The 112,868-nt window shown below is 38.0% G+C and overlaps 2 protein-coding genes across 5 annotated transcripts; both read right to left on the reverse strand.

Moving 5' to 3' along the window:
* Positions 1-22,582: 22,582 nt before the first annotated feature.
* Positions 22,583-39,128, reverse strand: NIT2 (nitrilase family member 2). Of its 2 annotated transcripts, XM_059164351.1 has the most exons (10): positions 39,012-39,128; positions 36,786-36,904; positions 35,177-35,297; positions 33,893-33,981; positions 30,517-30,610; positions 29,868-29,942; positions 28,487-28,565; positions 26,712-26,810; positions 24,581-24,636; positions 22,583-24,251 (listed from the first exon to the last, which is right to left on the reverse strand). In XM_059164351.1, the coding sequence occupies exons 1-10, from the start codon at positions 39,037-39,039 to the stop codon at positions 24,160-24,162; spliced, it is 852 nt and encodes a 283-aa protein (XP_059020334.1). In that variant the 5' UTR covers positions 39,040-39,128; the 3' UTR covers positions 22,583-24,159. The 2 variants fall into 2 exon arrangements, with proteins under 2 accessions (XP_059020334.1, XP_059020336.1); XM_059164353.1 differs by lacking the exon at positions 29,868-29,942.
* Positions 39,129-44,500: 5,372 nt separating this feature from the next.
* On the reverse strand, positions 44,501-103,013 carry TBC1D23 (TBC1 domain family member 23). Of its 3 annotated transcripts, XM_059164354.1 has the most exons (19): positions 102,733-103,011; positions 81,435-81,546; positions 79,968-80,073; positions 78,808-79,012; positions 74,612-74,735; positions 71,401-71,525; positions 71,263-71,309; positions 70,358-70,461; positions 68,910-69,032; positions 67,485-67,577; positions 65,122-65,292; positions 62,433-62,475; positions 60,182-60,291; positions 56,691-56,830; positions 55,221-55,265; positions 51,406-51,494; positions 49,163-49,298; positions 47,009-47,203; positions 44,501-46,164 (listed from the first exon to the last, which is right to left on the reverse strand). In XM_059164354.1, exons 1-19 carry the CDS (start codon positions 102,783-102,785, stop codon positions 46,083-46,085), a joined length of 2,103 nt encoding a protein of 700 aa, XP_059020337.1. In that variant the 5' UTR covers positions 102,786-103,011; the 3' UTR covers positions 44,501-46,082. The 3 variants fall into 3 exon arrangements, with proteins under 3 accessions (XP_059020337.1, XP_059020338.1, XP_059020339.1); XM_059164355.1 differs by lacking the exon at positions 55,221-55,265 and having other exon boundaries at positions 102,733-103,013; XM_059164356.1 differs by lacking the exon at positions 102,733-103,011 and having other exon boundaries at positions 78,808-79,007.
* Positions 103,014-112,868: the final 9,855 nt, after the last annotated feature.

The raw sequence follows: 112,868 nt of genomic DNA on the forward strand, positions 1-112,868 counted from the left end.
TAACACCAAATCATATAATACATTTTAAAAAATCATCCACCCCAATCAGGATTTATTCTATGGAGACAGGGTGGCCCAAAATTTGCAAATCAATATATCACATTAATAAGAGGAAAGATAAAATTGATATCATCTCAATAGATGCAGAAGAAGTATGTGACAAAGTACAACATCCATTCATGACAAAAATTCTCAACAAGTTTAGATGGAGCATACCTCAACATAATAAAAGCAATTTATGAAAAAAAAAAAAAAAACTACAGGGCGCCTGGGTGGCTCAGTGGGTTAAGCCGCTGCCTTCGGCTCAGGTCATGATCTCAGGGTCCTGGGATTAAGGCCCGCATCGGGCTCTCTGCTCAGCGGGGAGCCTGCTTCCCTCTCTCTCTCTCTGCCTGCCTGTCTACTTGTGATCTCTCTCTGTCAAATAAATAAAATCTTAAAAAAAAAAAAAAAACTACAGCTAACATACTCAAATGATGAAGAATTCATAGCTTTTCCTCTAAGATAAACAAGACAAGGATATCCACTCAACACTCTTGTGTGTCCAGGACGTTCTAGGAGGCCTAGCCACAGCAATAAGAAAAAGAAGAAACATCCAAATTGAAAAGTAAAATTTAGACTTTTTGTGGATGGCACAATCCTATATACAAAAAACCCCACCCAGACTCCTCTGAAAAATGACTAGAACTGATAAATGAATTTGATAAAACTGGGATACAGAGTCAACATACAGAAATGTTGTATACACTAAATTAAGTAGCAGAAAGATAAATTAACAAAAAACAACCTCATTTACAGTTGGATCAAAGAGAATAAAATAGGATTAACCTTAACCAAGCAGGTGAGAGACATCTGCTCTGAAAACTATAAAACAATGAAGGAAACAAAATGGCACAAATATTCCATCCTCATGGAATGGAAGAACCAATCTTGTTAAAATGTGCATACTACCCAGGGCAATCTACAGATTAAATGCAATGCCTATCAAAATACCAACGTTTTTCACAAAAGTAGAATAATTGTAAAATTTGTATAGAACCCAAAAAGACTGAACAGCTACAGCAATCATAACAAAATTGGAGATGTATCACAATCCCAGACTTCAAATTATACTATACAGCTGCAGTCATTAAAACAAGACAGTACTGGCACAAAAAGTCAAATAGATCAATGGAACAGACTAGAAACCAGAAACCAGAACCAAATTCACCCTTACACAGCCATTTCAGTTACAATGGAGTCAAGAGCATACAACATGGGAAAAACAGTCTCTTCAATAAATGGTGCTGAGGAAACTGGACATCTACATGCAAAAGAATGAAACTAGGCCACTTTCTAATACCATACACAAAAAGAAACTCAAAATGGATTAAAAATGAGACCTGAAACCAAAGAACTCACAGAAGAAAACAGGCAGTAATTTCTTGGACATCAGCTATCACATTTTTCCAGATCTGTCTCTTCAGTCAAGGGAGACAAAGGCAAAATTAAACTATTGGGACTACATCAAAATAAGCTTTTTCACCGCAGCAATATCTTCCTAGGAACATCGCCAAAGGCAAGGGAAGCAAGGGCAAAAATGAACTATTGGGATTTTATCAAGATCAAAAGCTTTTGCACAGCAGAGGAAACAGTTAATAAAACCAAAAGACAACGGACAGAATGGGAGAAGATATTTGCAAACGACATATCAGATAAAGGACTAGTGTCCAAAATCTATAAAGAACTTAGCAAACTCAACACCCAAAGAACAAATAATCCAATCAAGAAATGGGCAGAGGATGGGGCGCCTGGGTGGCTCAGTGGGTTAAGCCGCTGCCTTCGGCTCAGGTCATGATCTCAGGGTCCTGGGATCAAGTCCCGCATCAGGCTCTCTGCTCAGCAGGGAGCCTGTTTCTCTCTCTCTATCTGCCTGCCTCTCCGTCTACTTGTGATTTCTGTCAAATAAATAAATAAAATCTTAAAAAAAAAAAAAAAAAAAAAGAAATGGGCAGAGGACATGAACAGACATTTCTGCAAAGAAGACATCCAGATGGTCAACAGACACATGAAAAAGTGCTCCATATCACTCGGCATCAGGGAAATACAAATCAAAACCACAATGAGATATCACCTCACACCAGTCAGAATGGCTAAAATCAACAAGTCAGGAAATGACAGATGCTGGCGAGGATGCGGAGAAAGGGGAACCCTCCTACACTGTTGGTGGGAATGCAAGCTGGTGCAACCGCTCTGGAAAACAGCATGGAGGTTCCTCAAAATGTTGAAAATAGAACTGCCCTATGACCCAGCAATTGCACTACTGGGTATTTACCCTAAAGATACAAACGTAGTGATCCGAAGGGGCACGTGCACCCAAATGTTTATAGCAGCAATGTCCACAACAGCCAAACTATGGAAAGAACCTAGATGTCCATCAACAGATGAATGGATCAAGAAGATGTTGTATATATACACAATGGAATACTATGCAGCCATCAAAAGAAACGAAATCTTTCCATTTGCGACAACGTGGATGGAACTAGAGCGTATCATGCTTAGCAAAATAAGTCAGGCGGAGAAAGACAACTATCATATGATCTCCCTGATATGAGGAAGTGGTGATGCAACATGGGGGCTTAAGTGGGTAGGAGAAGAAAAAATGAAACAAGATGGAATTAGGAGGGAGACAAACCATAAGTGACTCTTAATCTCACAAAACAAACTGAGGGTTGCTGGGGGGAGGGGGGCGGGAGAAGAGGGGTGGGATTATGGACATTGGGGAGGGTATGTGCTTTGGTGAGTGCTGTGAAGTGTGCAAACCTGGCGATTCACAGACCTGTACCCCTGGGGATAGAAATATATGTTTATAAAAAATAAAAAATTAAAAATTTTAAAAATTAAAAAAAAAAATACTCAAAGGACCCAAACAGACATTTTTCCAAAGACAACATACAGATAGCCAACAGACTCGTGAAAAGATGCTCAACCTTACTAATCAGGAAAATGCAAGTCAAAACCACACCTCGTACCTGTCAGAATGGCTAAAATCAAAAAAAGGAAATAAAAAGTTTTGGCAAAGATGTTGGGGGGAAAAAGTCACCCTGCCCTGTTGGGAAACTGTGTGTAGCCACTGTGGAAAACAGTATGGAGTTTTCTCAAAAAATTAGAATTACCATATGATCCAGTAATTTCACTCCTGGATATTTACCAAAGAATACAAAAACTAATTTGAAAAAATATATACATCTCTATGCTTATTGAAGCATTATTTATAATAGCCAAATTATGGAAGCATAATTTATTCAAGATAAATGAATAAAGAAAATGTGTATATATATAGTGGAATATTACTGAGCTATAAAAAATGAAAGCATACCTTTTGTAACAACATGGATACATCTAGAGGCTATAATGCTAAATGACAGAAGTTAGAAAAGGAAAAATACCGTAAGGTTGCACTCATTAAGAATTTAAGAAACAACAAAGAAAAAAGAGACCCAAAAGCTGACCCTAACTATAGAGAAATAGTTACCAGAGGGAAGGTGGGAATTGGGAGGTGGGAAGAGATGGGTAAAATAGATGAAGAGGATTAAGAGTACACTTACCATGATGAGCACTGAATAATGTACAGAATTGTTGAATCACTATATTTACACCTGAAAGTAACACTGTATGCTGATACTGAAACTAAAAGATTTTTTTTAAAAAGATGCAGTATATATATGTGTATGTACATGTATATATGTAATTCCACAGAATGGAATATTACTCAGCCATAAAAAATGAAATCTTGCTATTTGCAACAATATGAATAGACCTAGAGGATACAAGCCTACATGAAATTAGAAACACAAATAGCATGATTTCTCATATGTGGAATTTAAGGAAAAGAGATAAGAGTTAAACAAAACAAAACAAAAATTAATGATTTCCAGAGGGGAGCTGGGTATTGGATGAGTGAAATAAAAGGGATTAAGACTACACTTAGCTTGATGAGGTCTGACAAATGTATAAAATTGTTGAATCACGGGACACCTGGGTGGCTTAGTGGGTTAAGCCTCTGCCTTCAGCTCAGGTCATGATCTCGGGGTCCTGGGATAAAGACCCGCATCGGGCTCTCTGCCCAGCGGGAAACCTGCTTCCTCCTCTCTCTGCCTGCCTCTCTGCCTGTGATTTCTGTCTGTCAAATAAATAAATAAATAAATAAGTTTTTTTAAAAACTGTTGAATCACTATATTGCACATCTGAAACTAATAAAGAAAAAGTTGAGATGTCACTGCCAGTACATAGAAGAAACATCAAAAGGAAGACACTATTTCCAAACATTTTAAAAAGTATTAAAAAAAAAAACAGGTGATATGAAAATAACTATGTTCTGGTTTATTTTAAGGTGACAGTGCACAAATTCTATTGGGGAGGGGGCATTGAAAGCTATTATTCTTAGACCATTCTAGATGGTCTTCATGCTAGAGTTCATTCAAGATCCTGCTGATCACTGGGACAGAAATCGTGGTGCCTAGCCCCAACAAAAGGAAGGGAGGGAGTTAAAAGTGGGAATAGGTTAAGGAACAACATGACTACTGCCTTTGAGAGCTCAGACAGCTTAATTTTTCCAGTTCTTTTGTTGGCACTAGAAGAAAACAGGACTCTGTGCAAGGGTTGTCCTAGAGGCCATGGGAGGGCTCAGCAGAGAAAGCTCATGGAGCAAATGTGGAGGAAGAAGACCATGACTAAAATGGACTCCTGGGCATCATTTTGGAGGATGGAAAGTTTAAAGCAAAGGGGACTAGATAGAATAGATGAGTTCTCCGCAGAGATATCCCCATCATCGAAATTATAAATGAACTGCTACATTAAACATCTTGTACCCAATTTTATTTCAGCATGTCTGCTTTATATCAAGAACTGTGAAGGATCTAAGATTTTACCATTCTTGCAAACAATTTGCCATTCTTATAAATTAGTTTCACGAATGATGGCAAAAGACTTGAGATCCTAGGTCAGAGACAATGGACTTAATTACTTAAGAATGGCAAGCAACATGAGCTTCATGTTTGCTTTGCTTCCCTTGTACCCCAAATACTATGGAGATGACCTGAAGTAATCTAGATGGATGCTGCACAGGCAGTGGGATAGTGTCACACATGAAAAACTCAGAGCTTAAGAAAGAATCTTAATGAGCTGACTGCAAGCAAATATGTCTGACTTTGGGGGAAACATTTTTCTTACACTGGTTTATGAACAAAGCTGTCCTATTCTCCAGAAAGAGACATTCTCTACCTTCCCAAACCGTTCACTATACAAACTTTTTTGAAAGGACACTCTGGAAGAAAAGCTATCAATGCCTCTGTTCACAAGGCAGAAACTTAGAGACTCACCAAGAAATGACTGCCTATCTGTACATGTTTTTACCTTTAATTCATCTCAAGCTTTATCCTTCACCAATTATAATATCTATCTTGGACAATAGCATGGTGCAGGGAAAAGTATAACTGGCCTCAGCATGAAGTGACCTAAGTTCTAACAATGCTTTTCACTGTGTGATCTTAAGTAAATAATTGTCCTATCCGGCTCTAAATTATGCAAAGCTACATCATGTCCCAATTAGAATCCCTTAGGGTAAAGAAAAGATTCCAGAAAATGTAGAAGTCATTTAGCCAGAAAACTTGTACATATATTAGTGCAATCTGTAGGAATAAAGTCACTCCAATTTAACATGTTTTTACTGAGCACCCATCACAATGAGGACTAGCCATAAAAAGATAAACATAAAGGCTTTGAGGAACTCCAAAACTAAGATGACAAAATTGGTGCAATAAAGCTCAATACAATATGGGATGGAAACACATACAACAGTAGTGATTCTGCTAGAACTTGAGGGATAAACAGATTTAGGTAAAGATTCTTGCTAGAAAATGGGGGAAACCACCAGAATTTAAAAATAAAACCAAAGTGAAGACACATTATGAGTATGAGATGGAAATAAGCCACCCAAATTAAAAGAGTCCAGCAAGATGAAACTGTTGTTTTTAATTTAACTGGTGAGGAGATGCCAATAGTATACTCTCAGCATATATTTGCGATTTCAGGGCACCTGGGTGGATCAGATGGTTAGGTGTCTGCCTTCGGCTCAGGTTATGACCCCAGGGCCCTGGACTGAGTCCTGTATCAGGCTCCCTGCTCAGTGGGGAGCCTGCTTCTCCCTCTGCCCCTGTCTCTCATGAATAAAAAAATAAAATATTTATTTTTAAAAAGACTGCTTATAGATGAGATTACTTCAGGAGAAAATAAAAAGGGCTAAAAATAATGGGAAACATCAACATCTAAAGAACAAACAAGTTGGCAATGAAAAGTTGTTAGACCACTAACCACACACAGTAAGACCAAGGTCACAATGACGGTGTTAGGTTTCAAAGAGGTCAAACGGACAGGTCTACAAATAGATTATCAGTAATCTTTGCTGAAGAAGTGTCATTGGAATGGTAAAGGCAATCTCTGGCTACCAGGCTCTGAAAAGTAACTGAAAGACAAGAATGGACTAGTGAGCAGAAATGACTCCTTTAAGAAATGGGGTTAAAAAAAGTTCTAAACTAGGTGAACCCAAGGAAGTACATTCCAAGACATAATTAAAATGGCAAAGGTTGGGGCACCTGGATGACTCAGTTCGTTAAGTATCTGCCTTCAGTTTAGGTAATGACCCCTGGGTCCCTACTTGCACAACAGGGAGCTTGCGTCTTTCTCCTCTTCCCTCTGTTTACAGCTCCCCCTGCCTATTCTCTGTGTCAAATAAATAAAAATCTAAAAAAAAAAAAAAAAAAAAAAAAAGGAAACCCCATAAGGCTATCAACTGATTTTTTCAGCAGAAACTTAGCAGACCAGAAGAGAGTAGTAGTATGATACATTCAAAGAGCTAAAGGGAATAACGTATAACCAAGAATATTCTAGTAGGCAAGGCTATCATTCAGTACAGAAGGAGAGATAGTTTCCTGACATAAGTAAAAGGAATTCATCACCACTAAACCGACCTTACAAGAAATGTTAAAGGGACTTGGGGTGGGGGGGGGGGGGGGGGAGGCAAGCATAAATAGAAAAGTAAGAAAATTATGAAGAAAGATGTAAAATATGACAACATACACACAAAATGTGGAGGAGGGAATAGAAAAGAAGAATGTGTCAAACTTAAATGACCAACTTAATGTAATTTGTTATATACTTAGGATCCTATATATGAACCTAATGGTAACCATTAACCCAAAACCTGTAATAGATACACAAAAATAAAGTCAAGCCTAAGAGTACAGAAAGTCATCAATCACAAGAGAGCAAGAAAAGAAACAAAGAACTACAAAAACAATTAGAAACAACAAAATGGCAACAAGTACATACCTATCAATGTATACATTAAATGTAAATGGTCTATATACTCCAATCAAAAGACACAGGGTAGGGGAATGGATGGAGAAAATAAAATCCACCTATATGCTGTCTACAAGAGACATGTCAGATCTAAAGACATATATAGACTAAAAGTGAATAGACAGCATAAGATATACCATGCAAACAGAAGTGAAATAAAGAAAGCCAGGGTAGCAATAGTTAGACAAAATAGACTTTAAAACAGACTGTAACAAGAGGGACACTTGGATGGCTCACCTGATTAAGCATCTGCCTTTGTCTCAAATCATAATCCCAAGGTCCTGGGACTGAGCCCTTTGGCAGGCTCCAGGCTTAGCCTGCTTCTCCCTCTTTCCCTCTGCATCCCTCTCACCACCCCCACTTGTGCATGTGAACTCTCTCTCACAAATAAATAAAATCTTTAAAAAATAAAAATAAAACAAAGACTATAACAAGAGACAAAGACCACTACATAATGATAAAGGGATGAATCTGACAAGAGTACATAACAGTTGTAAATATGTATGCACCCAACACCAGAGTACCTAAATACATAAAGCAAATATTAAAGGATATAAAGGAAGAAAATGATAGTAATACAATAACAGTAGGGGACTTTAACACCCTACCTGCATCAATGGATAGATCATCTGGCAAAAAATCAATAAGGAAACTGTATCTTTTCAGTGACACATTAAACTAGATGAACTTAACAGACATACATAGAACATCCCAACCAAAACAACAGAATACACATTATTTTCAAGTGTACATAGAACATTCTCCAGGACAGATTATGTTAGGCCACAAAACAAATCTCAATAAACTCAAGAAGACTAAAAGCATATAATACCTTATTTCTAACCACAACAATATGAAACAAGAAAAATCACAAGAAAAAAAAATGGAAAAAAAAAATACAAACATGGAAGCTAAACAACATGCTACTAAAGAGCCAATGGGTTACAAAGAGAGAGGAAATAAAAAAACTACATGTGGACAAATGAAAATGAACCTACAGTAGTCCAAAATCCTTGGGACTAAAGGATTTTGTAGCAAAAGCAGGACTAAGAAAGAAACTTATAGCAATATAGGCCTACCTCAAAGAATAAGAAAAATCTCAAATTAACAATCTAAACATATACCTAAAAGAACTAAAAAAAGAAGAAAATCAAAACCCAAGATTAGTAGAAGGAATGAAATAATACAGATCAAAGCAGAAAGAAATGAAATAGACTGGAGGGCGGGGAGAGAACAACAACAACAAAATATTCATCAAACCAAGTCAGTTCTTTGAAAAAATAAAAGTGATAAATCTTCAACCATATTCAGGAAAAAGAGAGAGAGAGAAGACAAAAATAAATAAAATTGGAAATGAAAGAGAAGTAACAAGTCAACATCACAGAAACACAAAGGATTACAATGCTAGGAAATATTATATACCAGTAAACTGGACAACCTAGAAGAAATAGGTAAATTCCTGGAAACATGTATTCCTCAAAAACTGAATCAGAAAAAAAAAAAAAAAAAACCAGAAAATCTGAACAATTATTCGTAATAAAACTGAATTGGTAATCAAACTCCTAACAAAGTCCAGGACCAGATGGATTCACAGGTGAATTCTACCAAACATTTAAAGAAGAGATAATAGCTATTCTCTCAAACTATTCCAAAAATAGAAGAGGAAGAAAAGCTTCCAAACAGTCTACAATGCCAGCACTGCCCTTGTAAGAAAACTAGACAAAGACACTACTAAGAAAGAAAATTACAGGCCAATATCTCTGATGATCATAGATGCAAAAATCCTCAACAAAATATTAACAAACTGTATTCAACAATACATTAAAAGGATCATTCATTGCAATCAAATGGGATTTACTCCAGGGATGCAAAGATGGTTCTCTATTTGAAAATGAATCAACATCATACACCAAATGAATAAAATGAAGGATAAGAATCATATGATCATCTCAGATGCAGAAAAAGCATTTGACAAAATTAAACATTCATGATACAACCTTTCAGCAAAGTAGGTTTTCAGGGGACATATCTCAACATAATAAAGGTCATATGTGGGAAAATACAAAAACAAAACAAACAACCCTACAGCTGAATCTATAGCTGACATCTTATTCAATGGTGAGAAACTGGGAGCTTTTCCTCTAAGATCAGGAATGAGACAAGGATATCCCATATTCTTACTGCTTTTACTCAATGTGGTACTGGAAGTCTTAGCCACAGTAATTAGACAAGGAAAAGGAACAAATGACATCCAAATTGGAAGGAAAAAGTTAAAACGTCACTATTTCCAGATGACATACTGTGCACTGGAAACCCTAAAGACTCCACCAAGAAAAAAACATTAAGAAATAATGAATACAAAATTAACACAGAAATCAGCTGCATTTCTTTACACTAATAATGAAGTAGCAGAAAGAGAAATTATGAAGACAATACCATTTACAATTGCATAAGAAAGAAAACACCCAGGAATAAAGTGAAAGACAGGTTCTCTGAAAACCACAAAAAAAAAAAAAAAAAAATTGATGAAAGAAACTGAAAATGACACAAATGCAAAGACATTCCATGCTTGTGACTGGAAGAACCAATCTTGTTAAAATATCCATACTACCCAAAGCAATCTACAGATTCAGTGCAATCCCTATTAAAATACCAACAGCATTTTTCACAGAACTTGAATACTAAAATTTGTATGGAACCACAAAAGACCTTGATTAGCCAAAGCAACTTTGAAAAAGAACAACAAAGCTGAAGGTATTACAACCTCAGATCTCAAGACATATTACAAAGCTATATTAATCAAAACAATATGGCACTGGCACCAAAAAAGATCAATGGAACAGAATAAACATCCCAGAAATAAAACCACGTTTATGTGGTCAATTAATCTATGACAAAAGAAGCAAGAACATACTCTAGGCAAAAGATAGTCTCTTTAATAAATAAATGGTGCTGGGAAAACTGTACAGCAACAAGCAAAAGAATAATACTGGACCACTTTCTTAAACCATACACAAAAATTAAGCTCCAAATGGATTAAAGACCTAAATATGAGACCTGAAACCACAAAGTCCTAGAAGAAAATACTGGCAGTAATTTTGCTGACATCAGCCATAGCAACATTTTCCTAGATTTGTCTCCTCAGTCAATGGAAACAAAAGCAAAATTAAACTACTGAGATTACATCAAAATAAAAAAGCTTTTGCACAGCGAAGGATACCACCAAAAAAAAAAAAAAGGGGGGTGGGGGGCAACCTACTGAATGGGAGAAGATATTCACCCATTTCAGCAAAGTGGTATATCAGATATATCTGATAAGGGGTAATATCCAAAATATATAAAGAACTCATACAACTCAGCCCCCCAAAACAAATAAGCCAATTAAAATGGGCAAAGGACCTGAAGAGACATTTTTCCAAAGACAGACAGATGGCCGATGAAGACATGTTCAACATCACTAATCAGCCGGAAAATGCAAACCAAAACCACAATGAGATACTATCTTATACCTGTAAAATTGGTAGAATCAAGAACACAAGAAATAACAAGTGTTGGTGAGGATGTGGAGAAAAAGGGACCACTTGTGTGTTATTGGTGGGAATGCAAAATTAGTGCAGCCACTGTGAAAAACAGTATAGAGTTTCCTCAAACAAATTAAAAATAGAATGCCTTTATAATCCAGTAATTCCACTACTGGGTACTTAGCCCTCTGCAAAAGCAAAAAACAAAAAAACACAACCATGAAAACACAAATTCAAAGTTACATGCACCTCTACATTTATTCAGCATTTACAATACCCCAAAATTGGAAGCAACCCCAGTGAACATCCACAGAGGAATGCATAAAGAAGATGTGATCTATGTATACAATGGAATACCAGTCAGCCATAAAATGGGTAAGAGCCTGCCATCTGTGACAACATGGAAGGACCTAGAGGGTATCGTGCTAAATAAATCAGAGAAAGGCAAATACCATACGATTTTACTTATACATTGAGCCTAAAAAAGCAAATGAATAAAGAAAAAGCAGAAAGAAACCCATAAAGAACTGATGGTTGTATGGGTGTGAGAGAGCAAAATGGATGAAAGGGTAGGAGATACAGACTTCCACTTACAGAATGAGTAAGTCATAAGGATGAAAGGTACAGTGTGGGCAATATAGTCATTGATATTATATCAGCATTGTATGGCAACAGATGACTGCCGCACTTGTGGTGAGCATAGCATAATGTAGAGACTTACTGAATCACTATGTTTTACACCTGAGTTAATGTAACACTGTGATAGATAGACAAATTAATAAAAAGAAATGTGGTGAAAAAAATAGGACTACTTTACAGGATGGTATGGTTTTAAGGGAGAAACTTTGAGAATGAATCTACAGACACAGCAGTAATAACACGAGCACAAAGGAACACATTTATAAGGTTTTAAATATTTCAGGAAGAGCTAGGAACCAGAGCACTTAAAATATTACTACAACTTGCCCACTGTGCTCCATTCTTCCAGAAGCTTGTTCACTTGGTGAATTATGAACCAGCTATGAAGTAATTATTGAACAAGAAGTAATCTCTTCCTTGCCTGATTGAGTTTTGGTTATTTGATGATAGATCTGGAGCTTAAGATGGTTGTTGTTGTTGTTGTTGTTATTGTTGTTGTTTTAAGTAATCTCTACACCCGAAATGGGGTTTGAATTCACAAGATTTACAGATCAAGATTTACACATTTCACTAACTGAGCCAGCCAGGCATTCCCCTAATTTAACTTTTTAATTCTTGATTTTAACAAACTACTTTATTCTAAAGCGCATTCTCTCTTCCAATAACTAGCTTTTACTTATTCTTCAATCTTTGCTCAAGAAGAAACAGAGCTGAATGAAAATAATAATTTAACAAGAAATATGTAACTATAACACAAAAGTGGTTATAAGGCATAACAGAGAAAAGCCCATATGAAACCTGCTGCAGTGGCAATATTTTTGGCCAGTGCACACATCACAAAACACACAGCTTTTTCCTTGCCATCCCCTGGCTTCACAAGACCCATTCACGATCAAAACACACCCCACAGTTCCTAGGAGGTAGCACAAAAGACTTAAAACTACTGCCGGTGGACAAAACATTGATCCTGAAACCTAAACTCTTGTCTAAACCCTTTTTCATTTGGTAGACCTTGCACAGACCTAACTTTTGGTGGCTGCACGAAATCCTTCCCTAAACAACTACTGGATGTCACAATCTACCAGTTAGTTTAAACCCTGTAATGTTAGTAATTTACTCATTTGCAAGCAATGCAAAACCATTATCTGTTAGCTCTCCACTTTAAATAGGCCAGTGTTTAGCGGCACTTTCATAACTACCTGCCATATCCGGACTTATTTCAACAAAAGACATCATTACTGTAAGGGAGTCACTTCAATTAGTTAAACCTGCTGCCTTATTTTAACTGCAGGAGAAAGATTGTGACATGTAATGGCAAATTTCAAAGTATAATGCAAAAAAGTATCACTGCCTAAGTCAACAAGAAGTGAGGGACTACAGGTGAATGACCTTTGATCAAAACATTTTCATGGCCTTGAATGCAGTATTCTACTGTTTCAAGTGGACCAAATCCAGGGGTCATTTTGATCAAATATCACTTTTTTAAAAGTGGAATCAGGGGGGGACATTACCACATACTATTTAAGAATAAAATGTTACATACTAATGTAGATGCCCACTTCACTCATTCATTTTACAGTCTTCGATGCATCAGAAGGCAAGATCACCCAAAACACCACCAAAAGGACAAGACAACATGCACTTAATGAAATACAAAAATAAGTCTAGCATCCATGTGCTTTATCTGTTATAGGAATGCTACATAAAGCTAAAGTATCTTTCCTTTTATAGCGAGGATGGCTTGTCCATTGGTTTTTAAACTATTCTGAACTGTTCTTCGAAGGAAATAGCATAAAGAATTGTCTGGGGACTAAGCAGGAATTCAAGGTAGAGGGCTCCTAGGCTTGCCACACCCACATCAGTCAGCTCATTCAGATGTGGGGTTTACTGCAAGATTATCTACCAAAAAATAGTTTCATACTAAAATTATGAAGTTTAAATATTTACTGTGGGCCTACTGGGATACAGAGCAATGACTCTCAAAATCTAGTCCATGGTTACCTGAAAGTTCCACCATCCTTTAAAAGGATCTGTGAGGTTTAAAGTATTTTTATAAAATACTAAGAAGTTATTTGGGAACTTCTAGTTGTAGCCAAGATGGGAATTATAGGGATCAGATTTACCCTTCCATCTAAAATAAATGAAAAAAAAAGGACCCCATATGAAACAGTATTTTTCAGACATCAGACCTCAGGACAGTGATCCAAGAGAAGGTAAAAAAAAAAAAAAAAAAAAAAAAAAAAGACAAATCCTATAATTGCCCTAGCTTGACTTTCCAGTTTGCAGCACGGAGAATGGGAACACAGTGGAAAGTTAACAGTCTCCCTGAGTTGAGAAGACTAAGTTGAAAACCCTGGGAAGCCAAGATGGTAAGAATTCACATGGCAGAGGTACTGGAGAGGAGAGAGTTGCATACAGAGGAAGCTCAAGAGATCTATAAAGGGCTGTGCTCGCATCCTCAGCTGAAGTACTGATAGCATATGGATATAAGGAAACCACCTAAAGCATTGGCAGGAACCACCTGACAGTGACAAAGAAAAGACAGCCACTGATACATCAGACAAGGATAAAGAAAAAAATACACCAAAACACAGAAACTAGCCAAAAGGAAATACACAGAAAAAATACCAGGGTGGTGTGCAGCAGGGAGGACAACAATAGTATCCTTATTGGGAAATTTTCAAGCAGCCTGATGCATATGTAATTAGGGAAGGGTTCATAACACTTTAAGAAATCCTACCCGAAAGACACAAAGAAATGGAAAAATGTTCCATGCTCATGGATTAGAAGAACAAATATTGTGAAAATGTCTATGCTACCTAAAGCAATGTACACATTTAATGCAAACCCTATCAAAATACCATCCATTTGTTTTCAATGAGATGGAACAAATAATCCTAAAATTTATATGGAACCAGAAAAAGCCTTGAATAGCCAAAAGAATATTGAAAAAGAAAACCAAAGTTGGTGGCATCACAATTCCAAACTTCAAGCTCTATTACAAAGCTGTCATCATCAAGACAGTATGGTACTGACACAAAAACAGACACATAGATCAATGGAACAGAATAAAGAGCCCAGAAATAGACCCTCAACTCTATGGTCAACTAATCTTTGACAAAGCAGGAAAGAATGTCCAATGGAAAAAAGCTTCTTCAACAAATGGTGTTGGGAAAATTGGACAGTCACATGCAGAAAAATGAAACTGGACCATTTCCTTACGCCACATATGAAAATAGACTCAAAATGGATGAAGGACCTCAATGTGAGAAAGGAATCCATCAAAATCCTTGAGGAGAACACAGGCAGCAACCTCTTCCACCTCAGCCGCAGCAACTTCTTCCCAGAAACATCGCCAAAGGCAAGGGAAGCAAGGGCAAAAATGAACTACTGGGATTTCATCAAGATCAAAAGCTTTTGCACAGCAAAGGAAACAGATAACAAAACCAAAAGACAACTGACAGAATGGGAAAAGATATTTGCAAACAACATAACAGATAAAGGGCTAGTATCCAAAATCTATAAAGAACTTAGCAAATTCAACACCCAAAGAACAAATAATCCAATCAAGAAATGGGCAGAGGACATGAACAGACATTTCTTCAAAGCAGACATCCAGATGGCCAACAGACACATGAAAAAGTGCTCCATATCACTCGGCATCAGGGAAATACAAATCAAAACCACAATGAGGTACCACATCACACCAGTCAGAATGGCTAAAATTAACAAGTCAGGAAATGACAGATGATGGCGAGGATGTGGAGAAAGGGGAACCCTCCTCCACTGTTGGTGGGAATGCAAGCTGGTGCAGCCACTCTGGAAAACAGCATGGAGGTTCCTCAAAAAGTTGAAAAATAGAGCTACCTTACGACCCAGCAATTGCACTACTGGGTATTTACCTGAAGGATACAAATGTAGTGATCCGAAGGGGCATGTGCACCTGAATGTTTATAGCAGCAATGTCCACAATAGCCAAACTATGGAAAGAACCTAGATGTCCATCAACAGATGAATGGATAAAGACGTGGCATATATATGAATACTATGCAGTCATCAAAATAAATGAAATCTTGCCATTTGCAATGAAATGGATGGAACTAGAGGGTATTGTGCATAGCGAAATAAGTCAATTGGAGAAAGACAACTATCATATGATCTCCCTGATATGAGGAAGTGAGATGCAACGTGGGGGGTTTGAGGGGTAGGAAAAGAGTAAATGAAACAAGATGGTATGGGGAGGGGAGACAAACCATAAGAGACTCTTAATCTCACAAAACAAACTGAGGGGAGCCAGGGGGAGGGGGTAGGGAGAGGGTGGTGGGGTTATGGACATTGGGGAGGGTATGTGCTATGGTGAGTGCTGTGAAGTGTGTAAACCTGGTGGTTCACAGACCTGTACCCCTGGGGCTAATAATACATTATATGTTTATACAAAAAAAAAAAAAAAAAAGAAATCCTACCTGATGTTCTCAATTTGATGAAAATTATAAAACCAAGGATGCACAAATCACAAAGAACTCCAAAGCATAAGACACATGAAAAAAAAAAAAAAAATACCCGCACTAAAGCACATCATAATCAAGTTCTATGAAATTAATGATGAAGAGAAAATCTTAAAAGCATGCATAGGAAAAACAGACATTACAGAAAGGGACAAAGGATAATAATGACAGTACACTTTGCCTCTAGAATGCAAGCCAGAATATAGTAGAGCAGCATATTTAAAGTATTCAAAGGAAAGAAAAAAAGGGAATTCTATAATGAGTAAAAATATATTTTAAAAAGTGAAAGCAATATAAAAACTTTTCAGATATACAAACGTTGAAAGAATAAATCACCAGGAGGCCTACACTACCTAAAATGTTCAAAGAAGTGTTTCAGACAGAAAAAACAAAGGATCTACTCTAATGAAGAGTACCAGAAATGGTAACTATGTTGGCTACAAAAGATGTTTATCCATATTTTTCTTTTTTTTAACTTGTTCTTTATCTATCTTTAAAAGATTACTGGGTGTTTAAGACAAAAATAGCAATGTATTGTGGGGTTCATACACATGCTGAAGTACAGTGTATAACAATACAAAGGAAGGAATAAAATGAAGTATACTACTTTAAGATTCTTACATGTCAACTGGCATACTACTTGAAGACTAACTGTGACATTAAGAGTATATACCATAAACCATAAAGCAACAAGTAAAATAACACAATAATTATAATTTATAATCCGACAAAGGAGACAAAATCTATCACAGAACAATATTTAGTTAATCCAAGAGAAAGAACAGGAAGATAAAGGAAACAAAGAACAAATGGGATAAATACAAAATAAAAGGATGGTAGATTTAAATCAGCCATATCAATAATCACAATAAACATAAATAGCCTAAACACCCAATTAAAAGAAATATTGTCCAACTACATAAAAAGGCATGACCCAGCTATGTTGCTTAACAGAAACCCACTTTAAGCATGAAGACACATGGGGCACTTGGGTGGCTCAGTTGGTTAAGCATCTGATTCGATTTCAGTTCCCATCACAGTCTCAGGATCACGGGATTAAGCCCCACATAGGGATCCATGCTGAGTATGGAGCCTGCTTGAGATTCTCTCTCACGCCCCTCCCCCAGACTATTCACTCTTTTTCTCTAAAATAAATAAATGAAACAACAAACACGAAGACACAAAGAAGTTAAAATTGAAAGGAAAAATTGAAAAACATAAATCATGTTAATCCTAATCAAAAGAAAGATGGGCATTATTAATATCAGACAAAGTTACTTCAGGGCAAAAACAGATACTTTTGTTTCATAATGGAAAAAAGGTCAGTTCAGTGAGATGATATAACAGCCCTAAATGTTTACGCACCTAATAAGAGAGCTTCAAAAAATATGAAGCAAAAACTGATAGACATATGATAGAAAAATCCACAATTATAATCAGAGGTACCAACAATTATTTAATTATTTGAAAAATTAGAAAATCAGTACTGATACAAAAGACCTAAAATATTATCACTCAATATGACCTAATTGACATTTATAGAATATCTAAGAGCAAAATATACATTCTTTTCAACTGCACAGGGAACATAGTATATACTAAGATAGAGCATACTCAGGCCCATAAACAGTCTCAATAAATTTAATATGATTCAGCTTATACAAGGTATGTTGTATCACATACCTTGTGATAGGATCACAGAAGACAACAAAGAGAAGTTAGGATTTAAACTGAATGACAATGAAAACACAACATATCAAAGGTAGGAAATTCAATTAAAGCAATCCCAGGCCATTTATAGCACTAAACACCAATCCTGGAAAGAAGGAAGTCTCCAATCAAAGATCCTTAAGTACACATGTCAAAAATCTAGAAAAAATAAGAGCAAATGAAATCCAAAATAAGCAGAAAATATAAATGAGCAGAAAGCAACAAAATCAAATCTAAAAAAGAGATTTAAGGGACGCCTGGGTGGCTCAGTTGGTTGGACGACTGCCTTCGGCTCAGGTCATGATCCCGGAGTCCCGGGATCGAGTCCCGCATCGGGCTCCCAGCTCCATGGGGAGTCTGCTTCTCCCTCTGACCTTCTCCTCGCTCATGCTCTCTCTCACTGTCTCTCTCTCAAATAAATAAATAAAATTTAAAAAAAAAAAAAAAAAAAAAAAAAAAAAAAAAAAAAAAATAAAAAAGAGATTTAAAAAGAAAATCAATGGAATTTAAAAATGGTTCTATGAAAAGATCAATAAAGCTGATAAAGCTCCAACCAGAATAATCAAAATTAAGAGACAAGATGCAAATTACCACACAGTTCTCTCAGACCAATGAAGAGGGAAAAAAACTTCCCAAGTCATTTTTTTAATGTTTTAAAGACTTATTTTTTTTATTTGAGAGAGCATATGGGGGAAAGGGACAGAGAGGAAAGAGAGAGTCCCAAGCAGACTCCCTGCGTAGAGCCGCATATGCAGCCCAATCTCCTGATCCTGAGATCACAGCCTGGGCCAAAACCAAGAGTCAGATGCCCAGCCAACTGCACTACCCAGGCACCTTACTTTCCAAGTCATTTTAGATACCAGCAGTCCCTGGTATCTAAGCCAGAAAGAGGTATTACAAGGAAACTACAGACCAAACTCCCTTATGAACATAGATGCAAAAATTCTTCAAATGTTAGAAATCAAACCCAACAATAATTCATTATGGTCAAGTGAAGTTTATCCCAAGGATGGAAGGCTGGTTTTACAACTACCAAATCAATCAGTGTAACTCACAATATAAACAGCCTAAAGAAGAAAAAAGACATTTGTCTCAATAAAGACTGAAAAGGAATCTAAAAAAATCCAGATAAAAACTGGATTCTATCCTGATAAAAACTCTCACCAGACTAGGAATAAAAAGGAATTTTCCCAACCTGATAGAGGGCATCTATGAAAGGCCAAATTTTTTTCTCTAAAATCAGGACCAACACAACTTACAACTACTCACTACTTCTATTCAACACTATTCTGAAACTTCAAGCCAATGCCACAGGCCAGAAATGGATGAACTAATGAATGAACAAAGAGGAACCAGACTGGAAAGGAAAAAGCCTATTTATTTTACAAAAGGCCTTTATTTGCAGACATGATCATCTATGTAAAAAAATCATATGGAATTTACACCCAAAAAACTGCTTGAGTGAGTTCAGTGAGGTTGCAAGATATAAGATCGAATACAGGAATAAAATTTATTTTTACCAGCGGTGAAAAATTAGAAATTAATGTTTACAAAACAAGACTACTGCATCAAAAAATCTGTAGTCTCTATGGATAAAGCTGACAAAAGAGAAGTTTGGGTTTTTGTTTTTTTTTTTAATTTTTATTTATTTATTTGACAAAGACAATGAGAGAGGTAACACAAGCAGGGGGAGTGGGAGAGGGAGAAGCAGGCTTCCTGCTAAGCAGGATACCCGATGTGGGGCTCATCCCAGGACCCTGGGATCACGACCTGAGCCAAAGGCAGATGCTTAAGGACTGAGCCACCCAGGTGCCCTGACAAAAGATACATATTACCTTACAGAAGCAAACAAACATTCCTAAGAGAAATTAAAGGCCTAAGTAACTGAGGACATAGCTCATGTTCACAGGTTTGATATTAAGAGGTCAATTTTCCACCAAACAGCTCTGTAGCTTCAATGCAATCCCAATCAAGATTCCAGGAGACTTTTTCTTTTTCTGTAGAAATTTACAGACTGATTCTGAAATGTATATGGAAATACAAAGAGCTTAGAAGTTGGAGGACTAATACCATCAGACTTTAATATTTATTTTAAAGCTAAAATAACCAACATAGTTAAGTTACTTTGTAAAAATAGATGAATAGATTGATGAAACAGGAGAATACAGAGGTAGATCGAGATATATATAGCCAACTCATTTTTCATAAAAGTGCCAAGGCAGGGCGCCTGGGTGGCTCAGTTGGTTAAGCATCTGTCTTCAGCAGCTCAGGTCATGATCAAGTCCCACATTGGGCTCCCAGCTCTGTGGGGAGTCTGCTTCTCCCTCTGACCTTCTCCCCTTTCATGCTCTTTCTCACTCTCTCTCTCTCTCAAATAATTTTTTAAAAAGTACCAAGGCAGGGGCGCCTGGGTGGCTCAGTGGATTAAGCCGCTGCCTTCGGCTCAGGTCATGATCTCAGAGTCCTGGGATCGAGCCCCGCATCGGGCTCTCTGCTCAGCAGGGAGCCTGCTTCCCCCTCTGTCTCTGCCTGCCTCTCTGCCTACTTGTGATCTCTCTCTGTCAAATAAAATAAATAAAATCTTTAAAAAAAAAAAAAAAAAAGTACCAAGGCAATTCAATGGGAATAGGGTAAGCTTTTCAAGAAATGGTGCTGGAAAAAATAAAAGAATCTTTTTTTTTTAAAGATTTTATTTTTTTATTTTAGAAAGAGAGAGAGACGGTCCAAGTCCCTACTCCATTGTGTCGGGTATACTTGGGCCCAAGCTTAAGCTTGTCGAATAAATCCTCATGTGATTGCATAGGTGTTGGCTCCTTGGTGGTCTCTCAGATGTGTAAACTTGGCCATTACATCTGGAGGTTCCACCGAGATCTGGGAGACTCCCAGAACACCAACCCAGAGGGTCTTGCGCCCACTGGACACTATTGGAAACATTGGTTATTTTACCAAGACTTTGACTGGAATGTCATATTTGAAAAGACTCAGATATGACCAGACAGCTTAAAGGAACTAAGGTTGACTTTATGAAACCTGGAGCTTTATGAAACCTTGCTTACAGAGTTCCCAGCAGCCTCACCAAGTATTGACCTAAGCTGAGGGCCCTCACGAGACTGGGCCACCCCCGGACCCCCGCATCAATATCGGCCAGGTGACTGGGTGTACGTCCAGAGATACCAACACCAGATACTTCAACCACACTGTAAGGGACCCTACATCGTGATCCTGACCACTCCCACTGCTCTCAAGGTTGACGGGATTACTGCCTGGGTCCACTACACCCACATCCAACCAGCTGACCCACACGCTGTTCTCAAGGACTTTGTCCCAGAATGGAAAAGTCAGCCCGACAAGGACAACCCCCTAAAGCTAAGACTGCACCGTTCTCACTTACCCCACTAATGTTGCTTACTTTTGTCAAAGACAGAGTCAGTACAGTTCAGCTCATGGTACTCAGACAGCAATACCAACCACCAGACCTTGTTGCTGAGATCAGCCTGGACCCATGATTGGGTCCTTCCTTAGGTTCCTCTGAGAGCGGGAAATGTGGAAGCTGAGAAAAACTAAGGCCATCCCACCTCAGGTTTAGCCTTAGCATAAGTACAGCCTTCTTAGCTCTGGCAGCCATCTCAGATCCCTGTGCCCAAGGGCTGAACTTTCCCCTACTTTACTTTAGTTCTAAGGGCCCCCACTCTGCTTTAGTAACAAGAACCCCCACCCTGTTTTGGTTCCAAGACCCCCACACTGCTTTAGTAACAGGAAGCCCCACACTGCTTTGGTACCAGAAACCCCCACCCTGCTTTAGTAACAGGAACCCACAAATACCCCTGCCTTTAACTAAGCTCAGGGTCCAAGTCCCTACTGCGCTATGTCGGGTATACTTGGGCCCAAGCTTAAGCTTGTCGAATAAACCCTCGTGTGATTGCAAAAAAAAAAAGAGAGAGAGAGAGAGAGACACAGCACCAGTGAGAGGGGCAGAGGGAGAGAATCTCATGTAGACTCCAGGCTGAGTGCAAAGCCTGACATAGGGCTCAATCCCTACCCTGAGAGCATGACCTGAGCTGAACCCTAGAGTTGGAGGCTCAACCACCTGTACCACCCAGGTACCTTAAAAAGCATCCTGACTCTTACCTTACACCATATATAGAAAACCAACCATTCTGAATGGATCCAAGACCTCAATAGAAGAGCTAAAACGATAAAACTTCCAAAAGAAAACACAGGATAAAGTCAGTGACATCAGGTTTGGCAATTTCTTAAATGCAACATAAAAAAGACAAACTTTAAAAGAAGAAAAAGCAATTAACTGGCCTTCAGGGTAATTAAAAACTACTGCTTTGAACTACTTTTTAAAAAATGAAAAGACTTTTTTTTTCTCAGATTTGGAGAACCTATTTGCAAAACATAGTATCTGATTTTTATCCTGAGCATAGAAAGAACTCTTACTAATCAGTAAGAGGATAAATAACCCAACACAAATATGGGAGCAAGCTATGAAGAGACACCACACCAAAAGGGATATACAGACAGCAAACCACATGAAAAGATGCTCAGCATCAGTAGTTATTAGGGGATTACAAAATGAAAAAACCACAATGAAATAACATCACACACACATTAAAATGGCAAAACTTAAACAGTCCTCATTACCAAATATTGCTGAGGATGTGGAGCAGCTGGGACAGTGACAGACCAAGGTGACAAAGTTAAATGGGACAGTCACTTGGAAATACAGTTTGGCCATGAAATACACATAGGACCCCGCCGCTCCACTCCTAGATACCTACTCAAGAAAAATGAACAACTCATACAAAACGTTTTTAGCAGCTTTATTTCTGAGACCCAAAAACTATCCCATTACAGTGTATCCGTATAGCAGACTGCCACTGAGCAACACAAAAGAAATGAGTGATACACACCGGGATGAGTCTGCAAACATGATGAGTGAAAGAAGACACAAAGTATACACATAGTGTGATTCCACTTAGTAATTACAGAAAATTCAAACTCACCTACAGTGATGCATCTAGTCAGGGGAGTATCTAGACAGGACCATACAAGAGCACAAGAAAACTGCTGAGGATTGGGGGAGGCTGGGAGGAGTGAGGGTTGCATATTACCTTGATTAGAGTGGTTTCATGGATGTATACATGTGTCAACTTCTACCGAATAATACATGTAATTTTAAAATGTCATTTCCCTTTTTCACTCCTGTGTTACTCTGAGTATACAATGCTGGTTTCCAAAGGTTAAATGACAATGGTGTCGTCATTCTCACAGCTAATAAAATGTGTGCTCATGCATTCTTTTGTTTTAAATTTTTGTTTTATTTTCCAGGATGGTAAATATATATGGAAACAGTGGTGTACGAGAGCAGGACTGCCCCAGCTCACAAGTGCCAACTGTGCTTTTATTTCCAGCTCTGTTTAGAGGTGTTGTACTGATAGTCTGAACCTTGGCCATGGGGCAAAAGTATTAACACCATGGAAACTGGCAAATGCTACTGCAAAATCAGGGCCTTTCGGGGGACAACTGGTTGTTAAACATTTACCAGCCCAACATATAACATAAAAATAAAGTGCATTGGAATTCTTAACTTTTAACTGTGGAAAAGGATACTGAAAAACCCTCGGCTAAACATCTGCCTTTCTCAAGCTAGAAGGTGTTACTAGGGAGGAAAACAAAAAGATTTTCAGGCACTCACCCCATCAAGAAAATCTTTTGCAGAGGTTTATCTTTAGCTGCCTTGACCAAATGCCACCACTGCCATTCTCCCGTAGGATTCACAGTTGACACAACTCTTCCCCTAAGACCAGGAGGGTCTGGGCTTGATTCATGAGCTCCTTCTTGAATTTGAAGAAAGAACCCCCAGGCAGCTAGGAAGGACTGGGGCTGCCATCTCCTCCAGCAAACACCAAGGCTCCATTGCCTGGCTCCCCACGGCTGCGCACAGACTAAAAACGTAACTTGAACATCCTCCTCAGAAAAGCACTAGCACTAGACCAAGGTTTCTCCATAACAGACTCCCAACCCCAGCAATGAGGTAAGAGGCGTGAGTGACACATACGTATTTGTACCACGTGAGTCAACCTGGATACCAAGGTCTGGTACTGTTACCAACTACTAGGAGGCACCGTAGTCTGGAAGGGGTCCAGCCATCCTCTCCTCCTTCCTCGCTCAATGCCAGAGCCCGAGTCCTTTTTAACTATTTAATCTGGTGTGAAAAGTACCCTGTGCTGATGCTCCACCGTCTCATTAGAGTGTTCCCAGGAAGGGAAAAAGCTGAATTTAAAAACAAACGAACAAAAAACTCTGAAGAATTCAGCAGGGAGAGGATTACGTTGCAGAAACATATCCTCCTGTTCCATGACATGTTAGAAACATAAACCTTAGGGCTTTTTTGCCTCCACTGCATAGAGGTCTGATCGTTTCTGGCTAAAAATAGGGATTTGCTGGCGTATTTCAGCCAACTTCTTCAGGTCTGCAAAAACAGGAAAGTGTACCATTACTAAGATGTAACTCCCCACTAACCAATGAGAATTTCTTCCCCAAACAGTATAAAAACCACCAGAGTCTCAGCAGATAACTCAATAATATCAGCCTTGTTCAGAGGCCCAGGTGGCCTGGCACAGCCCCTGGAGTCATTTCAAACCAAACCAAGAAATCCCAAGCTGAGCTACAGCCCCCAGGGTCTGGCCGGAGAACCACAGATAAAAGAAAAGGAGGCCCAAGGGAGCCCCTCCAGGGTCCGGCAGCTTCAGAGCTACTAAATCACCTCCCACGGACCTAGCTGTGCCCCGCAAATCTCACCTATGTCCGAACACACAATGGTCTCTCCGGTGCCAGCTTTGGCAAGGACGTCCCCCCTGAAAGAGATTGAGGAGGGAGTGAGTGAGAGAGGCTGATGCTTGTGGGCCCCAGGGGTAGGAAATGGAAGGGTAAGACAAGACGGGAGGGGCATAAATTCCTGTTCTACCATTCAGGTAGCTGCCGTGGCCTTGTGGAGAGTCATCTGCTATCTCTGTTCCCTAACCTATAAAGTGGAAGTAAGAGGTCTGTGAGGACCTAGAGGATTATGCAGTTGGTTTTGTAAACAGCCAGTGGCTAGGAAATGGGAGCTATTCCACGGTTATACACCTCCAGAAGCAGAGCTCCCTATAAACAATGGGAAGCTGTCTCATCCTTCCTGAGTGCAGCAGCAAGCCTTTTGGGAGGGTGGTCTGGCCCTCCACACCTACCAAGGCCAGGGACAGAGGCTGGGTCTGAGCAGAGCCCAGCAAGGCCTGGGTCTCTGGTCTCGTGCTTGTGGTCGCTCGTTAGCCCATCACTGGGTTTCAGTTTCTGAAGGAAAGAAGTGGTGGGGAAACCATACCCCAACAGGAGAGGAACCCCATGCTTAAAAATAGCAATCCTCCTCCCTAAATCTGGGGAAAGCCTGATCTGGAAAACCTACTAGTCCTGAGTCTCTTGGCCCAAAGCAGGACTTCAAAGATATCTAGTGAAATGAAATTTCTCCAATGCACAAAATAAAGTAATCTGACCTAACAATCTGACACAGTGACTGGTTCCGTCTCCCAGATGGCCACAAATCCATTTCTGGCACAAATGAGCTACAAATATCATCATTAATGCCATTTAACTTAATTCTTCTTTATTCTTTTCTATTTCTCCCCCCATTTGCTCTGGCATTCAAAGATCTCTCTTTGGGTTAACCCCAGGCACCCATCCTGATGACTATATAAGCCAGAGGGCCCCCAAATCCTACAGACAGATTTCTGAAAAGGAACAAAGATAAATCTTGTAGACTTCACACGTCAGAAGCAGCCAGCTTGATCAGTCACAAAGTTCCTCAGGAGAACGAGCAGGGGAGGAGAGCAGCCCAAGAGGCCAGGAAGCCTATCACTAACATCTGGACAGAGAAACTCAAACCAAGCTGGAGGAAATCTTCAAGCCAAGTTTATCATTCCAGCCTGCCAGTGCCTCCCCAATCCTAATGTGCCTGAGGCTCCCTGGTCATACTTCCAAGGCCTTCCCCATCACACACTTCAATCTTTGGGTCCTGTAAAATCAGAAGAGGGAACTTCAGGGATCCCACAGTAATAGATAATCCTTCTCAGCCTTGTTGTTGGTATATTTACCCTGAAATTAGAGAAATACACATCTCTGTGTGTGTGTGTAATCATACAAATATGTGAGAAGTGGCATGGCATAAGTCCAAGTTCTGAAGTCAGGAGTCCTGAGTCTAAACTCCAGTCCCAGCCACTGTGTCCCGCGAACTTCAATTCTGCCACTATAAATGGAGCTTAATTTAGGAAAAGCCTCCATGAGTTCACACGGAGACCACGAGTGTGAAAGCACTATGAGGACCACACAACTACAGACCTTGAGGTCCGGACAGTGACAAATGACATGCCTGCGCAGCTGGGCAGACTTTCATGCTGGTTTCCCTAGGACGATGCTTTTCCCTCTCACAGAGGTCAAAGTCCGAGTTTTCCTTAATTGAATTCATCCTCCTCCATCCTCTATTCATCAGGCAGGGAGCAAAACCTTCACCCTGTAACGAATTCCTGCTCTAGAACCAGTCACCCAGCCTAAATTTTAACCAAAGGCCAAGAGTCTGGAAGCCCTTTTTATTAAAATCACGCACCCATCTGTGCTGCCCTGTTGCCCCCATGTGAGCCAAGTCTGACTGACAGCAAAAGCCACTCAGAAACTCAGAGGAGGGCCAAGGTCAAGCACTCAATCAGGACAGCAGGACCATTTCTTTCTCACATGGTTTTCAGGCGGCAGTGTCTCTCAAAGACGAGGCGCAGACCTGGCGGGCAGTGAGGATATGGGGGCGGGGGGAGGAGCAGGGCTGGTCAGGAATCAGAAAACCCCCCAACCAGAGTGCCGCCTCCCTTAAGCTCCTGGTGAGCGTGTCCCTGCTTAACCAACTCACCAAGGACTCACAATAGTGCTGTGTCCCCAGGCAACATACGAGGCCTGATCATCCCGGGCAGGAGATGCTGTGGCCACATACACCTGATTATCAACAGCCCTGTGGTCAACAGATAAAAAAAGAGGTAATTCATACCTTATAGACCAGCAACATCTTTCTATTCCAAAAGTACAGATCCTTCTTTTAAAAACTAGGACAGGACAGGCTGGCTCAGACATGGAACGAAACAACCAAAGCCGTGAAACCTCTTCCTCTTCAGAAAGTATGTATTTTTTTTTTTTTTTTTTTTTTTTTTAATTTGACAGGCAGAGATCACAAGTAGGCAGAGACACAGGCAGAGAGAGGGGAGGAAGCAGGCTCTCCGCAGAGCAGAAAGCCCGATGTGGGGCTCGATCCCAGGACCCTGGGATCATGACCTGGGCTGAAGGCAGAGGCTTTAACCCACTGAGCCACCCAGGCGCCCCAGAAAGTATGTATCTTAATGCATAAACCAGTTCTCAGCTGGGGGGTGATTTTGCCCAGTGGAGACATCTGCCAATGTCCGAAGACACTGACTTTGACCTTCATACTTTCACGATAGGGGTTGCTACTGGCACCTGGTAGGTGGAGACCAGGGATGCTGCTAAACATCCTACCATGCATGGGACACCCCCACAGCAAAGAACAGTCTAGTCCAAAATGTCAATACCACCACAGTCGAGACCCTGGCCTGAGCCAAAACATATACCTGAAAAAGAGCAAGTCAAGGTGGCCAGAGATAATGGACTGGCCTTGCTGGGGCCATATGCCTTGCTGGGCCGCATGGCACTTCCAGGCCTCAATGCCTGAAGTCCCACCAGCTCAAATTAGATAATAATTTCTGGTGGTGGCCTGGGTACATCAGGCCACCTCACCTCGGAGCACTCCGGGCTCAAACAGATCCAGGCCGGGCCATTCCAATGTCTCTCAAGCTTTTGTTGCTTTCTACAAGACTGCATTAACTAATATACATGGTACCAGATACCCCACCCCATCTTCCATCAATCACCCAGCCAAACACCTCTGCTGCCTCCTGATAAATATATCATTTATATATATACATATATATCACCATCATTTATAGACAGTGAGAATAGCGGCTCCATCTGAGCAAACAAGGAAAGGGTTGATGGAAGAAACAAAAGGCAGCATTCTAGAGATCTGGAAATGTTCTGTGTTGACCTTGGTCTCAGGTGAATACATGTGTAAAAATTCACTGACCTACAGACTTAAAATTTGTGTATCTTTCTCTAAGGACATTATACCTCAATTAGCAAAATTGTAATAAAGAAAACCAGCACTTTTGACCAGTATTTCATTTCAGTTTTCAGCACACGTTCAGACACACACAGTCACACTCCTCTTCCCTTCCATGTTACACTCACCTCTGCTATCTGCCCTTTTCCGCTCACTCCCCAACCTTATGGGTCTCAGGATACAGCTACTCTGACATGCCAAAGACACTATACAATGGCTCGGACTTACAGATTAGAAAAAACAAGAGCCTGTAACAAGTGTTATGGCAGAGTATTCCAGGATGGGCAGAATGGTGTAAATGTTGGGGCAAGATAAGCACCCCTATCTGAACAGCACCGTCAATGGGGTGATTCATCTCTTCTGACTGCATTTAGATGTCCAAGTGTGCTGGGTCAGGGGCAGCATTCTGCATCAGAAAGGCTGGTACTCCCACCAAACTGGAAATCTTTGCACAAAACAACACCAAGACACCTGAAGGTCTGCCCAAGATGCTTTCTTACCGGCCTCGTTGAAGCAACTCCCAGTGGGCTGGTCCAGTGGTCATATTAAAAGCTCCGGGATATACCAACAGCTGGCAGCCTTGGGAGAGAAAGGCCAGAGAAGAGTGGATCCAGGTCAACACCCCACCACACTAGCTCCCCATTTTGTTCCTTAGCCGGCGGGGGGACCAAACTCAAACTTTCCCAAGCCTAATAAGAGGTCCACCAAGCCAGACACTGTCAGGAGTATTAAGCTATGGCTCTGAATTCATTTAGAGACACACACATGCTTACACATACATACAAAAACGGTGGTACTGATGACCCAAACCATGGTATGGTTAAAAAATATGTATCATTCAAATTTCTCACAGCACCATATGGTCAGCTCCACATGGCCAAGAACCACATTTTTTTTAAAAGATTTTATTTATTTATTTGACAGAGAGAGACAGAGTGAGAGAGGGAACACAAGCAGGGGGAGTGGGAGAGGGAGAAGCAGGCTCCCCGCCGAGCAGAGAGTCCGATGCAGGGCTGAATCCCAGGACACTGGGATCATGACCTGAGCTGAAAGCAGACGCTTAACGACTAAGCCACCCAGGTTCCCACAAGGACCACATTTTGTAATGCTTTTCAAATGAAACGGAGGGCAGAGTGGGTGTTCTAATGCTTACTGAGAGAGCTTGAGAGTGTCTGCCAACATAGAGCCCACGCTCTTCCATCTTTTTTGCTGAGCAGGCCATCAAAATATTTGCACCCACTCTGCTTTGTTAGGTGAAAGTCAAGTCCAATCAGAGTAGCCTGGACAGTCTAGTAGGAATGCTCACATTTGTTGAGTACATACGAGGAGCTAAGTTCTCCCTCCTTAATCTCCACACCATAGCTATGAAAAACTGAGATCCACACTGCCCTAAAAATTAAATAATTTACCCAAAGTATCATGTCAATTAAGAAGAGTTGGAACCAGAACCCAGATCTTCTGACTTGGTCAGTATTCTTGCAGGCCAGCAGGACACTTCTCTGGACTGGAAGGTCACAGACTACATTTCTACTGTACCCAACAGCTAGGATTACTGAGTGTGAAATCCAGGACAGACACCATAGACCACATCCTTATTTCTAGTGGTATCCAAGTGACTCTTTCCAAACACAGTAGCAAGAAGGGCTCAACGAACAGAGCAATTTAGGAGCACGGTTCCTGCCTTAGCTGCACGGTGTGCTGAAATACAATCTCCGAAAAACCGTACTGCCCACATGCAGCAAAAGTCTCAGCAGCCGGACAGGGTGGAGAGATGAAGACCTCTTCTCTAGTTTTTCTGCCTAGGGCTCTCTCGAACCACAGAGACCAAGGCAGAATCCCATCGCTAAGCACCTCTACCACACAGCCATGCGGCCATCTCACCTCTCTGCGCGTAGACTTGTGCAAGCTCTGCAAAGCGCATGTCGTAGCAGATGCCCAGGCCCACTCTGCAGTAAGCTGTTTTTCAGACAGAAAATGCACAAATGAGAAGTCAACTTCTTGCAACATGGTGTGACAGAGTAAAGCCTCTGTCTAAGATCACCAAACACTGATGGCAATCCATGAACCCAGGGCCATGGATGGAGAGACTGCATAAGCTTAGTCCTGCTTGGATCTCACCTCATAAAGACATCATTTATCTTAGATTAGAAATGAGAAATTCATCCTGACTGAACGCTTAGTATCTATGTGGGAAGTGTTCAATCACAGCCTAAGAGGTAAACTCTGGGAGCAATCATGCTGTGACCAAACCATAGAGCAAAATCCAGTCAAACCCTTAGTTTTCCGGTCAGCCTACCCTTTCTAGATCTCTGACTGGTCTCTGCCCATCTCCCTCTGGTCTTGCAGTCAGGGTGTGTAAAGAAGTAGGGGGGGGGGGTGCGGACCATAAGAGGGAGAAAAAAGGAACACATGATCGTCTTTTTTTTTTCCATTTTATTTTATTTTATTTCTTTTCAGTGTTCCAGCATTCACTGCACATGATCATCTTCTACTGATACTACTAAAACAGGTGAACAGGTCTGGTACTTACAAGTATCAAATGTGGAGAAACTATCACCGGGACTCAGTGTTTCAGATTCTTGAAATGTAATTTTCCCAGGCACATCAATGTCAAACAGATGGAGCTGCACCACAAGTAACGAATTTGGTTACCTCTACTCCAGCAGGGCTCGTGGCAGTCATGACAAACATCTTTCCATGGCCAAAAGCTGGGAAGCTCTGAGATCAACCACGCAAATAGCAACCCCCACCTGCCCACAACCCACCCCACAAGCTGACATATTATCAAAATGAGTTCTAATACGCAAAATGGGAAAATCATGCTATAGTTATGACACTTCTTTCCTAGGTGGTGCGCAAGCTGAGGTCTAGGTTTCTTTTGGGAAGCAATTAGCATGTTATTCTTTTACTCAGTGTAAATGCTCAATGAAGTCGTCACAGAATCATAATCAACCTGACAAACTGACAGGAGAGGTAGAGAGCAGGACAGTAATTAAAATAGGTAAAATTCTCCAAATTAAATACAGCAATATATAAAAAGAGTAACACATCACTTCGAAATTGGGTTTATTCAAGGAAAGCAAATGTTTAACATTAGGAAATCAATCAACGTAATTTACCACGCTAACAAAATGAAGGAGAAAAGTCATAGGATCATCTTAAGAGGGACACTGTGAGCATTTGGTAAACTTCTACATTCATTCTTACTCTAAAAACAAAAGAAAAAATCTGCTAGGAAGGGAACTACCTTAATCTGATAGAGTATCTGGAAAAAAAAAAAAAAAAAAGGAAGGACCATCATACTTAACGGTGAAATATTAAAAGCCTTTCCACACTGAGATCAGGAACAAGACAAGGACACTGGGTGAATTTCCTGTTTAGACCCTTTCAGCTGGAAGCAATGTCCCTGCTGTTGCTAGAAGTGGTGGTAAAAATCACCTATAACCATACTGGCCCAAGGAACCAGAGGACAGAGCTTCACAGCAGCTCGGAAGTGAGGGAGAAATCCTGAAAAGGAGAAAGCCAAAGAGGAAGAGCCCTAAATTCTACATATAAAAATCTGTCCAAGTCTCTGGCTGAGTACTGAATTAAAGATGTGCAGGGCTGACTCCAAGCAGTCCAGCTTAAGCTAAACAACTTAGAACAGAGTAGCCGAAGTTGCTGCCCACTCCCAAAGGAAAAAAAGTAGGGTGTTTGAGTACAAGCAAGTTAACTACTTACTAAAACAAAAAAATACATTTTTCAGATAATAGAAGCTGGAATCTCAACAATATATAATCCAATATGCAACTCAAAATCACTAGACAAAGAAACTAGAAATGTTACCGAACTTTAAGGAAAAGGCAATCAATGAAGCAGACCCCAGCAAGACCCAGATATGATAATTACCAAAAGCAACTACGAAAACTAAGCTTAAGGGTCTAAAGAAAAATACACTCTTGATGAATGGACATACAGGAAATATCAGTAGAAAAATAAGTTTATGTGACTTTATGTGAAATTTTGTGTTTATGTGAAATTTTAAAAGATTTCACTGGGTTGGCATAGAGGAGACTGGGGCTTACAGAAGAAAGATTCTGTGAACTTGAAAACAGATCAATGCAACGTGTCCACACTTTAGAATACTCAAAGAGAGAAAAAAGGTAGGAAAACAAGAAGAAACGAGTCTTGGCGACCTGGTTTAGTGGAACAGTATCAAAACTGAAGTCCAGTATGAGAATGGAACAAAAAATTATTTATCAAAATAATACCCCTAATATAATGAAAGAGTTATAAAGAAGCACAAAACAGGACACATATAAAGAAAACCATATCTAGGCAGGCACATCAGAGTCCAAACACTGAGAACTAAGGATTATGAAAAAAATTTTGAAGGCAGACAGAAAAAACCAAAAATTACATACAGGAGAATAATACAAATCACCACATATCAGAAAAATTTTAAAAGGAGGCTAGAAGATACCTGAAAAATGTCACTCAAATTTCTAGGAGACAAAAGAACAGTGTCAACCCAGAATTCTATTCCACCGAAAAGATCTCTCAAGAATGAAGACAAAATAAAAAACTAAGGGAATTCGTATCTAGTACAACCTCACTACAAAAATTCTAAAGAAGGTCTTTCTGTTTGAAGGCAAAGGTACCAACCAGATAGAACTATGCTCTAAGGGTGGGGGATGGTGGGGGGTAGGGAAGGAAAACATGAAACAAGATGGTACTGGGGTGGAAGACAGACCATAAGAGACTCTTAATCTCGGGAAACAAACTGAGGGTTGCTGGAGGGGGAGGTAGGGATAGGGTGGCTGGGCTATGGACATTGGAAAAGGTGTGTGCTATGGTGAGTGCTGTAAAATGTGTAAGCCTGATGATTCACAGACCTGTACCCCTGGGGCAAATAATACATTATATGTTAATAAAAAAAAGAAAGATAGATAGATAGATAGATATCAGAAAGGTAAACATTCCAATAAACAAAATATTTTTATTTCTTTAAGATACACAAAACTACTTAAAAATTGTGTTTTTACAATCTATGTAGATGCAACATGTATATCAACTCTAACAGAGAAAATGGGGTGGGGAAGGGAATGAACTATACAATTGGGAAGCTCTTAAATTTCACAATGAAGCGGTATAATAGTAATTCTAAGGAGACTGTAAAAAGCTAGGGTACATGTTGTAATCCTTAGGGCAACACTTAAAAAAAGTAAAGAGGTATATAGCTAAAAGCCAAGAGATAAAATGGAATTCTAAAAAACACTCAACTAAGCCAAAAGAATGCAACAGGAACAAAAGGAAAAAAAGAAAAAGAAAAATGTCTAATGGCTAAATCCGACCATATCAATGATTATATTAAATAGAAGTGAAGTAAGCACTCCAGCTAAAAGGCAGAGGTTGTCAGAATGAAGACAATAACAAGACCCAAATGTAGGCTATCTATAGGAGAACCATGTTAAATATAAAGACAAATACAGATTGAAAATAAGGAATTAGAAAAGGATGTATTATAAAACACTAAGTATAAGAAGCCTAGAGTGGCCAAAGGAATATCAGAGATAAACTTTAAGACAAAGAGTATTATGAGGGGGAAAAAACGGATTTTATAATGCCAAAAGGATCAATTTACCAGGAATATTTAACAATCCTGAATGTACATGCATTTACTACAGCAAAGATGTCAGCTTTCCCAACAAGATCTCACTATATTCAATGTAATTCTAATCAAAATTCCTGTAGATTTTAGACTTGGCTCAGTCTAAAATTTGTATCAAAATATCAATAGCCAAGATTCGACAAGTTGACTGTCAATTCATCTAATGCCCCATGTGTGTACAATATGGTGAGAGGGACTAGGGAACTTTACAGCAAATTCTCAATCAGTTATGCGACTTGACACATTCCCTGCTTACCTTTCTGTATTTTACCAGTAAAGTTCCATCAGGCCCAAACACGGTGCAGGTGTTATATAATTTCCCAGCATCCTCTTCAGGAATAGAACCTTTCATTGAGAGGAGAAACACACAGGCAAAGATTCTAAATAAAGCATTCTTTTACGATCACCAGACCAGCACTTGATAAACAGTCACTTGGGTCCAACAATAAAGTATACTATCTTCTAAGGGTTATTAATGGGTTTTTTTGTCTTTGTGAGGATGATTGTTCAGAGATAAACTCCAGACTACAGAGGAAGTATAATAAAGTCAGCCGCCAAAGGCAGGTTTCAAAAATAACCAAACTGTTTCTGAATTCTGCTTTGACCTTGGCCCTACACCCCATCTCTAACACTAGAGCAACACGGAGGAGTCACTGTTGTGCAACCTGAATCCACCAGGTCCTGAAACATAACTGTATCCAAAAGGCCTCGAAATGGGAATGTAAGCCGGGCCTGCCTTCAAGGAATGTAGTTCCTGCATTTCCCTTTTCTTGCTTTGTCTTTTCTTCACCTCTCATTCATTCTAATTCTTAATATAACAGAATAATTTTGCTATATTTATTACACAGTTTTACTGTATTCTTTCTTTAAGCAAACAGAACATTTTAAAATGTATTTCAAAACCACTAATATAAAGCTACCTTGATGTGTATGGCCTCTTTGTGAAAAAACAATTTCTTAACTTTGTATTAGTACAATGAAAGACACTCCAATATGGTTTTTCTTTCCACATTTCCACTTGCCCCTGTATCTGCATTGCTTCTCCAGGGAAAAACCATCCTCATCAGTTTGGTGTGTCCTTATACAACACTTACTCTGTGCTACATATGTAAAGACACACGGAAACACATAACCTCTTGTGTGAGGGATTCATCTGAATGAGTACCTGTTCACATCATATTGAACTTTCTTCTTCCATGTAATGGTATATCCGGAACGTTTTTTCACATGATTATGTAAAATCCACCTCATTATTTTCTTTTCTCTCTTTCCTTCTTTTCCTGAATATTATTTATTTGAGAGAGAGAGTACAGAGAAAGAGGGAGAAGCAGGCTTCCCACTAAGCAGAGAGCCCGATGCGGAGCTCAACCCCAGGACCCCAAGATCATGACCTAAGCAGAAGGAGCCACCCACGTGCTCCCACCTCATTCTTTTCAATGCTAAATTACACGCCTTGTATTTCATGGTTTAAATGTAACAACAGAAATTATTCAGATGCTTTCAATGTTTAGGCCATTATACCGTGAGGGTAGGAAGTTACCTCCAATGAGATAAATGCCGCACTCCTTTGCTACTTCAGAAAGCTTCTGTGTGGATTCACCAGGAATTTTTTCCGCATATTCAGGAAAATATTTCGTGCCATATGGAGAATTAAAGCATTCCTAGAATAATATTGGAGGAGAAAAAGGGGGAAAAAAACACAAAAATATCCAACTCACTTTAAAGTTCTGCTTTAAGAAAGCAGAGCTGCCTCTTGTAGCTCTGCTCTCAAAGGGGTAAAATACAACTGATAAGAAAAAGAACAATATCCCTGAGGTAAAGAGCCTGTGGCCATAAGCAGAACTCCTGAGCTGGCTCAGGTGGGGCCAGCAGATACAAGTCCAGTGTGCTCCCTCGAGTCCTTGTCAATCTAGCAGATCTGCCTCTTCCTCAGCGTCTACAGAACAAGATCCCACCCTTGCGCACCCAGGCCCCGTGACAGCTCGGCTCAATCGCAGGACTGTGGCTGTCAGAATGAATCCACAGGCTCAGAATTATCATCTGTAGAATGAGCAGTTTCTGACTCCCTTCCAGCACTATCATGCTGATTCTGCGAAATCTCATTCCCCAGAATATGTCTTTCTTCCACGGCTCTGTGATAATGGAAAAGCAGACACCAGACTTTGACTTTCCTTCATTCATTTGCATCCACGGGCACTGTGCACCGCGCACGGTGCTAGGAAACTCAAACCAGAGGACAGCCGGCTTATACAAGCCACGTGTGAGAGAGGGCACAGGCAGAATACAAGCGCTTTCACTCCAGCCCCCAGCAACTGAAACCAACAGGAGACCATGGTCAGGATACCGATACAGGGAGGTCCCAGAAATGTGGCTGTAAGGCAGGCCGGATTCACATTAAGATCTCGTGTTCCCTTGTTAAAGATTCCTACCCACTGGCCACATCTTTCATGGACTGGAGCCTAAAGTACGAATGGTCCTGTAAATTCTCTAGTTGACCGAAGCAGGGTTTACAAAGGGCTACTTCCTCCCCAGAGTGGGAGCAGGGGAGCAGAGCAGATGAGGGGGCTGCCTGGAGTAGTTCTGCCTCGGATCCTAGCGGTCCTTAGCCACAAGATGCAGTACCACAGGCCCCAACCTGTGTGGGCCCCTTCTCTGGGGCTCACCCTCCACCTACTGACAAACAAATGGGCTGCATCCTTTCCCTGGCTCTGTTCTGAAAGCCATCACCTAGGAAACACACGCAGGGTCTTACAGGCTTGCTCCAGGCTCCCACATTTAGGGAGGTGCTGCAGGCTTCCTCTGTGTCTCTAACAATTTCCAGTTTTCTACAAATGTGGGAGGCTTAGCACCAAACTCTATCATGGTCATGTAAAGACTTCATTTCACAAGGAAAGAGGGTAAATATCCAAGGCACTGACCTTTAAGTAAGTCTTACAACCTCCCAGGATTCTGGAAAGAGGAGATGACCCTAAAATTAAAGACCTGTAACCATGCTGGCACATTATATCACAAAGACCATTGCTAGGGTCATCTTCCATACAAACACGGAAGGACCCCCGGACCCAAGAGCACCACCAGCGCTAGCAGGCAGGATTCTACTCGGTCCAGAGTGTCCAGAAAGAGGTGGCCACCTCCGCCTCCATACTTACTGGCAGAGAAACGATCTTGGCTCCTTGTGCTGCTGCCTCCCGGACGAGGCCGCAAGCTCGAGTGACATTATCTGATTTGACGGAAGAAACCTGAAGCTGGATGAGGGCCAAGCGGAAAGCTGAGGATGAAAAGAGAAAACCCTCAGAAGATCTGACTGCCGAATCAGAGCAATTCTCAACCGGAGGGCAATTCTGACCCCAAGGGACGTGTGGCAACGGAGACATTTTTGATGGTCACAACTGTTGGGGTGCTACTCAGGGACGTGGCTCAACATGCCACAGGCCATAAGACAGTCTTTCACAATAATTATCCAAGCTGAAACGTGACTGATGCCAAGGCTGAGAAACCCTGGGACAGAGCAGCCCCCACCCGGGCCACGTCCCCACCGGGGCCCCCCAGAGCCTCAAGTTGGGGAGGTAAAGCCAGCTTCTCACATACTAATGAGAACATGGCTTGAAGGAAGGAGGCTGAGTTTGAACATGGAATTATCCCTGTTTGACCTTGGGAATCAATCTACCCCTGGTCCAAGTATCAAGCCCATCTCACTGCAGGTGAAATCCCTTGGATATCACCCATTCCCCATGAAGTAGGGCAGTGGGCCCATGGGAAGGAGAGGCGCCGGTCTCTGCTTCCCTAGCACCAGCTGGGGCCTGGTGTCACCAGCTGGCCAGGTGCAGGAGGGATGGGGGGTGGGGAGTCTGGCAGCCAATGAGCAGCACCTGTGCTTAGTCACAGGCAGGGCCTCCGGGCACCTGTGAGATTTTGCACTCACTGAATATTCCTGTGCCCCAAGGAGCACAACAGTAAGTAGCAAATAAGAAGCACCAGGAGAGGCTGAGAGAGAGACTACAGAAGGAAAAGTCAGCAGTGTTTTTTCCTGCTACGTGAGTAAGGGGCTCCACATTTACCTCGAGACTGAGTCCCACGGATTATGTGGCCAACAAGAAATGCTGTCAGCCAAGGAGGTCAGGGGCTCTTCCAGGCTTCTTAACCTCCTTGAGGTAATAGCTACAGCCTACATGAGCTTTTCCTATATTCTTTAGAGTTCTCTTGTAGCTCTTAAGAATAATCACCTACTGGTTAATCATTCTTTATAATAAAATTTTCCCCGTTCAGGGGTGCCTGGGTGGCTCAGTGGGTTAAAGCCTCTGCCTTCAGCTCAGGTCATGATCTCAGGGTCATGGGATCGAGCCCCGCATTGGTCTCTCTGCTCAGCAGGGAGCCTGCTTCCTCCTCTCCCTGCCTGCCTCTCTGCCTACTTGTGATCTCTCTGTCAAATAAATAAAATCTTTAAAAAAAAAAAAAAAAATCCAGGTCTCCAGACAATGAGTCCAGAGCATTTCAAAGCCTCCCAGAAAAGAATCTGGCAGAGCCTGGGGGCAGAGATCGCTACAAACGTGCCCCTGGGGCCGACCCAGGATAGAGATGTGTAAGTAACATGTAATACCTAACCTGAAAGCTCAATGTCCAGATACAGAAACAGTCCGTCCCGTTTTCTTGATCAGAAGAGAGCACTGTCCACTGGCTGTGGGGGTGTACACCAGGGGGCAAGTTAACCAGTCCTCTTACCAAACAGCCCAAACAAAAGAAAACACACGCTTCATTTTCCAGGGTTCCAACCGCAATCAGGGTTGATGTCTTTGCAAAACGCAAGTCCAAAAATCAGTCTGGGAGGAGAGCGAAAGCCACCCCGCTGGAGAGTCGCACTTTCTGATGCAAAACCAAAGAGCCTCCAAGAATCCCACCAGGCAGAGGTTCCCACACTTGAAGTATCGTAATCACCGAAGGCTTTACTGAGAGTGCAGTCCTCGAGTTGGGGCCGGGAAAGCGGGGTGCGGAACTTGGATTTGAAGTGAGCACCCGTCTACGCGCCTTTTCCCGCGCCGGGGAACTTGCAGGGGGCGGCCCCCGAACGCACCTAGAAGCACGGGACGCAGGAGCCCAGCGAGGAGGAAAGCGCGGGCCCTGCTGGCCGGGAGGCCTGGCGCTCCCGCGGCCGCCCGGCCCTCCCGGAAGCCTCGAGTCCCCGGGAGTGCGCCGGGCCGCGCTCCGCCGCCGCCAAGCCGCCCGAGCCTCCGGCCCCGAGAACGCCGGGCCGGGGAAGGCCTGGAGCGCGGCGGGGACACGGAGCGGCGGCGAGCGGCTGAGCCGGGGAGACCCGCCGCCGGCTCCGCCACCTAGGCGTCCCTCCCCTAGGGCTGAGCTCCGGCCGCCGCGCTACTTACTGGCCATCGCTCTCCCAGGTAGCACCATCAGTAGCGCGGCCCGAGAGGAGGTCTCTGAAGCGGGAGCGGCGACACGGCTTGGGGCGGGGCAGAGCCGCGCGCAGGAGGGGGCGGGGCCCTAGGCTCCGTCCACGCCCCGCCTCCGGCTCCGCCCAGAGCATGTCCGCTTCCTTGCTCACCTCAAACACCTGTGAGTCCTCCGCTGTTTGCACTAAGATGAAGCAACGAGAAACGACTAATGACATCCCAATCCGGAAAGGGGAATGCCTCAAAAGCCAAAGGGCCCAAGGGGGGCGATCTAAGTTGGGGTGGTATTTAACAATCGGCCTCTCCGATGGTCAGCAAAAAGACCGAACCTCTTGCGGGTTAGATGACCTCTGGCCGGGAATAACACTCTATTTGGTGATTGCCTTGGGCTACTTGAACCAGTCGCTGTGAGGGGGATGGAATTACCTAGGTTGCTTTAATCACTCAAGACATCTGCGGGCTCTGACCACAAGGCTGCTCCGTCATGGGGGAGGGGGAAAAAGAAAAACAGTTCAAATACTGTACCCTCTAAAGTTCAGTCGTCTTGAAGAGGGAAAGCTAGGTTCTTGTCTCAGGGAATCCGAGAATGAGTCTCGCAGACAGTAGAGTGAGTAAAGCGATAGAAGTTTATTAAGCAAGGATACAGGGAAAAAAGCATTTAGGAGTGAGAGGGGTCCCGACAGCACTGCCAAGGAGAGCCTTCACTGATAGCCTTTGATTTAGAACTGGCCAGGCACCTTGTGGCCTTATTCTTGTGATGTCTTGGTTTGAGTAATGACTAGTGATAACATCTTTAAAAGCTTCTTTTTTAGGGTCTGGTTATTTTTTGTTGGTCACAGATGACTATTTTAAGACACTCTCCCTCCCCCTCACTCCTAGGGCAGGGTGGTTTGGTTTGTTCCTTATCTCTGGTTCCTTTACATCTCAGCATTTTGGGGATTTCTGAGAGCCTGATCCCATAGCCCCTACCTATCTCTCCCTACCCAGCCCCGCCTGCATCTTACTCTGTTACTGAAATACACTGATACTGTTAGGACTTTTGCATTTATATTTATTAGGATTGCTTTTTGATTTTTTAAAAGGATTTATTTATTTGAGAGAGTGAGCGTGGGGGCTGGAGGGACAGAGGGAGAGGAAGAAGCAGACTCCTTGCTGAGCAGGATTCCTGAGAACATGACCTGAGTCAAAGGCAAAGGCTTAACTGACTGAGCCACCTACTCACCCCAGATTGCTCTTTGAATTTTGTGTTTCATGTGTTTTTGTTGTTGTTGTTGTTGTTAGGTTTGGGGATCAAAAATCGTAAAACAAATAAAAGCTTGCTATCCTTTTTTTTTTCCCCCTTTTTTCTTGCTATCCTTTTCAATGCTCTGGAGTAGTTTATTGAAGTAGATCCTAGTTTGTTTGTTTGGATCCTAGTTTTTAAAAGGATACTCAAAACATTTTTTGGAATAGAGACATTAAAGTATGAACTGGATATTTGATACCTTAATGACTTTTGTTATTATGCCAATGTCTTTTCGCTGAGAAGATGCATGCTGAAATATTTAGGGGTAAAGTGTCAGAAAGTCTGACTGGAAAATGGTAGACAAACAGAAAACGTGTTTATAGAACAAATGTGGCAAATTTATTAAATCTAAGAGGAGAACATATAGCTGTTCATGGTACTATTTTAAGACCTTCTAAGTTTTAAACTATAAAATTTCAAATTATAAAATGTTCATAATAAAAAGTTGGGGGAAAATAATAGTAATTATGGTTTTTTTTTGAAGATTTAACAGACTAGCTGGGCCTGGCTTTACAGCAGGAAGATAATAACCTTTTAATTTCTGCTATGTTTATTACCCTATTAAGGTTCCTGAGTCAATATTGGCCACTTATAATCTGCCCAAAAACGGTCACCCATTTCATTTAGATTTGTAAGTTCATTGGCATAAAGCTGTATCTGACAGTAGTACCAAACATGGCTGGACATGTTATTAGAGCATATAGGTGGAGATGTCCACTAGGCAGTTGGCCATAAGCCTCAAACTCAGATGTTCAGGCTGGAGACTGATTTAGGAGACACCAGCAATTTAAACTAGGACAAAGTTCTGAGTATGGATGACAACATGTGAGTGGACTGTGAAAAGCACAGGCCTAAGTAGGGCCTAGTAAGGAGCCACCTAAGAGGTAAAAGAAGCAGGAGAGGGATATCCAGACCAAGAGTCTGTGGGTGCTGTGTTCCCTACATCGCATTCAGGGAAGCTAGTGACGGGTTCTAGAAAAGGGAACAGTTAAGAAATACGAAAACTGTTTTTGAGCATTCCTTTAGAACTTTCTGGGCATAAGGAAAAGCTAGTCACTGGGTTCCAGGTCTGGCTCTGCCACTGATGGAGGGTAAGGCAAATCACCTCATTCTCAAGAACTTTTCATCATCTGTAGCACAAAAGATTCACAGGCAAAAGAAGAGGCTGGAGGACCGAGTTTGTGCAGTCTTTCCTGTCACATCTTCACCCCCTGTGAACCACAGCACCTCTGCCTTCATGTTTCCATGTTCCTTTCACCTGACATTTGAAAAACAGCCAAAGAATAAAAGCACTACACTAAGTGGATCCAGAGCCCAGCTCAAAATCTGGCATCGCCAATCAAGTCTCACAACTCTACTGATCATTTTCCAAGCTAATACTGGTTAGATTTCTATTTTTACTCCAGAGGAGCTTTTCCGGCATCCCCAGCTGCCTGGAAGTCATCTCTATTTATATGTCTTGACATCAGTTTAAACTCAACTGTCCAAAACTAATTTTATCATCTCTACAAGAGCTTCTCCCAGCTTTGCTCTTAAATATAGGCACCACCACATTTGTGCTGTCTTCCAATTCTCCCAGTTCCCCATGTCCTCCCTTCAAAAACTGAAATCACCCCTGTATCTTTCAAGTCTTTTATTGTCCACCTCTGGTTAAGGACAGGGCCCTTTCTGACTCTCCTAAAATACCCCTTGATTGCTGCCTCCTTTTCTGTCCCTGTGGCCATGGCTAGGCTTTCCTCATTTGGAGGCGACTGCTTTAGGCAACTTAACTGGTCTCTTTTCCCTCAGCACCTTATCCTCCAATTACTCTTTGTAGTATTAGGGAAGTTAGTCTAGGAGACATAAAGTGCAATTCTGAGTGGTGATGTAGTATATATACAACAGTGAGGACATAAAGTTCAATTCTGGGGGGTGAGGTAGATATCCAATAGACTAACAGTTACAATAGTCACTAACAGTTACAATAACTAAGTTACTAATACAGCTAATAGTTACAATAACTAATAGAGATGAAGGGCTGAAGGAAAATGTACGATAATACAAAAATCAAAAGATCCAACTTGACAATTATCTTATTGGATTTAGAGCTTGGCACAAATTTCCAACAAGTGATGAATGGATAGGGGCACCTGGGTGGCTCAATCGATTAGACATCTGCCTTCGGCTCACATCATCATCTCAGGTCCTGGGATTGAGCCTGCATCAGGCTCCCTGCTAAGCAGGGGGCCTGCTTCTCCCTCTCCCTCTGCTCTTCCCCCCCTGGCCCGTACTCAATCTCTAATAAATAAATAAAATCTTTTAAAAAAGTGATGGATAAATAAAACATGATACATCCATAATGGAATATTCTTCAGCCATAAAAAGGAACAAAATTCTGATACATACTACAACATGGAGGAAGCTTGAAAATATTATTCAAAGTGAAAGAAGCCAGACATAAGACATTGTATGATTCCTTTTATCATGAAATGTCCAGAACAGGCAAATCCATAGAGACAGAAAGGAAACGAGTGGCTGCCAAGGGCTGGAGGGAAAAAGGAAAAAGGAGAGTATGGATCTTTTTTTTTTAAGCTTTTATTTGAGAGAGAAAAGAGAGTACATGAATGAAAGCACACAAGTAGGGGAGGGATGGGAAGAGGGGCAGAGGGAGGGAGAAAAACAGATGCCCCCCCACCCCGACCCCCCTGAGCAGGGAGCCAACTCACGCTAGATCCCAGGACCCTGGGATCATGGCCTGAGCCAAAGGCAGGTGCTTCACCACTGAACCAACTGAGCCACCCAGACATCCCAGGTATGGATCTTTTTTGAGCAATGAAATGTTCTGAAGTAAAATAGTTGTGATGGTTGCACAAGTCTGTAAATATATTAAAAACCGCTTTGTTGACCTTCAAAAGGTGAACTTTATGGTATATGGATTATAGTTCAACAAATTATTTATTTTTAAAATGTTTATTTATGAGAGGTAGGGAGAGAGAGAGAGGCAGAGAGCGAGCAAGCAAAAGAGCGGGGAGCGACAGGCAGAGGAAGAAGGCACCCCACTGAGCAAGGAGCCTAATTCAGGGCTCAATCTGAGGACCCTGAGATTATTACCTGAGCTGAAGGCAGACGCTCAACCAACTGAGCCACCCAGGTGCCCCCAATAAATTTTTTAATTCAAAATGTTAAGGGTAGAGTTGAACCATTACTTTCATCACACAACCCACAGAGTTGGGTTTTCCCCAAGACAAACTGTCAATTTTAAAGAGATATGCCAATCTATGGCTGGTTAGTTTAGTATGTTAGATTATTATATGAGCTCAGGTCATGATCCTAGAGTCCTGGGGTTGAGTCCCGCGTTCCTGCTCAGTGGGGGTCTGCTTCTCCCTCTGACCGTCCCCTCTCATGGTTGCTCACTCTCCTTATCTCCCAAATAAATAAAATCTTTTTATTTTAAAGATTTTATTTATTAGACAGAGAGATCACAAGTAGGCAGAGCAGCAGGGGGCAGAAGCAGGCTCCCCGCTGAGCAGAGAACCTGATGCGGGTCTCGATCCCAGGACCTTGAGATCATGACCTGAGCTGAAGGCAGAGGCCCAACCTCCTGAGCCACCCAGGTGCCCCATAAATAAAATCTTTTAAAAAAATATATCATAGGGCGCCTGGGAGGCTCAGTATGTTGAGTAGACTGCCTTCGGCTCAGGTCTTTCAGCCTTCGTTTTCTAATCTTGAAAATACAGAAAATACTAACAACTTCATCATGTTGCAAACTCTGCAATCCTTGAGAGTCCATAGAGGTGGATATCCCAGAGTGAATTCTAGTTCTGTAATTAGTGGGTCTGTTAAGTTAAGATGAGCTACATAAGTGCCTAATACAATCAGTGACATGTGTTTTCATTTGATATTTATGACTAGTAACCGCAGGGTTACTGCAGATGAGGAAACTAAAGTTTAGGGAAGTTACGTTGGTCAAGGCAGAAATTTATTACATGTCAATTTAATGTCATTAAACCACCTCTTTCCTCCTTCCCCATACAGATGAGCTGAAATAGAAATCTAATACTTTCAATCCTAAAACTTAAACATTAAATTCCACTGAAAGGATAGCCATCAATTTTCTAATTTTGTGTTACAGACAGAGATTTACAAATGGGGAGCGGGAGGGGAGAAAAACGTCAAAAAAGAGTCATTAAGAACAAAGTTATGAGCAAACTGTACTGGTTTATTTACAATTGTAATTTATAAACAGTAACACAAACATCTTTACATTAATATTATGAAAAAAGTCCCATGGCTGAAATGGGCAAAAAATGGAGACTTCAGGGCATTTCTAAAGGGGGCGGGTGCCAAAGAAAATAAGAAAAATGCAATACAACCGTTGTGGGTAGAGTTATAAATATCAAGTACTGCACCAGGTGCAATTTCATGCAAATGTCTTCAACCACTCAAGTAAACGGTTTTTATTTAGATATTAGAATAAAATATCTTGAACTATGTTGCCTGTTATTCACTTGATTTCCAATAACTGGCTATAAATAGAGTACATCTAAATATTTCTCCTATCAACCCCTTAGAGATAATCCATTATATTTTAGGACATGGTAAATTGTTAGGATTTGCTAGTTCCCATACAGATTTTATAAGGAGTCATTCCATAGCCCCAAACATGTTCCCAGATTTTCTCTCACCAAATGTGTCTAATATAGACCTCAATAAATTAAACTGAGAAAGCTGCAAAATGAAGCAGATCACTTTTTAGTTTTGTCATATTAAAAAATAAAAATAGTTTCAAACCACCAGAACTTTAGCAAGAGAAGACAAAAACCAAAGAAGAGGAAAAAAATTTGGAAAGAGATGATAAAACAACTGTACTTTATATAGCTCTCTTATTATTTGGCTTTCATTTAAGTGGACACTAATGTGGTCACAGACCATAACCTCAGTAAGGATAAATCAATGTGTGTACAATACCCTTCTGAAATATCCTAAATCAAATATTCCACTTGTAATAAAGACCAATGACATTTTTATAGGTACAATTCTTGTCCCCAAAATGTTTATTTTAATCTTAGTATGCCTACCTACTTATTATTATACTTTTAACTGCTCCTTAGAAACCATTAGGATGAAGTTTATTATGTGAAGCACCCAGTGTTCAAATCATTAGCTAATGATGCAAAAAATGATTTAGATACTGATGCTTCACATTTCACTAACTGGACTGCATTTCTGAGTTGGCTGGAATCTTCATCCACTTCACTGAAAAGATTTCACTTTTTTTAAGGACAGAAACAGCAAGCTGTTAATCTATGTAATACTCTCAGTTTCTGATACTGCTCGGTGGATAAACTAAATGTAGCAATTAAAGGGGTCTCTTCAGCTAATTCTATCTCTAATTTTCATTGAAGACATTGCAAGTATATATGTGTATGGGTCTTTTTAAATCTGAAAGTGATACATGTTCCCTTTTTAAAACACAGTTCTTCAAAACAGAACTGCATTCTGTACCCTTAGTTCATAAGGGCGTAGGGTCAGTTACTTCAAAGTCATTTAATAACTGACCTTTATAAATCATTTTACAAAACTGAAAATGCAAAAGAAAATTTAAGAAAAATTTTAACTGTTCAGAAATTGATTATAATAATTCACACATACTTAGACCTGCAATTCAAGCACCCCCATGAGCAAATGAAAGGTCCTCAGTTAGTATTCAATCAGGAAAATATGTCCTTGTTTCTTTCTCTTGGTTGCCTTAATTTCTTTTGAAGTAATTCTCTTTTATATTAACTTTCCAAAGCATCCAAAACTTTCATGATCTGTTGTTTTATGGCTTTGGTAGCATCTCCTGCATTTGGAATCAAATACCTGGGGGGGGGGGGAGAGAATATACATATGTATTAATATAAATTGCTTTCATTCCAGGACTCAGTTTAGATGTCACTTCCAGTGGGAAGCCTTCCTAACCTACAAAGCAAGCAGACACATCCTCATATTTACCATAACTTATCCAATACACACTCGAAAGCACATTTTGAAAGAAAGAAAATCTAAATGTCAAAGCTACATGGTTTTTCATATAGTGTACAGCCACATGTAATGAACCACGCATCAGGAGTCAGGAAGGCTATATTTGGTCTGATCACAAGCTAGGTGTGAAGATCTGCAAGTCATTCAACTCCTCTGGGGTTCACATTTTTAAAAGATTACAAAGATGGTTTAATTTTGAGATCAGTGTGGTCCTACAGCTCTTGGTGCCAGTACACGAACTCTTTGTCACTGGTCCACATTAAGACAAGAAGGAATTTATACCAGATTGTAAATTAAATATACAACACAGCACACTGCTTACTTTGCTGACACATTTTCAAAGCAAGAATTTTTTTGATGAAAGAAAACAGAAACACTGACTTATATTCTAAAACAAGCTTCCTACCTGTTTACAAACCAGCATTTAGTGCAGCAATGGTACAGATTATTTAAAGGCCCTTCAGTCAAAAAGTTTATGAAATTAGCTATGGCACTCACTGGAACCACGTGCTAATTAGCCACAAATGACTAAAGATACAGAAGGAAAAAATCAGCAAAGAATGCTGATAAAAGTGGCTCTAGTATGCTAGTCCACCACCTACTCCCCAAACAGAGAAACAAACTATGTTTAATAATGAACTAATTCAACAATTCAGATAACATCATCCTAAGAAAATCTTACCTTTCGATTGCCAAGATTTCTATTCCTGAAGCACTGCTGTTTCCATACTTGAAGGTAATTAGCTCAGGGTGTTTTTTTTTAGATGTAATTTTAACTACAGAATTTAGTGCTTGTCGAGACTGTATATAAGCCAATCCTTTCCGTGAAAGAATCTCCCTTAAACAGTACATGTGTGTTGCAGTAACCAACAGATGACTTGAGAGGGGAAAAAAAACATTAAAAAACAAGAAGAATTTTAAAGAAATGTCATGCAAAACAGCTGTTAACACAATAAAAAATATTCAATCTAGATGAAATTACTTTTGAATTAAAGAATACAGACAAAGGATCACCTAAGAACAAAAAGGTACCCAGTAACATTTTTAAGTTCCTTTTAATGGTATGAAAAATTAGTATTTTATTAACAGAAAATCCTGTTAACTATATAAAAGCAAGTTTTATATTTTATATAATAAAAACTACAATACAATTAGAAATCATTAAAATAATATTTTTAGAATCTACTCTGCATGATATATGGAAGACAATACTTTTCAAACTTTCCCAGAGTTACTATCTATACTCATAAACTCTTCTCACTCACTATACTACAGTATATACTCTACACTGAAGACCACTAAGCAGTAGTTGGGCTGCCTTACATGTTTTATAATATTCTGTAAGTGGATCTTGAACATAGAATGGGCATAGAATTATTGTGTCTCAGCTTGTGTCCCCCTCTTTGTGTCTCAGTTCATTTATTATAGGGATATACTCATACGCTTTTGTGTAATACAATAAGACTAGTATCAGATAAGTCCAGAATGCAGGACATTCTGCAGAATAAATGGCCTAGCCTCAGGATTCATTCATCATAGAGCAAAGGGGAGGTGCTGATAAGGGTAGTGGTACTGTTGGACATGGCATGAGACTAAAGCGATTAATGGGCAAATGCAATGTGTAGACCATGACTAGATCCTGGATCGGGAAGAAAAAAAACCAGAGACTATAAAAGGTGCTGTGGGGGAACTCTGAAAAATCTGAGTGTGAACTAACTGTATGTTGAATGATGCTCATTTTAAGGTTTTTGAAGAGTTATAATGCTCATATTCTTGGGTGACTTATGCTGAAGCATTTAGGGTAAAGTGTCATATCTGTAAGATTCTTCTGAATGGCTTGACAAAAGAGAACTGTGTATATTCTTGTGCCTATATAGATAAAAAATGGAAAGATGGGGTAGTACAAATAGAAATTAAAATCCAATGAACCTAAGAGAAGAATCCTATTCCACCACCTATTCCCCCAGATAGAGAAAACAAACTATAAAGATGTTCAATGTACTGTTCCTTCAACTTTTTTGCTTAAAATTTTCAAAATAAAAAATACGTAAGAAATATTCTTTTTTTTTAAAGATTTTATTTATTTATTTGACAGATAGAGACAAGTAGGCAGAGAGGCAGGCAGAGAGAGAGAGAGAGAGGAGGAAGCAGGCTCCCTGCTGAGCAGAGAGCCCGATGCGGGGCTCGATCCCAGGGTCCTGGGATCATGACCTGAGCTGAAGGCAGAGGCTTTAACCCACTGAGACACCCAGGCGCCCCCGTAAGAAATATTCTTAAAATCAAGACATGTAGAAGTGCCTAGGTGGCTCAGCCAGTAAAGTGTAAGCTTTAGGCTCAGGTCATAATCTCCGGGTCCTGGGATCAAGCCCTGTACTGGGCTCCCTGCTCGGTGGGGAGCCTGCTTTTCCCTCTCCCGCTGCACCTTCCCCACTTGTACACTCTCTCTCTCAAATAAATTCTTTTTTTTTTTTTTTTTTTTTTTTTTAAGATTTTATTTATTTGACAGAGAGAGATCACAAGTAGGCAGAGAGGCAGGCAGAGAGAGAGGAGGAAGCAGGCTCCCCGCTGAGCAGAGAGCCCGATGTGGGACTCGATCCCAGGACTCTGAGATCATGACCTGAGCCGAAGGCAGTGGCTTAACCCACTGAGCCACCCAGGCGCCCTCAAATAAATTCTTTTAAAAAAAAGAAAAGAAAAATAAAAATAAGAACATATAATACAAGTTGACAAAGTGAAATTATATCTTATACTTGCATAAAGAAAATTTCTTTTGCAGGTGTTTTTTTATTAACTAAATTTAATTTTACTTCAGCAGAAGGCATTTCTTAAAAAGTACCTAGGAAACATGTGTCCACTTTCTTTAACTTCTTTACAAGGAAAATGATGCTTGACATCTGGCTTGTTGATCCAAGTCTGGATGTTTACAACCTCTTTTCTGTCATCATCTGACATTGAAGAGCTATCAATTTCATCTACAGAGAATTAAAAGCATTAAAAGTGGGAATTACCAATTTTATAAATGAGACATTTCTTAAGAGCCTGAAAAAGATTTCAATATTTTAAACATATATTTTGAAAAACAAAACAATTCTAATCCTGCTACTGTATTTCCTTATGCCACTGGCATAATACAGAAATATTATTTTCAAACATTAGGCCACACAGTAAGAAAGTCAGGTGAAAATACTAAGAATACACTTGTAACACTGTGTGTCAACTATACGTGAATAAAAAATAAATAATGTAAATAAATTTTTAAAAGACAACTATCTGAGGAATTTCAAAACTTTTGCTTTATGTAACATGACTCTAATCTATGTCTAGACCCTAGAGAGATGGCTGAATTGTCCAATAATAAGCACCTATCTTGAGGGCAAAGATGGCAGAGTTCCTTTTCTCTTGCTGGTTTCAATTTTAAGAAAAACAACAAGAAAATCCATCCTGGGATAAATAAATAAAAATCTCTTTAGTCTTTTATCCTTTTTCATGCAGAATTTTAAGACATTCTAATTATTTTTTTCTAATTTAACAAAGGGGAATTATAGTCACTAGTGTTAATAATTACAAATGTTCCTCCCTTTTAAAGAAATACTTCAAAATATAAAGAGACATAATAAAAAAGGAAATTTCATATATCTATACACTTTCAGCCTAAATAAAAAGTAGAACCCTTATATGTATCTCCCCATTCTCATTCCTCTCCCTTGTTCACTAAGAAACAGTGACTATTGGTTATGGTTCCATCCTTGCCTTTAATCATACATGAATATCCTCAAACAATATACAGTAGTGTTTTGCACTTTAAGTAACATTTATATAAATAGCAGACTGTTTGACTGTATTCTTCCACAACTGCTTCTTCACTCCCAACACTGTAAAATTTATCCATGTTGATACATAGAGCCCTAGTTTTCTCATTTTCATTACTGTGCAATTTCCCTAATAAAAATATATGTGCAAATACATGACACATGAAATTATACCATAATTTATTCATCCATATACCTCTCAGAGGAATGAAAATAGTTCAAATGAAAACTGTTAACAAAAGAAGAAATATTCAGGGAGAGCTAGAGACTGATAAAATAACAAGAAGATAGCAACAAAAAGAGAGGCAAGAATAAAAAGAAACAATTAGAAATAGCACACAGAAAATTTCATTTACCTTAATGTAAGTTTTTGGGAGGGGATTTTATAATATTTATTAAACTTGTCAAATGTGGTTCCCTATAATCTAACAATCTTCCTGCTCAGAATATACCCTCTGTATATACTTACAAAAGTTCAGATAGCTCTATGTATAAAAATATCTGTTGTCATTTGAGACAAAAAAAAAGGAAAACTATCATGTGAATTGTGAGAAAAATGATTAAATAGATTATGGTATGCTTACAATGGTGGAATATGGGCTAAGATAGAAAATACGCAACATGTATTACTAAACAGAAAAAGCAAGACGAAATTTGGGAGGTTTTTTCCTCTTATTTTGTACGTTTACTGTTTTATTTTTCCTAACCCACTACACATATTAATATTAATATGATTACTTAACCACCGTAATCTTGGCAGCAGTATTATGAACCGAGGTAATAAATTATTTTTAAAATAAAAAGGCAACCACCAAGAATGATACATTTTCCTGGCACAATATCCCCATCTTGTGGCCCTTTAGGATACTGCCTCCAATTCTCTTTCCAGATGTCTCAATTTTGGAATTCTCTGATTTTTGACGCACAACTCTCAATCTCCTAGGTGGATGGATTAAGGAGATTTAAATCAAATCCCATGGACTTGAATACTATTTCAACACTGATAATTCCCAGATCATCATCAGTTTATTAGACTTCCTCTCTCTTGGGCTAAGGACTCCTATAATCCACTGCCTACACATCATTTCTGCTTGAATTCTAACAGGCGTAACTTAAGATGTCTAAAACCAAACTCTTAGTAGAAAAACTACAGACTCTCCAATCTAGAGAATTTTTTTTTGAAAGCCGTTGTTGGCTAGCCCCAGAATGCTCTCTCTAATCACTGCTAGTGCCTGCGAAAAGCATCTACAGATAAGTGTTATTACTACACCTGTGTCGTATTCTTCTTCATCCCCAATGCTGAAAACAGGCTTTACACCACGGTAAGGCTTGCCCACTCTGTCACTGCTGCTCACATGCCTATATTCAAAGAATTTTAGAAGGCAAATCATCACTTAAGTAGTTACCAAAGATTTTCACCAAGTATCATATGAATATTTAAATAAAATGTACATATTCTTTGTCCTTAGCCCCCATATATCATGCTATTTAGAATAGTTATGTTAGGGAAACTCTAACAAGGTAAGGAAAATATGTTAGCAAAAGTGGCATTGTGTCTTAATAGACTGAACACTTTCGATCTGTAAAACTAAAAAAAAAAAAAAAAAAAAAAAAAAAAAAGTTAATATTTATATTAAAACCTTAGATAAGTCATTTAACCTCTCTGTGATTCTGTTTTCATATCTCCAAAACAGTAATAACAACAATATCTACCCTTCAGGGTTACTGTGAGAATTTAATCAGTTAATATTTTGTAAAGCTCTTAGAATAATGCCTGGCATATAGCATGTCTGTTAGAGAAAACAGATTATGGAACCAAATATTCAAATTCCAGGAAAGTGTGAAGTCTTCCTCATATGGGAGTAAATACCTTGGGGTTTTTCCTCCCATTTTTTTTTTAATCACAGTTTCAGTTGGACAACATTGTGATTCAACAATTCTATACATTACCCAATGCTCACATTATAATACTCCCATTCTTTTATTACTGTTACTTTTGTAAGAGAAATATGCTACTTCTTTTACACAAATGTATATAAACCATAAAAATTAATCTTTCTTTTTTAAGTAGCAGAAGCATAAAGAACAAGTAAACTCAAATTTGATTAGTTCTGCAACAAGTATGACCTCTGTCTTTTTTTTTTTTTTTTTTAAAGATTTTATTTATTTATTTGTCAGAGAGAGAGAGGGAGAGAGAGCGAGTACAGGCGGACAGAATGGTAGGCAGAGGGAGAAGCAGGCTCCCTGCCGAGCAAGGAGCCCGATGCGGGACTCGATCCCAGGACGCTGGGATCATGACCTGAGCCGAAGGCAGCTGCCCAACCAACTGAGCCACCCAGGCGTCCCTGACCTCTGTCTTTTTAATATAAAAATTTATACCTCAGTACTTTTTAGGTAATCTCAAACAAACCAAAAAGAAAAATTAAAATATTTCAACAAAGTACATGCTTCTGGGGAAAAAGCATTATGTTATTTGTAAGATAAATGTTCCATCAAGATTACCTATGATAAAAGAAAAACTGCCTTTTTTTGAGTCATATATCAAGAGGTAGTCCAATATGGAAAAAATTCAAGTTACATGTCTTTAATCAATCTTAAAATTCAATTTTTCCAGAATATAGAGATTAAATCTGTATTTTAAATAATTTAATACAGATCTTGAATAAAAAATCTTATCATGACCCAATTTTATTGAAATAGGCTTAAACCTATTTCTCCCAAAATAACTTTCTTCAACAGAAACCTCATTAGAAAAATCAACTGATAGCTGAACATATAACATTCTTTGGTAATTATAAATTAATCATACATAGTAGTTTAAATTAAATCATAAAATCATTTGATTTTAGGTTAAAACATATCTAATATAAAATTATCCATTATCCATTAAACTATGCTCATTAGAGAAAATGAAATAAGTAAACAACTATGAAACATAGATTGAGTTTTCTTGTAAAAGACAAAGACAATATAGCTTTGTCTAAATATACTTTAGTGCCATCTAGGTTATAAAATTGTATGAGATTATTATTGGTTCTTTCCTGATAGTAAAACATAATTAAACAGACATAACACAGAAACAAAGATGTTTACAGTAGATGCTTGATCCAGAAGGCAAGTATAAATAAAGCAAAAATCAAAAATAAATAGGAGGGGGTGGAGCCTGGCTGACTCAATCAGTAGATGTGACTGGATCTCAGGGTTTCAAGTTTAAGCCCCACCTTGGATATAGAATCTACTAAAAATTAAAAAAAAAAAAGTTTTAAAGCTATTCATTACTTATCTAGATTTATAATACAATGCATTTTTTATAAAATCTATAACGATTACTGAAATAGTTCTTAACAAACTGGCTAAAAATTAATGGAATTCAATGGCTGGACTCTTTAAAAAGCAGTATACTATACATTTTTAGCTGAAGTAATAACAAAAACATCTGTAATATAGTATGGCCAGGTTTCAATTTATTTACTGTGCTCATAAGAAACCCAGTTCTTTCTAACTTTCACTAAATTCTGTTTTTGAAATAGATATATTTGTCTGTAGAACAAGAAGATTATTTAAATTTTTAAAAACTTAAGAATTTGGAAGAAAACTTGGTAGTTAAAATTAGACTAATTCAATGGTCCTATAATAAGAGAAGGTAGAAAGGTGATTCACAGAATAGCTTATAATTTTAAAAGAAGCAACTACCTTTAAAAGTCTCAGATAAAACTGTAATAGAAGCTCTAAAACTGGCACTGCCAGGAACACTCACAGTAAATAAAAACTCTTTCCAACAAGTTAGGAGTAAACTACTGCTTTTAAAAATGCTACTTCTAGATACCGAAAACACTAAAATGACAAAAAAAAAAAAAAGTCAATTCCATTATTCCAAAGCTTAACTTATATTTAAAATACAACTAGAGGGGTGCCTGGGTGGTTCAGTCAGTTGGGATGCTGACTCTTGATTACAGCTCAGGTCATGGTCTCAGGGTTCTGTGATCAAGCCCTGAGTCAGGCTCTGCACTCAGTTGGGAGTCTGCTTGAGGATTCTCTCCCTCCCCCACCACCTCATTCCCCTCACTCGTATGCTCTAAAATAAATCAATAAATAAAAAGAAACTAGAGTTTCTTTTAAAATGTCCATAGATATTGCTGTAATTGATACTCTAAACTGCAGAAAAATTCTGTGGGTATAAAAACTGTAAAGCCATATAAAAGTATGAAGTTAATAAAGTTCTTCTGTGCATCCTAACTGAAGATCCAGTAGATATTTTAACTTTACACTTGCATCTTACTGGGGCAGAGAAGAGATGCATTTATACATTAACATGTACCCCATGAACTAATTTCTTTCATGGAAAACCAAAGAACTGTGGTTCTTCAGAACTGATTTATATATGCTTATTCACCAACCTAAATACACATATCTAATTTTAAAAATATTTTTTAAAAAGATTGTAAAATTACATAACAAGGGGCACCTGGGTGGCTCAGTGGGTTAAAGCCTCCACCTTCGGCTCAGGCCATGATCCCGGGGGTCCTGGCCCTACATCGGGCTCTCTGCTCAGCAGGGAGCCTGCTTCCTCCTCTCTCTCTCTGCCTGCCTCTCTTGCCTACTTGTAATCTCTGTGAAATAAATAAATAAGTAAATCTTTTGAAAAAATTACATAACAAACCTGAACTAATAATTTTGAATCATGACATGTACCTTCTCTCAGTAATATTCTCTAGTGTTAGGGCAGGAGATGGAAGCATATGATTTCCAAAGCTACCACCCTGCTCACTCTGAGACTAAGTATTTTCTTTGTTTCACCTTCCTCTCTTTCAGAATAAAAGTTCATGGATTTGAATGTACTTGATTTTTATCTGAGGAATGGGACATACAAAGCAGCAAGCAGCATGCAAGGAAAAAAAAATGATCAAGCAAAAAACAAATACAGCTCAATCAAAATCACACACTCCTAAAAGCAGAGTAAGAAAAGTTTAGCATTTTAAACAGCTGCATGAAATTTTAGCTAACAGTGGGAGGCTTATAGAAAGCATGAGGCATGCTAAAAAGGAAAAGGATGGTCCCAGAAAGCTGCTCTACTCATTGGCTTACCGCTCTGTACATGCTCTGTCTGGCCAAGGAAGATTGAAAGACATTCTATAGCAAATTGAGGCAGAGGACAGAACAAAATGATTATTAAAAACACAATGGATTTAAAACAAAATATAGTATAATCACTTTTTCTAGCCCTGAGCATACATTATAAAGAAAACGTTTTGATCATCCCAAGTACAAAGAAAAACTAGTTTCAAAGGATTTTTTTAAAACAAAAACAAGTCTTTTCAAGTTATCATTATCAGTTATCATTAGTTCATTTTAAAAAAAGTTTATATGTTCATGCTATAAAATTTTAGCAATAGTACTCTAGTTCAGAACGCACTAACTTTAAAGTAAAAAAGTTACAGGCTTTTGCGAACAATTTTAACGAGCAAAAAAGACTCTTAGGCTTGATAAGTATTATAAAATTAAATATTAAATATTATTTATCAGTGGACCATTTTAGACAGGCACAGTTTTTTTGGATTTGTGAAAATAACCTATTCACTTCTTTGCTATTAAAGGAAACAATGTACTTTTGTATGCATATGTGCTATAATTAAAAAGTGGCAAATAATAAATTTCTGACATTCAATTCTTAAAGTCAAACACTTCAACTTTCCTAGGACACTGCATGGAAGACATGAGACTGAAATGAAATAACACACTTTCCAGATTAGGCTTGCTTAGCAACAAATTCTGTGTTGGAATTATTAGGTTAGTTTTGAACTGCAGGAACAAGAAAAATCAACCAGACTACTATTGGAGGAAAAAACACTGAGGACTCTACAGTTCCAGTAAGAAGCATTAAAACACACATTCAGAAGCTTATCATTTGTTAGCTAAACCCTTCATTTGTAACTCATGGGAAAACAGGGTCACTTATAGTCTGTGAACACAAATCTATGAAGATCTAAACACTTAAACTAAGAAAATGGGTTTCTGGGATGCCTGGTAGGCTCAGTTGGTAGAGCAGCTAATTCTCAACACTGGGGCTGTTGAGCTTGAGCTCCACGTTGGCTGTAGAAAATTACTTAAAAAATAATTAATTTTAAAAAAAGAAAGAAAGAAAATGGGTTTTTGCTTTACTTGACATGACCAAATTTTCTAGGTTAGAAATTCCTAGAGAAGAGGAAGCTCCTGTTTTGAGATTACTGCATTTAGCAGATAGTTCTCATCCATCTGACATGTAGGAAACAGTCATGAAGTGTAATACATACAATAGCATCTTAATATTTTTTTAATGAACCGCATAAAGGGGCAGTACCATTATCTGAGTTTCATTCTGATCAGGAGAGAGAAATAGTAATAGTCAAATTTCACAGCAATAAAGAACGTCTCTGTCATTATAATGAAAACTGAAATTATCTAATTAAAAAATATACTTTATGATTCTTCTAGAACACATTCAATTCAACTAGAACTTACTGTAAGACACATTTCTTTAGTTACCCATCATAAACTCATACCATATAAGCAACTCACCGATCCACAGGAGTTGATGTATTCTCAATAAAACTGATAACTTTTTCCCTGACATTAACAGACTTCGTCTTCAAAGCAACAGTCATTTTATTTACCAATGATTTCATTCCTCTATCATTTGAGCCATTAGAAGATTCACCCTGAAAACAAAAACAAAAACAAAAAAACCTTACTAATAAATTAACTGCTCTCCTAATGATTAGCAGAGACATTACTGCTAAAGGTTATCTAGATGGTATGGACTAAACTGTGTCCATATGTTAAAGTTCATTCTAGTACACCTCAGAAAATGTATGCAGAGATAGAGCCTTTAAAAGCAAATTAAGGTTAAACAAGGTCATATATAAATCAGTATGACTAGCATCCTTATAGGAAGAGGGGGAGACATCAGGGATGTACAAACACAGAAAAAAGGCCATGTGCACCCAGACATACAAGAAGGCAGTCATGTGCAACCCAGAGAGAGAAGCCTGAGGAGTAATAAAATCCGCCAACCCTTTGATCCTAGACCTGCAGCCTCCAGAACTGTAAGAAAATTAACTTCTTTTAAAATTAACTTCTTTTAAGTTTAAGCGAACTACTTGGTTGTATTTTGTTATGACAGCCCCAACAGACTGATACACTAGACAAACAATTTTAGGGACAGGAATGAGAAATAGAAAAATGAGGCTATATGTTGCATATAAAGTGTATAAAGTCTGAAACTACCTTCATTATTCAGTAAGAAATAAAATTACTGACCTTTTCTTAACTTCAATTACACCATAAAAATAATCAAAAGTACAATCAGGATATCATTCATGTGGCTAAATTTTTAAACATCTATTCCTTATAAATTTTTGCTGTTTAAATATTTTCACTTAGGCCTTTAATTTCTCAAGAAAAATTATTTTTATGTACCTAATGTAATAAGTGTGAGTGTAATTCTTAAACTGTTTAACGAAATTGCTCCATATTCCCTAAAGGGCTAGTTGGCAAGAGATATCAGAAGTATGCCCATCTTTTGTCTGTTAATTACTCTTTAGAACTTAAGAAAGGAAATAGTTAGAAAGTGCACTAGGATTTAGGTATTATTAGATGGAAAATTATACAGATTTAAAAAAAAAAAGAAATGCTTTTAAATAAGCTTTTAATTTTTTTTAAGTTTTTCTTTTAATTACAGTTAGTTAATATATAGTATAAAATAGTGGGGCACCTGGGTGGCATAGTCAGTTAAGTGTCTACCTTCAGCTCAGGTCATGATCCCAAGGTCCTGGGATGAGCCCTGTGTCACCATCATTGGGCTCCTCTGCTCAGTGGGAAACCTATTTCTCCTTCTCCCTATGCCCTTCCCCCTCCCTCAAATATATATATATATACATTTGAAGGAAATACTTCAAAATACGAAAATATAAAGAGCAGTTATTTTTCTTTATACTTTTCAAATTTACAGATGTTGTGAAAATAAACATGCGTCATTTCAATTTTTAAGAGAAAGAAGTCATTAAATAACACAAAAACCATATTTCTATTTCCATATCCAAATTTGAAACCAAACTAAACTGATGAAGGAAATTAAATTCTTTGGTACTTTTTAATATACTATATAACATCTTTAAGAGGGTAAGTGCTATGGTGAGTGCTGTGAATTGTATAAGACTGATGATTCACAGAACTGTACCCCTGAAACAAATAATATATTATGTTAATTAAAAAAAATTTTTTTTTAAGTTTCTTTAGAGGTCTCAATCATTATTTTTCATATCTGAAAACAAGAACTTGAACAGAATTACTATCCAACACTATGGATGGCAATATAAATTAGAATAATGTTTTTTGGTGGGAGCCTGGGTGGCTCAGTCAGTTAAGCATTTGCCTTCAGCTCAGGTCATGACCTCAGGGTCCTGGGATCCAGCCCTGCACTGGACTCCCTGATCAGTGGGGAGTCTGCTTCTCTCTCTCCCTCTGCCCTTTTCCCTTCCCCACCTCATGCTCATGCTCACTCTCTTTCTCTCTCTCCCAAATAACTAGATAAAATCTTCCAAAAAAAAAATATTATGTTTTTTAAAGGCCAATCTGATGACAATGTAGAATTCTAAGAATTCTGATATATAATCTTCTGGTCCAGTTATTCTATTCCTAGGACTAAATAATCATGGCATATGTAAATATACTACTACAAAAATTAGTTATAATAGTGTTTATAACACAAAAAGACTAAAAGCAACATAAATATTCAAAAACAGGGGACTAACTGAATAAATTATAATACAGCCATTCAGTGGAACACTATTTAGTTATTCAAAATAAAAACAGAAAATGTTTATTAAATAAATGGTGATCTCACGTGAAGAGCTCTTAGATACCTAGAGGATTACTCTAAGACACATTTCTTTAGTTACCCATCATAAATTCATACCATATAAGCAACAAATTTGTTGAAAACAAATTTCAGAGGTTTATCTGCTAATAATTTGACAATAATATGATTTGACCTATATGGCTAAAGATAAATGGTAATTAATCAGATATAATTTTATAATAACTGCTATTAAATATGCGACACATACAACACAATACATACACCTGCACATTTAATCCTCACATCACCATGAAGAAAGTTGTGTTATTATCATCTCAACTGCACTGATAGAGAAACCAGAGCTGAAAAGATCTTGCTGGAGATCATGAAGAATGTAAGTTCTGGAGATAAAACCTGAACATCAAGTTAAGTCAGACTGATAAACCTAAGCTAGTAATAATCATAACCTGTATTGCAGTTTCCTTTTATTTCTGTTTTAAAGAATGATCATTAGGTAAATGTGAACTATTACTGAAAATATGTAATGACATCTAATTCAATTGACATAAAATATTTTTGAAAGAGCACAAAGACTTACTGTGCAAATATTTCTGAAGAAGCACAGAAAAGTGAAAAGTAAATTTACCCACTACAGGAAAACCTTGTAGTAGTAACATACATCTTTATAACTAAAAATCAAATATAATGGGATTCGCAATCAGTTCTTATCTCCTTCTGACCAGCCCATTCTCAAATGTGGGTGGACTGAAGTTATAATCATGTAAATTTGTGTTGGGGAGAGGTATAAATATGGTCTGCAGGAAATGTGACCATAAGCCTCAGTATTCTTTTGGCTCACATTAATTGGGAGATTCCTAGAACCAGATCACTTGGGAGTCCCAGCTAGTCACAGGACTCAGTATTATCTCCACCAATATCTAAGCTGAGGCAGAAAATGGTCACTACATGATAACATACTACATCTGGATAGGGAGAAATCTGAATTCAGCAGGTGGATCTCCAGAACTCTAGCTAGTTTAGATGTGCAGGCCTGTTCCATCCTTACATTAACCCTGCAATAACGACTCCTCTAAACTCTACGTGTTTGAAATATTTTGACCCCATTTCTATTATGGTGAGGGTTTAACACTTAGTCACCTTTTCTGGGCATTCACCCAAATCTGGTGACATATTCTACATATACACTTACATCAATAGAAGAATTGATACTGCTCCTTGAGCCTGAGGTACTAGCAATCCAATGGCCATATCCATTTTCTGGTCCATCCACATTTATGTCTGCCAGGTGCTGCTGCAGTGCTTAAGATAAACAAGAAGGAAAAAAAAGAACAGGTCACATACCAACCCCTCTTTAGAAAGATTCTTTACCAGAGAATTTAATAAACATATCATAGCTGAATGAAAGAGGATCCAAAGATTTAATTACAGGTACTTTTTTCTGTACCTCAGGAAAGGAATGAAGGACTCTAAGCTACAGAAAGCCTTCCTTCTCTTCTTCTAAAGCCCTCTGTACAACTACAATTTTTCATAATTGACCTTAAAGATGGCAGTAACTATATACAGACTTGATGTTTTCCTCTTTGGAATGGAATCTTTTAAGTATTAAGAGATAATCTCAGCAACAATTTTATGACATAAAGGATGAAAAGAAAACCTATGGTAGCTTTTGTTCTATCACAGACATCTAATTAATCTTTCCCACAGTAAAGAATGCATTAATTGCTATGGAGAGATTCTTGAAAAAGAAATAATCCATAATTAGAAAAAAACTTCTAAAACCTAAACTATACTATAAAAGACTGCATCTCGGGACGCCTGGGTGGCTCAGTTGGTTGGACAACTGCTTTCGGCTCAGGTCATGATCCCGGAGTCCCGGGATCGAGTCCCGCATCAGGCTCCCAGCTCCACGGGGAGTCTGCTTCTCCCTCTGACCTTCTCCTCGCTCATGCTCTCTCTCACTGTCTCTCTCTCAAATAAATAAATAAAATCTTTAAAAAAAAAAAAAAGACTGCATCTCAGGGAGGCTAGTGGCTCAGTTGATAAGCATCAGCCTCTGACTCAGGTCATGATCTCAGGATCCTGGAACTGAGGTCCGGCCATCAGGCTTCCTGCTCAGTGGGGAAGAAATCTGCTGCTTCCTCTGCCCCTCATCCTGCTTTCATGTGCTCTCTTTTTCTCTTAAATAAATAACAATTTTTTTTTAAGAAAAATAAGACTGCTTTTCAGATACTTTTGATAATAAGCTTAATAACCAAGTTCTGTATTTTGCTGTCAAAATTCCTAATAAATCACACTGGGGCTAAGGCCAGTACTTGCTTAACACTACTTATTAAAATACCCCTTTTTTAGATCACTCTGTGTGTAAACCCCAAAGGATGTTAGTTATCAGGCCATGATATGTAGGAAATCATCATAATCCTTGCTAGTATCACAACAGATCAAAGGAAAGAGACCCTAACCTATCATACTCCAAGTTATAACACAAAATTAGGTCAAAAGTTAATCCTTATGAGGCTCTCATGATTCAAGCTCATGACTCTACTATTCAACAAATACTAATTTGATTTTACTATTAAAGGCTCTTTATTTCTTAACTGAAATATATTTGACCTATAACAATGTATAAAATTCAGAGTATACAACATGTTTGGTTTATATATTATAATATGATTTCCATTTCAGCAATAGTTAGCACCTCTATCCATCATATTATTACCCTTTCTTTTTCATGGTGGCAATAATTAAGATATAGTCTTTTGGCAAGTTTATTTTAATACAGTACTACTGTCTATGTTCACTATACTTACAGTACTCCAGGACTTTTTTATCTACCGGTCACAAGGTTGTATCTTTAAATAACATCAACTGTAAAAAAGACAGGCTTTTACCCTGACTTAATCCTTCACAAATTCTCAAATCTCTGCCTGCAGAGATTTGGCAATTATTTTACTATCCTGGATTACCAAATATTAGTCTGAAGATTTGAAAATATCAGTTTATTTCCTTTATTCCATTCCATTCCATATTTTTTTTAGCTATTAATTTCAAGTAGCTCAAAAATGAAATAAAAACATAACAAAAAGGGGAGTATGAAAAGTATTCCTCCTACCTTTGTTTCCCAGTCCTATCCATTTCACCTTCTCCATAAAGACAAATCATGTAGACAGTTTTTCTCACATCTTTATAAAATTACTTTCTACAAATACAAGCTTGTTAAACATACCTACTGAAATAAACTTCCATTAAATATTTGCTCATTTAAAGTGTCTATCGTGTTTGTCTGTTATCTGTATGTCCTGCTTGCCTTGCCTTTTCTGAAAATACAGAATGACTTAAGAGAGAGTTTATTCACTAATTAATTTGGTCACTACAAATCAGGTCTGGTGATAGAACTGCCTCTGAAAAGCGGAGGCAAAGCGATTAATAAATTAAAACCTTACCCATAAATCCTCCACTGGCGATGCTCACATATTCTTTGTTTTTCTGTAACAAAAAACCAAAACTTAAATTATTCCAAAATGCAATTTAATTAAAACCTCTCATAGTCCTATAAACATTTACAAATGTAATATGAAGTTATACATTAGATTTCTGGACTTTTTTCTTTTCTTTAACATTTTGGAAGCTGACAAAAAGATAAACATACATTTAACTTAAATATTTTAAGGACTGGTGTTAAGATGGAAAGAAGGGGACAACTTCATAGCTACTACCAAGACTATGATTTTATTTGTATTCTAGTTCCAATAATATAATAAAGAGTCAAACCAAAACCACTTAAATTATATTTTTGGATATAATTAGCAAAGTTTTTAAAAGCTTTTAAAATGTGTTGTGTCCTTCATAAAAGAGAAATAAAGAATATTAGAGCTAATTATGAATAAGAAATAATAGAATGTTACCATTTTACAAACTACTATAAAAATTAATGGATCTAGGGGCACCTGGGTAGCTCAGTGGGTTAAAGCCTCTGCCTTCAGCTCAAGTCATGATCCCAGGGTCCTGGGATCGAGCCCTGCATTGGGCTCTCTGCTCAGTGGAGAGCCTGCTTCTCCCCCCGCCCCCTGCCTACTTGTGATTTCTATCATATAAACAAATAAAATCTTTTTTAAAAAATTAATGGATCTAATAAACAATGGCAAATAAAGAAGACGACATAAAGAAAAAAGAGATCAGGGCGCCTGGGTGGCTCAGTTAAGCACCTGCCTTCAGCTCAGGTCATGATCCCAGGGTCCTGGGATCGAGCCCCACGTCAGGTTCCCTACTCAGCAGGGAGTCTGCTTCTCACTCTCCCTCTGCTCCTCCCCCTGCTTGTGTTCTCTCTCTGGAATAAGTAAAATCTTAAAAAGAAAAAAAAAAAAAAGAGGGAGAGAGAGAGAGAGATATCTGGGCAGTATGTCCCTCCCGAGAAAAACTCATACCACCCAGGATTTCCTGTCCCTGACCAAGTCTCTAGATCTAATTACCAACTTAGAGGGAATACCAAGGACAGAACCTGATAAACACCACCATGCGAATGCAGCAGTAAAACCTGAATGTGAGAAACTCTCTGTAAGATAAAGCAACCGGTTTTTCCAACAAACCAGCATGATTTTGGGGTCCTGGGATTAAGACCCATATCAGGCTCCCCCTGCTCTGTGGGGAACCTGCTTCTCCCTCTCCCTCTGCCTGCCATTCCCCCGCTTGTGCTGTCAAATAAATAAAATCGTAAAAAAAAAAATGTTAACCAAGTGCAACATCTTGTCTTGGGTCCTGGGAAAATCAGGGAAACATGAACAAGAGTTAGATTTTTAATAATAAAGTGTAAAAATGTATGTCAGTATAAAGAGTGTATAGGGTTCAATTCTACCTACTTTTGAATTTGCTTGAAATTTTCCATAATAAAAGTTAGGGAAAAAATTTCTAAAACCACATCAAGAACTTGAGTTATAAAAAAGAAGTTCACAGTATTTTCAAATTCTTGCCATGTGACAGGTCTTACAATATACAGTTTATACCAGAATATTTTAAAAATAGGCTAATTAAACTTGTAAGTAAAATGTCTGAGTTGCTATTTTTGTTTTTGTGTAAATTTCTAAAGATCTCTCCATTAATAAGGTATAAAATTATCTTATCATCTCCTTCCCCCAAATACCGTGGTTCCTTTGTTGATTTGTGTCTTTTGAGGATTCCTTCTTTTAGACTTATTTTCTCAAACCAAATTCCCAGTAAAATACAACATGAACAGAAAAGGATCCAAACTGAGTGGCTAATGCAACTAGCCTATGGTCTTCCTGATTCCATAGTTCAGGGTCATAAAAAATGAAGACTTTAATGTCTAAGCTATCAAAGAATACCTAATAAACAACTATTTTTATAAAGAAAGAGCCATCACTGAGTAAAGCTTTGTAGAGAAGATAGAGGAACAGGTTACATAAAATCACTAATACAAATTAGCTGTGCTGAAGACAACGTTCGAACACAAAAAGGAAAGGTGGCTGTATGTAATAAATATATATATATATTCTGTTTCACAGTAAAGATACTAAAATGAAATACATAGTTACTGTTTCAAATACTAGAGAATGAACAGACATAAAGAACAGCACAACAGAATAATCCAGAAATAGATCCTGATGCACTGAGGAATTCAGTGTATTAAAAAGGTGGTATTTCAAATTGATAAGCACAACTGGGTAGCTTTCTGGAAAAAAAAAAAACATTTTTTTATTCCTACTTCACTTATTATATGAAAATAAATTCCATATGATTCAAGATCTTTTTTTTTTAAGATTTTATTTATTTGACAGGCAGAAATCACAAGTAGGCAGAGAGGCAGTCAGAGAAAGAGGAGGAAGCAGCCCGATGTGGGGCTCGATCCCAGGACCCTGGCATCTTGACCTGAGCCGAAGGCAGAGGCTTCAACCCACTGAGCCACCCAGCCGCCCCTATGATTCAACATCTTAACACAAAAAATAAATCACACAAGCATATAAGAAGACATGCAAGACACAAAACCTATAAGCTGTAAAGAAAAACTACGTAAAAATTTGACAATGCAGAGAACAGTACAAAATTACCCATAACAACTTCTTAAAGGTGATAGCAATAGCAATAACCAAACAAAACTGAAAAAATTTGTCAGCATACCTGTAAAAAGTGTGCCAGGACCATGTTCATATACATGTCTTCTTCCTCTCTACCACTGCCCATAAAACAGAGGTGCTCCCCACCAGCAATGGAGCCGGACTCGATGGACTGCTTCTGTGCTTCCAGCAAAGATTTTACCGACTGTGCAAACTCAGATGGATTCTGGAGCATCTAGACAATTTTTTAAAAACTAAAAATGTGGCAAAATGGTATTGGACAAACATTTCCAAATTTGAAATATTCTTCCAGGAAAAAAAAATTTTTAAATAGCTACCAGAAAAACAAAGGAATAAAGGCTCTTATAAATAAAAATGCTGGGATAAGAGAAAAGAAATGTATATAAAGGTACCTATAATACACTAGAACAAAAGTTGAAGATTCACAGAAAGACTAAACATGCAAAGAAAATATTCTAAGAAAAAATGGTTTTGTTGTTTCTTAAACAAGCTATGGTGTCATTAGGTATGATAACAAGAAAAGTTTAACAGTGAGTGGAAGGGTCCATAACTAAAAACAATACATTAAAATAAGATATATTTTTTAGTTTCCACTTATATGGCGAATGATGTATTTCTTAGAAGATAATCAGAAATAGAAACCATTTTTATCAGCTACTCTAAGTTCTAGAGACAAGAGGATGAAAAATATTAATCTCTTTTCCTCAAGGAAATAAATGTAACAATAACCATAAAAATCTGTTAAAACTCTTATAATAGGGCTATATAAAAAGCACAGTGAAAATCCAACAGAAAAATGGACAAACCAAAGAAAAGCAATTTGTAAAGCAAAATACAAATAAACAGTACACTTATAAAAAGATGCTCAACATCACTTATAATTACCACTGTTTTTTACGTGCCATTCTTGTAAAGTAAAATATAATTGGTAATGTTCTATAATACAACAGCATGGAACATTCTCACTACAGCTGTAAAGTGTAAGCTGGTTCAGTCTCTTAAAAGGATGATAAAGCATTAATATTTTACTACACCCTTCAAACCAATGGTTCTACTTTTGGAAGCCTATTTTACAGAAATATTTGCACACATATATGTTCACAAAACATATATAAGTATCTAACTACAGCATTGTTTACTACAAGAAAACTGAAAATAACCCAAATACATATCGACTGGGCAATAAATGACGGTATATTTGTACTGTGGTTCACTATACAGTCATTGCCTGTCTGGCTCAGTCATTGTGTGTAACTTGATCGTGCGGTCTTGAGTTTGAGCCCCATGTTGGGCATAGAGCTTACTTTAAAATGTGGGGATATTAAAAGAACTTACTTAAATGGAAAGATCTCTAAGAAATAGTCTGCTGAAAAAGCAAGTGAACTGTTAAGTGAAACATCAAATGAAAAAAATGTAAACAAGAAATATATAAATACATATTAAAAGGCCTGGAAGATTAAACAAGCCAGTAATAATTAACTCTAGAGATATTCTTTTGAGTTTTTGAAGAAAAAAATCGAATATTCATGCATCACTTGAGCAAAATTTTAAAAAAGCATAAATGAAGGACCATCTAACTCCTCCTAGACAAATCAAGGATGAGAAAGGCTCAGGGTTCACTTTCAGGATGCAAACCAAGCTTGATCACCTTCCTTACTTAAAGCACTCAAAATTGTCTGAGTTGTTCCACCTCTCTTTTCCATTAAGTTTCCTTTCAACACCACCTAAACCCATCATTGTCACCTTTTTCAGATGAGATGGGAAGAAGGGCAGAACACACAGTTAGCAAAAAGGGTTACACCTCTTTCGGTCTTCTCCATCCCTGCGGCTCTTATAACCCAGAACGGTTTAAGTGATGTCTATCTCTCTCTTAAGTATTTCTGACAATATTTAATATTTATTTCATCTACTCTTTTAATTAAAGTGACCCTTGAAAAGCAATTTTAACAAGTGAGCACTGATAGGCCAGATACTACTCATTAAATATTAGTTTATTATATGCGTAAATATTCATAATGAGAAAAAGGCTTATAATAAAAAGTTTTAAAACAATAACCCAATTATAGTAAGAGCTTATATTTATAGAGTACTTACTAGATGCAAGGCGCTATGCTAAGTGCTACATCAGACGACTCACAGTAAGAAGTTCAGAATTTACTGACATAACAATGGTAGGCAACAGCAAGCCACAGTTAACTGCTTGCATCTACCCTTTCTCATACCCAGAGTGACCTGGTAAAAAGGAAACCTGAAAACAGTACTTTTGTTATAAAGGCAGAGACCCCTCTTCAAGCAGAAAGAAAATGTCCCCAATCTGGTACATGTATATTTATTCATGAACTAAAGAATAAAAAACCTATTTATTCTCTTACTCCATAAAAAATTTTAACTAGCATTTATACTAACCAGATCTGAATCTAAGTGGAAAGCAGTTGATAAGTGCCCAGCATTATACTGTTCTGCAGGACGGCAATCCACGACAAAGAACCGGACTCCTTCCTAGGAGGAAAACGACATTTGACATACTGAAATTTACCATGAGGGTCACATTTTACACAATATAATGTTACAATTAGCCAAAGGAGAGGAAACAGGTTTAAAAAAAGAAAAAAACAAACAGATCTCACAGAATTAGGACCCAGTTAGAAGCGATGCAACAGAATAACCTCAAGATCTTAAATGACTATATTCATTTTCAACAGTTAAAACACTTTATATATACTGTTCTTGACTAGGAAGTCTTAAAATATGTAGCAGAAGAATGTCAGTTTGAGCTATAAAACTGTATCAGAATTTAACATTTTAATGTGTATCATGTCACATATATATTTAAAAACTACATAGTTATAAACAAAGATCTAGATACAATTACTATTTCTGCAAATAAATCCACAAGTTGGCAGCAATTCAATTCATGTAAGAACTAAACATCTTGGGGATAAGAGGAAGTTCTGCAATGCTGCAATGCCAGTATGACCTGAAGAAACTCACAGAAGGATCTTTAAACTGGATTATAGGTTTTCATTTGTTTTTAATACTAGTTCTAATACGAGGTACCTGGATGGCTCAGTCAGTTAAGCGTCTGCCTTTGGCTCAGGTCATGATTTTGGGGTCCTGGAATTGGGCCCCACATCAGGCTCCCTGCTCAGCAGGGAATTTGCTTCTCCCTCTGTCCCTTCCCCACTCGTACTCACTCACTCTCTCTCTCAAATAAATATAACCTTTAAAAACAAAAATACTAGTTCTAATAGGAAAAACATATAAATGTTTGTTTTTAAAAAGATGTATTATAAAATGCCTGCCCTTCCATGTCCCTTCTTCCTCCCTCCATCTCAAAAATACACAAAAACAGCCCATGGTTAACTGTTGCACTACTAGTAATAAAGAACATATACTGAAAAAACTGGCTCATGAGATTTTTATGAAGATAGTAGCAGACAGAAAATTATGGTATATTCTCAATTTTCCTTTGTTATATGCTCTATGGCATTAGACCATCTAGTTCAATTAGCTGTATAATTACAAGAATTTAACCATTATATGCTAAATTCACCTTTTTAAGTACTTTATACAGTACTCAGCTGCTTTGTTAAAATACGAAAATTGTAAATTGCCAAAGAGTGCCCAGAATCGTAACTGACAACTAAAATAACACACAAGCCGGCAGTTTTAAAATGAGCACACAGATTAAACACATTCATCATTCAAAAAAGCAAAACAGCTACATGGTTTCAGTAAATTATTTTTGTGGGAAGCCACAAACAGGGTGAAAATGCTGGTTCCTTGCATTTAAAAGGGGCATTCCTCTGACAAACTATGGGTTTTATTTACCCCTTGAAGCTGATTTGCTTGAAGGATCTCTGACACGGAGATGGCCAGACAAAGAGCCTGACTCAGATCTGCATCATCATCCTTAATTCCCAACAGAGTACTACCAAATAGATGGTGATTATCCTGTTTGAAGAGAAATGTTTAAAATATCACAAAGAAAAACAAAATTAATCTTTCTTCCAAAAAATATTCTTAATAAACCATAATGAAAGGTAAAATAAATACGTTTAGCACTCCTGAGTCATGTGACTTTTAAAACTTAGCATTGTATCATCTCAAATATTGATGCAAAGGCTACAAGGCTATATACAAAGTCCCTGTCACAGTTCACACAAAATAAAAGACTATGAAAAAATAAAACATTCTACATAGCTATTTTCTATAATATGAACTGTAAACACTGAATTTTTTAAAAAATGGTTATGACTTTCCATACTTTAACATAATAAAAGGCAAAAATTATATAATACACTAATCTACAGCCTGATTTAACTAGCAATTGTGAGTGTATATTATTTATTATGTCTGAAGAATAAAAGCTGTTCCTCTTAAGTCTGAAAAGGAGTAAGACTTCTTTTTCATCCAGCATCCTAACCACTACCCTATCATCTGACTTGCCTGACATTGTTAGGAACTGAGGTGGTCTACATAAGGCAATTATTAAAACAGCTGAAATTATCCCTAGAAATGAACCTCTTTTTTAATTAGTTTCAGGGGAAATGTTTTTAAAAGATTTCTCTTGTCTGCTTTCTGAAACATCACACTGAACATAATTTAACTTCATCTTGATGTTTCAGTGACATGACCACCAACTAGTAATCATTATCACTGAATGCCTTAAAAAAATAAATAAAAGACAATAATGCTCTCATAGGCACCTGAAGTAAAACATACCCATTTACTTTATAAATGGTACTTCTGTGCCTCCTCCACTATTAGCTTTTGCTTCTTGGAGTTTTACTTTCTAGGAACTCACACCATCATGTTTCTAAACTGGGTGTCCCGTCACTTTAAAGCACTTGAGAAAGGTTCTAAGTCTCTATGCAGCTAAGTTACCCCTTTTGTTCACGAGACAGCTCTGCATCATTAAAACTGCACAAAGCTGAACTCCAGATAAAGGAGGCATAAATATACATCCTCCATCAAATTTTGGAAATTTTTTAAGTCAAGAAAGCACTAATAAGAACTACCTCAATTTTCTCATGATCAAAAATAATAATCAAAGAAAAAATTAAATAATTGCCAGCATATTGTTATACTATCTTTCTAAATTTTTCTGTTCCTCTAGTAGGAAGAGTATTTACAGTGAAAAATCACATAAAACTGCAATACATAAAAAGAAAGAAAAGAGTGACAAGCTAGAGGATTTTAAGTGAAGTGGACACAACACAAACAATAAAACAATGTACTAAGTATGAAATACTGAAGCTGGTAATTTCATTTTCTACCTTCCTAAAAGACGCTGGTGTTTTACTGCAATAATACTGAGCCAGAGAGAAAAGATCTTCTATATCTTCTAGATTCAAACTGGATGGAGTGTTTTCCAAGAACTCTGAAAAAGGATTATAGATATGAGAATATTTAAAACATTGTGATTACTACAATCATGAACATTATTTACATATCAAAGCTAGAGTATTTTCAACATAATAAAAACTACATAAATGGAATCTTAACAGTGATGCCTTTAAAACTGTTTGAGGAGAACCAGAGTTCCCAAAAGAGCTAAACTGTTAATGCAATTCTGCTGTTAATGAAAGATAGGTTCAAGTAATCAAATCAAATTCATTAGCCTGGATGGCAGTATTGTTATTTAACACATACTAAGTGCCACAGCCCCTGGAAATAAAAAAGGACTAAGAAATAGTTCCTGACTAAGGAACTCTGTCTTGTGTAATAATAAGTTGTTATAATGTAGGAAGATAAACACTGTAATACAAATAGTACAAAGTGGCAGCAACATAGAGAGGAAGTAACTTAATCTGTGTGAGTGCTAGAATAGGGAGAACCAAAAAGAATCAAATTTCCACAATGGAAATAATTGTGAAATCTGAGTACTCAAAGGTAAATTAAGAAAGAAAGAGGGGAAGAAGGGAAAGAGAGGAGGGCATCTGAAAATGAACAATGAAACCAAAATACCAGTATATGAAAGGGAACTGAAAGAGTGAAAAAACATGGAAGAAATGAAAGAGGATGGCAAAATTGAAGGAAAATAGTCCTTAAGGTTTGCACCTACAGTGTGTATGAGTTGAATGAAACCTCAGAGTTCTGTAGACTAATCTTTTAAAGATGAACCTGAGTTTTAGAAAATAAAGTGATTTGAAATATTTTCTCTACAGTAAGTGATGCTTACGGATAACTTCTTCTTTGCTGTCTGACTCCTGTGCTAAAATAACTTCTCTGTAAAAGAAAAACAAATGAATTTGAGTTAAATATTAACAGAGCACCTTGAGAATACAAAGGAGAAAAATCTAAGCAACAGCATACTTACTTTGCATTAACAAGGATTATTAACATTAAGAAATAAATAAAAAATGGATCTGCTTGTTGTAGATATCCATCCCATATTGCCTGAGTGACTTCAATGGAACAGTAACATGCAAAAAGGCTTCCAAGCTGTAATCAGGAAATGAAATGAGACATAAACCACTGGAAATGACCTGTTCTTTTCAAAGTATGAAAGCATATGTGTAAGTAACATTATATCAAATTATCTGCACCTGAGACATAATGTGTAGCTTAATTTTACTGTATATAATGCAAAGATAGAATATGTGGATTCAAGGCACAATGAAGCCACTTACTAGCTGTGTGAATTAAGGCACTTTACTTAACCTCTAAAACTTCCATTTCTACTTCTTTTAAAAAAAAAAAAAAGGACTACTGCTACCTTTCTTCTACCATTGTTGGGAAGAGAGAGATAATTAACCTAGAGTAACTAAAGTAACTAGGACCTATCTGCCATAGCATAATAACTAACATAACTAGAACTATAAGAGTAACTAGCACAATTATTACTATACTTAACGTATAAGGTAACTGTAAGGATCAAACATGGTTTTAAGAACACAGAGAAAAGTTTTAATAACAATATAATGGTGAATTGCTGCCAAAGCTTACTTGTCCATCATTTGAAATAGGTGAGACAAATTTGTATCAATGTTTCAGGAGCTCTCTGGTTTTCTATTTCAAATAAAAGAGTTGTTTAAGTTTCTCTAAAGCCTGTGTTTTAAATTGCATAAACTCAGTGATATTTTTAAAGTTCGATTTTCATTACATACAGGAACAGTTCCATCTAGAGGTTTAAATTCAAAACATTTTTAATGGCTAATGGGAACATAAACATTAGTGCATATTTCAGTAATAACCTACTGTCACATATCCTTTATTAGCTATCACTTATTTTAAATAGTCTCATAACGGGTCTTCAAAGTTGCTATTTTTATCCCCAGTTTATAGGTGAAGAAATAGACTGGTATTAAATAACCTTCCCAAGCTCATGGAGGTGGCAAGTGGTGGTATTTGCACTAGAAAAATGACCTGATATTCCACAGCCAGCTAACTGCCATTATACTTGACCACAAAGTTTTCAAAGTATATAATGATACTAATGTTTTTTGTTCTTTTAAAAATTACTATTATAAATAAGATTACTATTACAAATACCAAAGATATAAATACGAACAGAATCACAGTATATGATTACTGTTAAACTCATGTAGGCAAACTAGAGCTGTCCCTGCACTGCTCACAGTTACAGGTTCTCAATGAGATTTAGGAATTAGTTTTGACAGTTTCACCTCATGATTTAAAAAAAAAAAAAAAGGACTCCGTTCCATAAACATGATACTAGTAACAAAAACAAACTATTTAGTGCACACACTGAAGACAGAACAGCTATTTCAGTACTTCGTTAAAAATCTGCTACCAGCTCTGAGGACTAACTTAGAAATCTGACAACAGAAATGGCAGAAGTGACAGGAGAGACCTCTGTTACAGATATCAGAATGCTCAAAAGAAATAGTTTTTTGGGCGCCTGGGTGGCTCAGTGGGTTAAGCCGCTGCCTTCGGCTCAGGTCATGATCTCAGGGTCCTGGGATCGAGGCCCGCATCAGGCTCTCTGCTCAGCAGGGAGCCTGCTTCCCTCTCTCTCTCTCTCTGCCTGCCTCTCCATCTACTTGTGATTTCTCTCTGTCAAGTAAATAAATAAAATCTTTAAAAAAAAAAAAAAAAGAAATAGTTTTTTACTTCAACACAAATAAGTACATTGAAAGGCAATACATGTATCTCAGAGAAATCATAATTTTACAGGTATTTTATTATTTTAACTCAAAGCGACAAGACTGGCTAAGAACTAAAGAGTGGGCTGCTGTAGTCTGAGTTTTAATATGCTAGATTGAAACCAGTTAGAATTCTCAAAGTACCATTTCTTGATTTACTTATTATTATTATAATTCCCATTATTATTATTCCCATTTTACAGATAAAGAAATTGAGGCTCAGAGGTATTATTATTATTCCCATTTTACAGATAAAGAAATTGAGGCTCAGAGGCTAAGTGTCTTAAATCACACAGTAAGTGGCAGAAAGAAATCCTTTCTGAAGAAAAGTTAGGTTAAGACATGATCAAGGAATATGTTTAATTTTTGAATATACATTATACATTCTTCTAGCACCCAATCACTGTTTTAGAAAAATGATCAAGTTAATCTAGAAGAGAGTTTCACAAAGCATAGTCTAAGGAGTCCTAGAAGTCCCCAAGAGTATTTACAGGGGAGTCCATGAGGTCAAAACTATTTTCATAATAATCATAAACTTTAATTGCCTTTTTCATACTCATTCTCTCACAAATAACAATACTTTTCCAGAGGTTACACCAACTGTAGTATCATCCCAGAATGAATAAAGAAGCAGATATGAGAATCTACCTACCTGTGATCTAGCCAGATACTGAGATTCACAAAAATATAAATAATGCCACCATTCTCACTAATTTTCTTTTGGAAAATACAGTTATTTAGCATTAGAAAAACAGGCCATTTATGTTAATATGTAATAGATTTACCACTATTTCTAAATGAATTAATATTTTAAATTTCTTAGTTTTAATTTCTAACCAACATAATCCATATAAACTATGGATCCTCAATAGATATTGAGTATAAGAGGTCCTGACACCAAAAGGTCTGAAAAACACTGACCTAGAATTAAAAAACTTCCCACTAAAAATAAAACAAAGAATAACAGAGCTGAGACGTACTTTATATTTTTATACTGATCATTTGATAATCTTAAGACATTTTCCTTATGATTAGATATCAATTCTTATACACAGCATCAAAAATTTAATCACACAAAGTTTTAAAGTAAACTGATACATATCACATATTTACATATATTCCATGCATATATTTGCACATATTGCATTCATCTATTCACACTGTATATAGCACATACATATGTAATATATGTGAGATGTATATAAAACAACAAAAGGTTAAACTTCATTTTAAACACTCTGAACACAGTTAAGAGCTAAAAAAGAAATTTTTGAAGTGCCAAAAATTTTACTCCTTTGGTTTAAGTAGCAAAGGTCTGTAATTTAGTACTTTTCTTTCTCCTCCTTGGGAAAAGAAAAAAACCTAACTATAGTTTAATAGAAAGCTATTTTTCATTAAGTGTTCCTACTTTCACTTTATTACCCAGTTGAGTGCATAGGAGTCTGGAGTAATTTTCTTTGTATCAAGAAAAGAACAAAGTTCAGGCTCATGGTACTGGATGAGTAATCGGAAAAGATGAAATGGTCTTCCCTTCAGAGAACAATCCCTAAAAGAGAAGAGAAGCAAGATGTTCAGATTAATGGGTCAGAAATGTCATATTAGTAACCAGTCCTCCTGCAATACCCACCTCCTCCCCTCACCCCCAAAACACCTGACCATCACAGCATTCATAACAAGTCTATCTGATACAATCAGGTTCAGAACACCTAATATACTTGACTTGACAGAAAATTTGTAGAAATAGCAAGTCTACAGCCAACTCAAGGGAGACTCTCTCCAGGTAAGCCCAGGTAGCACTCAAATGGAAGAACTGCGGGGACCACTAAAAAACAGCAGGACCATTTAAGTTATTCCGATAAGTTCTGGATCCCAAAAGGATATCTGTAGAGTTCCAAATTAGTCCAGCCCTCTTCTTCCCTACCAAGTAAGAGGAAACTCCTATAAAGGCTTCAGGTTAGCTCCACAGTTAACATACTCAATGTAGGGATGGCCTTTAACAAAGGCAAAAGTGGGAAATGACCACAGATGAACAAAATACTGGACCAGAGCATTAGAAGTTGTTGAAGTGGCCTGGGTACTAGTGATCATAATGAACTCCAAGAGGTACAAAACACTTAACGGAGCAAGTGTACTACTTCTCTCCTTCTTCCCTTCCTAATGAATCAATAAAAATGTAAGCAACTCAAACTACAGGCCATCTCAATAAAAGTCAGTATTTATTGAGAAAATACCATGTGCCAGACACTGTAACAGGCATTCTACAAAGTTATCTGATTTTATCCTTACAAAGCAACCCTATGAAATAGTTACAAGTTTTTCCCTCATTTTACAGATGAGAAAACTGAGGCTTAGTTGTGGGTAAGGAGCTTACCCAAGGTCACATAGTTAAGAAGTCAGCTAAGACAACACAGAAACTGCGTTAAACTACCATGCCATACTACTCTTCACTATACATAATTTGGTATCTCAGCAAGTGGCATTTTGGTATGGGTACAGTCTCTAAAAAAAAAAACCTGAATTGTAAAGAAATTGAAATAAAGTAAATGCCATCATGTGAAAAAGCTAATGAAATGAAGGTCACAGTTTTGACATAAAAGCATTCTGATAAAGAATCCTGTCAAATGCTATTTAAGTGGGAATATTGAAAAATAATTTCAATAAAACCAAGATCTTAGAAGAATGCCAGGATTTGGAATGAACTTCTATCTATCATTTTTTGATACTGTAAATGACAGAGAAGTTTTGTTAGAGAAAGCCCTAGGTTATTAATTCAGATGCCCAGAGACAGAACTGAATTCAAACTGGCAAGATTTCCCCCTCCTTTGTCTGAATACTCTCCCCATTCTATAAATGCAAGGCAATTGACTGCTAAGGCAAAACACAGAAACAGTTGTGTAAGGACATAAAAATGTAGAAACAACTGCCAGTTTGTGCCTCTAGCAGGACCTCTCAGGGAGGCAGCCATTGCAACAGCATCTATTCATTTAATAGCTGTGTATTGTTACTGCAAAGCACTGTGCTTGACAGGATTCTACACAAGTTAGACTGAATCTGTAATAAGAAGATATATTACAGTGGAGTTCTTCTAGCAGCATTTTGTGGGGCTGTGTTCTATCCAGGGGCATTAATGCTAACCCTAGCTGGAGTGCTATATTACAGTTGAAACTCAACAGAAAGTAACTGGAGGAACCTAACAAGACAGTGTATTACATGGTTCAATGTAAATCCATCTCCCCCAATATTACTACCTATCACCACCAATATCCCCTAGAGAAAAAGTTGGAACATCATGTCCCTTGCTATCACTAGCTTTGTTACACTGAATGGTGGTAAAATATAAGCTAAAATATAAGCAATTGAGAGACTTAGCATGACTCACAAATATGAATTCCAGGTTCAGCTCTACCATGACTGTAGTAGGCCTGTCTCTTGGCATCTCTGGGACTATTTTCTTACATGAAGGACTATGGCTTCAAGGTAGCCCAGAGGTTCTTTACCCTGCTGTACATTAGAACACCTGGGGAGTTTTTAAAAAACATGCCTGGGCTCTATTTCGTCTGTTCACAGTTAAAACTTCAAGGACCCACATGTTTTCAAAGTTCTTTGGCTAAACAGACATTTCCCCAAAGAAGATATACAAACTGCCAATAAGCGCATGAAAGGTGCTTAACATCATTGACTATCAGGGCAATGCAAAGCAAAACCATAAAGAGATACCAATTCGCACTCATTAGTTTAGGTACAATAATTTTTTTTACATGTTGACAGGGATGAGGAAAAACTGGGATCTTCATTCACTACTGATGGGAACGTAAAATGATACAGTTGTGGAAAAGGCTGGCAATTCCTCAAAAGGTAAAACATAAAATCACCATATAATTCAGCAATTCCACTTCTCAGTACATACCCTAGAGAAATGAATTATGCGTCCACACAAAATCCTGTACACAAATATTCACAACAGCATATTCATAAGAGCCAAAAAGTAAAAATAATCCAAATGTCCATTCACTGTTGTAAATAAAGTATGTAAATAAACAAAATAACTAAATAAAATGTGGTACATGTGGTAAAATGTGGTATAAATCCACAAAGACAGAAAGATTGGTGGTTGCCTACAGATAAGAGTATTGGAAGAAAATGGAGAGCTGACTACTAAAAGGAATGAGGTTCCTTCCTGGAGTGATGAAAATGTTCTAAAAATGATTGTGGTTAGGGTGGCACAACTCTGTGACTATACTAAAAACCAATGTATTGTACACACTAAATAGATGCATTTTATATGTATGTAATATATTAAACTATTAAAGAAAAAATTCTTCAGTTGATTCTAACAAGCAATCAGGGTGAATAACTGTGTTAGTTAAAGCACAGGAGTTCATCCAAATTTAGGTTCAAATCTTGGCTCAAACATATACCAGAAGTGTAATCCTGTGTAGGTCTTTAATCTCTTTCTTTGCCTCAGTTTTTGTAGTTGTAAATCAGGATACCCACCCTTTAGTGGCCATTGTTTAAATGAGAAAACACACAAAGCACTTGCATTTAGTATAATGCATATCACAGAAAGCAATAAAAAATAGTAGTTATTTAACTACCAAGCTCCAGAATGGTAGATCTCTACTTTGGTTACATTTTGCAGTCAGTTGAGAAGCGCTGAGAAAACAATGATGCTTGGGTGCCCTCCTCAGAGATTTGATAATCAGGTATAAAAAACAAGCATCAGGATTTTTCAGAGCCCCTTCAATGATTCCAATGTGCATCCAAGGTTCACTGTGCAGCCAAACCACTGATCAAAAGTTCCTTTTGGCTGTGAATTCCTGACTACCTGAGCCATAGCACTAGGAACTACAAGAATTCTTTCTGGCCTCATGAGTGCAGCCCCTGTATTCCCTCCCCACCCTCCCTACCTTCCCCCCACACCAACACTACTACAACCATCTAAACAACTACAGCCTAAGTGTCACTTGCCCAAGAAGGCCATCTCTGACCTCCAGGGCAAATTAGGTCACTCCTATTAAATATTCCCATAGCATTCTAGAGGCACCTGGGTGGTGGTTAAGTCGGTTAAATGTCCAACTCTTGATTTCGTCTCCTGTCATGTTCTCAGGGTTGTTGAGATCAAGCCCTGTGTCAGGCTCCACGCCCAGTGTGGAGATTCTCTCTCTCCCTCTGCCCCTCCCACTGGAAAAAAAAATTCCCATAGCATTCTATATTTCATCTTCCTAATACTCAGCATACTTCTAATCACTTGTTTAATACCTGCTTATCTAAGATTACATTCTAAGCTGTAATGGCAGCACCTCACTTAAGGAAGCACTCCAAAATTTTTACTTTCCATGTTGCCATTATAATGTTATTTTTATTTTATAAGGAAAGAAATTAAAATAGGGATATTACCAAAAAATTGGCATAAACTCTACAAGCATAAATTCTTAAAATTCATAAATTTTTAAAATGTCTACAACCACAAAAATAAAGTCTAATAACCATTAAGACTCAAAACAACCCTAAAAATTATTTGAACCTCTTTACCACCAAAGTAAATCTTACAACTTTAATTCAAAGCAAACTAGACTTTTATTCATTTTTAAAACTAGGATAACTAAATCACATTTTACCTGGGAATGTACTTATTCATGATAGCATAAAAGCAGTTGTATAAATCACTGCGAGGCAGTTGAAGATGCACCAATGGTTTCAGCAGATGTATCCAGCTAAGAGACGTGCTGTATTTAATGTTACGTGATTTACAGTAAAAGGTAATTACAGATTCAATATCCAAAAGTAATTCTGTTGCCTTCTCTTCTGGCACTGGAAGCTGTTCTAGAAAATAAGTGTCAAAAATAAGTTACGAAGGTCCTGTCAGAGACTCCATTACTGCACATAACACTTGTTTACAAACATACGATACTATCTTAGTATACCTAGCGTGTGACAAGGACAAAATAAAACTACATGAAAGTACATGTTTCCTTATATTTATCCAGTATTTACTAGCTATTCAGTATTTACTAACTCAATAATACTTGACCTATGTATATGTTGAACATAAGAATAAATAATCTGAAGTAGAGAGATAAGAAAGATAGGCTTAACCCATATTCCAGGAAAGCAAAAAGGTTTTTTCGAAGCAACAGATTAGCATCTACCCCATAACGGGCAGCTGCCTCTATAACTTTGTCATGGAAGGTCATCCATTCTCTACCACCAAATTCCCTTTCCTTTGCACACACCAGCAATGTTTCTGTTGTGGTTAGTACACCAAAGCCTAGCTAATCAAAGCTTAACTAAAATGTGATGAAAAAAGTAACAGAAAGACACCAAAAACTGTAGATAAATTTAAAATATACACTAAATTCATTTACTCATGAAAAAGACCTTGTGGAGTGATTAGAAACCTTTCACCCATGACTTACAATAGCTTTTTCACAGCAGATCATTACCTATGATGTATAGATAAACTTGTGGAATGCAGACCCCTTTAACGTGGAGACTATAGACAATTATACAGATCTTTACACAAACACACAAAAAAACCCAGTTTTAAAACTGTAAAGGTACCTGAAGAACTATTTTTAAAAAACTCTGGAAATTGGACTCTCTTTCTTAAAAATACTAGACATTATTTCATGAGAATTTCAAAAGACGTTCTATTTAGCAGTCCTTCACAAACACAACATACCCCAATTATAACAAGATGATTCTAACAGAGTTACTCCTCTACCTCAAAATAGTATTTTCAAAATTTTCACTGTTTGAAAACAATTATTAAACTTACCAATAAACTCAAGACAATCTTTGTGAATAGCATTCTGTTCTGGCAAGTCTAAAATACCATCCCATGATGCCAAACTATCACCTTTTCCTGCAACATTTAGAGCAATCTGGAAGAAAGATAAAAGCAACTAGCTTCATATGCCATTTTCATTCTTCGAAAAAATGCTGTAATAATGGAAAGTCCTGAATTTAGAAATAATAATGCATACTTCTAAGATTACAAAGTAATGTATTTATGCTCCAACAAATGCTGATCCTTGATCCCTTAAGTCATACCACAATGAACACACTTATTTTAAGTGTGTGCATTAAATTTTACTACTATGAATCAATCCAATGAATAACCTTTATTTCAAGCAAACATCATCAATGCTATAGATTGAATGTTTGTGTCCCTTGCCCTCAAAATTCATTGTTGAAACCTAATCCCCAATATGATGTTATAAAGAAGTGAGGCCTTAGGGAGGTGATTAGGTCATGAGGGTGGAGCCCTCATAATAGAATTAGTGTCCTTATAAAAGAGACCCCAGAAAGAGCCCCTGTTCCTTCAGACATGTGAGGACACATTAAGGATTCACTGTTTTTTTGTGTTTTTTTCAGTTTAATGGTATTATGTTTATTTTAAAAGAGTCTTTATCTTCTAGACTTTCATAGTAAAGTGCTTCAGTGTGCTACCAAGGATTTGCTACCAGCAGGTGGAGTGGGGAGGAAAAGATGGAGATACTAATCAAACAAGATAGGCCAAATGTTAACAAAGCTAAGTGACAGGTCATGGGGGTTCATTAGACAAGTCTCTACTTTTGTGTTTTAAATTTCTATAATAAAGCATTCAGAATTTTATATACAGTTATAATTCCATTTCTGTTACATATATATGTGCAGAGAATAAAATATAAAAAGATATATACCAAGACATAATTATGTGTTTCACCTATAGGTGATAGCAGATGATTTTCATCTTATCCTATGCTTTGTATATTTTAACAAAAGTGAATATTTCTTTTGCAATCAACAAAATCTTAATTTAAATATTTTAAAAAATGGTAATACACATACATTGGAGAACAGCTGAAGAGGAAAATAAAGCAAAGTAAAATATCCTGTAATTCTAACACCCAGAAAGACCTATATACCCTCCCCATCTTGTCTTTAACGTAGCTAAGGTAATTCCAGCTGCAATTATAAATCCTATTTTACTCATTGGCTGCACTGTCCCATTTCATTTAACAATCTTCATAAACATCATTTCTAATAACTACAAAAGAAAAACATTGCCTTCCAAAACCTGAATTATTAAATAACCAAACATGACAGAAATACACATTTCAGTAAGCTGTTCTGTTCGATAAATTATCAAGATGCAGCATGCTCCTAAGATAATAAAGTTTTCTACAACTTAAACAAGTGAACATAAAAATTCTCAAATGTTATTCTTAAGTGATTACATTTTGTTTTAGTTTCCAGTTACCTTCCAAACTTTGGCCCTCAGATCAGCAGGCAATGGTCTCCCTTGAATTATGTTTCTCAAAGTTTCAAGATCGCAACCTCCTGCTTCCAGAGCTTCTTCAAGATCTTTTTCCCTAAAAAACAAGTCCTTAATAGATCAATTTTACTTCTTATTTTTTCTTATTCAAGATTCATTTATAAGCTTGGCCTGTTAAAGGTTGTGTCTACTAAAAGAAGGTTCTCAGCAGCCAAATCATAATGCCAAGGCATACAAGGCATTTTATCCGCTTGAAAGGGAATCTCAGGTTTCATGCAATTTACTCTTGTTTTGCATTTATTTCTAACAAGCTTAGTTATGTTTTCTAAGATTAAAGAAATTTAAAAAGAGAAAACAGGGCAAGCAAGCTGACAGCACTGAAGAAAAGTCACAGTAATAGCACTACTCGTGGTAGTAGTCATGACTAACAGTTTATATAGCACTATCTTTGTACCAGGCAGTTCCAAACTCTTATGCCTGCGTTTTTCTAATTCTCACAACAACCCCATGAAGTAACCACAATCATCACTGGCCTCAGTTTACATATGCAGAAGGTGAGGAAAAGAGGAGCTATACAGCTTATGACCATTTATCAAGTAAATACTAGAGCCAAGACTCAAACTTCAGTAGTCAGGTTCTAGAATTTATATACCTAATATTATGCTAAATAGTGGCAAGGAGGAGAAATCATAAAATTCTGCCAAGAATTCAAAGCACTACAATATGGGAACACTCAGCACGTAAGTTATACAAATATAACACCTAGAGGAGTGCCTGGCATAGAGCGTCCAATTAATGTTAGAGGAATAAAAAAGCTCTAATGGCATCACTGCCTTACATATTAAAGCAAAACAATACAACATCATCAAGTAAATCATCAAGCAGTTATGCTCAGTCTACTACATTTAAAGAGAAAATTAAACACAAAATAAATTTTGTTTGTATATAGTTAAAAAGAATACATTTTTTTAAAAACTTTCACAAATGTTATGAATTGATTTTTAGCCATGAAATAGCCACTTAAAATAACTAATTCCCTCAGAATTCTCAAAAGCTGAAGTTTCATTCTTTATAATTTAAATATTCAATACATTAAAAAAATCTATACAAATAAAAATCCACAATTCAACTAGGTAATTTCTAAAATTCTTGAAAGCAGCCAAAAAGATAGTATCCTACTATCATCAGGAAACCAAGATTTTATCAAATTTTTGTGTTGGTGGTTTTGAGAAAAATAATTTACTCCCATTTCACATCCTCTCAGTAAGACCATGTAAATCTCCCCTACTGATAGGATTCCAAAAATCTTAGTTTAAATGTATAAATTTAAACTAAGAGAATATAAGAGAGAGAATATAAGCAAGGGGAGCAGCAGGCAGAAGGAGAAAGAGAAGCAGACTCCCCAATGAGCAGGGATCCCAATACGGGACTCGATCCCAGGACCTTGGGATCATGACCTGAGCTAAAGGCAGATGCTTAATTGACTGAGCTAGCCGGGCACCCCAAGAAGTGTTAAGTTTACTAAAGTGCTGCCCTGTTAAGAGGAAGGAATTAAATGAAAATGTAATCACTTAGGCTCATATTCAACACAAATGTAGTGATCAAACTTGAGAGTTTTCTTAACAAAGCTACTACAAATTCATAAGGATAAAAAACTAACAAGTAACCAAGCAAGAAACATTTTGTTCTTTTGCTATATAGTCACCAAAGTGTTGGAGGAGAAAGTGAGGGCAAGAGATTTCAAGTCCGCTGTTGAGAAATGGTTCAGGCCTATAGCTGATGAAGAATGGGTTTTATCTATTATCTTCTGGCCAAAATGTATGAGAGAGCCTGTTAGAATCTGGAAGACTGTTTGCAACCATGAAAAAAAGAAAATGAGTAAATGTTGTATTTTTTTAAATGCTATATTTTTAATGATAAGTATATAAATGAACTGAAAACACCAATGCATGAGATAGAACTCTTCTACCAAATAAATGAAGAATTAGAATTTTTCCATTTTTCAGTGCAAAAACCCTTGGTTTCTTTATGAAGAAACTGTGCCAAATCCCTTACTATTCCAGACAACAAAGTCAGTATTGTGGGACAAAATGCCCACCCCTCAACATTTTTAAATCATAACAATGTACAAGCATATCCCTGTTGATACAGCTGCTGTTGGATTCTTTGATGCTGCTCCCAGGGAACCACAAACGTGGTCTCTAGCAGTACAACCATGAGCAAGAAGCCAGAAGATGCTCCAAACTAAGTAGTAAAAGGAATGTCTCACAAATTAAGTAATTAAAAGTAACATTATCTCCTGAACAAGGTATTCAAAAAGTTCAGTTATTGTACCTTCAACATTACAAATGCACTTCTAAAGCAGGAAAACAGGTGAAAACAGTGAAGTTAAATAATTCATATAAGGCTCAAGTTCCTATCAAAAGATAGAAACTCTATGGCACTTAGCTCTTAAACAAAATTTTCCTTCCCCAAACCCAAGTTTCCTTCTATTTTTGACTATGCAATACCTAACATTCAAAAGCAAGACACCTGTCTGGTGGAGTATAATTGGGTGGGTTACAGTTTTTTAAATCTTCTTTGGTGACAGTGGCTTCTTACTGACTTCACAAACTAAAGACTGGTAGAAATGTACTGCACACTCAGGCAGGTCCTAAAATAGAAAAAGTACAGGCCTTGTCCATTTACCCTAGTTAAGTCTGAAAAATAATTGTCAATTTTGCTCAGAAGGTTCATGGCAAAGCAAATTCAAAGCTTCGGGTTTGCAAAGTAAGAGAAATGAATCTCTTCCCAGATCTCTTTTGTGACACTAAAACCGTATCTGTTAGAATAATACTATAGATTACTGCTGATGATCGATCAATGACATATTTTCAAAACCTAAATAAAACATAATAGAATATCCCCTCACCTAGATTTTGTTCTGGCAAAACAAACAAACAAACAAACAAACAAACAAAAGCCAGAATATCCCCACACCACAGATTTTGTTCTGTGGCAAAAATCACCTAATCTAAGCATTGTAACCCACACATTGTTTTAGAATTATAGCAAGGAAACAATGTGACTACATTCATATGAAGTTAGTTTAATGCTTATTCAAGGTAGCAACTGGGTAAGACTTTTCTTCTTCAGTCAAATGGGAACTTCTAGCATAAGGAAGTATTTGGACAATGAAAGTTAAGAAGACATGGTGGTGCAAGGGGGGGAATATGAATTTTCAAGCACTACCAAATTAAACATGGATTCTAAATGCTTCTAGGACTAATAAATTCAATTTGAAATTCTGTACATAATTATGAATATGTACATAATTATGAATAAGCCATAAAACAAATCCATATGAAAGTATAACTTTTTTTTTAAGGAGTTTATTTATTTGACAGAGAGACAGTGGGAGTGAGAACACAATCAGGGAGAGTGAGAAAAGGAGAAGCAGGATTCCCGTGGAGCAGAGAGCCCAATGCAGGGCTTGATCCCAGAAGCCTGGGATCATGACCTGAGCCAAAGGCAGACACTTAATGACTGAGGCCCCCAGGCGCCCCAGAAATTATAATTTTTTTTAAAGATTTTTTTGTTTATTTACTTGACAGACAGAGATCACAAGTAGGCAGAGAGGCAGGTAGAGAAAGAGGGGGAAGCAGGCTCCCCGCTGAGCAGAGAGCCTGATGTGGGGCTCGATCCCAGGACTCTGGGATCATGACCTGAGCCGAAGGTAGAGGCTTTAACCCACTGAGCCACCCAGGTACCCCTGAAATTATAATTTTTAAAAGCAACTAGATTATATATGCTGTGTTCCTAAAAGTTTAGAGTCACAGAAAACCTGCCATGGTGTGTGTGGAGGGGGGCTGTATATTACACTTTTCTAAATATTTCACTTATTTATTTGATAGAGAGAGCACAAGCAGGAGGTGATGGGGCAGGGGAAAGGGAGAGGAAGGCTCCCCACTTCATGGGGAACCTGATGCAGGGCTTGATTCCAGGATCCTGATCTCTTGACCTGAACTGAAGTAAGACACTTAACTAACAGCCTCCAAGGCGCCCCTACACTATTCTCTAAATTGTTTTTCCCCTAACCATATTCTAAAAGCTTCTCTTCCCTATAATTTCAAAAACTGATGAAACTTTAATTAGACATACTCCAAACAAGAGATGAAAACACGACTTAGTTCATCTCTCCTTTTTTAAATGTATACCTTTCTGCATTCAAACTCCATATCCATTATCAGCCACTCTCCACTCCTCCCACCCTGCTCCCAGCCTCTGACAACCACTGATTTACTTTGTCTCAAGACATTTACCTACTCTGGACATTTTATTTTTTAAAGTTTATTCATTTTTAAGTAATTTCTACACCCAACATGGGGCCCTATGAGCATGACCCCAAGATCAAGAGTTGCATGCTATGCTCTCTCAATTAAGCCAGCCAGTGCTCCAATTCTGGACATCTTATATATGGAATCTTATTTATGTCGTCTTTGTGTCTGGTTTATTTCACTTACCATGTTTTCAAATTCTATGTTTTAGCATGTATCAGAACGTGATTTTTATTGCCAAATAATATTGCACTGCATGTATATACATTTTACTGTTTCTTTTTGTGCATGTACGCACGCGAGAGAGACACACAAGCACACAAGACTGAGCATGCACACAGTGGGGTAGCTGGGGCAAGGGGAGGCCAGAAGGAGAGGGGGAAAAAATCCCAAACAAGCTCCACGCCTAGCTTGGGGCTTGATCTCAAGACCCTGAAAGCAAGACCTGAGCCAAAATCAAGAGTTTGACACTTAACTGATGGAGCCACTCAGGCACCCCTCTACTACATTTTATTTATCCATTCATCAGTTAATGGGTATTAGAGTTGTTTTTAACTTTTTGGCTTTATGCCCCATCATTTCTCCTCCCTCTTTCACCCCTACCCCTCCACAGAGACACTCTTGCTATCCTCCCCACTTCCTGCCTAATATCCAAATCTTTACCTTAATTTAACCTTTCCAAGGCATCTGACAACTCTTCTTCCTTCAAAAAAAATAAATAAATAAACAAATGACCTATAAGTCATGAAAAGACATTCACATCTTTAGCCATTAGGGAAGTTCATTCCAATTGTAGTATATGTGCTGCCGAAGTGAGCACACCATTAAGGAAGTTCAAATCAAAACCATAATGAGATACCCATTTCACATTCACAAGATGTGAACATACAATGGCTAATATCAAAAGGACACATTAAATTTCATACCCATTAAGATGGCCAGTATCAAAAAAAGGACAAGGATGTGGAGAAATTACAATCCTTGTGCAGTGCTGGTGGGAATGTAAAATGGAATAGCCAGTATGGAAAAAGTCTGGCAGTTACTGAAAAGTTACAGAGAATTACCATATAATCTAGCAATTCCACTTCTGGGAATCCAAAAGAACTAAAAACAAGGACTCAAACAGTTATATGTACATCCACATTCATATCAGCATTATTCACAATAGCCAAAAGTGGTAACAAGCCAAATGTCTACCAATGGATGGGTAAACAAAATGTGGTATATAGGGGTGCCTGGGTGGCTCAGTGGGTAGAGCCTCTGCCTTCAGCTCAGGTCATGATCCCAGGGTCCTGGAATTGAGCCCCGCATCAGGCTCTCTGCTCAGCAGGAAGCCTGCTTCCTCCTCTCTCTCTGCCTGCCTCTCTGCCTACTTGTGATCTCTGTCAAATAAATAAAATCTTAAAAAAAAAAAAAAGTGGTATATACATACAATGAAACTATTACTCAACCTTAAAAAGGAAGGAAATTCTGACTGACAGTACAACTTGGATGAACTCTGAAGACAAGTGATAAGTGAAATAAACTAGTCACAAAAAAGTAAATAGTATATGATTATATTTATATTAGGTACCTAAAATATTCAAATTCATAGAGATAGAAAATGTAAGTTAACCAAGGATAGAGGTAGGAGAGGTGAATAGGAAGTTATTGTTTATTAGTTACAAAGCATCTGTCTGGAATGATGAAAAATCCTGGAAATGGAGAGTGGTGAGTGATGGCTGTACCTAACTGTGAATGTACTTAATGTTACTGAATCGCACATGTTAAAATGGTAAAACTTAATGTTATAAATGTTATATATGTTTTACATTTTATAAGTTTTACAAGTAAAACTTAATTGTTAATATTATATAAATATATATGATTTTATGTTTTAATATATTTTAAATATATATATTTAATGTTTTATAAATATATTTAAAAAGACAACAAAAAACTTGTACATCAGTGCTTATGAAGGTATTATTTATAATAGCCAAAAGGTAGAAGGAATCCAAAAGTCCATCACCTGATGAATAAATAGAATATAACATATTCATACAATGGAATATTACTCAGCAACAAAAGGAATGAACTATTGATACATATAACATGTTGATAAAAACTGAAAACATGCTAAGTGAAAGAAATCAGACACAAAGGCTACATACTATGATTCCACTCACAGGAAATGTCTAAAGCAGGCAAATGTACAGACAGAATCAGTGGTTGTCAAGGGTCTGGAGTGACAAGGAATTAGAGAGACTGCTGATGGGTAGGGGGTTTCTTTTAGGGGTAATAAAAATAGTCTAAACTTAGAGCATGGTGATGACTGCCTGATACTATGAATACACTGAAACCACAGAACTGCATATATACTTCAAATGGCTAAATTTTAAGGTACATAAATTATATGTCAATAAAAACATTACAAAAGAAGTAACTGGATCAAGGCGTTTTAATTTAGGGCTTTCAAATGAAGCTACTGTGTCAAACCCTCATTTACCATTTCAATTAAGGAATTTATCATATGAAGGATTCAAGCCACACCTTAGGTTAAGGGGTAAGAACTTCCTTGCCTCTTCAATTCCTCAAGTTAACAGCAGTTCATTTAACTACCATTGTGGGAAAGGAACAAACTCCTAAACGTCGTCGACAGGGCAGCTCAATAGCAAGACCACCAAGAAACTGAGAATATAAAGTCCTTCAGGAAACATATTACAGAGAAAATAATATAAAATTTAAAATCAGAAAATGTGACATCAGATTCTATACACTTAACAGCTATGTGACCTAGAATACAAACTTACTATTCACCTATAAGATGGGGATAGTATCAGATAGTACCAGTACCATGAAGCAAGAGGTAGGAAGTATTCACACAGCATATGAATTATCTTCTGTTCTACCAGTGTATCCCTCCCACTCCTCTTTCAATTCCATCTTAATGCCTACAGCTTGCTTGAATCTGTCCTTTTCAACTCTCTCTTTCTGGATAGTCTCCATAGGCAATGAAGCCTTCACTGTAGTTGTCAGACAGTAGTTGCTCACATGAACCATTTACGGGTACATATGACACAAATCCTGAGACAAATGAAACAATAATAAAACGAAGAAAAGAGAAAACATGTACGTAGGAACACGAAGTCACTCTTCACTTAGTTAAGGATAAATATTTAAAGGCAATAGTAACACTCAATAAATGTTTTTTTAAAGAAATAGAAGGCATTCATACAAAATAATGAAAAAGCCCTAGAATTAAGCAATTAGTAATCATTCCCAGCAACTTACTGATAGTATGATTTCTCATAGCCTATTCAACTTCAGAATAATACTCCTGTCACCTGAGCATATTGAGATAAATTTCTAACTTTAGACAGGATGTTCTCTGAATGGAAAAAAAAAAATTTTTTTAACCCATTAAGCCTCTCAGTCTACCAAATAAACCAAATCAACTTCACCAGTTTTCCAAATCCTTAAAATCTAATCCTTTTTTTTTTTTAGATTTTATTTATTTATTTGACAGAGATCACAAGTAGACAGAGAGGCAGACAGAAGAGAGATGGGGAAGCAGGCTCCCTGCTGAGCAGAGAGCCCTATGCTGGGCTCCATTCCAGGTCCCCGGGATCATGACCTGAACCAAAGGCAGAGGCTTTAACCCACTGATCCACACAGGCGCCCCCAAATCTAATCCTTTTTGAAAGACCTGAATGTGAGACAGGAATCCATCAAAATCCTAGAAAACACAGGCAGCAACCTCTTCGACCTTAGCCACAGCAACTGCTTCCTAGACATGTCTCCAAAGCCAAGGAAAACAAAAGCAAAACTGAACTATTGGGACTTCAACAAGATAAAAAGCTTCTGAACAGCAAAGGAAACAGTCAACCAGACTACAAGGCAACTTAGAGAATGGGAGAAGGTATTTGCAAATGATGTAGCATCCAAAATCTATACAGAACCTACCAAACTCAACACCCAAAAAAAAAAAAAAAAACCAATCTGGTCAAGAAATGGGCAGAAGGGGCACCTGGGTGGCTCAGTGGGTTAAGCCGCTGCCTTTAGCTCAGGTCATGATCCCAGAGTTCTGGGATCGAGTCCCACATTGGGCTCTCTGCTCAGCGGAGAGCCTGCTTCCTCCTCTCTCTCTCTGCCTGCCTCTCTGCCTACATGTAATCTCTCTCTGTCAAATAAATAAATAAAATCTTTAAAAAAAAAAAAAAAAAGAAATGGGCAGAAGACATGAACAGACTTTTCTCCAAAGAAGACATACAAATGGCCAATAGACACATAAAGAAATGCTCTATATCACTTGGCATCAGGAAAATACAAATCAAAACCACAACGAGATACCATCTCACACTAGTCAGAATGGTTAAAATTAACAAGACAGGAAACAACAAATGTTGGCGAGGATGTGAAGAAAGAGGAACCCCCTACACTGTTGGTGGGAGTACAAGCTGGTGCAGCCACTATGGAAACCAGTATGGAGGTTCCTTAAGACATTCAAAATACAACTACCCTATAAACCAGCAATTGCACTAATAGGTATTTACCCCAAAGATACAAATGTAGTGATCTCAAAGGGCACCTGTACTGCAAAGTTCATAACAGCAATGTCCACAATAGCCAAGCTGTGAAAAGAGCTGAGATGTCCATCAACAAATGAATGGATAAAGATGTAGTGTATACATACATATACATACCACACACACACACACACACACACATATGTGTGTATATGTATATATACACATACACAATGGAATATTACTCAGCCATCAGAAAGGATAAATACTTACCATTTACATCAACATGGATGGAACTGAAAGGTATTATGCTGAGTGAAATAAGTCAATCAGAGAAAGACAATTATCATATGGTTTCACTCATATGTGGAATATAAGAAACACTGTAGAGGATCATAGGGGAAGGTAGGGAAAACTGAATGGAAAGAAGTCAGAGGGGGAGAAAAACCATGAGACTCTGTACAGGAAACAAACAAGGTTGCTGGAGGGGTAGCACGTCAGGGATGGGGTAACTGGGTGATGGGCATTAAGAAGGGCACATGATGTGATGAGCATCGGATGTTATATGCAACTGATGAATCACTGAACACTAGATCTGAAACTAATGATGTACTATTGTTGGCTAGCTGAAATTAAATTTTTAAAAAATCTAATCCACTATAAAAAAAGATCACATGGGACCTAGAATATATGTTAATCACCTAAAGTTCAAAGAGAAACCATAGAGAAAAAACAATTACCAATTTTTTATTAAAAATTTTTAATTTTTGGGACGCCTGGGTGGCTCAGTTGGTTAAGCAGCTGCCTTCGGCTCGGGTCATGATCCCATCGTCCTGGGATCGAGTCCCACATCGGGCTCCTTGCTCGGCGGGGAGCCTGCTTTTCCCTCTGCCTCTGCCTGCCATTCTGTCTGCCTGTGCTTGCTCTCTCCCCCCCTCTCTCTCTGATAAATAAATAAAATCTTTAAAAAAAAAAAAAAAAAAAAAAAAAAAAATTTTTAATTTTTAAGTTAATTTGGTACCTTAAAGTGGTCGGGGTCTAAGATACATTATTTCACTAAAAATAAAAATTTTAAAGCTGCGCTATTAAGGTAATCATACAAGCCCAAAGCCTGCTATGTAAACATATTAAACATGTTATTTCTACTGCATTGGCTATTACTCAAACTTCTGCGTCTGCTAGCAGTATTAAACAGAGCCAAGAGATAAAATGGACTCAAAACTTACAGCACTCAAAAATATAAAGAACAATACAGACTGTGATTATTGTTTCCTCAAATATTTCCACATTCACTTATTTAACAGGTCCTATGCATGACCTACTCCCTTTTGAAGTTCTCTTTTCCCCCTCCTTTTCCAGTTCAACTCCTTGCAAACAGTAGTCACCACTCACCTCTACTTAATCTCATTCACTCAAATCCCACCCTTACACTGTAATTGCTCAAAAAAGTCATTAATCATCTAATTCAGTCCTTGTCCTCTTTACATACTCTGCAAAGTTAGATTCTCTCCTTAAAACATTCTCCTTAAGTTTCCGATATTTCCCTATACTTCTCTAACCCTTGCTGTGAATTTTCCTTCCCTGCCCAAAGTACTCTTTTATTCATACCTTCAATAAATATATATAAAGCACCACCACCTGCTAGCCACTATGTGAGGAACTGGAGGCAATGAACAAAAAGTCATGCTCTCATGTAGCCTATACACTAGCTGGCAATTCCAAGTTTTATTTTAAGTCCTGTTATCTGAAACCTGCTCAAAAATGGTGGGAGCAGCTCCTTCTGAAGTGCAGCCTATTTTGATTTGTCCAGAATGTAAATCACTAAGAGCACAGATTAAACCATGACAGGCCAGCCTGCCCACATATATATTACATCCAGGCACAAGTCTCTGATCAATTACTGAAAACTCAAAAATGATCAGCTAACTAATTCTAAGTACCAGCAGATTGTGTAACAGTGTCAAGCTGCACATGTGAAGTTGTGGTTCCATGACTTACTTTGTGCCTCCTTATTTCTGGTTATGTCTTAATGTCCAGGTCCTGACACATCAGCATCAAAAGCTTGGTCTGAACTTACTTTGCTACTATTGCTAGCAAACTGGTTACAAATTACTACCACACCAATACTCTTTAATTAGTTCCTGAAAATTTTGTGTGCTATTTGATAGAAATGGAAATAAGACAACTTTGTTACACATTCACTCCTACAGTAGATATGAATGAAGTTCAATAACCACTATATGTACTGTGTACCTTATTTTTATTTTATTTATTTATATATTTTTAAAGTAAGCTCTATGCGGGGCTTGATCTCATGACTCCAAGATCAAGAGTCCCATTCTCTACCAACTCAGCCACCCAGGAGCCCCATGTGTAACTTACTTTTAAATACCAACCTTGAACCATCAGAACTTTTGTTTTAAAAAATGGTTTATTTTATTTACTTATTTATTTTGAGAGAGAGAGGGCAAGCAAGCTGGTGAGTGGGGTTGGGGGACGCAGAGGAAGAGGGAGAGAGAGAATCACAAGCAGGCTCCACAGCCAACATGGAGCCTGACGTGGGGCTCCATCTCACGACCCTGAGCCCAAATCAAGCATTAGATGCTTAACTAACTGGACCACCCAGGTGCCCCTCAAACCATCAAAACTTTCTAACAACAAACAGTATGAGACATATTAAGAAATTACCATGTTACCTTACAGTCTGTGAGAACACAATATGGTTAATTGTGAAATCTTGATGTTATCTGGATTTTTGTCAGAATTAAACACACTTATTACAGCATTTTAACAAGATGTATATTTGAATGCCAAGAGAAGAAAAATCCCCTTCACCAGTTTTAGGGGGAAAAAAATACATATATATCAGTGAAACTTTGTGTCAGGATCAGATCCACAAAAGCAGCTTTGGGAGATCCCCTTACCAAATGATACATCCTCTCAGAATTTATATTTAAGCAGGATTTTATGCTAAGTAAAAAAAAATATAAAGTTAGTCCTCTACTCTTAACAAGCCAAACAAACATGGTATCTACATTATTTCAGCAGTCTGCAAAAGGCAAAGGAGACAGAGATCATAGAACTCTCCTCTATCAACTGCTAAAATTAACTAACTACAAATGGAACAGATGCTTTAATCTTCACTTATTTTTTATCCATAATCCATGCAGATCAAATCTCACCAATGCTACCAAAGGGGTGCGCCCCTTCTGCTACAAAAAAAACTCGGGAATTTTTGCCTAAGCAAAAGAAAAAAAAAGCAGCTTAAGCAGCTCCTCTTAACTTTATGTATAATGTTGCAATGCATTTGCTGTAAGACTTTGCTTGCAAAATGAAAGAATATCTTCTTTACTAATGGGAAGTTGACTTTAAAGAGTGCTCCAAACCCTTTCCTCTTTCATGCTTCCTCAAAATAAAAAGTTCCTAATAAACTGTTCTTTTCTATACATAAGAGGTTACTTTCCATTACTTCTTTTTTTCAAGATTTATTTATTTATTTTTGAGAGAGAGAGGAAAAGAGTGCATGCATACCCAGTTGGGGGAGAAAGAAACAGACTCACTGCTGAGTGCAGAACCTGATGGATGTGGGGCTCCATCTCAGGAACCTAAGATCATGACTTGAGCTGAAATCAAGAGCCAGATGCTCAACCAACTGAGCCTTCCAGGCACCCCGACTTTCTAGCATTTTTATTGCACAAAGAAATGCACCAGGTTTCCCCCACCCCACCAAAGCAGTAGTTTATTTGGAAAATAGAGTATGCCCTTTACCAAAGAGAAAGAATGGGATGAAAACATAAGTCAACATAAAACAGCACATTACTTATTTCTATCACAAATTTCCAATTTATCTAAAATGTAATGAGAAATGAAATACTACCAATAATCCTGTCCTTGAAACCATCATATTAGAAAATAAAGGAACACTACTGCAAATGAGGTGATAAAACTGCATGTCTTTCCAAGGGCACCCTGCCAGAAGAGATTAGTTTGGCAAAGAAATACACAATAGATTTTTTTTTTAAGATTTTATTTTATTTGACAGACAGAGATCGTAAGTAGGCAGAGCAGCAGGCAGAGAGAGAGGGGGAAGCAGGCTCCCCACTGAGTAGAGAACCCCGGAAGCGGGGCTCTATCCCAAGACCCTGAGATCATGACCTGAGCCGAAGGCAGATGCTTAACCCACTGAGCCACCCAGGTGCCCCACACAATAGATTTTTTTAACTTGCATTGCAATCATCAATAATTTATTTGATTAAAGAGAATCTCATATCAGAGAATCTTATATCAGTGGTTAAGTCTAAATAGAATCTATAAAATAAAGCTCAAGAATTGCTAGTATTTAATTGCACCGCCGTATGAGATAAATATATTCTTCTATGGGTCACCTTAGTACTTCAAAACAGGGGCCAGAAACTCCTGAAAAGAGGGGAAAAAAAGGAAACTCCTGAAAGGGGAAGTAACCACAAGAGAGTTATCTTAAAACCAAGTTTCTTGGGGCACCTGGATGGCTCAGTCGGTTGACCATTTGCCTTCAGCTCAGGTCCTGATCCCAAGGTCCTGCGATGAAGCTCTTCATCAGGCTTCCTGCTCAGCAGGAGGGAGGATCATCTGCTTCTCCCTCTCCCTCTGCTCCTAATTACCCTCCTCAAGGGCTCCCCTGCTCTCAAATAAATAAAATCTTTAAAAAGAAAAAAGAACCAAAACTCGTTTGTTTCTCCAATATCCCTAAATAAAACAAAAAAAAAATTACTAAGCTGATGAATTTACTTAACTGTATAATTACTTCTATTTTCTAAGTATTATTATTATGTTTTCACAGACTGTAAATAAAAATTCTATTTTATACATAATATAGGTATACATATTACTCATATAACATATTTAAGATAATTATACAAATACATTTAAATATATTTAAATACACTTCAGATATGTACATATTATCTAAATATAAATATATAAGCATAATATCTCAAGATCAAAAACTAATCTATTTATTTTTGGCTAGGGTATGAGAATATATTATGAAAACTAAAGAGGTTTAAAGCTATAGTATAGGGGCGCCTGGGTGGCTCAGTGGGTTAAGCCTCTACCTTCGGCTCAGGTCATGATCCCAGGGGCCTGGGATCGAGTCCCGCATCAGGCTCTCTGCTCAGCAGGGAGCCTGCTTCTCCTCATCTCTCTCTCTGTCTGTCTCTCTGCCTATTTGTGATCTCTCTCTCTGTCAAATAAATAAATAAAATCTTTAAAAAAAAAAAAAAGCTATAGTATATAATGCTCTGTATCACATCCCACCATATCAGTCATGAACTGTCCCTTCTTGTGCATGTAAGACAGACAAAGTGGTATACAGCTTATGCATATCCTTATAGCTTTACAGGTGCCACAGATAAATACATATGTTCAAAAATGCACATGTTAGACTACTGTGTCTTTCAAATCACAGATTGAGCATAGGACTAGCATATCTTAATTTTTATTTACTTTTATTTTTTTTAAGTAGGCTCCACACCCAGAGTAGAGCCCAACACAGACAGGGCTTGAACTCACATCCCTGAGATCAAGACCTGAGCTGATACCAAGAGTCAGACATCTAACCTACTGAGTTACCCTTGTACTCCAGGACTACCATATTTTTAATTGGGTTCTCTCTAGGTGTCTGTTCAAGTATATGTGAAATACATAATATTTACGCAATCAACTTTAGAAAGGGCACAGGGCTGAAAGAGACAAAATTTTAAGTCCCAGATTTTCCACTAACTAGGTTTGTCATCTGACCATCCCAAGCCTGTCTTCTCATCTCTAACCAGAAAACTACAATAATTCATAACTTCCCCTTCTCAAGAAAATGTTGTAAAAACCAAACAAGAAAACAAATACAAGCATTACATTGATATAAAGTCCTATAAAAACATATAGTACTTTCTTATATTCTGCTAGAATTATTAAATATCACCACAGCAAGTTTTTATATTTTATGTAACATAACGTATGTTTTATGTATGTTTTTTAGTTTTATGTAACAACTGCTTTAAAGCAAGAAAAGCACACACTACAGCATTTCTATCCAACTATGAAATGCTGTATTGGCTTAAGGATAAGAAAAAACTCCTTTAACCCTCAAGAAAAAGAGAGGAAACTTGAACACATGATTTAATTATTTAATTACTGATCATTTTCTCAGCTCAGGTCAAAGGTCAGACAGACTTAAAATTTCAGGAAATGGGTTTTTTCAGGAAATAGGTTTTTTTTTTTTAAAGATTTTATTTATTTGACAGAGATCACAAGCAGGCAAAGAGAGAGAGGAGGAAGCAGGCTCTTTGCTAAGCAGTAAGCCCAATGTGGGGCTCGATCCCTGGACCCTGAAATCATGACCTGAGCCGAAAGCAGTGGCTTAAACCATGAGCCACCCAGACACCCCAGAAAATAGGGTTTTTTTAAACTGGCTCTTAACTTACTGCTCTTACATTTCCACAAGAAACAACTTGCTCTTGTAAGTCTAACATGAGGGACTGATTTATTTTCCATTCATAATTCTCAATACCTAATTTATTTTCCATTCATAATTCTCAATACCTAAGTAAGTTACTTCAAGCACTGTCCCCTTTCAAGCTATATAATCCTATTCAAGCAAGTCAGAACAATGCAACTTCTGGCTTCTGGTTTTAAATCTGTCTCAAATTTTTTCTAAAACACCACATAGCAGCTTGAATATAACCAGAATTTAGTTAATGTCTGCTGAATGCCTTGCTAAACTCTGGCTTGCTTTTTGATACAAAGGGAAGTCACTGTTTTTAGCTTATTCCAAGTAGAATTCATATTTTAACGTAAGCAGCAGAAATGATTTGCCACACATAGTTTATCAATTCTGTTCAGAAGACACCTACTCATAAGTTCGCTGTGTATTGCAGCACACTTAACAGGGTACTCCTGAATTACCTGACTTGCCTCTAAGATCGGGAATATACCTGTACTGTTTTCAGTAAGTACAAATAAAGGAAAGTAAACCAATTGAATACTTTTTTTTTTTTTTTGGCATGCAAAAACCAGGTACTACAATCCAAAGGAGTAAAATCCTAGAAGTGAATTATTATTTAGGAATTACCTTTAAAAACGTAAAATATGGGGGCGCCTGGGTGGCTCAGTGGGTTAAAGCCTCTGCCTTCAGTTCAGGTCATGATTCCAGGGTCCTGGGATCGAGCCCCACATCAGGCTCTCTGCTCAGCAGGGAGCCTGCTTCCCTTCCTCTCTCTCTGCCTGCCTCTCTGCCTACTTGTAATCTGTCAAATAACTAAATAAAATCTTTAAAAAAAAAGTAAAATATGAATTATAAGAAAAACATTAATGTAAATACTATAAACAAAATAAGTCTTTTTAATTTTTTTTAACATCTTCTTAATTTCTAATCATTGTCTGCATTCTACTTAGTTTACAAAATCAAACAGTTGTCACTTAAAAACCCCTAATTCAAAACAATAAGTTTTATTTTCCTTTTCATTTTTTTCGTTATCTGTAAGGTAATATATCCAGTCTGCCCAGAACCACAAGCTGTCAATATTCCTCTAAAACAACAAGTTCCGGGACGCCTGGGTGGCTCAGTAGGTTGAGCCGCTGTCTTTGGCTCGGGTCGTGATCCCAGGGTCCTGGGATCAAGTCCCGCATCAGGCTCTCTGCTCCGCGGGGAGCCTACTTCCCTCTCTGCCTGCCTCTTTGTCTACTTGTGATCTCTCTCTCTGTCAAATAAATAAATAAATAAAATAAAAATAAAACAAGTTCCATTCTCTTTCATATTAAATGTATTTCTTTACTGATTGTATCATTTCTGAAATTGCAATCACCTACTCCTTAAATCTCTCCTCATATTTCAATGCTTATGAATTGGGAAGCACTGAGAACACTATTTACAAAGTGCACAGAACTTTGAAAAAGACCCTATTATTCCCAAGACAATTCTATTCACATTTCAAATGAAAAATAAAAGCTTTACGAACTGCTACTTTTACAATTTTAAGAAAAGTTTAGCAATAATTTAAAAAGTTTAGCAATAAATTAAAATCATGACTTTAAAGTATATACTCTACAAAAATTTTAAACTGAACGTAGAATACCAACAATTGTAAAATTAAAATCTACAGAAAAAACATTTTTGAAATTATGACTTTAGATGTTTAGGCCTTATGTTGGGAAGAAAACCTCAGAAAATGAGAAACTTTTGTTCAAATTCAAGGCTGACTACTTCAATATCGAGAAGATAATTATCAACCTTTGAATTGTAAAATTAAATACTTGTTTGATTTTTACAAAGCAGTAGCTTGTTTAAATTTAAATAATTTCAAACTCATGGGCACCTGGCTGGCTCAGACAGTAGCACATGATACTCTTGATTTCACGGTCATGAGCTCAAGATCCACATTAGTAGAGTTGACTTAATAGAAAAAAAAAACTTGCTATAAACATTTTTAAAAGATTTCTCCAGACCCTCTGAGCTTGTGTGGCTGCAGTTTCAGAAAGTTAGAGAGCTATTTTCTAGTATCTTTGGTTTTTCATAAAAGGTGAGTGTACAAGCAATTACACAGTTCAAAAAAACAATGGAGTTAGAAAATGTATATGAAATGACAGGTTGGTATGTTATTGCACATGATTTTACAAAAGTCACTCAGACAATAAACATCCACTGAGCCACCTGCTATCAGTCACAGCCCTTGAGAAGTTCACTATGTAAACAGCAATGATAAATCATATTAATGAGATAAATTACAGCATAATGTGTTATGTGAAAAAACAGAACTGAAATATATAGAGATAAATTCCTCTGGCTAACTCATTTCAAGTTATACATCATCTAGAATCTTGCTAAAGAATATGGTCCATGAACCAGCAAAACTGCCATCATCTAGAAGCTAACCAGTCAGAAATACAAAATCTCAGGTCCCAAGCAAATCTACTGAATCTACATTTTAACATGATCCCCAGGTAACTATAATGCACATTTAAATTTTGAGAAGCACTGGCGTGGAACATAAGTGAAAATACATGGGTAAGTGTTATCTTGTACTTTTAAGATCTTTGGGCTCCATCCTGAACCTTTTTACAAATGTACACACGGTTTAACACGGTTAGCTACCCAGTATCACAGATTAAGAACAAACTGAGAAATACTACTAAGAAAGAAAAGAAAACAGAAAAAAACTAACAAAAAGCAATCTCAAAAAGAGATGGTTGTATGGGGCCATTCATTTAATGTAGCAACTATCTACCCATTCTGCCTAGAAAGGTCTCACTGTATTACAAAAGTATAATAGTAATTTATATTCTTTTTTTTAGATTTTTTTTTTTTTAATTTACTCATTTGACAGAGATCACAAGTAGGCAGAGAGGCAGGCAGAGGTGGGGGAAGGGTGCGGGAAGCAGGCTCCCTGCTGAGAAGAGAGCCCAATGCGGAGTTTGATCCCAAGACCCTGGGATCATGATCTGAGCCAAAGGCAGAGGCTTAACCCACTGAGCCACCCAGGCGCCCCAGTAATTGATAATCTTAAATGTGCCTCCTCTAACTAGACCACAAATTCCTTGAGGACAGGGACCTAGTTTTTTTCTTATACACTTAACTCTGTAAACTGAATGACCCTAAGTCACTGAGCTAAGTTTAGGTTAGGCAATGAGATATATAACACATTTCAGGAAATATTACAATAAAAATGTGACTTGGAGCTCCTGGGTAGCTCAACTAGTTTAGCATGTGACTCTTGATTTCAGCTCAAGTCATTATCTCAGGGTCATAAGATGGGAACCCCGCGAGAAGCCTGGTTAAGATAAAGGTTCTTTGCCTCTCCCTCTGCCCCTCTACCAACCCCCCCCCCACAACACACACAAACACACACACACTCTCTCTCTCAAAAAAAAAAAAAAAGTGACTTTTTTTGGGGAAGAGTAAACCCTCCCCATTCCATAACAATCCATTTACCAGTCTAAGAACAGAGGCTTTCCAAATCTATGACTCCAAATCCAAATGTCTTCTCTGACTATATTCAAACTCACTCCGAGGGGACATCCCGGAGTGGAGTAAGCAGAGAAAAGAGAGAAAGATTACATGAGAATGGAAGGAGAGCAGAAATCAAAGAACACCTCGGGGTTCCTCCATTCATGAAAATAAAAACAACAAAAACTAAAAGCCACACAAAAGATACAGTAGCCCTAGAAGAGAACAAATACTACCTTTAACAACCATTAATTCCATGTTCCTTGCCTCTGTGAATCAGACTCATACTCACAATCCTCCTAAGAACTTCTCAAAGATATTTTAACTCTAGAAACATTTCTCATGGTGAGTGAGCTGAATAAAGTCAGTTTATGATATAAAAGATTAACACTTCCAAGACAACAAATTTCATGACGTTCTAGTCCTCACTGTCCAAACAATCATTAGTTTTCTTGCCTATGTCCATGCTCACACTATTACCCCATTCAGAGGCCCTTCCCATCTGTTACTCTGAATGCACTATCCAATGTTAGCCACTAGCTATGTGTAGCTATTTAACATCTGCACTGTGGCTAGATCCAATTGAGATATAGGCTAAAAGAAAAATACATGTTGAATTTTGAAGGCTTATTACCAAAAAAGATATAAAATTATCTAATTGGTTTCTTCCAACAATGATATACTGAAATAGTATTTTAGATATAATAAAATAATTTCAACTGTTTTTGTTGTTGTTGTTATCATTATTTAATTTTTAATGTGGCTACTAGAAAATTTAAATTAGAGGGCACCTGGCTAGCTCAGTTGGTGGAACATGTGTCTTTTGATCTCAGGTTCTGAGTTTAAGCCCCAGGCTGGGTGTAGAGATTACTTAAAAAGTTTTAAAAAAGGGGCGCCTGGGTGGCTCAGTGGGTTAAAGCCTCCGCCTTCAGCTCAGGTCATGATCCCAGGATCCTGGGATCGAGCCCCACATCGGGCTCTCTGCTCAGCGGGGAGCCTGCTTCCTCCTCTCTCTCTCTGCCTGCCTCTCTGCCTACTTGTGATCTCTCTCTGTGTCAAATAATTTTTTTTAAAAAAAGCAAAAAAAAAAAACTTAGAAAAGAAAAATTTAAATTACATATGTGGCTCACATTCTATTTCTATTGGACAACACCAGTCTAAATCCTGTTGATTCTTCAAGGCCTAATTCTAATACCTTTGCTTCCATGAAGCTTTCTCCAATAACTGCAAATAGAAGTGGCTTTCTGTCCCCCCCTGAAATCCCGTAACATTTTCACTCACATTCCCAAAGAGCTGGATCAACTTTACCTTGTTATTGAGTGTAACTGTCACAGCTCTAATATAAGCAAATTGAAAAAAGAAACTAAATGTAGGTCACCGGTAAGTTTTCCTCCTACACCTTGGAGAGTACATGCATGCACTAAGGTAATACTGGATGTCTGCTAGTTGAAAGTTGAATTTCTCAGTTATTATCTATCCCTTTCAATGATTTCCATCTCAGGATTAAAATCCGTGTCTAAAATGTCTTGCATAAACTTTAGGAAAACAGCTTTATTAGATGAGCTGTATACATGTCACATGATGAAAAAGCAAATCTGAAACTATCTAAATACATGCGGTCAACATACTTAAATACAAAAATTCAAAAAGCCTCTAAAGGTTTCATCTTTTTTTTTTTATGATATTAATGTCCCTAAAAATATTTTGTAAAGATCCACTATTTCAAAAAGAGGAGCCCTTCCCAAAGATTAACGACACTGGGTGACAAACTCCACTACTACTGCAGGTCCCTCCCCGCTCCCCAACTCTGGGTACAAGTCAGGTAAGCATGCAAAGGCTTGGGAGCACCTAGAGCAATGTCCAGAAAGCATCCAAAGCTGTAAAGACTGAGCTGTGAGGAAAGTGACCAGAAGAAAAAAGACGACTTGTGTGAGACGAATAGTGGAAACTGCTGAAACGTAAAACAAGAAATAAACGCTAGAATAAAAATAAAAAAAAAACAGCTCAACTCTGTGGGAAGGATCTTCCCTGAATATGTCTCTCAACCTCTAGGCAAAGGCTGCGGTGGTCATTTCAAGGGTCCTGTCTTCAAATGGTATTCTAGTGCCTCACATCTGTATCCGCGAAACTTCCTTCCGAACCAACCTACTCTAACTCCCAGGGCCACGTATTCCGGCCAAACCCAGCCCTGAAGCCACCCTCTCCAGCACGTTTTGGAAACCGATGAACGAAAGCGGAGGACCGAACTGAGGCCCAGTACCCGGGTGACACCCCTCTCCCTTGGAATCGGGCCTTAGCCCCTCTGTCTTGACGGAATTGGCTGAAAGAACCCGGCCGGCAGAGGGGGCGGGGCACGGCAGTGGACTTTGTCTAGGAAGGGTCTTCCCGTTCCATGCTGGAGCCTGCTGGTGTCTCCCGGACGGGCAGGACGGTGAAAAGGAAGAATAGAAGGGCAATAAGAATCAGCCCTGGGCTTCACTCACCAGCCGTCACCGCTTGACGTTGGCTCTGGCAGGACCTCTTCTCCTTCCGCCATTGCTGTTGACGTCCACGTCACTTTGCCGAAAAGTGGACCCGGCGCCGGGACCGACTCGGAGACCCAACGTCGTAAAAGATCCTCGGAAGTCTGAGACTGAGCTTCTGGAGAGGAAAAGAAAAAGGGAGGAGGGAAGAGACGGGAGGAACGCAACGTCACGACAACCCCACCGCGAAAGCCAGCTTGGGGGAGGAGACTTGGTCAAAGCTGTTGCCCTCTCAAAGACTACGTGTCCCAGGATGCCCCGGGGGCCCGGACGGAATGCGAGCGCCGGGAGAGTAGGCGGAGCTGGGTGAGGGAGCGTGACCTGGTAAAAGGCTCTGGGAGCGTCGCCTGTTAGCGTCCGTTTGGCTTCTTCGTTACCTCTTGGCGTCCTACTTAGCAAAGTCAGAACTGGGAACCTTAACTGGTGGAAAGAATAGGAGAGGGGGGAATGCCACAGGGAAGGTGGAAGGTAGGAGGTTAGCCACTTTTCAGTCATTTCCGACTGTAACAACTGGGTTTGCGGAGAGTTGGGTCTGAGGAAAGGTCACGCCCACTCCTGTTTGTGGGGCGCGGTCAAAAGTACAAATGGAGGCCACGTACTTTCTGCCTGAATAAAGTTGTTTGAAAACAAGCGCTAAAAACAAAGGAAATATGCTCCCGCCTACCCCCTTGACACATATCTTCTTAATAACCTGGAAGATTAAAAATCCAAATTTAGATTTCAGAATTCCTGGAGTTCCGAACAGAACTGCCACGTTTCTTCTCTTCCCACCCTGCTTCTTTTCCTCTTCGCAAGTATGGGCACCTTGGCCTCCACATCCAAGCTCGGGCCACATCACTGACATCGAAGCACCAGCCTCTTGTCTCCCCTTGTCCATAACTGGCGTGCACAAGCGCAGGAGGATGAACCTAGGGAAATGCTTTTACAAGCCCTGAAACCAAAACAAAGGAAGTAGAAAGGCATGTAGCAATATGAATAAATGGACAAAACAGATTGCGGAAGGTTAGGTAAGGTATGGTGTCGTTTCTATTTGGTGTTAAAAATGGGCAGTACAATACACTGTTTGATGAATAGGTGCATATGTGCTTTTTTAAAAATGAAGGGAAAAGATAGAAAAACTGGAATGGCATTTCTCATACAGCCAGACATTAGTTAAAGCAGTGAAAACATTTTATTCAGAAACTACTGACAGTAGGAGAAAGAGAGGAGCTCCATTCCAATTGGTGCAGAGGTGATTAGAGGTTTAAAAGGGAGAATGAGGGAGTAGGGAGAGTGGGAGCTCATTAGAGTCAGAGAAGTGAAAAATTACAAAGGGTTAGCCAGTGTGATTGTGATTATGCTCGCTGGGTCTGCTAGTTGGCAGTTTTTGAAGTTAGGATTCTATCCTCCCACAGAGGCTGGGAGATAAGGCCCTATCATTCCAGATGATGACATTTCAAAGAAATGACTCTTAGGTCCTTGAGAAGGACACTTTTAAGTTGTAAGAGAAACATATTCACAGTTGTAAGCCCTTTCTAATAAATGCTCCAAGAAAGAGAGGTCAGCAACATATCAGGATTGGCTAGAACGAAGAGTGAATTCTGGCGGTTGAACTTTCTCAATCAGGCATTTTAATGAGGAGCTGGATTTCTGTGGGAGGCCTGGAGTCTAAGTTGCTAGAAACTATGCTAGAGTTTGGTCAAGTCTCTTAGTGCAGCAGTTTGGACAAGTTGTTATCTGAGAAAAGTTCTGCAGTTCTCAGAATTACATTTAGGGGAATGGGAAGAAATGGCTTCAGTTATATTTTTAATATTTTGTTTCTTAAGAGCTGAGAAGTGTAGTACAGAAGGTTTTCAATGTTCTTTAAAGAGTCTAGACTCTGGTATACAGAATTTTTCATAATTTTAGACCTATTTGACTAAAATAAGCATTAACAACCAAGAACATGTTTACTCTCTTCCCAAAAGGGGGATGATGCAGAGCCACAGGTTACTATACCCACTTCCAAGCCCAGGATCTTTGCGTGATGTTCAATCCTTCTGTGGGGAAGATTTCTTTTAACATGGAATGAGGGTTTTGATAACAACCATCAAAAAGAATAAAAGGCATGCATCCAGGTCAATTTACCATCCTAACCTCAAGACTTACATACACTGTATCCCTTCAACTGTTGGTGGGTTTTCAGAAGCTTTTCTAAAATGGTTTTAAAAATGATCACGTTGGGGGAGCCTGGGTGGCTCAGTGGGTTGGACCTCTGCCTTCAGCTCGGGTAGTGGTCTCAGGGTCCTTGGATGAGCCCCACATCGGGCTCTCTGCTCGGCAGGGCGCCTGCTTCCTTCTCTCTCTCTGCCTGCATCTCCGCCTACTTGTGATCTCTGTCAAGTAAATAAATAAAATCTTAAAAAAAAAAATGATTATGTTGGGGTGCCCAGGTGGCTCAGTTGGTTAAGTGTCTGCCTCTGGCTCAGGTCCTGATTGCCAGGGTCCTGGGATCCAGCCCCCAACCCCCAAATCAGGATCTCCCTCTGCCACTCCCCCTGCTTGTGCTTTCTCTTTCTCTCTCTGTCAAATAACTAAATAAATTTTTTTTTTAATGTTTCAACTTATTTTTTTTAAAAACTATTATATCAGTGACTTGACATGCTATTGTTTACTGGTTAAGGCATTTCTAATCCTCAATTGTAATATTCGTGTTCGTATAATTAAATCAGTGATTGCTTTATACTCTGGTAAAAGTATTATTTCATTAAAAATATCTCACTTGACGTTTCGAGCACTTCTTCACTTTGTAGAAGTAAAGTCAAAACTTCTGACTTCCTCTCTTTTTAATAGGGCCGGAGTCAGCTTCATGAGCATGCAACCTAGGCAACAGCACAAGACCCTGTGCTTAGAAGGGCCCTGCACTTGGTTTAGTGCTCTGCTATTGCCATCTGGAAGCTCCTAATGATTTAGAAACAGGAGGTCTCTTGTTTTCTTTTTGTATAGGGCCTCCCACAAATTCTGTAGCCAGTCCTAGATGGGGTTAATATGATATGAATATATAACCCATTGGGAACAAGATCTCACTTGAAATTGGCTAATGATAATATTTTCGTTTGTTCTTTACTCATCAGCCTGTTCTGTGTTCTGCTGAGTTCACTCTGAGTTCATGATACTCACCAAGATGATGACATCCTCTTCCTTCAGTGTTAATTCTAGAAATCTGATTGTTAGGTGAAGTCCTTGAAACTTGGTATGCCTTTGGTTCCTCTTTCTTGAGCAGGTTCTACTTGTTTACTTTCCACAGTGTATGGTGTTTCCTCATGTTTTGCTTGTTAACATCCAAGCTACAGTTCCGATAGATCTAGGTTGGTAGGTGATTCCTCTGGCCACAAAGCCCTTTGTCCTCTTTATCTTGCTCTGGATCAGGGTCATCCACACTTTACCCTTACCTTGTCTCATCTTCTGGAAGGACAAAAACCACACTGGGTTGTTGAACTCCAAGCTGCTGAGTTATTACTGACCCTTGCTGATGGGTTTCTTACCATAAGCCCTTCTTCTTTCTCTGGATCTTGTTTGTCCACATTTTCCCCAATACACTTCACTTCCTGAGATGACAAAGACCATGCTATGGCCACAGAGCATTTCTTAGCAGCTGCAGATTTTTACAGGTGTAACTTCTGAGTATTTTGTGCTTTAAGAAATCTCATTGTCCTGCCATTTACCTCAATTGTTATGACTTTTATTTTTATTTTTTTAAGATTGTATTTATTTATTTGACAGAGAGAGACACAGCAAGAAAGGGAACACAACCAGGGGAAGTGGGAGAGGGAGAAGCAGGCTTTCCAATAAGGAAGGACCTCGATGCGGGGCTCAATGTGTGAAGCTTGATCCCAGGACCCTGGGATCATGACCTAAGCAAGGCAGACGCTTGATGACTGAGCCACCCACTCACCACTGTTACATGCCTTTAAAATATACCATGGGACTACAAGTAGATCTCTCCTTTAAAACAACAACAACAAAAAAAACTTTTCAACAGCTAGAGAAGAAATCATCTGTATTTTCTTACATTTCTCTTTTTTCCTAATTTTAAGAGGATTTCATCAATAATACTAGGAACTCTTTCTGTTTTTGTACTTCTCTGTATCCCTCTGGAGCAGAGGGAGTTGGAATCTCTTTTTGTATAGACCTGATGCCGTGCTAAGGTGATGCTGATAGGAGTGACCATCTGGAACTGTGCAGAGTGCAGGCATTCTGAGATGCGTGTCCAACAAAGCCACACCCAGTCATCCACACAGGGTGTGTTTGTGCATCTAATTGTATCCTCACACCCAAATAAGTATAGAATTATGCCATATTATCCTTGGACAAAATCAAGTTGCAATTTTCATGAAGGAAAATTTAAGTCTCTTTTTTTTTTAAGTCTCTGGTTTTAAATGAAACTATAAAGAAACAAATATTTTTCATCTATTATTTGCTGTTCTATGCCATAGAATTATATAATTTACATTTTATTATATGTACTTAATGCCATAGAATTATATAATTTATATTTTATTATATATACTTAATTCATCCTTGACACATAGTTTATTCTCAATAAACAAACAAGTATGTTACTATTCTAAATAAACAAATTCTCATTTATTTGTTTATTTATTCACCTATATAACTGATTGGGATTGAGGCAGGTAGAGATTGTGAACTCATTTGTGTGGCCAGTTGTTATGTTAGTGTAGTAGAGTTTATTTCACTTTTCACTATGATATTATTATAACATTTCTTTTAAGAAAAGAGGAATGAGGCTAGCTCGATTCATATTTGAGTAATCTCTTCTTGATTTTCATGTATTCCTTGGTGTAGAGGAAGACCTAATACATTGTATTAATCTATTGCTACATTAAAACACCCCAAAACTCTGAGTCCTAAAACTCATTGTCTCACAATTTCTGTGGGTCAGGAATTTAGAAGCAGGTTAGTGGAAGTTCTGGGTCAGGGTCTCTTGAAGTTAATCAGGTTTGCAGTTACAAAGTCATCTGAAGACTTCACTGGGGCTGGAGGATCTACTTCCATGGTGGCTCATTAACATGTCTGACAACTTAGTGTTGACTATTGGTGGGAGTCCCAGGGTATTCTCCAAATAATTCTTTCCATGGGGTAATTGAATATCCTCTCAACATGGAGCCTGGCTTCCCCTGGAGTGAGAGTTTGAGAGAGACCAAGATTGAAGCCACAGTATTTTTTATGACCTAGCCTCAAAAGTCACACACCCGTCATTTCTGCAATATCCTGCTGGTGATAGAGGTCAGCTCTGTTCAACCAATATCCAACTGGTTACACAAACAGAGCTGTGTAACCAATATCGAGTTGGTTAAACAGGTCAGCTACAAAAAATCTTGAATACCCAAAGGCAAGCATCGCTGAGAGCCGTCTTAGAATCTGTCACTTGAGGTAGTATTAAATCCTGTACATCCATCACTGTCCAACCAAGTTGCCCCTGAAATCCCTGCCCCTATCATCTCAGCTCTCCTTGAGCTACTCCTCCTCTGAATCTGTGAGGGACTATTAAGAGGCCCCCTCCTGTGGGCCCTGAGTCATACAGCATCTTGTACTCTTTCACTCTGAGAATGATAACCACTTAGGTTTCTTTGTAGCCTCCATTACACCAAATGTAGGGCTGAAAGTAGAGATGGTGTCCAAAAGTTCCTGTTGAATATCAAAATATTGATTTCTGTTTCAAAATACTGATTTTTGAGTTTCAGAATTCCAAACTTTCCCGGGAATTTTTCTTTTTATCTTACAAGGACAGATGTCTTCACAATTATCAAAATTACTTCAGTTATTTGTAACTTTAAAATCCCATTAGGACCTGCATTCCAAGATTTTTTAAACTACTGTAGCTTAACAATTTAATGATGAACAAAACAAATTAATACCCATTTACAGATGACAAGTCTACAGTTGGCAATAATTTCAACATCTGCTTTTAATTCACTTAAAAGTGTTAAGCAAACAGTGATTAAAAAAAAAAAAAAAGACCTGGAGACTATAGGATTTCTTCATTATTCTTCTAGTAGTTGTCTTTGCTAAACAAAGTTGACTCTTAATAGGTTATGCAGATGGACCCAAAGTAAACATTTTGATGGGGATTGACCCATTCCTGGGTCTGGAATGGTTATGTTTTAATGTGGGAACCTATCTCACACTTTCCTCGTTCCAACTTTATTCTCAAATATTTCAGGCAAAGGGCTCTTATTAGGGTTGAGTCACTGCTGGTTGGAAATAGGAACGGTAAACAATATGTTAGCTGCAACTAGCTTAAATATTAAAAACATTGCTTTTGGTGAGTTCACACATACAATCTATATACAGTATTCTTAGAGAATGGCTGTGCTATTCTATATGTGTGATCTGTCTCCATTTACCTCATACTCTTGTACTAACTCTTTTTTTTAGGTGTATGTCTTACCAAATATAATAGCAAGGAACCATCTAGTGTAATTGAAAGTAGTTACATGATATATGCTTTTAACAATATGTGTAAAAAATACAGATAGGTTACATTTTCTATGAATCCGTTATTTCCAGGCTGATTTCTCCAGTACCCATGGTAAGTTGTACATTTAATCACTGTCATTTCTACATGCCCAATTCACTTAAGAAGAATACAAAGTTAAATAAAAAGAAATTTTAGGAGGTAATGATATGAAAATGACCACAAATACAAAATCACTTTTAAAAATTTAAATTAAAAAATTTCTTTCTATAATTTTTCCTCACACTTTTATTTTGAATAGTATCAACTACGTCTCCGTTGTTAATTCCTACCTACAACCTGGTAACTCCTATATCTGTATTTTTGCCCTAGCCTTTCTTTTGTACTATCTGTAAATCTAGCCACCTACTAGGAGCTTATACTTGGGTGACCAACAAATACTCCAAACTCAACAATTCTAAAACCAGCTCATCATGTCTACCTTCCTAGGCCTTGCCATTTCTTTACAGGTGATTGGTTTTATCATATTTCCAGTCATCTACGCCAGAAACTTGGGAATTATTTTAGCTTCTTTCCTTCTTCCTTTCCATAAGTCATCAGGGTTAATTGATTTTTTTTCTTCCCTAAACATATTTTGGGTTGAGTCCTCCTTCTTCATCCTTGCTGCTTTTGTTCCTTGTTATGTTTTATGTGAAGATTCCTTAATTAGCCTCTACCTTCTTCCAGTTTCCCCCAAACAGTCAATAGCTTCTACACCAGGAGTTCAAGCTGGCAGCATTCAGACTGGATTTATTTAGCAGCTTTTATTTTGTTGTAATTTTTTTTTCAAGATGTCTTGTAGTATTTTATTGCCAAAGTTTGATATTTTTTTAAGATTTTATTTTTAAGTAATCTCCACACCTTATGCGGGGCTCAACTCACAACCCTGAGATCAGGGGTCACATGTTCTACTGACTGAGCCAGCTAAGTGTCCCTGTTATTATTTTTAATCACTTGGATGTCTTTTTAGTTCCCCTATGACTCCCTCATCACTTTAGACCATACCCCAATTTACACACTTGTTTTTGCTTTTTCAATTTACACACTTAATTGTTTCGTCCTCACAAGTATTTGAATTTGTGCCTCTTGTTGCATATTTTCTAAGATGGAAATGTACCTCAGATCTTTGGTTGCTCACCATCCACTCTAAAGAGTGTTCAAATACTTTACAATGATACATTCCTCTCATAATTGCAAGTACAGTATTTACTTTCTTTTCTTATATACAACAGTCACTCCATAAAGCCTCAGGGATACTCTGCTGCTCTGTGACTTTATGTCTTTGTTAAAAGCTTATTTCCTCTTGTTAGTTTCTACTAACTTCGCTCAGCTGGTTACGCCTCGCCTTAACACTTAGCAACATTTCCTCTGTTACTCTTTCTCTCAAGCAGAATTATTCATTTCTGCTTTTTGCTACCCCTCCCCTTAAATACACCTCAATCACTGCATTTATCACACTTTAATTATGTATTTGTATATTTTTTTTCTCCAGTAGAGATGAGATCCTTGAGAAGAGTTTAATACGTTTACGTTTCCAGTGCCTGGTATAGTACGACACATAGCTGTAATTTGCTGTATGAATAAATGAATGAGTGGAGAGTATATAACATTATTACTGCAAACACATACAGAGCGTTTACTGTGTGGCAAGTATTGTTCTAAGCACTTCCACTAATTCATTTAATCCTCCTAGCCGCCCTATGAATTAGCAGTGAATGAATATGAAGTCTGAATTTAAATTAAATAGGCAAGTGGTTTTCTATCTTCCCAATTTAAGAAGCACTTTAGAAGTAGAAATGATTGTTGTGTTTGTATTAAATAAGAAAACAAGTTAATGAAGATACAAAAAAGATGAAGAAGGAAGGCATTACTTCAGGGTCCTTATTATATGTCACAATTAGGTGTGATTGCTCTGTTGGATGTTCCTGTTTCAGCTTAATGAAATTCGTCCAGAGTGAGGCAAATCTTAAACCACCATTTTTAGCCTGAAACAAAGAATTTCTTCCTGATATAAAAATATTATTATTTTAAAAATTATTGACTTGTACGATTATTGACTTGTTATATTTTATGATAATTTGTCAACAGAGACAAAGCCTATATTCCTGCATAAGTAAGATGCTTAAATTTTGCCTAGTCATAGTTTACAGAGTCCAATGAGGCTCTACATAATCTGCAACCCTAACATTCCCTTCATCTGGAAAGCTCTTTCCCCAGATATCTTTTGAGTTCAGCTGGACAGATAGTGTTCAGGTAGGCCAAAATAAAGGGAAACATCTTCAGGATTGGAGTGACCTAATCAAAGGCAGAAAACCACCAGGCACGTTGGTGGTTGGAAGACTAGGCCAGTGATGGTACAGACAACTCAGCCAGGATTTAGTAGGGAATGGAGAGGCAGACACTTAACCGACTGAGCCACCCAGGCACCCATCATTTATTTATTATTAAATAAAACTAAAGAGTTGGGAGGAAAAACAGTTGCAGAATTGTGTCTGATACTTCTTTTGCTTTTTCCAAAAAAAATGGAGATGACCATTTGAATATGCACATGGAAAAGTCTAAACGAATAAGTAGAATTATTTGTTTTTTGTTTTTAAAAGATTTTTATTTATTTATTTGACAGAGAGAGTGAGAGAGAGCACAAGCAGGGGGAGTGGCAGGCAGAGAGAGGGAGAAGAAGGCTCTCTGCTGAACAGGGATCCCGATGTGGGGCTTGATCCCAGGACCCTGGGATCATGACCTGAGTTGAAGGCAGCCGCTTAACCTACTGAGCCTTGCAGGCACCCCACAGCAAAGTTTATTGATCAATAGTAAAGTGATAGTACAAAGCTCCCAAAGAGGGAGGAGACCCAAAAGGATTGCCCTAAATGAATATTATCACGTTTAATAGGAATAAAGGTTTGGAATTTTAGAAAAAGCACCTAGAGATTTTCTTTTTTTTTTTTTTTAAGATTTTATTTGTTTATTTGACAGAGATCACAAGTAGGCAGAGAGGCAGGCAGAGAGAGAGGAGGAAGCAGGCTCCCTGCTGAGCAGAGAGCCCGATGCGCGACTCGATTCCAGGACCCTGAGATCACGACCCGAGCCGAAGGCAGTGGCTTAACCCACTGAGCCACCCAGGCGCCCCCACCTAGAGATTTTCTTAAGGAGGTCAGCAGTTCTTAAGGAGAATCAGTCAGTCACTGATATTGAAGGTGAGATCATAAAAGTAGATCAAAGCAGGGCTCCTGGGTGATGCCCTGTGTTAAGCATGTGATTCTTGGTTTCAGTCCAGGTGGTGATCTCAGGGTCATGAGAGTGAGCCTGCATCGGGCTCTGTGGTCAGTGTGGAGTCGGCTTGGAGTTCTGACTCCCTCTCCCTCTGCCTCTCCCCTCTCCCACTCTTGCTCTTTCTCTCTCTCTCTCTCTCTCAAATAAATGAATGAATCTTAAAAAAGAAAGAAAGAAAAGTAGATCAAAGCAAACAGGAAAACGCGCAATGGACTTAATGCATGAGATAAAGTGGGATGTGGTATATTGGAATATGAAAACTAATGGACAAGGCCCTGACTGCTTTGGCATCTCCTGAACATTCCAGTCCCCTCTCATACCACATTCTCCT

This window comes from Mustela lutreola, chromosome 2 (genome assembly GCF_030435805.1).
Source record: "Mustela lutreola isolate mMusLut2 chromosome 2, mMusLut2.pri, whole genome shotgun sequence".
Classification (NCBI taxonomy): Eukaryota; Metazoa; Chordata; class Mammalia; order Carnivora; family Mustelidae; genus Mustela; species Mustela lutreola.

Excerpts from the sequence above, each read along its gene's own strand:
- TBC1D23 (XM_059164354.1), bottom strand. The coding sequence starts at position 102,785 with ATGGCGGAAGGAGAAGAGGTCCTGCCAGAGCCAACGTCAAGCGGTGAC. Across the intron at positions 55,266-56,690 it reads ACATCAACTCCTGTGGATCG|AATGTCTTTCAATCTTCCTT; the intron begins GTGAGTTGCTTA and ends AATTTGCTATAG. Across the intron at positions 46,165-47,008 it reads GAAATCTTGGCAATCGAAAG|GTATTTGATTCCAAATGCAG; the intron begins GTAAGATTTTCT and ends CCCCCCCCCCAG.
- NIT2 (XM_059164351.1), bottom strand. The coding sequence starts at position 39,039 with ATGGTGCTACCTGGGAGAGCGATGGCCA. Across the intron at positions 36,905-39,011 it reads ACCTGGGAGAGCGATGGCCA|CTTTCCGCTTGGCCCTCATC; the intron begins GTAAGTAGCGCG and ends TTTCATCCTCAG. Across the intron at positions 24,252-24,580 it reads CATTGTGTGTTCGGACATAG|ACCTGAAGAAGTTGGCTGAA; the intron begins GTGAGATTTGCG and ends CTGTTTTTGCAG.